This window comes from Mesoplodon bidens (assembly GCF_964165515.1).
Source record: "Mesoplodon bidens genome assembly, chromosome: 2".
Taxonomy (NCBI): domain Eukaryota; kingdom Metazoa; phylum Chordata; class Mammalia; order Artiodactyla; family Ziphiidae; genus Mesoplodon; species Mesoplodon bidens.
Genome location: NC_138177.1, coordinates 147,982,024 through 148,083,906, shown reverse-complemented (window position 1 = coordinate 148,083,906; position 101,883 = coordinate 147,982,024). Strand labels below are relative to the sequence as shown.

At 42.4% G+C, this 101,883-nt stretch overlaps 3 protein-coding genes across 5 annotated transcripts; 1 reads left to right on the top strand and 2 right to left on the bottom strand.

Annotated features, from left to right (window-relative positions):
• Positions 1-8,238: 8,238 nt before the first annotated feature.
• Positions 8,239-36,158, bottom strand: ATPAF1 (ATP synthase mitochondrial F1 complex assembly factor 1). Of its 2 annotated transcripts, XM_081224398.1 has the most exons (9): positions 35,680-36,156; positions 30,788-30,896; positions 27,655-27,705; positions 26,895-26,957; positions 24,118-24,168; positions 22,885-22,932; positions 19,020-19,115; positions 16,998-17,105; positions 8,239-11,046 (listed from the first exon to the last, which is right to left on the bottom strand). In XM_081224398.1, exons 1-9 carry the CDS (start codon positions 36,006-36,008, stop codon positions 10,870-10,872), a joined length of 1,032 nt encoding a protein of 343 aa, XP_081080524.1. In that variant the 5' UTR covers positions 36,009-36,156; the 3' UTR covers positions 8,239-10,869. The 2 variants fall into 2 exon arrangements, with proteins under 2 accessions (XP_081080524.1, XP_081080525.1); XM_081224399.1 differs by lacking the exon at positions 24,118-24,168 and having other exon boundaries at positions 35,680-36,158.
• A 3,635-nt stretch (positions 36,159-39,793) lies between these two features.
• Positions 39,794-41,135, top strand: TEX38 (testis expressed 38; the record flags this gene model as incomplete). Its single annotated transcript, XM_081225314.1, has 2 exons — positions 39,794-39,830; positions 40,471-41,135. 2 exons carry the CDS (start codon positions 39,794-39,796, stop codon positions 41,133-41,135), a joined length of 702 nt encoding a protein of 233 aa, XP_081081440.1.
• A 1,850-nt stretch (positions 41,136-42,985) lies between these two features.
• Positions 42,986-81,094, bottom strand: EFCAB14 (EF-hand calcium binding domain 14). 2 transcript variants are annotated; one of them, XM_081226605.1, is made up of 11 exons: positions 79,766-81,094; positions 78,045-78,193; positions 71,800-71,945; positions 61,615-61,713; positions 58,045-58,155; positions 55,583-55,687; positions 54,353-54,544; positions 52,604-52,690; positions 50,096-50,210; positions 48,922-49,047; positions 42,986-46,436 (listed from the first exon to the last, which is right to left on the bottom strand). In XM_081226605.1, exons 1-11 carry the CDS (start codon positions 79,945-79,947, stop codon positions 46,261-46,263), a joined length of 1,488 nt encoding a protein of 495 aa, XP_081082731.1. In that variant the 5' UTR covers positions 79,948-81,094; the 3' UTR covers positions 42,986-46,260. The 2 variants fall into 2 exon arrangements, with proteins under 2 accessions (XP_081082731.1, XP_081082732.1); XM_081226606.1 differs by lacking the exon at positions 54,353-54,544 and having other exon boundaries at positions 79,766-81,085.
• Between the last annotated feature and the right edge of the window lie 20,789 nt (positions 81,095-101,883).

Genomic DNA, 101,883 nt, shown 5'->3' with positions numbered 1-101,883 from the left:
CCAGGGAATTCCCTTCCCCCTTCCACCATGTGAGGACACAGTGAGATGACAGCTGTTTATAAACCAGGAAGGAGGCCCTCACCAGACACTGAATCTGTGGATGCCTTCATCTTGGACTCCCCAGCCTCCAGAACTATGAGAAATAAATTTCTGTTGTTTATAAGCCACCACATCTATGGTATTGTGTTATAGCAGCCTGATGGACTAAGATAACCTCTTCCTGTTCCCCATACTGTTGGTACTTGTGGGGTGGGGTAAAAATGGGGGACTTTCAAGAGGGCTAGGGTGATGTCTTCTAATAATAAAAGTGGTAAATCAGTATAGTTTTAACATCTTACAGAGGCAGCATGGTGGGGTGGAAACAGTATATCTATTTCATTCATTTGTTCATTCATTCATTTATACCATAAGTATTTACTGAGGGCTCATTAGATGGCAGGCACTGTACTGGGGCCAGGTGCAGATATTGCCCTTGCTTTGTAGATGATGACAAAGCCTCAGTCTTCTGAGGAACTTCCACTAGGCCCAGGTGTCCCACTTCATAGCTCATAAGACTGAGGCTGCAGAAGATGCTTAGTAAGCAGCAGGTCAGAGATGGGGTGGTTCTTAAAGGGGAAGGGTCCTTGGCTATCACTCAGTCTAATCTCAACAGAGTACATGAGAAAACTTGAGGAGCAGGAAGCAAAAGGGATCAGCCCACAGATAAATACTGATGATGATAGACATTCTCTGAACCGTCTCTACACCTGTGCTGGAGATGCATTGTCTTTTCTTCCTCTCATCAACCCTGGGAAGGAGGGAGATTTGTCTTTCTGTAGCTGTTAAGTTGTCCTTCCCTCCAGAGGGAGGGATGGAGGGGCATGAAAGAGAGAAAGACAATCCCCCTAAGGGGGAAGAACGCCTTGGACATGTTAGGATGACACTCCAAACTCTGCCCTGCAGTTCTCTTTGGGAGAACCCTTAGGTGACATCGTGGCTTCATTTCCTGGAAGTGGGAAAGCTGTGTCCCCCACATCCAGGAAGCAGCAATTCAGGCAGTGGGCTGGAACTACTTCTTGGTGGAGACCCACACTGCACTCCGTGGAGTCTGGATTCCATGGCAAGTACAGCCTGTGACTTCCCGAAGTTGTTATCCAGCTGGTCATGGGCTGCATTTGGGCCTTTTTCAAGAAGCATCTGTAGGAGCACAGCATTGCCCAAGGCTAAGAGAACTAAGGGCGTGTGCTTTTCTCTTCCAGGAAGTCTTCCTGCCTTATGCCAGCTGCCTGGAACCAACCCTCCTCAGGGGGGAGCCCTTGGCACAGAAAGTTCTTAGTGCTTTGCAGAAACGCTCCTTGCTTAAGCCCATGAGATTATTGTCTTCCCTTTGGATTGTAAACCCTTAAAAGTGGGTTCTTATTTATTTTACCTTCTCCCCTGGAACACTGTAGCAATAGCTGACTGTTGTATGGAATTTTCTGATTCACAAAGTGCTTTCATCACTCCAGACGTTTTTGAGTCCTGCAACAACCATGGGAGGTGAGTATTGGCAGCAAAAGGTGAAATGACTTGGCCAAGGGGTACAGCCTGAAAGCCGCAGAGTTGGGACTCAAACCCACGCCTCCCAACTCCATTCATGGTCCACCCCCTTGCCCAACATTGCCTGAGCGCTTAGCAGATGTAGTCACATGACCCACCCTGTAGGTTAGGGAAAGGAGAACAAATTTGAAAGGGGGTAGGCACTTTTCTAAAAGTGTTCTGGGAAGGTAGATGAATGCAGACATTTGTACCTGGATCCGTGTTAATGCAATTAACAGCATTAAGATCATCAACCGTCCTCAGTAACCTTGACACCACCTTAGATTTCTTGCTTACTCTTTGATACCCTGGCAAAATCTGCTGGGACAGGTCATACTCCATACAGATAGCACGCAAGAAAGAACGTCATTTAGTGTGAGCCGAGGGTAGAAAAGGAGAAGGAGATAGGAAGGAGACCAAGTACAGAGAGAAGGGGTCCAGGAAACAGAAGGCTACTGGAGGGTCACTTGGCTCCTAGGGTGGAGGGTTGTCTGCCTCTGGGAATAAGGCACGTGGTAGATCACCTCTGAGATACCCAGAGCTTCCTTGACCTTGAGAGCAATTCCTTCTCCACCGGGGCACCCGGAGGACACATTGCAGGCTGCTGTCTCTGAGAAAAAGTGAGAAGGGCGAGAAAGTTCCAGCCAATCAATCCCAGCTCCAGTGGGGTGTGAGTCTCCCAGCTGAGCTTTGTAGCCGAGTTTCCATCCATTCTCCATCATTGCTGCCTGCCCAGCTCTCCATACATCATCCGCCTCTGCTCCCTCACCACAGGCGAGAGCAAATGCACATACGATGGATGGAGAGCTTCAGCCTACACAGGCAACACACAATTCTCCATGCAGCTACCGGGGCCAGGCACAATAATCCAGTGCAACAGATAATCCAGCATTGGGCTCCAGGGGTCATGGGCCTGGGGAATTCTCAGCTCTCATAACTGAATGTGGAAGCTATCTGGACTTCAAGAGTCAGAAGGCCTCTGCTTTCCTCTGTTGTCCCTCAAGATCCTCACCCAAGACATGCTAGGAACAGCTAGCCTCTTCCCAGAAATTGTCCCTAGAAGCAAATAATAATCAAATCCTTATTTTTTCAGATATCTTCCACTTGTGTTGCCTGGGACGAAAGTGCAGAGAAAATTTGCAACAAAAGGATGGAAGGAATGTTGCTACCAATACCCTCTATGATGTAGGGGAAGTCATTTCACCTGCTTTGGGGTCTTTTTCCTCAGCTATAAAATCACTAATTTTTGCAGGGGTTCCCAAACCAGGCTGAGCCTCAGAATTACCTAGAGATTAAAAAAAAATTGTTTTCCAGGCCCAGACCCAAATAATCCATATTTCAGTGGTGGGGCCCAAGCATTGACATCTTTGGCAAGTTCTTCAGGTGTTTCTGATGCCCAGCCAGGTGGGTAAATTACAGGTTTTGGTCTCTTTAAGCGGCCAACTGTTATGTGCAGTGAGTCGACAAGGAATTAAGTAAGTAGTGGTCTGTAATCAGGAGTAACTTGGTCTGATAAGCCAAATAATCTGGCAGGCCCTGCACCTTGGCCTGGAACTTCAAGTGCCACCTGGCTCCTGACCCAGATGTCAGCTCCCGAGCTCTGAGTCCTGCATTCACGCTTCCCTTTCTTTGTCCAGGTATGGGCACTGGGTCCAGCCAGCTGGTGGTTAAGGAGAGAGAAATAGTGGTCACTCCAACCTGTATGCTCTGGTGTGGGCTTAAGCCAGCCTTCCCCTCCTTGCTCCCACCCGCCAGCTTGTGAATCCAGCCTTGAGATTCCCCAATTCCTAATGTCATGCTCTCTGGCATGATTACTATTGCTCAAGCCTCTTTAAATTCTTGGAAGAGAATTTCTGAAAATGGCAATACAGTGCAGGAAAAATAGCACAACAGAAACTTGTGTTCTAGAAGTAGAAGATCTATGTTCCAGAAGCAGAAGTTCCCACCTCGTCTATATAGGAGACATGTGCCTTGAAAAGGTAAAGAACTTAACCTAACAGCTACTACTCTGTACTTTTATTATGTGTGAAGTATAGAGCTAAGTACTCTACATATATCATTTAATTATTTTCTTAACTTTTGAGATAGGACCATTAATTTTTAAATTTACAGGTGAGAATACAAAGGCTCAGAGAGGACTTCCCTGGTGGCGCAGTGGTTAAGAATCTGCCTGCCAATGCAGGGAACATGGGTTTGAGCCCTGGTCCGGGAAGATCCCACATGCCTCGGAGCAACTAAGCCCATGTGCCACAACTACTGAGCCTTCACTCTAGAGCCCGTGTGCCACAACTACTGAAGCCCACGCGCCTAGAGCCCACGCTCTGCAACAAGAGAAGCCACCGCAGTGAGAAGCCCCTGAATTGCAACGAAGAGTAGTCCCCACTCTCCACAACTAGAGAAAGCCTGCACGCAGCAATGAAGACCAAACAAACACAGCCAAAAAATAAGTTTATTAAAAAAAAAAAGGCTCAGAGAGATTAATTTGTCCAAAGGCAGAGCTGAGATTCTAATTTAGTCCTTACTCTTAACATTTACCATGCTGTCTCCCCAGTGTCCTCATTTGTAAGATGGGAGTAATGTTATCCTCATAGTATTGTTGAAAAACATCAAATGGAAGAAACTTTGGTAGTGGAAGCAAATATCTCAGTCTGTTGGAAATCATACACCAAGTGAGACTCAGGAAAACACCTCTGTGCTTCCTCTTTTCCCCTGCGAAATCAGTGTCAAAATATAAGATCCGTCAGCTTCTTCCCACCTGACCAGAAGCAGGGCCAAAATGCGAAAATAAATGTAGATTGAAGAAATAAGAATACAAAGTGGGGATTCACGCCAAATCATGAATGTTGGAACAATAACAATAACAAAAGTGATCTGGGGATCACAATGGACCAAAAGTCAAACATGACCCAGTAGTGATGCTTCAAACCAACGCAAGGATTTTTGTGTGTGGCGGGGGGGAGGGGGTGGAGTAAGTGAAACTCTTGAGGCGACACCTCTGATTACCTCTGATTACTGCCATGGCAGATGTAGAAGAGCACCAAGGAAAAGCGAGTATCACATCTGTAGGGAGGGACACGGGTTCTGGGCAACAGGCAAGGTTCAAATCAAGATGTGATGGGAATGCTGGGCTGAAACCAGCCAGATGAAATGATATAGGGATAAGTGTAGAGACCCAAAAGTCAAGAGTTCCAGGTAGGAAAAGCCATGTTTGACAGCAGATCCTGGGAAGACAGCTGAGGGTGGAAGTGGGGATGAGGGTGAGGGGAGGGCACGGTGGAGAGGCAAAGTGGAGAGGTGACTTCGGAGTGGGCCAGGCCAACTCCCAAAGGACTTCCATCCTAAATCCACTCTGGTCACCCCACAAGATTATCTTTGGCTTAACTCCAGGCCCCAACGGTGAGGCAGACACTGGTGAGTTTGTCCAGAAGCAGGGGCTGGGGTTTTGGGTCATATAAGGAAAGACAGAAGTTTGCTCCATTTGCCGAAAAGACTCCAAGGCAACTTGAGAGCTATCTTCACACATCAGCAGGAGATGCTGTGGGGTAGAAAAGCCAACAGACTTTTCTGGGAGGCTCCAGCGACATGGGGCAGAACAAAGCCCAGTGAGGGGAGGGAGAGATGGTTAGATTTCAGTGCATGGTGGGGACAAACCTGCAATCACGCAGAGCTGTCTCTGCAGGGCCCAGGTCAGCTAGCAGGGTAGAGAGCTTGCAGTCCCTGGACGTTTTCGAACAGTTGCCCAATGGCTTGGAGATGCTGTAGGCAGGGCTGCTGTGGTGGCTGGGAGGTTAAACTTGACCAGGTTTTTTTCGGTCTTTCTTGGAAACAGTTTCTTCAAATGACAGCTTATGGGAAGCCCAGTAAAAAAACAAAAACAAAAACCTTGCTTCTCTCTGGTTGAGTTGGGGATAAGGACCAGGCTCCCAGGATCCCCACTTCTAGGAACTGTTGGGATGTTCTTGAAGTACAGTTGAAAACTAGTTACTAGATAGCGTATGAGATCATTTTAATGCTAAGCCCTGGTAAGCCAAGACAGGAGCTTGAACGTGCCAGGCTGGTAAAAATAATTGTTTTGCTCCCCAAGTTTGTTCGCTGTCTCAGTTCCTTCTGCTTACAAACCCTGGACTGGCTGCCTCCTCTGATGGCTCCTTGGCTTTGTTTTCACATGCAGCCTCTGCAGTAAGAACAAGCGAAATGGCCACTGCCTGGGGCCGGCCTGGGGCATAATCGCGATGGGTTTGCCAGGGCTGGGTCTCATTGTACAAGGGATGTTTGTGGACACAGGTGGTCTGAGCTGAGCAGTCATCCAAGAGGAATTTATTCAACAGTCACTGGTATCTTCTCTCTCTGTGTTGGGCTTCATGCTGGACCCTGGGAATACAATGTCCAGTAAGATATGACCTGTGTCTCTGAGGAGTGTCCAGTCTATGGGAGAGACAGCCTTGTAGAGGCAGAGCACAAAATGCTGGGGAAGCTCAGGGGAGTATACAACCAGGTGGGGACAGCGTAGAGGGGGTTAAGTGCCAGGGAAGGCTCTGGTAGAGATGCTTCAGTGGAGCTTTGAAAGACAAATAAGAATTAACTTGATGAAGGGGGAAAAGCTGGCAAAGTCTATGCTAAGATCAGAGCAGAGGGAAGAACAGCACAGTGTATTTGGGGAACAGCTGGTCATCCGGACTGACTGGAGCTAAGGGAGTCAGAGGGGCCTAGCAGTAGATGCACCTGGAGAAGTCACCAGAGACCAGTTCTTAAAGCTCTCGTGAGCTGACCTAAAGGGACTTTGTTCTGAAAGCTCTAGGCAGCTTGGGAGGATTTATAAGTCGTATGAACTGATTTTTGTTGTGGCTCTTCCAGTTCCTGAGGCCCAGAGGGCTCAGAAGTAGCCCTGTGAATTTGAGGGATGAGCCTGCTCAGTGGGCGTTACCAATGATACCATTAAGTCTGGAGCACGGCCTTCTATTCCTGGCTTGGTTCCTGATGCAGCAACCTTCAAGTCATCTCTTGCCTTTTCGTGCACCAAGTCTCTCCTTTAGCAGAATAGGGATAAAAATGTTGCCACCACCCTGCCACATTAAGAGAATTGCCAAGACCAAAATGTTTCATGTGGTATGAAACAGAGCACAAAAAGGTCCTCCTTTAGGTAGAGCATGATGTCTCTTGAAAGAAAGTTTGGATGAATCAGAAATGTATAATGACTGCATTCTGTTCTTAAGTTGTTGGCAGGATAACTGGCACACCTGTTTCTCAGAGCAAGGGTTTGTTCAAGAGACACCCATGACTTCTTAAGGACTGAGCTGGCTATTGGAACGGGTTTGGGGTGACTGGGAAGCTGCCCTCTTTTCTGAGCTGGAGGTGGGGGAAGGCAGGGGGTGCAAGGAGAGCAGCAGCACATCCCACCAACCAGCAGGTTCCTGCTGATCTCATTGGGTTGTTAGAAGGACTGAGACAATCCAAGTAAAGGGCTCAGTACCATGCCCGGCTCATGGTAAGCCCCCAATAATAGATGTTAGTGGTATTGTTAATGTGTATATATTTTGAGACCAACTCTGAACTCAGAGCGCCTCCTGTCTCTTGGATGCAATATATATTCTTTGAGATTTTAATATCATCTACCCTTTATTCCCTGTTAAGCCATGGGTGCTTCAGGGCAGGTACCATGGTCTAGCAAGATTTGCATTCCCCACAGCACCCAGCAGTGTTCTCTAACCCTCCTTGCCCCTCTTCTGAGATGGCACTGGTCAGTTTGCCTTGTATTGTAGTTAGTATTCATGTCAGTGTCTTGCCTCACTGAACTCTGAGCTCATCAATGCTGGACTGAACCTTTAAATCTGTGCCCAGAAACAAGCATGCTTAGCTTGGCCCTGCTTCAAGGCCTCAGCACTTGCTGATCTCTTTCCCTGGTACTTTCCCCAGCTCAAGCATCAGCTGTCACCTCTGCAGAGATGGTGTTCCTGACCATTAAGTTATTGCCTTCACTCCACATTCTATCATATTTTAAAATTTTCAGTATTTGAAATAATCTTGTTGGTTTATTCATTTGTCTTCTCCACAAGAATATAAGCTCCATGAGAGCAGGGGCCTTAGTTGTCCCCTTCATTGCTGTATTCCCCAGTTTCTTATAATTGTGCTTGGCATGTAATAGGTGCTCCATAAATATTAATGAATGCTGAATTGATTCTAAATTAAATGGCTGGGGGAGTGGGCCTTTGTACCTCTTCTCCAAGACTGAACAACAGGTCAGTATTGCAGAGATTGCAAAAAACAGAGCATGTGGCTCCTGCGTCCCAACTGCTTGGGGAAGAAAGAAACAGCAGTATAAACATCATCAGAACAAGACAAGGCAAACTCTTACCAGGCGCTAGATGTGAGGCACAGAATCAGAGGCAAGAGACACAGGTGGTGGCTGGAACACAGCTTGAGTGCAGGGACCACCGTACTCACTCCACTGTGTCAGCACCTAACTCAGAGGTTGTAGAGGAAGTGCTCTGTGAGCGACTATTGAATTGCACTGAGCAGAGAGCCCACCAAAGAAGTGCAGGAGGTTAGCTGAGATACAGAGAATTTGTGTTTAACTTGCTATCTTCCTATTCAGTTAAGTTTTCGACCTGTGTGTGTCAAGAGAGTCTCTTAAATTCAAGCTATTTAAATATAAGCATATACAGAACAAGATAATGTTTTGGCTAAAATCCATGTCATTTATTTATTTAACAAAAACCTGAGTATCTTCTCTGTTCCAGACCATGTCCTTGGTGCTGAGAATGGAGATAAAGCCTGGCCCTCAAGGAGCTCACAGTCTGGGGGAAAGATACGTACATGAGTAAATATAATGTAGCGTATGCCGAGGGGACCCCTACAGGAGGAAAAGAGCAGAGGGACCGGATTCTACGGTTCATGTCCCCAGGAACGAGAGACCTGGCTAACGGGTATTTTTTGTGAAGAACAGAGAAGGTAGTGGTCCTCAGAGTGTGGCTGGCTAATTATCTACATCAGAATCATCTGGAGCACATATTAAAATGCAGATTCCCAGCGCTTCAGCAGGTTGGGCTTTGGGACCTGAGAGTCTGCATTCTAAAGTGCTCTAGGTAATTCCACCGCAAATTAAAGTTTGAGAACCTGTGAGATAAGGTTTGCTTATAAAACTGGAATGAAGGATGATCTGCACACCTGAAATGCTAATTTGTGTTGGCCTTTGGTGAGAGGCAGGGCAAGAAGGGGGGAAGAAGGGAGATGACATTTATTAAGCTCTGTATAGTCTCTATGTAAGTTAATTTAATTCTCACAATAATCCTGTGAGGTAGATATTATTACTGTCATTTTACAGATAAAGAAACAGAATTAGAGAGCTTAAATAATTTGTTCAACATTTGGAGCTAATCAATCCCAACACTGAACCTAGATTCACTTAACTGTAAAGCCTGTCCACTTTGTATAACACCATGTTGTACCAGGGGACTGATTAATGTAACAATTTTCTTTTAGCTCTTTGCCAGATCTTGCTAGGTAAATATAAAGAACAGCCAGATGGTACTCTGATCATGTCCAATGTAACTGGCCATGGATACATACTTCTCTGGCGAGTGGGGGATTCAGGGCAAAGCTGGAAGGAATAATAAAATGAGCAGCCAGTTCTGACTTCTTTCCCCATCATTTTCTCACCTTCTGGTGGAGGTGTTATGAAAGGTACTATGGCTAAAGCCTGGGTCCATCTGGAGGGAAAAGGAGACATATCCATGAAAGTAACTCCACCTGATATCAAAGATTCCTGGGACTCCAAACATCCAGATTCAAGTTTCTCAAAAAAATTAACTGTCAGGAACAGAGGCCTGAATTTGCATTAGGAAACAGCTCAACCTTAAGAGAAACTGTGAAAGACCAGCAACTTTTCCAGGTTAAACAAACACTATCTCTTTCTACACACAGACTCAGAAGTACCTCAAAATAAACACAGCTCAGAAAATAATAGGAAGTCCAACCCCATTTAAAGGACTTGGGGACAAGCCCAACTTATAAAAAGTCTCCTGTAATAAAGAAAACACACACACAAACTGCAAATCCTGGTTACATTCCCACTCACCATATTGTGTCATTCGCCAGACCATAGGCAGGAGCAGCAAAGTGGAGCATGTTAGATGAAGAAAAGGAAAGTATTATAGTAGAGGCGGCTGACAACAATACTGGGGGCGGGGACACGCTCTGGGGCCTCGAGTTCAGAAGGCAGGTGTGTAACCGCCACCGGCTTCTATTGCTGAGCTTGGAGCCACAACAGTGGCACTACTAACCAAACCTGAGTTTCCTGCGCTGGAGAGCTTCTTTCTTATTTCTGGCATTTCAAGCAACTGCTGAGTCCGAAGATGAGTTTTGATGAAATCAGCCCACAGTACTGATGCTATGGATAGCACACAGCTTAGATTTCACTATTTAGTGTAACAAAGATTATAAGCCAGACTTTATTTTATTGCTACATTTTCCCCACACCCAATATGGGTACATTTGCTTCCGCCTACCTTTTCTATAATACTGGCATGGTTTAGAGTTGTTAAAACAACAAAAAAAAGCCAATCTGGATTCATCCTCTCTTTACAAAAGTGTTGATTTATTTATACTGCACTTGATTCAGCCCCTCCAAATACACAGCTTCCAACAGGCAGAGTTAGAGAAGCAGGCGCCACAAACCATAGTTTAAAAATATGCAGGCAGCAGGCACTGCACCCGTTTAACTATAACTGAAATCTGCTGATACTTCAAACCAGCTACACTAAAGCCATCTCTGGGGGCATCTAGACGGAGTCTTAATCCTGATGGCAATATCTGGTTGTTCTAGAGTCTAACAGGATATCTAGGTTATGCCTTTGGCCAGCCAAGTGGGAAGAGTATGTAAAGCCCACATCTAACTACAGCAGGTCTTCAAGCTTATCATCCTGTCACAGTTTATAAAGATGAGGAGCTAATCATTTGGGAGCTGTGCAGTCAAAATGTCCAGAAAACAAATATACTATTACAGTGTGTAAAATCAAGTCAACCATCTTGTGGATCCTTGGCTGTCTCTGGTTATGACCTCAAACACTTAAAAAGGAAACCTCAGTATGCTGGGAGATAATGATCAGAATGCTTGGGTACCTTGGTTCCTGACTATCAAGTAACAGGGCTCACCTCCATGTTACTTCTTGCAATAAGCATACAGGGCAACTCCTTAGAGACTGCTCATTATAGATGTTGAGCTCCCGAGAGGTCAGGGGGTGGGTAGGCTCAGGACTATCCAGGGCTGAGCAAACTCTGTAAACCAACCTTACAGCTCTAAATCTTATCCTGGTTCTAAGAACATTTCAGTTCTGCTCCAAGTCCGCTTTGTTCCAATTCAGCGATGACAGACATATATTTGAACTCATTTGGTCTGAAGTTAAAGGTCTCCACTAACCCGTAGGTCTCTTTTCGATCAGTGGCATAGAAGAGCTGAACTTGGTTGGCAATGCACTGTGCCTCAGTAACATTCTGAAAGGTAAAAAGAACAGTCAGGTCCTTTCCAGCACAGGGCCATGAAGCTCTGTGTCTAAGTCCTATGGCAGTTGGGGGCCCTCACCCAGGAGTCACTGCTTGCAGAAAGCTTCCCTGACATCCCAAGTCTTGGTGAGGTGCCCCTTTTCTGTGTATTCAAATTACCCTACACATTCCTCTAACATAGTATGTATCATACTGTATTGTATCTGTCTTTTTTTTCCTCTTTTTCTTTTTTGTCTGTCTTCCTTTGTGTGAATTTCTCAAAGTATGTGCTTCTTTTACATCCTGCACCCAGTGAAATCTGGTGAATGTTTGCTAATAAATTAATGCATATGTTAAAAATTTCCCTCTTCATTCAGTTCTTTAGTAACTGTTAAGTTTATCTCAAGGGGGAAAAAATAGCAATAGTTACCCATCTCCAAGAACCAGTTTGTGAGTTACTACTAAGTTCTTGACTAACCAGACATACTCTTGAATAAAACCTGTTCCTCATACCACCTCAGTCAAAAAAGTAGTGCCAAAGCCAGCTGTAGTTTTACAATTTGTCCATAAAGTCTATGACACAATGTTTTTTTCTTTTTTCTTTTTTTTTTTGGCTGTGCTGCGTGGCTTGTGGGATCTTAGTTCCCTGACCAGGGACTGAACCCAGGCCCTCGGCAGTGAAAGTGCGGAGTCCTAACAACTGGACCGCCAGGGGATTCCCTATGACACTCTTTCTTCTCTGTGATGGAGCCTCATTTCTCTTTCCTTGAGTGTTGGCTATACATAGTGACTTGCTTCTAACAAATGGACTAAAGTGGCATGATGAAAAATGACTTGTGCTATTCAGTCACAGAAGACATTGCAGCTTCTGTCTTTCTGTCTCTCTTGAATCACTTGCTTTGGGGAAAGTCAGTTGCCATATCATGAGGACATTCAAGTAGCCTACGGAGAAGCCAGTGTGGCAAGGAAATGAGGCCTCCTGCCAACAGCCATGCAAGTGGGGTCAGAGGTGGATCGTCAAGCCCAATCAGCCTTCAAGTGACTGTCGTCCTTGCCAACATCTTGACAGCAACTTCATGAGAGACTCTGAGCCAGAAACACCCAGCCATGTTGCTCCTGAACTCCTGACACACAGAAACTGTGAGGCGATAGATATTTGTTATTTTAAGCCACTAAGTTTTGGAGTAGTAATTTGTTATGCAGTCATTTCTAACTAATCCACCCGCAAAGCCCCAGGGAAAAGAAGGGGCCACCTTCTCTAAGCTCAGTAGCAGGGAAATGGTGACCAGACCACTCTGTGTAACAGAAGTGGGAGCAGGACACAGGCTACACTCTTGAAACCTTACAAGAGAGTTACTTCAAAAACTCTTACTTTTGCTTCCTGTACATTCTCTAGTGTTAGCTGATCAGAGGCACTTATTCACAATGACAGTGTTCACACAGCCAAAACCCAACCCCAAGCGATAATGGAAAATTCCTACTAAAACTGTCAAAAGTGTGCTATGTCTAGCTACAGTGATGAAAATAGGTTTATAAATACCACAGCCTGCTTCACCTCCATTCCCTCCTATGGGCCTTGCAGGTCATTTCTCATAAGCAGGCACTGATCTCTGAGACTGGATCTTCAATCAAAAGCCATTTTCCAAAATGCTGGCTATTTCAAATTAATAGAATTTTAGAGCTGGAAGGGGCCTTAGAGATCACCCAGTCCTCATTTAATGGACCAGGAGACCAAAGCAGATGAGGGTCAGGGATAGACCCAAGGTCATATGGCTAACAAGTGGCAGAGCAAGGACCAGACCTCTCTACTCCCAGGCTGGTACTCCCTCCACTTCACCCTGATAGCACTTCTGGTGGGGCAAATAGTTAAGACTGATCAAGGTCGATAACTCTACTTCATCATTTTTACCTTTCTTATATTCAAACATGCCTCAAGAACAAACCATCTCTAAAGCAAGTGCATAATCTGAGGCAGGTACCACCACTCTCTGAGGCCCTGAACTGTAGGGCCTGTGAGTCAACTTTTATTTGAGGCTTAGGATGGTGGAGGTAAGGGTAATTTCAGTTGTGTACATTCTAGAACAGTGCTGCTCAAACTGCAGAGTCCTAGGTGGAGGTGCCTCTGGTCCCTTCACCTCCCTTTCAGCTGTTATATCCTGGGGTTTTACATAATAAGATTCTGTGTGGATAAAGGGCTCTGACCACTAGTTTGAAGACCACTAGAATGGTGGATAGAGAGTTAAGATATGGAGATATGTGCAAATGTCTCTCATGGAGGATTATGGAAAGCTCCCCTGCACCCCCAACCCCTGCCCACTTATTCACCCCCTGCCTTTTATTCTCTCAACATGAAACAGTAGTCTCTTCCCTTTCCAAGACCCAAGAAGATAAACATATTAATTCCCTATGTTGCTCAACAAGGAGGTTTATTAACAAACCTGATTCCTCCCTCTCTTTCAATCTTAATAGCTATAATCAAATTACCAAGTCTTGCCCATTTTATTCCCTATATATTTCTGGAGTCATTCTCTCTCCTCCATCCCTACTACCACTGCTCTAGTTTAGGTCTTTACTACTTTTTGCCCAGACTATTGCAACTACATTTTAAATGATCACACTGACCAGGCTAGAACTAAAAAATATTTAGGAAGCAAATACTTAAGGTTAATGGTCTTAAAATCCAACTCTTTATGGGTCACCCCCCATTCAAAACCCTTTAATGATCATTTTGTGCCTGCAGGATAAAGCTGATCCTTTAAACACAACCCACCAAACCTCCTTTTTTAATATACCAGTGATAGCAAACTGTTTGTAATACCCCAAGTCATTTTATGCCTCCTAGCATTTATGTATTCTATTTCCACCACCTGGAACATTCCCCTCCCCCTCCCCACTTTACCTTGCTAAACTCCTGCTAATCTTTGAGGTGCAGCTCAGGTGTCATCTCCAGGAATGCTTCTTCCTCCTTCTGGGCCAGGAACGCTCCCCCTGCCCCTTCCCCCAAAGCTGTGCATGTCTCTATCCTAGCACTTACTACATTCCAATGAAATCATCTGGTGACACACATGTGGACCCAAATAAGGCTTTCTAATACTATACTAAATTTTCATCATTAAAGTTAATCAGTTCAGAAGAAACCTCTAGTTTCCAGGTATTTCTATTCATTTGCTTTACTGTATTTGGAAACACTATGCCTAAAGTGCAAACTCATGCGTGAGTGTGCAGGGGATCATATATTTATATTACATTTCTAGGTTTCCCATCTCTGAATCATGTATCTCTACACTAAATTCTAACATGTCTAATTCTGTACTACATTAGAAACTCATAGTCAAGTTGACTTATACAAGGCAAATGTATGTTGTCTGGTATGATGTTAAATGTTATAAGGCTAGGAAGTAAATTTTAATAATTATGGGTCTGAGACCACTAGGGTGAGGTGGTATAAATGCTAAAACAGAAAGGGTCTCCTCTGACCTCTAGAGTCCACTTCTAATACAGTTAGATATTATGCTTTGCTGAAGATCAGAAAATGCAGTACAATCTCTATGTCGCTCACTCCTCTGGTCAAATTTTAAACCTTATCATTATTGATAACCATATCCCCTCCAAATCTCAATTTGAAACATCCGCACTTTGTCTACTATTTCCTATATTTAACACTCACTCCCAAATTAAAAAATCCTTTAACTCAAGTAGGACTCGCAGTTCTGTCTCTAACCTTTCTCATGTTTCCACTTCCCTCTTTATCCAACTTGCACTCCATTGTCAATAATTACAATCATTCTTTTGCATTCACTTTTAACTTCCTGGTCCCTATCTTACTTCATTACATCACTTGGCTAAACCATAACCCAGTTAAATCCAACTCTCGGTCCTCCCTCTCTGTGCTTGTACCCGCACACCCAGTCTCTCTTCCATTTTCCTAGATCACACGTCAACACTTTCTGGAAAGGGCGACTGTTAATATTTTAGGGTCTATGGCCCTATAGTCTCTGTTGCAGCTACTCAACTCTCTGTTGTAGAGGTAAAGCAGCCATAGATAACATGTAAATGATAAGCATGGCTGTGTTCCAATATCTACAGACACTGAAATTTGAATTTCATATACATTTCACAGGCCATGAAATATTATTCTTTTTTAGTTTTTTTGTTTGTTTGTTTTCTCAACTACTTAAAGATGTAGAACACATTCTCAACTCATGGGCCTGTCCTAGACAACAATTTCACACTTTCTCTTTTCCACTCTAAAGTCCAACACCTATTCTTCCATCCTCACTCTCAGCTGACGATCTTTCTTTTCACTAAGCAATCTGAAGAGAACTTCTTACAAGCTACCATCACCTCTATTCATTTAACTGTATTTGTGTCATTATATCCTGGCTTCTCTCCTGTTGTTACGTTTCTGGCAAAGATCAACCCCTCATTCCCAAGACTCACCCCACTCAAAAACACCACTCAACAACTCTCCAGCCTCCTTCTCATGCATTATCAATATTTCCCTCTCTACTGGCTCTTTCCATCAGCATAAACATATAATGTTATTTCTCTCATTTAGAACAAAACCAAAAAAACATTCTCATCCCCACTTCTTACACCCCATTCTCTCCTTCCCTTCTGAAAAACATCCCTTGAAAGATGTGTTTATGCTTACTCTTTCTCTTCCCATTCTTTCTTAAATGTACTCCAATCATGCTTCTGTCCTACCACTCCTTTGAAACTGCCCTTATAAAGGTCCCCAATGACTTCCATGTTGTGAAATCTAGTAAATTCTCAGTCCTCATCTCATTTGCCCTACCAGCAAGTGAGATTTGGCTAGTTGAGCACCCTTGTTCCTTGAAACATTCTATCTTAGCTTCCAGGGGATTCTACCATCTTAATTTTCCTCCTATCTCACTGACTCTTCCTTTTTAATCTTCTTTGCTGATGCTTCCTCATCACTCCAGGGCTCAGTTCTTAGACCTCTTCTCTTTTCTACCTTCATTAACTTCCTTGGTGATTTCATTCAGTCTCATGGCTTTAAATAACAACCTGTATGCTGACTACTCTCATTTTTATCTCTCTAGCTTGGACCTCTCCCCTGAACTCCAAGCTCATATATCTAACTGCCTACTACTTGGATATCTAATAGGCATCTCAGATTTAACGTGTTGAAAATTGAGCTCCTGATCTTCCTCCCAAACCTCTTCCACCTGCAATCTTGTCTGTCTCAGTTAATGGCAAGTCCATTCTTCTGGGTAGGATTTTGGGTGACTTCCAGTTGAGTGTGATGGGTAGAAGGAAGAATGGGAGAAATGGGACTGAACAGTTATAGGAATAACAGACAAGGAAGTAGAGTCTCAATTATGTCCTAGACTTGGGGCTTACTGCTACTATGAGATACTAGCTGAGTAGCATAACTTTTCCCTTTCTTGTATGCAGCTGATTAAGAGACAGAGGAAAAATAAGTGGGTGTTGTAATAAAGAACCTCAGGAGGAAGAGGCACTAAAGTGCCCACTATCTTGAGGACAACCTGAAGTTAAACCCTGCCAGATAAATGAGACTGAAATGAGCAAGGACTAGACGAACAGGCTGAACAGTAATCATAAAACTGCTCCTGGCCCTGGATATGTAAAGAACAAACACAAAAGACATCATTACCTATGGGCATATGGTCAGTGCTCTATCCCAGGAAATGGGAAAAGGAGGAAGGAAATTCACTATGTATGATGAATGCTGTACATGTGAACAGTGTGGAGGAAGATAAAAGATTAAGAACTATTCTAGACTTTGAACTCTTCCCTACATTTAAGAAGCCATTTACTTGTCCATAGTCTCTTGCCTGAAACCCCTAGGGCCAGATGTGTCCTGGAGTCAGAATTACTGGATTTTAGAAAGGTAACAAGTGCAGATACCATATAACTGTATCTGAATACCTTCAGGGTCACCAGGTAAATCCAAAAAGGTAAAAGTTGATTCTTACCAGAAATGTGGAATCCATTTCTGCTGTCATCAGCACTATGCCCTTTTCTTCCTTAAGTTCAGGGTAGTGATATAAAATCAGCTGGCTGGCTGCAGCTTCCCCTCGGGTCTGTAAGGAGGAACACTTAATCAAGGCTCAGTAAGGTGCCACCACAACAAAACTGCGACTTCACAGCAATAAAGAGTCTGGAGGGAATTCTGGCTCTTAACAGCCCCTTGTGTGGCTGGTGAGTCGGAGGACTGGCACGTGGCGGTGGCCAGGTCTGCCAAGGCACATCGAAACTGACAGCTTGCACAGTGTTATTTGTGTCTTCAATTGAAAAAGGTTTGGCTTTTCTCCCGGAAAATGTTTACAGTAGGCAGTGAATCCTTCATCATGGCCATATATTTAAAAACAAAACGGCACAAGCAGCTACCAGATCAAGTCTTAAATAAAGCAATATGCCTGTGTAATTGCCGCTTTTATGGACTAGTGCATTTCACAGTTGAAATCTACTCCCCTTGGCTGGCTCTGAGGACTGAGCTCTTTTAAGCTGTAGCAAACAGCTGGAGAGTCTGCACATGGGCCAGATTTGTAATGTGCAGTTTTTGTTTTTTGTTTTTTTTTTTGCGCAGTACGCGGGCCTCTCACTGTTGTGGCCTCTCCCGTTGAGGAGCACAGGCTCCGGATGCGCAGGCTCAGTGGCCATGGCTCACGGGCCCACCCACTCCGCGGCATGTGGGATCCTCCCGGACCGGGGCACGAACCCGTGTCCCCTGCATCGGCAGGTGGACTCTCAACCACTGCGCCACCAGGGAAGCGCTGTAATGTGCAGTTTTAAAATATAATCTGGGTGGGAGGAAGTGGGGAAAGAAGAATGAGAACATCATAATTTCATGAAGAATGGACAGGGCAGTGGTGACTAGACCTCACTCCAGACTAGGAACAGAGGCTAGGTTCAAAGCCTAAGCCCTCATATAGTATAGAAGGAAACAACTATACATTCAAAAGATCTCTGGGTTTCATCTTTAAAATTTCAGCAAAAGTCCTTTTAATCATCAATACCTAATTATTGCTAGGGTACTCTTAATAATAGTTCAGCCTCAGTTCTCTCGAACATACTTCAAATACACATCATTTTGGTCATAATTATGTTTCTGGATCTTTTTCCTATACTTGTATATGAGCTTCACAAAGCCAGTCCTAGCATAGTTTCCAACACAACAGCATAATGGTTAAGTTCATAGACTTTGGAGTCAATAACCTGGAGTCGAGCAAACCCAGCTCTACCACTTATTAGCACTGCGAACTAACTTCTCTGAGCCCACTATTTTTTTTCTTTTCTTTCTACTATTTTTTTTTTTAAAAACAAACACAATATAATTTTTGGATACAATCACAAGGGCTACAGTCATGAGCAAATTCTCATTCTGTTTTGTGCTCCCTTTACCCCAACTTCCAAGCCATTATAATACATTCTTGTTTTTGCTAGATTCAGCCTCCAAATATAGAATGTCAATACTGGTGATGATCTCATTTAAAATACTTTTATTTTAAAAGCTTCAAATGCTTTGGATCAAACTTCTTAATCTAATACTTGGGAGTAAAACAAAGAAAAAGGAAGGAGGGAAGCAAACAAAACGACATCTGTGAAATGAAAACTATGCATCTAGCACCTTAGAAAGTGCTGACTTGGTTAATAAAACACATGTAAGACAAAGAGCCTACCTTAAGGTTATAAAGATAACCTTCATCACTCACCCATGTTGTTAAGTGAGGTACATGCAGTAAATGTTATAGATGTATGGGGAAGAGAGGAGAGAGCCAGATATAGTCAGAGAACGTGTTTTGGGATCTTTTCAGTTTCTAGGTAGTGAGTGGGGCCTAAAAAGCTAGCCCAGCAAAGTACGACAATTCATCAGTGCTACAGCAAATCCTGCTGGTAGTTAGTACATATTCTGTGTCCTCAAGCCTCAGCAAGGGCTCATAATAACACAAAGGGGTAGGCCTCCTTCATCTAGGGGCTGAGCACAGGCCACCTACCTGAATATTTATAAGTGCAGTGAAGTGGAGTTCAGTACCTGTCCAATGCCCGACAAAAAACTCATAACCTTCCCTTCTTGGCAGTGCACACAGAAACTGTGGGAAACAAATACATGAGGAGACAGATGAATAAATAAAATCATTTGCTCTATGTCCAACCACCTGTGTCATTCACTCCATTTCTTCAAAGTTTGGTTTTTAAAACTTCTTTTAAATCATGAAATTCATATGTTATAATGTAACAAACACTCATACACTACCCAACCCACATAAGAAAGAAAGCATTAGAGATCCAAATGAAGCTCTCTCTGTAAACCCATTCTAATTCCATTCCAGTATAACAGGTAAACAGCATTTAGTGTCTGTCATTCCCTTTCAGGTTTTTATACTTTTAATGTATAGGTATACATCCATAAACAAGAAATAGTACTGTTTGCATGTTTAAAAACTTAAATCGTATCAAACTATAGGTATACTTTTTTTTAACATCTTTATTGGAGTATAATTACTTTACAATGGTTATATGTATACTTTTGCAACTCACTTTTTTTACTTCACATCATACTTCTGAGATTTACTCATGTTGATAAGTATAACTTCTAATTCATTATTTTCACTGTTATATGGAATTTGACTACAGAAATTTGCCACAATTTTATCTATCCTTCTTTTGATGAACTTTTGGGTCTTTTTCAATTTCTAAACTTTCTAATGCTGCTGCATTAATTTTTGTCACAATTATTGTAATCACTTCATATTCTACTATCTGAGGCTGATACTGAAGCATGTCTCTAAACACCAAGAAATAATTAGTTTTATGCTCAGGTTGAATTGGGGAGGAGTGGTGCAGAGAATGGTGCCAGAACAAAACAAAGTATAATCAGTCCAATATGCATTAGTCATGGAATTGTCTCCTTACTGCTAACCACTAAGGCTCTGTTTTATTATTATTACATGAGATAACCTCAGTGCCTAAAGGGTAAACATTTTTATTAAAGCTTTATTGAGGTATACTTGAAGTATAAGTTGCATATATTTAAAGCGTACAATTAGAATAGTTGTGACATGTGTATACAGTGAAACCATTACCACAACCAACACAATGAACATATCTATTATCTCTAAAAATTCCTTTGTAATTCATGTCTCCCGCTCTCCAACTGTTCCTAAGCAGCCACTGACTTGGTTTCTGTCACTACTGGTCAGTCTTCATTTTCTAGAATTTCGTATAAATGAAACCACAGAATCTATACTTCTTTTTGGTTTGGCTTCTTTCACTTCGCACAATTGTTTTGTGATCTATCCACGTTGGTGCATATATCAATGGTTCATTCCTTCTTATTGCTGAATCTTACTCCATTATATATGTATTGATATGATGTATATGTACACACACACACAATTTCTTTATTCTTTCACCTGAGACAGAGTTGGGTATCTTCAGTATTTGGTTATTACAAATAAAGCTGCTATGAACACTTGTGTACAAGTCACTGAATGGACATATGCTTTCAGTTCCCTTGGGAAAATATCTAGGAGTAGAATGGCTGGGTCTTATGGCAGGTATACGCTTAACTTTTAAAGAAACTGCCAGACTGTTTTCTAAAGTGGTTGTACCATTTTACATTATTATCAGCAATATGTTAGAGTTCCAGCTGTCCCATATCCTCACCAGCACTTGGGATGGTCAATCTTTTTAATTTTAATCATCTTAGTGGTATCTCACTGTGGTTTTAATTTGCATTCCCATTATGACAAATGATGTTGAACATCTTATAACTTCCATTGCACTTCATTGGTGAATTGTCTGACTCTTTTGCTCATTTTTAAATTGGGTTGCTTGTCCGCTTATAAAGTTGTAAGAGTTTTTAGTATATTCTATATACAAGTCACTTGTCAATGTATGTTTGCAACTATTTTCTCCTAGTCCGTGGCTTACCTTTTCATTTTCACAACAATGTCTTTCGAAAAGTAGAAATTTTTAATTTTTTTTATTGTGGTAAAATAGACATAACAGTTACCATTTTAACCATTTAAAGTGCACAATTCAGTGGCATTAAGTACATTCACAATGTTGTGAAACCTTCACCACCATCCATCTCCAGAACCTTTTTCATCTTCCCAAACTGAAACTCCATACCCGTTAAACAATAACTCCCCACTGTGCTTTCCACTTATCCCCTGGCAACCACTGTCCTTCTTTCTGTATATGAATCTATTCTAGGTACCTCATATAAGTGGAATCGTACAGTATTTGTCCTTTTGTGACTGGCTTATTTCACTTAGCATAATGTCTTTAAGGTTCATGAATGTTGTAGCATGTGTCAGAATTTCCTTCCTTTATAAGGCTGAATAATGTTCTACTGCATCTATATATCACATTTTATTTAACCATTCATCTATCAGTGGACACTTGTGTTGCTTCTACCCTTTGGCTACTGTGACTAATGCTGTTATGAACATGGGTATACAAAGAGAAAATTTTAATTTTGACAAAATCTCATTTATTGATTTTTTCTTTTATGGTTTTGTGCTTTTTGTGATGTATCGATACTTAAATCTCTGCCAAGCCCAGGTCACTAAGATTCAATCTTTTTTTTTTTCTAGACCTTTTTTGTTTTTTTGCAGTACGCGGCCTCTCACTGTTGTGGCCTCTCCTGCTGCGGAGCACAGGCTCCGGATGCGCAGGCTCAGCGGCCATGGCTCATGGGCCCAGCCGCTCCGCGGCATGTGGGATCTTCCCGGACTGGGGCACAAACCCGTGTCCCCTACATCGGCAGGTGGACTCTCAACTACTGCGCCACCAGGGAAGCCCTTTTTCTAGATCTTGAGTTAATTTTTGGATACTGTGTGAGGTAAGAGTAGAGGTTCATTTTTTTGCATATGGATACTCAAATTGTTTCGCACAATTTGTTGGACATGTGTTGAAAAGGTTATCCTTTCTCTATTTAATTACCTTGGCACCTTTGCTGAAAAACAACTGACCATGCATACATTAGTTTACTTCTGAATTCTCTATTCTGTTCCATTGATCTATTTGTCTGTCTTTATGCTGTTACCACATTGTCTTCACTAGTGTAGCTTTATGAAAACATAGTCTTGAAATCAGGTAATGTAAGTTCTCTAAATTTGTTCTTCTTTTTCAAAATTGTTTTGTTATTCTAGGTCCTTTGGATATCCAAATAAGTTTTTTAAATTGGCTTGTCAATTTAAAAAAAAAAAAGAAAAAAAAACCCTATTAGGATTTTGATTGGGATTATGTTTTATCTAGAGATCACTTTGGAGAGAAATGACAACAATATTGAGTCGTCCAACACAGTATATCTCTCCATTTACTTAGATGTTTTTTATTTTCTCTCAGCAATGTTTAGAAGCATTTTCTGAGAATCTTAGAAATTAGTATAGACACCAAGTCAGCTGATCCATCTCACCTATTCCCTTTCTCTTAGGTCTTCTGGCAGCTCAATACCCCAGCAACAATTTCATAATTCCTTTTAGGTATATATAATCAAAATAGCATGGCCAAAACTGAAAAGAAACTGCCAATAAAAGAGAAACTTAAAGGAGGATGAAAAGATTAAGGTCTCAGGTGTTGCTTCCAACATTCACTTATATTAATAAATTAAGATCCACATCAGAAAGGGCTGAGATGTTTCAGAGAGCTAAACAGCCACAGGCTTATTGGGCCAAACCCACATGATTTCATAAGGCTAAAAATCTTACTTATCAGTACAATCAACATGTGAGCGTCTTTGTTAAATAACTACAACATGTGAGATGGTATGGAGTATGAAGAGATTGGTTAGGAAACATCCTCGTCTGGCAGCACTGATAAGCAATCCTCATATGGTCACTGGACACTTACTGTTGGACAGGACTGAGCTCGGTTCCAGATCAGATCAAACTTCTCTTTCTGTAGGTTAGAAAAGAATAAAATTCAAAAACAAGAAAACATAAAAGGCCACAATCACATTTAAATTCACCAAGACTGAACTCTAGAACTAAAATACAACTAAAACAATCCCAAGTTCCATCATTTACAAATCCCTCTTACAACAAAGAGGAAAAAGCAGAGGTATGCTTTCCTGTTCAATATCAGAATTATGTGTGAAGAGTGCATACTGCAAATGCTCTAACTCTTCAGGGGACTCTGCCCAGTGTCAGAGACAACAGGTCACTGACTTTGTCCAGGGAGAGCTAAGAAAGCCTGTTCAAACGATGAGTCAGCACTGGAGACCTAAAATATCATGAAAAGTGCCGAGCCTTCTGAATGTTGGACTCATGAAAGGAAAGGGTATATATGTAAAAGATCTTTTTATTTTCTTAAAAGATAGCAATACTCTCACAACAACCAAAAGGCCTGGCTTTATTTTTCCATCTGTAAGTTTTTCTCCTTAAACTTACACATGTAAGCTCAGTATATATTTGGGTGCTTGATATAAACTTAACCTAAAGCTACTTCCTCTTCAGAGAAGAACAATGAAAGAACTAGCTGATAACCCAGTACATTAAATGCTTTCTTCTGGTAGAAGGCAGTAGGACATAAACCAGAAGAAGTCGGTAGCATTCCTTCCCAGTCACAGATCTTAATGGTCAAGCAGTGGCCCGTTACTATCTCCAAGAAAGCAATTTTGAGAAAGGAAAAAAAAAAAAATGCCACTTGCTGAGGGGAAATGCCAGAAAAAGACTAGGAGGAAGCTCCAAGTCAGCTCAGGTACAGGTCACTCATAGACAGGAAGGGAAGAAAGCTAGGCCAGAGGCCCTGTCCTAAATTCCAACAGCTTGGCTGGAAAATACCAAAAAGAAATAAAAGACCCTTGGAAATTGCTCAGCAACATAAACTTACACCATGCTCCCTTGTCAGAGACTTGACTCAAAGAGACATTTCTAAACAAGGAAGATGAAAAACAAAAGCCATAAATATACCATATGGAGTTCCCAATCTTTGGTGCTCAGGGCATAATAAGAACCTTCAGAGCTATAAATGTAAGTTCTCAAGAGGCAATAAACATAGGAAAAGTAAAAGCAACTGCCTGCTAAGGTTAGAGCCCTGACCTTCATGTTATAACACTTTCATTTTCCCCTCCAAACTACTTACAGGAATAACTGCGTAGACTGTATCTTTTGCTGCAAAATACTGCTGCCAAATCTGTACAAAAAAGAGAGAGTGTCTGTGACACATCAGTAACCTTTTCAACCTGTACCAAGAAGTGGTGACAGCTTTCATTGCTCGGAGTAATATGCTATTTGATAACAGGGAGGAAAACCCAATGTAATACTTTTATTACTAGTACATGATTGCAAAAAAGATTTAATACCACCTACTCTTCTAGATGATTAAACTGCAACTCTTAATAACAAATTCCTATCAGAGAAACGGATTCTGAGACCTTGTTAATCACTTCTCCCAAGGTGTGCCTTGTGTGTAATAGACAAGCTTTTTTTTTTTAATCATATCTTCTCTCTTCTCTCCCCAAACCCGCACTGTCCGGCCAACTGTGGGCCCTCTCAGAGAGCCAGGATCAGTCATTCGGAACCAGGGTCTGAAGTCAGACAGATCTGGATGCAAATCGCAGCTCTTATCATTTGCTGGCTATGCTACTTTGGGAAAACTACTGGAAATCACTAAATTATATCAATATACTCATCAATAAAATAGTAATATTAACCTTAGAGGATTACTGTGAAGACTACTGAAATAATGTTTGTGCTTAGCACAACAGAATTACAATGCAAACCAAAGCCAAGGTGCTCTGAGGGCAAAAAAGAGGCACTTAATCCAAGTTAGGGAACAAGTGGCAGAGGAAGCGACACTTGAGCTGTATCCTGAAGAATGATCAGGAGTTAGCCAGGTGAACAGGGAGTCTGGGAAGATAAACAGGTAGGAGAGAAAATAACAGACACATTCTAAGCAGAGAATGACAAGCAGTAGCAAAGGCATAGAGGTTGGGGAAGGCATCATAGCCAAGGAGACACCTGAGGGAGCTGGTGTTGAAGACTGGGTCACCTTCCTTTACAGCTGCTCTGCTTTGTCAACATTCCCATGAAAATGGGGGGGGAGGGGGGCAACTGAAGATACTAATCAAAGTGTGATCTCACCAACACAAAGCACAGAAGGACTATTACCTCCTAGGACCTCACTCTATCAATTCAGTAAGGTTGCTTTTCTTTTTTTCCTTTTTTTTTTTTTTGCATGTCAAAACACTGTCTCCTCATTTTAAGGACAGCATATCCTGCTTATTTTTATTTAATTTATATTAGAAGATATTTTCTGAATCCACACTGAATTTATGAGACTGACAGACGTTCCCTAACATAGTTGACCTTGGTTACTCAAAATTATATTAATGAACACAAATTCGTATCTAAAAATGTAGGTCTAAATGATATTTGTCATATGATGATCAGGCCTCCTGGGCCTGGCTTCTTTCTCCCCTAAAGGACATGCCTGGTGTCCACTTTCTATTGGCACTTCTTCCCAAAGGCAGTTTCAGGTCTCCTGGAGAGTTTGCACTAAGCCTCTATTAACAGAAGTTAGAACTCTGCGCTGTTCTCTTTTTGTTTCTGTGTCTCTCTTTCCACTAGGCTGAAACCCTTTGAGAGCTGGGGATTCTCTCATTTATTTCTGTGCCTGGCACAGAGGCTGACATTTAATAACTGTCTGCTGAAATCAATGACACAGCGCTCAAGGACACCCACAGCAATTGGCACAGCTTCCCGTAAGGGAATATGATGTAGAGTCAAACAGACAAGGGTTTGAGTCCTAGCTCTGCCACTAAGTTGCTTCATGTCTTTAAGTTACAGTTTCCTCAGCTGTAAATTGGGAATAATAGCACCTACTTTATAAGGGGGTTATGAGAATACAATGAAATACTGTATATAAAGCACTAAGTACAGTACCTGACACGTAGTATACTGCTTTTATTATTATTTTGATTCTCTCAATAGACCTAAAATATAATTCATGGAACTATAAGGAATACCAATAAATAGCTTATTTTATTCTAATTAGAGAGGAAAGAATCAGATGTGAAAATGTAAATAGCATTTACAAATGCTAATTCAAGCAATATGGAATGCTTGGTATATGGAATGGCCAAACAAGCGGAATAGATCACACGTGGTTTGAAGGAAGGTGTCCAGGAAGCTTCCTGCAGAAGGTCCTAAAATAATGGAGGACTCTGAATGTCAAGCAAAGGAATATGGGAAGTCACTGAATATTTGAGAGCAGGTTACTAACATAATATTTATTTATTTAAAAACACAAATATAGCACTTATTCTGTGCCAGGCACTGTTCCAAGTACTTTATAAATATTAACTCATTTAATTCCCCAAATAACTCCATGAGGTAAGTACTATTATTATGTCCACTTTACAGATAGGGAATCTGAGGCCCCCAAAAGTTAACTAACTTATCAAAGTCATTCCGCTAGTAAGTGCCAGAGCTAGGACTTAAAACTGGCAGCTTGGTCCTAGAGTCTGTGTTCTTAACCAATACACTATATGAAGTAGAACTTTAGGAGGATTGAACTGGTGAGGATATGATAGGGGGAGAGGGGGTGGGAGAAGTTAGAGCAGGGAAACCTATTTAGAAAGGTAGTCATCCAGGCATAGAGTAGTGATGATTTTAAATAAGATGTGGACAACAGGAATGAAAAAGAAAGGGGAAATGTGAGTTGATTAGATATATAGGAGTGAGACCAAGTTTTTGTATGCACTATTTTTCACGTAATTCATCATTTTTGCTGTCAATGATTGCCTTTCATTTTGGCTAGAAAGAGGTGTCAGGAAATGTATGCTCCTTTCTACTTTCAGATTTGGTTCACAGAGCACACATTTTCATAAAGTATGCCAATTCATTTTCATTCATTACCTGTTTTATTTCTTCTGCAGTTTTGTCTTTCACCATCTCAATGTTAAAGATTGAACTGAGAGTCTGAAAGAGAAAATAAAAGGCAATTAACACCCACAATTAAAAAAATAAAACAGTTTAACTCTATCTGTAAGCCTTGTGGGAAGCAACATGGGAGGACAGTAAAGCAGATCTTCAGTAAGTGGAGAATGAGTATAAGAAAACCCACATGCTCAGAAAAGGGAACCCCCAGGGCAGGTTTCACAGTTCTATTTTCAGGGAATATCTACTGGGATCCTAAGAGGAGAAAGTTCGGTTGTTACCTTTAACTGCTATTCTGCCAGAAGTGGCTCCTTATTTGCAAGTTAAATGACAGAGTAAACATGTTTTTATTTGATTTTTTAAAACTTCCTGGGACTTCCCTGGCGGTCCAGTAGTTATGCCTCCACATTTCCACCGCAGGGGGCACGGGTTCAATCCCTGGTTGGAGAACTAAGATCCCGCATGCTGCGCAGCGTGGCCAAAAAAAAAAAATCTACTTCCTATAGAAAGTAGGAAGTAGTACACTACATTTCCTTCACATTTCCTCTAGCACCCCCAGGACCCACACTATACTAGGAGTCATATCAAGGTCATAACAAAATTTCATAGAAATACCTCTCATCTCCACAGTTAGAAAATCACAAAATTACTGAACCACAGTAAATATGTTCAAAATTGCAGCTTCTTGTTATAGATGTTCCATATGAATTCACGCTTGGATATTTAATTAGAAACCTACCTTGTCCTTGGTGAATCCTCTGCTCATACGCTGTTTCCCCAATGTGTCTGTCTGAAATATACAATGGGACAGGATATTAAACTATACTTTACCCTTAAGAAGAAGACCACCCTCCCTAGGTGAGGTGCCCAATAACTCATTTAGTAATGTTGCACCTCAGAACTCACTTCTCTCCACTCTATACAGTAACTGTACACACTGTTCTAAGAGTTACTGTTTGTGAGACAACTTTTCTTTGACTGATTCTGAGATAGAGATGAGAAAGGAGTTCTTTGTTAGTAAACACCATCTACTGGTACTGAGAGTCCATTCTATCCCTGCCACCATGGATGAGGGACTCCTTCCCAGAACAAGCCTACTTGGGTTTCCTGTGCTCTCCTTCCCAGTGAGCCACAGAGGAGGTAAGAATGGAATGGTGTATTTTCCAAGCTGCTTCTTATCTGTGACAGCACTTCTGAAGTCAGGCAACCTCAGCAGACTGTTGAGTCTTTTCTAGTATTCCATCTTAGTATTCCCTCCCTCAAATTAGACTCCCCCTCAAAAAAGGCCAGGAACAACTGAAAGTGATTATTTTCTCTCCTAGCCCACTCTCAGATAAAGGCCATGGCCAGGAAATACAATTTTGAGTTGTTTCTGACAGTAGGGATGTGTTGTTCTGAGTTTTCCATTCAATTTCTGTGCCTTTCAGAGAGGAGTGCAATCCACACCTGGGATTCTGAAGCTGAAACATACTTTCTGCATGAAACCCTGTTTTTCATTACTCTGTGCTTTAATGAATCCAAACCTTTCATAAACGATGTCCGTAGAACCAGTACCCACAAATTAGACAAAAGCGTGCTGTAGAAAAACCTACTGGATACACCCTATGTGCCCAAAGTCTCAAGAGCAATTAATGAAACATTTAAAGCATGCCTACTACTGATGCTTTGGAAACCTATGGGGACCTGTTTTTTTGTTATCACAATAATTGACTGGATGGTTTCACCTGCATTTATGGGAGAGGCAGCGGTGGTAAATGAGCTGCAATTCTGCAGATGAGTTCTACATAATGAATTTCCCCTCATCCCACACAACTTTCCAATCCTAGCCAGACCTTCTCTCCTTCCTCCCTCCCTCCTTCCTTTCCTTTCTCTTTCTTTCTCCTTTTTAAAACAGTTTTATTCAATGCTGAATTTTTCAGAAATTCAACTACTATGTAACTTAAGAGAAGACTGTACATTGTGGAATCTCATGAGGGTCACTGATGACAACACTGCTTATGGTTTGGGAGTTTTTATAATTACCAACATCCCGTACCAGTTTGCATTTGTTGCTTATGTATTTATGGTGATTTCATAGAGGTGAAAGAACCTGATGACTGTACTAGGTCTCACAGCATAGTCGTGCCCAAGAACTTACATGCTGAAATCTGTATTTTATTTAAAAAATACTTCCCTTTATTACAGTTAAGGCAGTATATTTATTTTTTCCCCCTGAAATTATGTGTGTAGGTGGGTTATATTGTCTACATTTCATTTCAGGGTAGAATTAGAGAGAATTAAATATAATTTATTATAAAAGGGGGATGTTGGGTATCACGTGGTAGGGAACCAATGACTCAAAGTAAAGAAAAGGCTTTAGAAATGTAGCCATTAGCTATTAGCCTTCCTCTAGCTAGGTAAGAAAGACAGTAAGTGAATATTTACCTGAGTTGCCATAATTTAAATTAGATCTTTACTTATTCTGCTCTTGTCATCGTAAAGCTGAATTTCTAAGTCTTGTTTCAAAAAGGGGCAAAAAGCTTTCCCAGATAATATTGAAAGTTTATAATACAGTAATATTTCCCATAGCTATTTATTTGTAATCTTGACACTATAAATGTTTGCTAAAGGAAATTACATTTGATAAAATATTTGTAGTAGAAAGTTATTTGTTCATATAAGATTGTAAACTACGTTTATCACAAGTTGAATTTGCTTCCCAACCTTGTAATGACTAACCCATTAACTATTCTTATTATTCTAATTAACTCAACCAGTTATTAAAAGACTGAGTGGATTCTCTTAAAATTTAGGATACCCAAGGCAAAAAAAGTTATTTTCCAAGTAAAATAAACATCTCTCCTTTTACAATGTAGAACCCCAATTTTCCACTGTAACTACCTTATTTCAGGCCCATGAAGCCCACACCTGGATATATTCTCCCTGGCTTTGGCCTCTCCCACTCCAATTTGTTCTGTGCACCACCTTAGATTAGTATTTTTCAAATCATAGGTTGTGAAATCAATTTAGTGGACTGTGGCCAAAGTTTTTAAAAGATGAAAATAATAATAAGAGTGCATTGCATGTATCAACAGTAAAAGTAAGCATTTGTTTCAGTTATAATTATATACATATATGTGTAATGAATTGCAATGTAAAATATATTTCTTACCGTGGGTCATGGTCAAAAAGTTTGAGAAGCACTGCATTAGATTAATCTCCCTATACAATTGTCCCCTGGTATCAGTCAGGGATTGGTTCCAGGACCCCTGAAGACACCAGAATCTGTAGGTGCTCAAGTCTCTTGTATAAAATGGTGTAGTATTTGCATATAACCTTCGCACATCTTCCCATACACTTTACATCATCTCTAGACTACTTATAATACCTAATACAATGTAAATTCTATGTAAATAGTTGTAAATACAATAAATGCTATGTAAATAGCTACCTGTAAGTGGCAAACTCAAGTGCTGCTTTTTGGAACTTTCTACAGTTTTTTTTCCCCCTGAATACTTTCTATCAGCTGTTGGCTGGATCCACAGATGCAAAATCTGTGGATGCAGAACCTGCAGGTAGGGAGGGCTGACTATACACAGCTTTCAACATGCTTTTCCCCAGCTCTGAGAGCTAACATGTATTAAGCCCTTTTTTCCTCCCTGATCCCTACATGTGTGCCCTTCCTTGACCACTCGACTACACCCCCTGGGAGAAGAGATTACCCTTTTCATCCCCTTATATCTCCACCATGACTACAGTACCTTGCCAGAAAGAGCAGAATACCATTTATGGATGGAGCTGATCCCCTCAATGAGCCCACTCCCAGGATAAGGGTCAGGGGTGGGGATGTAGAGCACTGGTGAGCCAACAACACCCAAAGGGGTAAGTCTTACCTTCTGTTCCACACATTTGATAAAGTCACCTTGCTTGGAGTGCCCCACTGGCTGCTTCCGAAACTCACTGCACTTCTCCAGTCGGGACTCAAAAGCAGTTGGGTCAGACCTGATCAAAGGTAAACCAAAGGATAAACCACCTGGGCCTTTCTTTTTTTAAATAAATTTATTTACTTAATTTATTTTTGGCTGCGTTGGGTCTTCGTTGCTGCACGCGGGCTTGTCTCTAGTTGTGGAGACAGGGTCTACTCTTCCTTGTGGTGCACAGGCTTCTCATTGCGGTGGCTTCTCTTGCTGCAGAGCACGGGCTCTAGGCACACGGGCTTCAGTAGTTTTGGCACGCGGGCTCAGTAGTTGCGGCTCACGGGCTCTAGAGTGCAGGCTCAGCAGTTGTGGCGCACGGGCTTAGCTGCTTCGCAGCATGTGGGATCTTCCTGGACCAGGGCTTGAACCCATGTGCCCTGCACTGGCAGGCGGATTCTTAACCACTGTGCCGCCAGGGAAGCCCGCCTTTCTGGATTTTGAAATAACAAAGCACCGTGCTCCACTTTCACAGAGAGAGGACAGTCAGAGGCTGAAGGATTTGTCTTAATTTAGTTAGGCCTGAGCACAGGCCTACAAATCAAGAAAGTGGAAAAAGAAATCCACTTATTCAACTGTTATTAATCCTCAAGGGGCCTGTGTAACACTTTTCTCCTGCAGGATATTCCCTAGGGTGACACAGGGCTTGCTCCCTCAGGTACTTACACTCTGGGTATTTGGAATTTAAATCCTTAAGATGGGAAAGGTACTTTGTGGTCATCTTGCTGGGTTAGATGCAAGAATCCTCAGGCAGGAATCCCAGGTGTCAAGCTTTTACTGGAACACATCTAATTCTTAGACATCTCCCTTCCCTCCCCGACTAGGGCAAATCTCTATTTATTCAGATCCCGGCAATTCAGAGGCTTCAGGCAGCCTATTTTGCAGATTTAGCACCTGAGTTCTCCCTGACCCTCTCTCCAAAGAACCTGCTCCAGTTGATAGAACATCAGAATTTGTCCTTTATGTCAAAATGGGGCTGGTCTTCAGGCGTGAAGTCCAGGTTGGGGCTGCCATCTGTTAAGAATGCTTCAGGCTGTGTAGCTGACAATATTTGGCTGTGTACACTTTGGTGAAGATGTCATCCAGGGGCTCCAGCTCCCGGGCCATGAGAACTGTAGTGTCATGGGTGATGTCTGCAGGCTCCAAGGGCATCCTGGTCACCCCTCTGGTCCTTCTTGGTCAAGGCAACGGAGGGCGCTCCTCCTCCATGTAACTCCTTTCTGGAGGTGATGTCGAACACCACTCCCTTCACTGCCATGTACTTGGATAGATCTTCCTCCCTTCCGGAGAAGGCCAGCTCCTCCTCGATGAAGAGCTGCACCAAGGGCCTCACCTGGTAGGGTGTGGCACCTGCCCGGCCAGGGCTGCAAGTACCAGGGCCTAGGTCAGTGTTGCCAGTGAGCAGATGGAGACGGTGAGGGGTGGCCCAGGCAGTGGAGCCCTGTGTACTCTCACCCTGGACATCTTTTATTATTAAAACATTCAGAGTCTAAGTCGACCTCTCTGTATCTTTCACTCCCCCAGGAACAAGAGAAAATGTCTAGTTCTTTTTATGAGTACCTGAAAATTGCTCTTATGTCACCTCCTAAGTTTCTCTTCTCTAGGTTGAATTTCTTCAGTTTTTTTAGCCTCTCTTCATATACATGATTTGTAAATCATTCCTTACCGTGGACCTGCTCTCTGGGAATTGTTTATGCACACTCTAGATACAGTGGGCCTAAAGCTCTCACCAGTGTAGAGTGTGATGCAAAAACCCAAGTACTGGACTGGAGTGGGGTCAGCAGGGCACACAGCCTTGTCTTGCTGTTGGCTCACACTGAACGGGGGTTATAAGTGCTCCAAGAGCCCAGGTTTTAGTGAGTATGCTACAGCACTAACCAATCAGGACTATAATTCCTTTTAAAATATCTCACGATAGCCTACCTGTTAGTCTTGGGCCTCACGGCGAAGCTCTGTCTTGCCTCTTTCCTTGACTTGGCCCAGGTTCTACTGATCCTTTTTTGGCCCTGCTTTCACTGCTTACCTCCCTTTTCCTCTACTTCATGTTCTTTTCCCTTTTGTAGCCACAGTTTTCCCTCCCATCTCACTCAACTTCTTCTAGGACTTATTCCTTCCTCTCTCCCTTTCACTCATTCAACAAACTTGACTTGTTGTCTCTCGCCTGTTGGTTAACTTGCTGGGCTTCAGAGATACAGAAATAAATAAGAAAGAGTCCCTACCTCAAGGAGCTTACCATCTAGTAGGACAGAAAGACGTAAATAAGTACATGAGAGTGCTACAGGTATTATGATGAAAATTTGCTCAGATATTCCCAAATGGCTGAGGTGGTTTCAGGCTCTGTTGCTCCCCTTACCTGGAACACCTGCCCCCAACATCAGTCCTTTATTCCTTTGCACTGGGCCATGGAGCTAAAAGGAAGTTTTGGTATTAGATAAAGCTAGGGAGACTGGCAGGTACTAGAGCACAAGGGCCTTGCATGGAACACTAAGGATATGGAGTGGCCTTGGAAAGCCACTCTTTAGGAGATAGCAGTAGTATGTGTAAATACTGACACAGGAATGATCTAGTGGGGAAGGAAAGTAAAACCAGTCATTCATTTGTTCATGAATAAGAATGAACAGGAGCTGTGAAGTATTCAGAATATTAGTAGACCACTCTTCTGAGATGCTTGTCTGTGAAAGGGATCAGTGAGAAAAGGCTGAAGGGGAATGTAGGTCAAGAAAAGGTTTTTAAGATGACAAATACTTGAGTATATCTGAATGCTGTTGAAGGAGAGCAAAAATCCTCATTCATTTACTCTGTCATTCTTTCAAAGAAAGATCATTATAGTAGCAGTGACATGGACTGGGGGTAGATGGGTCTAAGACCAGAAGTGAGGAAGACTAGTTAGAGCAGGGGTCCCCAACCCCCGGGCCACGGACCGGTACCAGTCCGTGGCCTGTTAGGAACTGGGCCACACAGCAGGAGGTAAGCAGCTGGCAAGCAAGGAAAGTTTCATCTGTATTTACAGCCACTCTCCATCCCTCGCATTACTGCCGGAGTTCCGCCTCCTGTCAGATCAGCGGCAGCATTAGTCTCATAGGAGTGTGAACCCTAATGTGAACTGCGCAGGTGAGGGATCTAGGTTGTGCGCTCCTTCTGAGAATCTAATGCCTCATGATCTGAGGTGGAGCTGAGGCGCTGATGCTAGCGCTGGGGAGTGGCTGCAAATACAGAGTATCATTAGCAGAGAGGTTTGACTGCACAGAGACCATAATAAATCAATTGCTTGCAGACTCCTGTCAAAACCCTATCAGTAGGGACTTCCCTGGTGGTCCAGTGGTTAAGACTCCACGCTCCCAATGCAGGGGGCACAGGTTCAATCCCTGGTTGGGGAACTAAGGTCCCACATGCTGCACAGCGTGACCAAATAAATAAATAAATAAATAAATGTCTTGGGGCTTCCCTGGTGGCGCAGTGGTTGAGAGTACGCCTGCCGATGCAGGGGACATGGGTTCGTGCCCCGGTCCGGGAAGATCCCACATGCTGCAGAGCGGCTAGGCCCGTTAGCCATGGCCGCTAAGCCTGCGCGTCCGGAGCCTGTGCTCCGCAACGGGAGAGGCCACAACAGTGAGAGGCCCGCGTACCGCAAAAACAAAACAAAACAAAACAAATAAACAAACAAAAACCCTCTCAGTGAGTGGCAAGTGAAAACAAGCTTAGGGCTCCCACTGGTTCTGCATTATGGTGAACTGTATAATTATTTCACTATATATTACAATGTAATAATAATAGAAATAAAGTGCACATTAAATGTAATGTACTTGAATCATCCCGAAACCATAACCCACCTCCCCCCCCACCGCAGTCTGTGGAAAAACTGTCTTCCACAAAACCGGCCCCTGGTGCCAAAATGGTTGGGGACCGCTGAGTTAGAGGATGACTGCAATATTCTGGGTGAAAATGATAGAGTAAATTAAGGCTGTGGAAGTAGAGATGAGCTAGAACTCAAAGAAGTTACAGTATCAGTCTTAGGTTTCCTTTCCTAAGACAACTGTCTGCCCACCCTGCCAGATTCTCTCGCAAGTCCCTTCAATTTTCACTTTTGATCTCTTTCAGCTCTTCCCGGTTCAACTCTTTGGACCCTCCAAGGCCCCCTTATACCCACCTCAACCTCCTCTAATCTCCAGGTCCTTCTCTCTGGAAGGTGAAGGGTAGTGTTAGGAACCCCGGATTCTAAGTCAGAGAAATCCCAACCAGCTGTGTGACCTTTGGCAGGCCTCTTACTCTCTCTGACCCTCAGTTTTCTCATCTTAATGAGAGAGTTCAACTGAGAGCCAACTGTAACACTATTAATCTTTGATGCCCTGCCCCCACCCAATCTCCTTTCCTTACAGTCAGGGTCCTCAGCTAGAAGCCTGGGAACCCGAGTCCTAGGGCAGGGCTCAGCTGACTCAAATAGGTGACCTTGAGCAAGTCAAGTCCCTTCTCTGGAAGGCTCCATTTTCCCATTTCGATAATGAGTACAGGTCTCTCGGAGTTGCCTGCCTCCTAAGGGCTGTCGTAAGAGTCGACCTCAGCGTTTTGAGAACTAAAGCAGACAGAAAGACAACTGGGGCTTCGCTGAGACTCCCGGCTCTCACACTAGCTGTGTGATCTTAGCCAAGTGACCGAGCCTCTCTGAGCCTAGATAACCATCTGTAGAGTGGGGACAGTGCCAGTGATCCTCTGGCAGGGCTGCTCGAAGGGCTGAGAGCGCCAGATACAGATACACCAGGAGCGCGGGCCGAGCGCCGCCCCTCCTCCCCGCCCGCCGCCGGCCGGGCCCGCACCTGCGCAGCTGCTGGATCTTGTCGCGGTAGCGGTAGTAGAAGGGGTTGGCCTCAATCTCTTTCCCGACCCCGCTGCCTTCGGCGCCCCCCGCGGGCCGGCCCGAGCCGCGGCGCACCGGGAACACGCGCAGCTGCGCGGGTGACACGAGCCCCAGGCCCAGGGCGCGGCTGCGCACCGCGCACAGGCCGTGGTAGAGGCCGGCCACCTGCAGGACGGCCGGGCCCGCGCCACTCGCTGCCGCCACCACGGCAGCCATGGCCGCCCCCGCTTCCTCCTCCTCCTCCCCGGGCACGTCGGCCTCGGCCCGCGGCCCGCGCGCCCGCTCCATCGCCCTCCGGGTCCGCCGCGCCCGCGGTCCAGCAACGAGGTTCCGCGCGCTCAAGGTTCCGGGAGCCGGTGAAGGGCGCGGTGGAAGGCAGGGGGTTCGCCGCTCCTGCCCCGGCCCCCGCCCGCGCCCCGCGCCCCGCGCCCGTGCTCTGCAGCTCTAGCGCCCCCGCCCAGCCTTCTCGCCGAGCCTGCGACCAAAAGCCCTTGCGGGCCAAGTCTCCTCTTGTAAGCTGCTCGGACCTACTGGTCCTCACCGAGCTTGCTCCCTTTTAAATTCTTTAGGCACATGCTGGAGTAGTCATCCTTCAGCATCGAAGGCCCTTTCATCAGCTGTAATCACAGTAGCAGCTTCTCTTTATTGAGCGTTTCTATGTGCAGGACACCATCTGCTTCATACTGTGTGAGGCAGGTTTTATCCCCATTTTACAGACGAGGAAACTGAAGCTGAGAATCATTAAGAGACTTGTCCAAGACTTGTCCAAGGGCTGAATTCTTTTAAAGATGCCAGCTGCCTCCGAAGCCTTTTCTTCCTCTGCTTCCTGACACCCACTTCGAACTCCAGCCAAACTGCACTACGCTTCTCCCCAAAGAGACACCTGGATTTGTCCTTGACAAGTCTTTATACCTGGAATGCTGTCTCTCCACCCAATGCCACCATCATCTTCACCCCCTGAACCAGGTGTGAGTGAACTCCTGGGGTCAAGAACGGTGACATCAACACCTGGTCTCACCTGTGCCCAGCACAGGTCCAGGCCTGGAGCAGGCCCCCTGTGATGGCACTGATCAGTCTGCCCTCATGAAAGTCCTCCTGTCGGGTCTTACCTGATAGAAACCCCTCTTGAATGATGGACCTCTCAGGGTCAGGGACAGTGCCTTCAACTCTGCTCAGTCCAGCCTGCACTTTTGGAGATGGGCCTTGGGCCCTGGCCTGTGCTGGGAGTAGTGTGGTAAACCCTGAGATTAGCAAGTCCTTTAAGTGTGCCAGCCTGTACCTGCCTTAGCATCCTTGCACTGGCTGCTCCCTTTGCACGTGGCTATCTCCTCATCATCTAGGGCTCAGTTCACAAGTCAGCACCTCAAAGGGACTTTTCTTGATGCACCCCCATCACTTTATATTCTTTATCCCACTACCTTATTTTATTTACTTCAGAGCAGTTAAGGCTACCTGAAATTCTTACGTATTTATTTCCTTGTTTACATTAATTCATGGAGCTTACATTCTAGTGGGGTGAGACACAATATGTATACATACCTACATACATACATAAATAATGTTAGGTGATAATACATGTTATGAAAAAACAAAGCAGGCTAAGAGAGACAGAGATAAGGGGCCAGTTGAGCAGAGACCTGAAGGAAATGAGGCATGGTCTGTGTGGATATCTGGGGGAAGAGCCTTCCAGATGGAATAGCAAGTGCAAAGGCCTTGATGCAGGAGCATGCTTGCCCTGCTTGTGGAACAGCAAGAAGGTTATTGTGCGAAGGAGGCATGGGGAGGGGTAGTTTGATCGCTCAGGGCTTTGTAGGCTTTGGTTAAGGACTTTGGTTTTAAATCTGAGTGAGGGTCCTCCTTGGTGGCACAGTGGTTAAGAATCTCCCTGCCAATGCAGGGGACACGGGTTCGATCCCTGGTCCGGGAAGATCCCACATGTCGTGGAGCGACTAAGCCTGTGTGCCACAACTACTGAGCCTGTGTCTAGAGCCCGTGAGCCACAGCTACCGAAGCCCGCGCCTAGAGCCCTTGCTCCGCAACAAGAGAAGCCACTTTAATGAGAAGCCCACGCACTGCAACAAAGAGTAGCCCCCGCTTGCAGCAACTAGAGAAAGCCTGCACATAGCAACGAAGACCCAACACAGCCAACAATAAATAAATAAACAAATAATTTATAATAAAATAAAAAAATAAAAAAGGCTCATTCTGGCTGCTGGTGGAATATAGGGCGTGGGGGACAAGGATGCAAGCTCTCCCAAGGGTGATTAATTTGTCCTAGTTTACCTGGGATTTTCCTGATTTTAGCATCAAAAGTCCTATGTCCTGGAAACTCCCTCAGTCCCAGGCAAACAGGGATGGTTGATCACCCTAAAGGGAGACCAGGTGAGGGAGGGTGGTACTTGTATTAAAGTGATGATGATGGAAAAATGGTCAGATTCTGGGTATGTTTTGAAAGCAAAGCCTAAAGATTTTGCTACTGGAGTGAATGTGGGTGTGAGAGAATGAAGGGCATCAAGGGTGACTGTCAGGTTTTTGGCCTGAACAACTGGAGGGAGAGAGTTGCCACTTACAAAGAGGAGGAGGCTGGAGTAGGTTTTGGAGATGGACCATCAGGAGTTTGGTTTTGGACATGGTAGTTTGAGATAACTTAACAGACTGGCAAGGAGGATGTCAGCCAGTCTTTTGGGAGTATGAGTCTAAAGTCCTGAGGAATGGTCTGGGCTGGAGGTACAACGTTGAGAGTTGACAGTGTAGATATGGTAGATATGCTATTTAAAGCCATAAGTCTGGGTGAGATCACTGAGGGAACTAATGTGGACAGAGGGCTGAGGACTAAGCCCCAGGGCACCTGACATTTAGAGATCAGGGAAAAGAGGAGAAACTAGCAAAGGAGACTGAAAAGCAGAAGCCAGTGAGGTAGAGCCCAGAGAAAGTGGAACCTGGAGAGAAATCTGTGCTCATTAGTGCCCCAAGTCCCATGCTGGGGGCTTAAAGAGGGAAGTACTTAGATGGTGCCCAGAAGCTGAGCTAGGCCTAGTGGTGCAACCTTTAGGGAGGCTGACGTGGGTTTAGTTAGGGGAGGGCTTTCTAACTGAGCTGCCCATAAATGGATCAAGCTGCTTCAGGAGGTGTGGGCAAGTCCCTGACCCAAGCAATTCCCCACATATTAGTGCTGGGTAGCGGAGATCTGCCTCTAGGGCTCAATCATGTGCTGGGAGTTGGACTAGACAACTCTCAAAGTGCCTTCAAACTGGAAACGGTGTGATTCTGGGAAGCCAACTGCAAGAACTTTGTCACAGAGTAGGGGGTGTTGAGCTGAGCCTTGAAGGATAAGCAGGTGTTCAGTGGGGGGGGGAGGGGAGAGTGGGGAGGGGCACTCCTAGGTGGAGGAGCAGTGTGAGCAAAGCTGTGAATAAGCAGGGTCTGTTAAGCAGGGTCTGGTCAGAAGGGAAAGGTGTGTGAAGGATGGGGAGGAAGGTGAAGCTGAAAAGAGATGTAGGGCCAGATGGTGGGGAGCTCCCATAGGGCCTGATGCCCCAGAAGCATTTGCCAATACTCGTTGAAGGAAGGTAATGAAACAAAAGAGAAATTGTAAGAGCCAAGGAAGGAGGTGTTGACCACATAGCTCCCTTGAGTGGGTTGTCTCCTGACAAGTCAGTCGTAGCAGATTTGACAGCAGGGCTGCCCACTGCTCTGGGTGCTCCCTGCCCAGGGATCCGTCAACTGTTCCTTAAAGCCTAGGGACAAAATAAGCCCCCGAGGAATCTAGGGCCCTTTCCTGGGGGCTGCTCTGTGGGTCAGAGGTAGGGGGCCGACAATTCAGAGGGTGGGTCAGTCCCTGGTAGAAGCAGTAGAGATGCACTATGCCTAGGAAACACCACTGGTGGAGTCTGTTCCTTCCATTAGACTTCACAATCATTGCCCTTGGATGCTCAGTGTTCAGAACTCCGTGAACCACCTTTAGGGAACAATGGGGTCTGGGCATTCTGGGGACTCCTATTGGCTAGACAGATGGGTAGGTGAGCTCCCTCTCCCCAGAGCCATTGGCCAGCTTGGTACCAAGGTTTGACCTTATGGATTCCCAAAGGGAGGACCTCAGCCTCCCTGGTGGTAAATGTGCTCCCTCCCCAAATCCCTGCCCCTTGCTTTATGCCCTAGGCTTGGGGGCACTCAGGGAAGACCTTTTGCATGGATGGGGGTGATGGCTGCCTGCATGGAAGCATGCTAGGAGTTAGGACAGGGTTTCCTCTAGAAAACTATGGATTTCTTGAGGGCATAGACCATGTCTCTCTGACGGCTCAGAGTGGGTACCACAAATACCCCAGGACATCACAGCTGAATGGTTAGGGGTGTGGTGGAATGGGATGGGACATTGGTGTCCCATCGACTGGTAAACTTTTACTTTCTTGATGGGCTTTGCCTTTAGTGAGGCTTCTCATTCTGATGGATCAGACGGGGCCAGGGTTGGGAACCAGAGGCTTGAGTAAGCCTGGGCAGGTCGTGCCCCTCTAGACCTAGCTTTCCTTATCTGTGAAGAGCGAAAGGTGGCCTCTTAAACTCCCTGGAAATCCTGCTTTGACTGAATAAAAGAATGATGAGGCCAGTCAATGAGGAGAAAAGGAAGGAATGGAGAGAGTGGTTAAGTGGAGGGAATGATTGGTGAAAGGGCTAAGGAGAGGAATGAGAAACAGCTGAGACCCCAAGCTACAGCTATTAGCCAGCTTGCTTTTTTTCTTATTGCCTTCCTTAGCATGGGTGCCACTGTACTTTGGATTCCTGGGGCTGTGTTCTGTGATAACCGGCGGCTGCGTTCTTTTTCTGCATTGGAGGAAGAACCTGCGGCGGGAAAAGCGTGCCCAGGAGTGGATGGAGGTGATGCGAGCAGCCACATTTACCTACAGCCCGCTGTTGTACTGGATTAACAAGCGACGGCACTATGGCATGAACGCAGCCATCAACACGGGCCCTCCCCCTGATGCCACCAAGAGCGAGACTGACACCCAGAATTCAGATCACCCGTGGGAGTTGGACGTCCCTGAGATCAGGAGCTATGCTACTCGAGACAGCAGCCCCAAGGTGGAGGCCCCCAGCCCCCTGCAACCTGCAGTGCAGCTGATCTCACAGCAGCCCCTACCTCCCCCGGTGCTGCAGCCCCAGGCCAGCTCCCAACTCCCGACTCACATTTTTCAGGAGGTGCCCTTTTCCCTCTCGCTGTGTAACCTACCCCCAGTGCTGAACCACTCAGTCTCCTACCCTTCGGCCACTTGTCCTGAAAGGAACATCCACTTCCATTCCCTCCCCACACTGGCCCATGGGGACCACTGCTTAAATGCCAAGCTGTCTGCTTCAGAATTGGGAGCTGAAGGTATCGGGGCGGTGCAGGAAATGGAGCTGACCTCAGGGAGGTGGTACTGACACAGAGGCCAGGGCCCATCTGGATGTCACATAATGAAAGATTTTAAAAAGTCCAAGGCTCCCTTGCGTCTCATTTGCTGTTAGGAGGGAAAGTGTCTGAGGGGGGCGCTTCACAAACCAAGCTGAAGGTCAGAGTCTCACCAATACCAATGGGAACTGAGGGTTGGCTGTGGGGAGACACGCTGAACCAGTACTTGTGATGGGCTCAACATCCCTCTCAACAGTAGTTAAGAACCAAACCGTATGCCAGACCCTGGGCTAGGTACCCAAAGGCACTGCCGTCCTGTGGGACATTAAGCACAGTTGCGACGAGTGACAGCCACTGAGGATGCATGAACGATGGTGACTGGTAGTGGCCAAAACAAGTCAGTATGAAACCCATGAGCCACACTGCACTGCTGCTGGAACTGCATTCTTTGTTAACATCTAAGATGTATTGCATTCTTGTGTGGTTGTCTACATTATTTCTAAGACAAGAACACTGCCAAACGGATATCACAATCCTCCTCTTACAGATGAAGTTTCTAAGGGCGTTTGCCGTATCATTTTTTTTTTTTTTAATTTATTATTTATTTATTTATTTATTTATTTATGGCTGTGTTGGGTCTTCGTTTCTGTGCGAGGGCTTTCTCTAGTTGCGGCGAGCGGGGGCCACTCTTCATCGTGGTGCGCGGGCCTCTCACTGTCGCGGCCTCTCCTGTTGCGGAGCACAGGCTCCAGATGCGCAGGCTCAGTAGTTGTGGCGCACGGGCTTAGTTGCTCCGCGGCATGTGGGATCTTCCCAGACCAGGGCTCGAACCCGTGTCCCCTGCATTGGCAGGCAGATTCTTAACCACTGTGCCACCAGGGAAGCCCCTGCCGTATCATTTTTATGTTGCAGAGCAAGGTCTCAAATTTATGTCTGTCTAGCATCAAATTTCCTGATTTTCCCACCATATACCATGGTGTCCATTCCCTAATGATGTCTTGTTTGAAGACACTTGGAAAATGATTTATTGTGTACGGGGGTGTAATTAACTTGGTTCAAGGATTGGCTTGGGGGAAGGGCTGGTCAATGAACCTACTAAAAAATGTATATATATATATATATTTTAATCTTTCTCAAGGGGATTCACGGCCTCTCCCAAAGTTAAGATCCACTGTGTGCAAATATTAATTTTTGTACCTTCTGGAAACTATTCTAAAAGGAGAGACAAAGATAATACTGGCTATTTGGTCCCAGTTCAAAGACAAGGAAACCCAGCTCTGCTCCAGGATATAAAATTTTCCCTTTCACTTTGGAAATGAGAAAATCATCTTACCATATTTGTAAATGAGCTAAGCTTTTTTCCTCCTGAGAGGAAAGGCCACCCAGATTGTGTGTGTGTGTGTGTGTGTGTGTGTGCAACCCCAGAATCTAGCGGTCATGTAGAGCTATTAAAATTTTTTTTTCCTGTGTGTGATAAAAGCCCAGCCCCTCCCTATATGACCCCTTATCTTGAAATGGATTTCAAGCCTTTTTCCTTCTTTTTTTCCAAAGACATTGGAATATTTCTTGTAAACATGCTCTTATAATGAATCTCAAAATAGAAAACAGGCGTAAGTGGAACTTCTCTGGTTGATACAGAGGCAGGGGTTCACTATTCCCTCATCCTGCTCCCTTCCCACCCTGCACATGCCAAAACAGCCTTCATTTCTTCAGGCCAAATTGGGCGGATCTTTAGGCAGATTCTTCAGCGTTACTTTCTGTCCACCATCTGTTAGGCTTTGCATTCAAAAGGAGGAAGGAGTCCATAAAAATAGGGATCAAAGCAGATTTTTTTCTTAGTAATTGGGGGGATGGGGGGGTGAGCCTTTAATCACAGACACAGTGAGAGAAAAAAGAAATGTTTTATTTAAATTAAAATTGTTTTATTACTGATATTAAATTAGCAAAGCCCAAATCAAGTGATGGAAATCTTGAATTCCCTCCCTAAACAGAACCAAAATTGCTTAAACATTACCAAAATAGCTCCACTTAAGGAAAGTAGATTTACATTTCTTAATATGAGAAAACAACAAGGTAGGTTAGGTTCGTATAACAAACAGTACACGCTCTATAAAGTCTCAGGAATACCCAAATGTGTTCTGGTTTGGATATGAAAGAGGGGACCATATCAAACTGGCGTTGGTAAGCAAGCCAATGAGGTGTAGCAAACAAAAGCTGTTACTAAAAACAACTCAACAGCAGGCCATAGGAGTATGGGCCCATCACAGTCAAAATCTTCAACTGTGACCGGCAAGACCAACATGGGGGGCGCGGGGGCACGCAGACGTGGTTACGTCCAGAGATATAATGTGAGGGGGAATGCCAAAGGAAGGGAAAGAAACCAGCTGCAGGTGAAGGGTGTCCACTCTTCAGCTGTGCTGTATCAGACACAATCCTAAGAGCCAGGCCCTTCTCGGCCTTTAAGACGACACTACAGTCATCCCTAAGCCAGGTTCTCTCTTCTTTTGGTTCTTCTCTTCCTATAATACATTGCCTCTCTGATTTATGGGGGAGGCGCTCTAGGTAAACATTATACCAGATAGAAGGCGAAAGAAAAACAGGACCAAGAAGACATGCTTTGGGTAACTCAGGAAAGCAGCAGGAGGAGCTGCCGGAGTGCAAAGGTAAAAGCATTTGAAACGAAAACCAAAACCAAACTCACTACTACTACCTAGCCTTCCTCTCAGGGCTGAGGTGTGGTAGGTGAGGCTTGATTACAGATCGACACAAGTCATAGGTTGGATAAATTAAGACAACTTTCAAATAAAAATCCCAAATTAATACTGAATGATATAGGCTTATGAGAATTCTTTTTTTAAGCCAATGAATATGCTTAACTTAGAACAAAGGAGTTCAAGATGTCCTAGTTCTGCCTGGGAGATATGGCACTTTCCCAGGCGGTGTGGCAAGGGTACTCACGGGTCTGAGGGTGCAGCAGGAACACCTCTGCCAAATCTGGTGGGGAGAGGATGGAACCATCCAGCTGGCTCAGGGATGATGGTAGGTGGCGGACAAGCTTCAGGTGGGAAGAATGGAGGCTAAACTAAAAAGCACAGCTGATGCAAAAGAAAAGTATATACGAAGAGTTAAGGTGTCCTCAAAGTATTTGCCTATGAATAAGAATTTGAAACTAAAAAGGACAAGCTACATTACCCTCAAGTACACTTCATATAAATCAGTTCTCAAAAAAATACCTTCCAGGTACAGACATACTATTTATGGTACAGTACATATAAATATAGCGGTATAATTCAGTTTATTGCTAGAATTTTATTTGGTTGTTACAAAATCTGCAAGGGTATATATATTAAAAGGGGGGGGCATGAAAGGCAGCCAGAAGAGTAAGTTATCTTCAAGTTACCTAAAGTGCCAGGCTAATTTTATACTATATTTAAACCTTTCCAAGAAAGTAAAATAGCATAGGTAGGCAAAGGAATTGTTTGAGAGAGAGAAATAGAGTGAGAAGCATAAGCCATAATGAGGTAAGCAGACACATTCATGGGAAAAGACTTCATCCTACTTTAACTAAATTTTAATATTTCTAGAAAAAAACCCCAAGGTTAGCCAACACCGAGCTGAACATCATATAAAGAAAAAAAAACAGCCCTTAAATACTTAAGGGTGCTCCACTGCATCCATGGCTAACAGGGCAACTTGGACAAAGTTAAAATGGAAACGAGCTTTACTAAAGAAGTCTGAAAGCTTCTCTAGTTTCTCCCTGACTTGGCCTACAGCACAGTTAAGTTTTGCAGTTTTCCTTTTGTGTTGCCTGAAGATTGCTTCTAAGATCAACACAGCACACACAGAGGTGACATGGAGGAATAATTCCTTCCAGTTCAGGGACCTTTAGTAGCAGGGCTACAGAAGTATTTAATGGGAGAAGTACCGCACTTGCTTGTATTAGATTTGCTGCCATCACGTGAAGCCCCCCACCCTAGGCCTGCCTGCCATGTTTGGCATCCTCTGGACAGAAAGCCTCTAGCTATTTCTGAACTGTAATTGTAAGGAAACCTAATATGATTTCAGGTGTTTCATTTCACAACCTTTTGGGCCTTAGTCAGCCCACAGAAGAACATTAGGTTCTTGGTTAGGCCCCAGGTAAAATCTCAAGAAGTTTCCTGGATCAAAATTAGAGGCAGAGCTTTCCTCTATAGTTCCTGAGTAGCCAGGCTGAGACAGTGGCCGAAGGACTGCAGCCCTGCCGTTCAGAATGGAGACAGTATCAGAGGCGAAAGTCAGTTACGGCTTAAAGGTCGACTTGAATGGGTGCGTGGGGGAAGATAATCTAGTTCACTCAGCGAGGAAAGGGAGCTCCCACTGGATAACTGTTTATGCTCATAAACCCTGAAACAGGATTAAAAGAGAGAAAATCCCCAAACAAGACTTCTCTGGCTCACAGGTTGGGAGGAGCTGAGAGGATAGACCAAAGAGCCAGAATCCTGAGGCTGGAGGCAGCACCGTCCCCACAGTGTCCACTCCCTAGATCTACTCCCCCAGCACCAGGCCAAACCCCATGTCTTAAGGAGATGGGGACACAGCTTCAAGCTGCTACCAGATCAGATTAGCATTTTTTAACAGCAAGTCATTTGTTCATGTCCTGTTTCAAACCATTCTTCCTACTTCCCACAAAATATGGACAACTCTTTCAGTTTAAATATTTACAAACAGAAAAGGTCTATCTGTTAAAGGAAAGACATTTTCTGAGTCTGTATAAAGTGCAGCTAATTTAAGGCAAATTTATGCGAAATATAAAAGGTGGCTTATTCTCTCTATATACACATTTTCCAGTTTTAAAAGATAAGGTCTCCTCCCCTCAAAAAAAAAAAGGAAAGAGAAAAAAGAGGGCTTGACTTTTTTTCTGGCAATTTTAAAATTAAGATCCTACTGGTTTAAGGAAATCATAGATATCTGAATATCATATTATAAGTAAAATGGTCTTTTATAAAAAAATAACTTTTACATAGCTTTTTCAAACAAGTTAAAAGGTGGCAATGTGTCTGCTACTGTAGTTTGGAGGACTGGAGGATTGATGGGTAGGTAGAAGGGTTGTTTCTGTTAGCTGAGTAGGAATTAGGTAGTCCAGGGCATACATCCATTTCTAAAATAAGCCTGATGAGGCTAGACACCTAAAGCTACTCTTAGCTCCAGGAATGAGTATCTTCCGTCTCCATCAGAATCAAACTCCCTCAAACGCTCTGGTTCTGGCACAGCAGAATGTAAGGAGTCCCAGATTTCCTGGTAGGTCAGCTTCCCATCCACATCCTGCCCAGTCTTATGGAATAAATCCTGAAGATCTGTTAAAAAGGAATTACAAAAAAATGTATATGTCTATACATATAACTAAATTTAGCTAACAGTTTAAAAAGTAGTCTCAACAGAATTTTAAGCACTGAAAGAAAAGCTACTTTGCAGACTTTGTTCCCAAAAGGTAAAGTTTAAGATCTCACTAAATCTGAAAGACTAATTCTCCCTTTAAGAATGAGAGGAACTCTGTAAGGCACTATCGTCCCAAAATAGAATCAGTGACAGATAATCACAGGAGAAGTGAATGGACTGGCTTTCTCTCTGTTCAGGGCCTTTCTTTTAGATTTTCCAGATTTTATTCTTACGTTGAAGGGGTGGAAAGGACTGTAGAAGCCTAAAGAGCTAACTGATAGGAGCTCTGATAGCCTATAAAACAGACTACGTATGGCATATTGTTAGTTCAACAGTTACTATGTAACCCAGCCATTCCACTCCTAGGGTATATACTCAAGAGAAATGAAAACATGTTGTCTACACAAAAAGTTGTATACGTATGTTCATAGCTTCATTGTTCCTAAGAGTCAAAAAGTGGAAACAACCCAAATAAATGTCCCTCAACTAATGAAAGGATAAACAAAATGCAGTATATCCGTAGGATGTAATATTATTCAATCATAAAAAGGAATGAAATATTGCTGCACGCCACAACATGCATGCCAACCTTGAAAACATTACGGTAAGTGAAAGGAGCATATTGAAAGAAAGAAGCATACATAAGACCACGTATTATGATTCCACTTATATGAAACACCCAGAATAGGCAAATCCAAAGAGACAGTGGTGGAGAGATTAGTGGTTGCCAGGGGTGGGGGCAGGGGGATAACAGGGTGTAACTGTTCTCTCTTGGAGACTGACCCCCTCCCCGACCCAAGAGAGGGCCCTATAATAAATACCTAGGAGGGCCGATTGTTTACACAACGTCTAAAAAGGGCTTGGATGTGTCCCCACTGAATGACTTAGTGGATTCAGTCTCTAATACCAGAGGACAGTACTGTCAAGCAATTTTGTAGACAAGCTTTTTGGGTAAGTCCCTACTTTTAGTCCTAAGACAGCCCCAACAAAGCAGCTAAATAAAGTCTCAAAAGCTCTCCGAGAAGTCAGAAAAGCAGTGAGACACTTGTTCCCAATGCCTGCCACCAAGTGGCTAGCTGGAAAATGTTTGTGTGTGTGTACATGGGGCATGAGTTTATAGAGCATGCTATGTACTCTATAGCAGTATTCAAACAAAAATCTGATTGATACCTCAGGTCATTTATAAAATGTAGTCATTCAAAAGTGTGTAAGGTCTCCGTTAGGGATTAAAGAATAAATGTTAAATTGGCTATTTCTTAATCTGCTCTAACAGTCTTTCCTCCTTTTATTCTCATCAATTCTTGATGTAATAATGAAGAGTAGGAGGAGGCAACTTGTGTTGCCAATAAACACAACTTAACACTTTCTTGTCTCTCCAGAAAACAGGAAAAAAAAAAATTGGGGACAGGGAAAAAAGTAATTGCATTTAAATGACAATATAAATTTAAGCCTTCTATGCTTTAAAAGCATTAATTGTAGCCTGTAGACAACTCATTCACTTAACAAATATTCACATGTACCAGGCACTAGGCTAGGGGCTGGGAGTGAAGTTAAATGTTATAGGTCCCCAGGAAATTACAATGGAGTGACACGTGCAAATGTAAGATATTATGAGTGCATACATAGGAGGAGCATAATCCAGTCCTGGGAGGTAAGAAAATGTTTTCTGGTGGAAAGGTATCTAAACTGAGGTGAAGAGCTGGGCAGAGACAGGGTGACAGGAATGGGTGATTTTTCAGGCAGTTACCAAGTGCAAAAACAGGAGACCAAACACCACGAAAAGGGATGGAACACACACTGTTGGAAGCAAGGCAAGCACATTTCTCTGTGAATCATATGCTTCCTACTAAAGTTTTTCTTGCTATTTTCAGCCAAAGGACTCCTCATTTTCGGAGGGCTCTGTCAAACAGGGTCAACTTTTACTTTATTTTGCTAATCTCTCAGTATTGTGTTTGCTTGCTTGTCTTCTCCACTAGACTGTTATATCCATGAAGAAAGTGAGAATGCTTCTTATACTGTATTCGTACTGCTTACACTGGGCCTAACTAGGCACTCATTGAATGAATGAAGACTCTAAAAAACATTCATAGAGAGATAATATAGTGCAGTGTGGTTAAGAGTGCAAACTTCAGCGTCAAACTGCCTTGGTGTGAATTTTGCCTCAATCAATTATTTGCTATGTGGACGTAGGTAGTTTCCCTATCAGTAAAATGGGTATAATACATGAATATTGACGGTCCCAGGATTGTTATCAGGATTATATGATATAATGCATATCAAGTATCTGGCCTATAGGAAGTGCTCAATCCATGTTAGGTATCATTCTTTATCTTACAAGTTAAAAAAGTCAGAAAGTTATAACTTTGAGCATTTCCTCTATCACTCCATAGTATAAAAATTTACCTTCGATGCTAGAAATTCCTGGTAGGGAGACAGGCCTTAGCTGGGCAGCTTTCTCAATCTGGCCTCCAAGAGACCGTGGGAATTTTGGCAATGCTGATGGCTTTGATGTGAAACTCTGAACTTGCTCTGTAACAAACAATACAGTTTTAGATTACTAATGTGACACCAAATTAAACCAGTATTGAAGGTCCTAACCTTTTAGGGCAAATTCATATGTACTTAATTTAAGAGAAACAGCTGAGAATTAAGTAGCATAGTGACTACATGAAGTAAAAGATACGAATTGAGATGTTTTGCAGATAAGTGAAGATCAATCAATATTATGTAACATTAAGGTTTGAAGCCGTGGTCCCACTGGATGCTCTTATAGTACAAGTTAGCATTCCACATGTTTAGAGGTTGAGAGTTCAAGCTGCAAGTGAGAAAAGCATTGGGTATTTGACATCCTAGGAGCTGTGCTATGAGCCCGATCTGGGGGTATGTGCCACCAGACCAGCTGGTGCTGAAAGAGTGCTAACATACGATTATGTAGCACAGTGTTAGGACAAGGCCTCTCACTGTACTTTGTCTCTCACTTAAAAGAGAGTAAGAGAAGTTGTATTGCTTTCCCCAAAATGAAAAATACTTGTGGGAGAGTAGGGGTCAAAACCAACATAATATAATGCCGTGGTTACATCCTCATAGAGCAGCACCAGCAGCAGTTGATGCACCTGCTAGTATCGATTAGGTTATGTCCCTGACTAAAGCCAAAGGCCCTTCCAACCCAATGACCCCATTGTTATTTGTTAATGGCTTTTCAGAAGGACTAATATTTATTTTTAAGTAAATTTTTATGCATTTACAGAAATGAAGACTCCCGTAAACAACATTTAGGGCTGGTTTAACACATGCTATGACAGTAATGTTTTTGCCTATAATTGGATGCAGACAGCATGGAGAAGTCTATTTCCAGCTAAACATTACCCATTTTTCCCTTAATAGACTGGAGTACAAATCATGTGCAAAATGGGCTTTTTCTAAATGAAAGCAAAGTGTAGCAGCTTCATCTCAGTGCACTCAGGCATCATTCACTCAGTGTCATCAGTCCTGCTGGAACACCTTTCCCCACTCTGTGTGGGAGGCGAGCTGCCCAAGCCTGCGTGAAATATTCAGAAGCCAACCCTGAATATCTCACCTTCATTGGCAGTCTCTGGAGGCGGCCTGCTGCTCTCAGGTTTGTTTGTGAGAGCACTGATCAGCTGCAGTTTCTCTCTGAGCTTGGATACCTGAGAATCTGAACTATCTTCTTTCTGTCCAAAACAAAGATCACAGAAGGTTTAAGGCGGAAGGAAGACCTCATCTGATTCTTCATGATATATCCAAAGCCTATTTAGCCTGTAGTGCTTGACCCCAAGTAGGCTTCCTCTGAAGGCAATGAAGGAATGAGTCAACAATTACTAGAGATATCTTCAGTACTCAGTGTTGATCAGGGCCTGGCTGGATTTGAGCCTAGGCCATCAAGGGAACATTATGCTACAGATGATCTGATTCACTGTGTGCATTTGGCGGATGGGGAAGGCAAGCATGTGTCAGCAGTAAAGGAAACATACACTTGCTCAGGTGTTGTTGTGATACCCATTTCCTAAATGGGTAGGATATTGTTTTCTAGGTACTATTTCACACTAACTACATAATTTTCCTGAATAGCTTACTTCACCCTGTGACTAGATCGCTTTAGGCAGTTTTATGCTCTTATCACCTTAAAAAAAAAAAAAGCAACCAAACCACAAGTATTCCCCCTGACCTTCCTTTTCTGCCACCATGGTAATGATTCAACTGGTGGCAGGAACTGTTAGGAACATAAGGGAGCTATACTATTTCTTTTTTTTTTTTTTTTTACTGTTCTTCATTCATTTATTTATTTTTTAACATCTTTATTGGAGTATAATTGCTTTACAATGGTGTGTCAGTTTCTGCTTTATAACAAAGTGAATCCGCTATACATATACATATATCCCCATATCTTTTCCCTCTTGCGTCTCCCTCCCTCCCACCCTCCCTATCCCACCCCTCTAGGTGGTCACAAAGTACCAAGCTGATCAGGGAGCTATAATATTTCTAATTCGAGGCCTTACTTGTATCTTTAAAAAAATTTTTTCCCCTACCCTGCCTCATTCCCAGATGACACAGTGGCATATAAAAAATACAATTAATTATAAAAAGAGAGAAGTCTGGTTTCTGTGAGGTCAGTTTCTAACTGCGTAGGCTAGTGTGAAAGGTCCTGAGCCCATGTTTAGTTAGAATATCGACCGTCACACATTTCTTTTATTCAATATATATTTACTTATTTCTCTCCTATCCTTATTCTACCCTAAGTTACTGTACAGTAGATCACTCTTAGTTTATTTAGGGAGCTAAAATATGGATGTATATAGCTAAAACTAGGTCCTAAATGCTTGAATAATTTATGCCAAGGAGAAATTACATTTCTTTTGGACACTTAGATGAGGTAGGACAGAGGGACTAATACATTGGGGTAAGAGTTAAAAACACAAAGTGTCAGAAAGTAAAGCCAAAAAATTCAGGCAAAAATGTGTACTAGCTCTATTTTATTCTGATATTTACTGTCAAAATCTGAACTGTTGCTGAAATCACTACTATTTTCCAATAGTAACCACCCGTTACTTTTTTTGTGCTTGAACATTTTTATCTGGGTCTTAAATTTTTCTTGTCATTCTCTAGGTGAAGATAAATGTTTTTTTGGGTAGCAGCAGTTAGAAAACTCAACAAAAGCCTAGCTTATAAAGCACTAAAATCTTAATATGTGATTTTTATCCAGACAATACAAAACAAGTCTAGATGCAAAGCATTACATTGAAAACTGCCTGACATATGGTTCATTTCCAAGTTCATTTCCTGTGAACCCCATCCTTGAGCTCATCGAATGCAATGTGCATCTAGTCACTCAGTCACAATCTTTCTGGCTTTTCCTTTATTTTAGCCAAGATCTTATAATATTAAACAGTACTCTAATCACAGAGAATGCTGAAAACAAACTTTCTTTCCTGGGATAACAAAGCACATCACAGACTACTTGTCTTATCTTGACAATGTGTCTGGGAAGAACAAAAAAAGGGAAGGTACAAGGTGAAGGGAACTGGCTGAAGCTTAAAGGGACTATGTATGTACTGAGACTGCAGTCTTTCTTTTCCCCATTCCACCCCGCAAGAGTCTGTAATTTTAAAAATAAGAAATAATTTTTAGTTTAGACACCATTTTTAGATTATCTATGCCTCTCATCATTAGTACAGATAACTACTGTCTTAGCTTAAAAGTCACTTCCTTAGGGAAGTCCTCCTGTTCTCTGTTAGCACTGTTATACCCTATACCTTTCCTTTGTAGCACTTATCATACTCGGTGATTATCTGCTCAGTTATGCGTTAATGATCTTCTGGCTGAGGGACTTCGAGCTCCACCAGAATAGGTGTCACATGTCTACCCTGCTCACAGTGGTCACACCAGCTCCTAGCAAAGAGCTGGGCAAAGGGCAGGCTCCTGATAAAGTATTTGCTTATTTACCAATATACTAATTTACTAATTACTTTGTCTTGAAGTTTCAAAAAAAGACCAAAGTGCTCCTTTGAGAAAGAAGCAGGTGCTCATGCATTTATTCTTACTTCAGAGAAAGCCTCCTATTACTTACCTTTATGCTCTGGGATTTTACTGACTCTGTTCTGTTGGTCACTTGATGCAAAGACTCCCTCTTCAGAGTGGCAGCTCTATCATTCATCTTAAAGGGTAAAAGGAACAAAACAAGAGAAGATTAAAGGAAAACATTAAAACTTAAACAACATCCAGCATTTTAAAAACAAACTGGCCAAACTTATTTAAAGGGTCTCGATATACAACTGCTTCACTATGCTGTACACCTGAAACCAACACAACGTTGTAAATCAACTATACTCCAATAAAAATTAAAAATAAATAAAGGGTCTCAGAACATTTTCAACAGAAAACCAGCAGGAGAATGAGAGGAGAGAGGGAGAAAGGCCTCAGAGAGACAAAGCTGAAACTGGTGCTTCTAGTTTCCATCATAAACTTTAAAACTTTGACGTATAAAAGGCGAGAGGACTTCTACCCAAAACCATGCTGGGTATGATGCTGCTGGAAGAAACAGTAGGACAGATGGCACTATTGGCAATTTCCTCTTCTGGAAAAAAATAGGGTGAGGAGGGGAGGGACGGTATGGAGAGTCTTGGGGCTGGTGAGTTTTCACTATAAGCCTTGAAAACCAACCTTCAAGACCTAATACTCATCAAATCATCCAAAGTTCCTAGCCTCTACCGTACTCAGTTTAGCTAAGTTCAAAAAGGCTTTTAAAAATGAGGCTCCTTTAATCTTCACAGCTTTGTAGTAAATTACACACCCCTGTAAAGGAGGAAGAGGAGCAGGTCCTCTTTACCCTCAAAGCCAAGGCCGGGCAACTTGCCAGGGCTCCACTGTAGCAGAGCCAGTTCAGAGGCTGCTTCCTATGTGCCAGAGCTTGACTTTACTTGTAGACTTGCTTCCAGCTTTGGTAGTTACTTGATTTATACAATTTATAAATTTATACAATTTATACAGTTACTTGACTTATATAATTTATACAGTCTCCTGTATTTGGTTTCCATTTCTATATGCCTATATCTTTGCTGTACGAAATCTTTAAGAGTGGGGCTTGCAGCTATTAAAAAATAACCCACGTGGATCCTAGAACAATGTATATGTGAAAGGTGATTAAAAGAAACAACCACCACATCTTATTTGCAATAACACGAAAACCAGTAAACCATACAGTCTGTCAGCATCAGTGACTTAGTACGTCATTCAGGTTCCTCTTATGTAAAATGAGAGGATAGACTCAATGATCTCTTAAGGGGAGGAGCTGGTCTGACTGATTTCTCTTAAATAGCTTTCCTGACATTATCTGCAAGGGGATCCCTCTCATATGCCCATGAAACAGGACAAGTCTGAAGGCCGAGTCTGGGCTTAAGGAAATGACAAAAGATTCTCTAGTTATTGTCACTGTCATTGTTCCCACCCTTAATAAATTAAAAAAGTAAAGATCAAGAAGACCTCCCTTGGAAATACGTGCCAGAGCTTCCCTACCAGATGAGTCACTGGTAACATAAAAGGAAGCTTGTCATCTCTGCCAACTACTTGTGGTGAGGCCTTGGCAAGCAACTGAATCTCTCTACATCTCCCTTCCAAATCAGGACTGACATCGTCTGTGCCATTCACATCACACAGCTAGTGTAAGGATTAAAGGAGACAAGGATTAAGCATAACACAAACGTGGAGCCTCTCAAGTATCCTAGAAGTCGTGGTCTGAAAAGGTTGTGGAATGTCATCCATGTACAGACAAAACACACTGCAACACAGAACATGTCACAAAAGACGTGAAGAGGCTTACCATGCTGAAGGACAGGTTCGCTTGCTTTTCTACCTTGCTCATAGCAACCAGATCTCTTTCTATCAAGTTGACTCTCTGGGTAAGATTACTGACTGTCTCATTCATCCCCTTGAGTTTAAGATCATTCTCTCTCTGGTACCCCACTAGGGCACTGTTTACCTCCTCTAAAAAGTTGTGGAGGTACAGGATATCCTGGAGTGGAAATAAATCAAGTTGTGGAATCCAGCTAAAGACATGTACTAGACAAGCAGGCCAGCAGCACTGAACAACCATTATTATGTCAACTTATTGAAGTAAACTCCTTTTCCTGCTCTTGACCATTGATCGTCAGTCTCTGTTTTGTCCCTCCACTCTGAACTGCTCCCAGTTTACTCCCTCTGGAATTGTCTGACATCAGTTAGACAGGAGGGGGAGAGAGGGAAGAGACTACCAACATGATTCACTCTCTGGTCCCAGAAAGCTGAGAGCTTGGGAATTGATTTCCCAATGTTTACCTCACCTGCTGGTGAGAAAGCCTGCTGGGTTATTGACTGAAACGCTCATTAACCTAATTTGTCAGAACAAAACTACCGTAGAAACAATACCAATTGCTGAATTGGCTCATGTAGCAAAACCATAACAGGTAGTACATTATTTAGTACAAGATTCAATTATTTTTGACATTCTCCAGTACTGATTGTTATTTAGAAAGGAATGATGATTATAGGCTTTAAAGGGCATTAAACTCACGACAGGAATTCTTCTCAGTGAAGATTTCTTTTATTCTTTTTAATGTGATTCTGAACTCATCCTTTTCCCTCCTCTGGTCTTTAGAAAACCTTGATTTTCAAGGATATGCTTTCTAATGTTCTTAGTATTTACTGTGACCCCAAACAGCCATCACTTTGAATTAATCTGCTATCCATCCATCTTTAACTTGCCCAGATTGTTATTCAAAAACTGTTCAAAAACAGTTTCAGGATAATCTGGTCACTTTATAACTTTCAAGATGTGAAAAGGAATTTACTCCATTGATCGACATGCAGGGAGAAAAAGCAGACTACCAAGGAAGACACAGGCAGCACGTTAGCTCCCTGACAGAGCCCCCCCGCGCCCCCCCCCCCCCCAGCTCTCAGGCAGGCAAACGTATGCACGAGATGCCTGCTCAGGGATCGCAACATGGAGCCTACACTACTCAGGCCGCCTCCAGAGTTCACGGGTCACAGGGAGTCAAGCCAGAGACAAAAGTACCTGTTTCAAATTCTCACTGTGGGTTTTACTGTCAAGTTCAGATGTAGCTGAAGGTGATGGAATGATCTGGTTGCTTCCACTGGTTTCCTGTAAGGCATGCTGATTCTGTGAACAGGAATGAAGGTTGGTATAGGCAATAAGTAATAACTAAGTCTACTTATCCATAAGGGACGGTCCTGGAACATTCTAGCTTCTCACAGGTGGCATCCACAGATTAATCAACAATTATTTCCCAGGAGCCTTGGTATGACCAATCCTGTGCTAGGCCTGAGGGCACCAGGTACTTCTGGGGATCCCCAGCCTAAAGCCTGGACTGGATCAGCAGCACCCAGACTGCATCAGGGAACTGAGGTCCTCTGTTTCTCAGTCTCTGAATGGAATGAACTCCCTAGAAACCAGGCCTCCTCTCCCTGTCACCTGTACTCCCAGAGAAACTATACAACCACTGTATCTCCCAGGACCAACTCAGTCTGAACCCGGTTAGTGTCATTGTTTCCCCAGGACTAAAGAGATTTATACATTCAAAGAACAGCAAGCCAAGGAACCACTGGCTTTGGGCACTGAGCACAGTAACCAACCATGCACATTGTTAGTTTTTCAGTTTGTACAGCACGTGCCAAGAGTTATGAGGGTAACCCTTCCTTTCTCATCCCCTTCCCACTGCTCAAGTCTCTCCTGGTGGCGACTGAAGTATAACATGCTTATATACACTTTTCCCTCTAATGGAAAAACTTTGTATGGCTTATTCAGTAGGAGGATTACCACTGGCAACCATGGAAGTTTAAAAGATGCACATTTAATGATAACAGGATGCAACTGGTCAAAATAAATTGTTTTCCTTGAAATCTGAAATCCTAGACATTTGTCAACTCTGCTTTTATAGGAGACAAATGGTGACAATAAAGAGAAAAGGAGGAGAGGATGAGAAAAAAAAGAAAAAAACCCATGGTTCTATAAAGTATGAATTTTTGAGTTAGTAAAAAGTATTTTAGAAAACAATTACTTTGAGAAAATGCTCAAGCTATTAAAATAATAATAATAATAATAATAATAATAATAATAATAATAAAAATAAAAGAACTGTTGAGTTAGAGAAGTCTTTATTATTATGGATCACACAGTTACTCAGTGGCAGAGTTGGAATTAGAATCCACGGTGTCTGGATACCTAGATCAAGGCTTTTTCCTCTGGGTCAGCCCCACTAAATAAAAGTGAGGAGTATTTGTTCTGAAGAAAATGAAAAACCCTCCTTTCTAGAGCTCTAATATAGCCCAGGTCTCCTTGGCACAAACTGCCCAGTTTAAACTTGAAACTCCAACGCTTGAAAAGAGCATGTAGGGCAGATCTAGAACTTGGTGGAGAAGCTAGGGAACTTCTGTGTGCCTTGTACTGTCCTGATTTCATATATGTATAACTCATCTCTCCAGCAGGACAGCGAGGGCTGTGCCATCCTTTTTCACCCTTCATAAATCTTTCATGGAGCTGAGTATCCATTAGGAGATTAATTAAGGCCTCTGAATGACTGCAGACAGCTTACATCTGCACAGCATTAAGCAATGTTTGAAAACAATTCCTGAGCACTGCAGGGGTTTGCTTCTGTCTCAGTTATCTGTTGCTGTAAAATAAATCATCCCCAGGGACTTCCCTGGCGGTCCAGTGGTTAAGACTTCGCCTTCCAGTGCAGGGGGTGAGGGTTTGATCCCTGGTTGGGGAGCTAGGATCCCACATGCCTCGCCGCCCAAAAACCAAGGCATAAAACAGAAGGAATATTGTAACAAATTCAATAAAGACTTTTAAAACAGTCCGCATCAAAAAAAAAAAAATCTTAAAAAAAAAAAAAGAATCATGCCCAAACTTTGTGGCTTAAAACGTTTATTATTTCTCATGTTTCTGTGGGTTGACTGGGCTCAGTGGGGGTGGGGTGGCTTCCTGTTCCCTGTGGTATAGGATGAGGTCACACACGTGGTTGTATTCGACTGCGAGACTGGCTGAAGCTGGAACACCCAAGATGGCCTTTCATCCTCTGGAGCTCCTCTTTGCTTTGCCTCTAATCATTCCCAGTCTAACAGCCCTGCCCAAACTCCTGATCCACAGAACAGTGAGAAATAATAAACTGTTGTTTTAAGCCACTAAGTCTTAGGGTGATTTGTTATGTAGCAATAAATAAGACACTTCCCCACTCCCCTTTCCTTCTTTTCCATTTTCCTTCCTACCCATTCAACTCTAAGGACAGTGTCTTAGTGCTGTATCTCCTCTACCACGTTTGCAAAAGACTCAGCTTTTAATCCTATCTACCTCAATTTATAGATTGTAGTAAAATCAATCAACACTGCTTGTTTTATCTTTTAAAAAGGTGCCTGTGGGGCCTGTTTAGGTAAATGGAGAGTTGGCACCACAAGATTACACAGAAAAGGGTAGGCAGGAGTATGCTGACACTCTGTAGCATTTGTAGATTTCCGTACCATATCACTCTGCAGTAACTCCATGGTTTTCTTGTGTTCGTCCACAGTCTTCTGTATTGCCTCCACAGCAAGATGGACGCTGTTTAAAGTATTGCCAATGGAAGCTACACTCTGAACAGAAACATGTAGTAGGGTCAGTGTTTTTTCCTTTTTAAAATTTTTTAATAACTTTATTAAGATATAACTGAGAAACAATAAACTTTATGTATTTAAAATGTATAACTTGATAAGTTTTTACATATATATATACACACACACACACACACACACACATACCTGTGAAACCATTACCACAATCAAGATAATAAACATCCATCACCCCCAAGTTTCCTCATGCCTCCTTGTAATTCTTCCATCCCTGTTCCCAGGCAACCACTGATCCACTTTCTATCACTATATATATATGTGTCACTATCTATCTGTCTATCCATACTCATATCCATACTCATACTCATATATATCCTGGAATTTTACATAAATAGAACAGTGAGTGAGCATGTACTTTTTTTTTTTTTTGGTATGGCTTCTTTCATGCAGCATAATTATTCTGAGATTTATGCATATTGTAGCTACTCAGCATGTTGTGGAGTAGCATTCCCTTCTACAGATACATCACCTTGACCTGTTGATGGTGTTTTAGGTTTTAGGTTGTTTTCAACATTTGACTATTACAAATAAAGCTGCTATGAACATTGACGTACAAGCCTTCATGTGGGCATATGCTTTCATTTCCCTTCATCATAAGCTTTCTCGTTATCACAATTCCTAGGAGGTGAGTGGCTGATCATATGGTAGGTGTAGGCTTAACTTTTTTACTCCATCTCCTCATCAATACTGGTATCCTCAATCTGTTCCACGTTAGCCATTCTAGTGGGAGTGTAGTGGTATATCATTGTGATTTTACTTAAACACTGACCTAATGGAGGATTATTTCAAGTATCTTCGAACTATGAACTCCATGTAGTTTATACTGACACAATTAACCAGAAACTACACATACACACACACGTAATTTTCATAGAGGAAAGCCAGATCTTTCCTTAAAAACAAAACAGAATAAACAAAACAAAAAAACCCCCAAAAAACTAGCTTATAAATCTGGGATCTGCAGATAAAGTTCTCCCACAAACTGCCTCTATCAAGCCCTGCAGGCAGATGGCCAGAGCTACCATTGTAGACTGCCACTCTCAGGAGCAAATGATGACTTCTGAGTGAAAACGGGTGGAACCATTTTTGGCCTTGGAAAACCCAGCATTGCAGAGATGAAGGGAAAATTCCATTTGGCAGCATGTGTTCTTCTGCTTTAGAATCCCATCAGTAACTACTGAGTAGAGTTAGATATGGCTAGTAGCTTACTTGCTTTCATTAGGTCTAAGGAGCCCAAGTGGATTGCAGACTTAGGAATATAATTCAGAAACCATCTTTTAAAACAGGCTTGTCCTAAAGGAACATCTAAAAGAGTGTTACTAATTTGATAGGTTTTGGTCTTTCATTAAGATATACTGACAATTTTATAGTGTCCCATTAGTATTTTTAACCAAGGGTGTTTTTATTATACTGATAGCCAAGAATCCAAGAGAAAAAGAAATGACATTTTCAACATTAAAAAAAAAATTACATGAGATACATTGAAGTTAGGTTTTTTGAGATGACCTGCCACTTCAAAACTGAGCCACCTGTAATAAAAGTAGTGCCTGACATTATAAATGCACAGATTTGCAAAGAGACAACATACTGGGTAGAAGTCTCTAAGCTGGGATTTTGTCTACGTAAGCTCTGTTGTTACAGAAGCTACAAGCATTCAAAGACATCCACTGTTAGAGAATCCTCACTGGCTGGATGCATGAGCCCATCAGGATGCAAGAAGATAGTAAGCTCTTGTTTACGATTTTTTTTTTTTAAGGAAGCAGCTGACAGAGCCATGTGAACTCTAGAGCAAAACCCTGAAACTAGTATTCTCACCAACTGTGAAGTGCCTGGCACACACTGGAGGAAGCCCCACAAATGTTTGTTGAATTAACGAATGCAAGAATAAACCAATTTCCTTTTTGAATGCAAGACTGCCAGAGTTGCTTCTGTATTAAAGGCTACAGAGGCCTACCTTTTCCATTTGACCCTTGGGAATAATGGCAAAAACAGTCTGGCCTCATCAAAGTTGTCCCTACTTTTTTTTTTAAGTTGTAAGCAGATGACCATATTGGACAAACAGCAGACTATAGAGACTGAGCACACACAGGTGGTGTGGCTATAAAATAACAAGCTTTGTTTCTGGCTTAGGAATTTCTCACTCCTTTGAGGAAACAATTTGTATGTTTATAGAGCCTGGTATATAATCAAATCAAACTCAGCACACACTGACTTTTAAAAGCCAAAGATTCTAGATTTGATACCCATTGTTTGGGGTTCCCTGCTCCAGAATCCTTCTTCCACCTCCTGCTACAGGGCCTCATGTTGCTTGTGTGCCCATTAAGCATGCTCTTTTCCTTCCATTCCCTACCCACTCTCCCCACCCAGCTCTAAAGATCCCAACATATTCTTCAACTGGTTGGTTACTGCCTCCTGCTCTAGGCTGAATCCTAGGGATCAAGTAAACAGAAATTCTAAAGTAATGTTTGCCTAGGCCCTAGAGTCTAGGGCATATCCCTAAGAGTGATTTGCTTAGAGGGTGTGTCTCTCTACCTTTATAAAATAATATATATTGTTTTCCAAAATGCTTTTTACCAATTTATACTCCCAGCAGGAGTGTTTGAAAGTTTCCCTCTATCCACATCCTTGGCAGTACTTATCATATCCTGAATTTTTATTTTGCACTCTCCCAAATTATCTTTTTTTAAAAAACAAAACCAATGAAAACAAACAAAAAATCCTCTCTCTTTCTCAATCATGGAAAATAATAGCAACTTAGAGCAACTCTCATGTACAATTGCTCTGCTTTCATAAAGATGTTGTGGATGATGAACTGAAAAGGCAAGTAATGAAAATCAAACCCACACATGTTAACATGTTTACTAGGGGTAAAACAGGAATAAAGACACAGACCTACTTGAGAATGGACTTGAGGATATGGGGAGGGGGAAGGGTAAGCTGTGACAAAGCGAGAGAGAGGCATGGACATATGTACACTACCAAACGTAAGGTAGATAGATAGTGGGAAGCAGCCGCATAGCACAGGGAGATCAGCTAGGTGGTTTGTGACCGCCTGGAGGGGTGGGATAAGGAGGGTGGGAGGGAGGGAGACGCAAGAGGGAAGGGATATGGGAACAGATGTATATGTATAACTGATTCACTTTGTTATAAAGCAGAAACTAAAAAAAAAAAAAAAAAAAGAGTCCCAGCAAAGCAATCCTGGGACTTGGAAAGCCAAATAAAAAGGTGTGAATCCATATAAACCATAGCTAAAACCACCTGTTGCAAATTAAAGGCCCAACTAACCAGACCAAAGCAGAGATGTCTTGAACTCTATTACTGTCCTCTTGGAGTAGCTGATTTCAAATGCCAGCCTTTCAAAGAGAATTTTTAAAAAGACAGAATTACAGTAGGTTAATTTCAGTGCCCATACAGAGCACTTACCTTCTGAAGTCCCTCTACAGTGGCAGGCAGGCTAATTAAGTCTGCAGCTGACTTGACATTGGCTTTGAGGTGGTTTACTGCAGAAGTCAGCAGAGAAATCTGAAAAGAAATGAGTAATAAACAGTGAAAACAGGACTTGTAGAACAATGCTCCCTTCACACACTCTACAGCTGATGGTGATGTCAAGCACCTTTGGACATCATGCGATTCTGTGATCCAGACGTTCTGCCCGGTCAGGTCACAGGAGTAGAAGAACTCTGCAGAGTACCTTGGATAGACTTGAGATGTGGGAGGAAGCAATAACACCCCTTCTCTCCCTGCGCAGTTTAAATACCAGTGCCAAGGAGGGAAAGGCAGGCATTATTCTTTACCCCACTCCTGGCAGCTACAAGATGCAAAAATCTTAAATTACCCAAAAGATGCAGTAATTACAACACAATCCTTCAACAACTGGACAGGAAGAAAGCTAATGATCAAGGACCTCTGAAAGATTTTATTTTGGTAAAAAATACCACCTTAGTTATTTGCTGAACTTTTGTTTCTGCCCAAGTGGGAACGTATATTATAAAGTAAAAGCCCAACATCACAATATACAGTTGACAGCAACTGAACCCTGACAACTTGAATGGCACTTTCAACTACTTGGGGATTTAGTTTTGGTTTAACAATGTGATTAATATTTCAAACTCAATAGCTCAACCAAAGCACTACTTTGTACCCTGAAGGGGCTCAATAAATACCCACGGACCTGCTGGCTGACTGATAATACTGAATGTATTAAAATAGGAATTGAATCAAAATAAAATGTATCTTCCCTTCTGCTATTTATGGGTAAAATTCTAAATAGCTGGACTTCTCTCTAGAATGAGGACTGATGGAACCTGTGTAATACTCAGTTTCAGGTTGCAGAGATCATATTCTAAAAACCTTGCAATGTGGCTCAAAACTTGGTTCCACACTGCTTTCCTGTCCCAAATTCTAGGATGAGGACACAGATCTACCAACAGCAATTATATTCAGAATGGCCTCACAGAGTGACCATGAAAGTTTCTAGGCACTTGTGACATGCCTAACCCTGTGGTAGGCATCAGATGGATACAAGACAAAGTAAACCTGACCCCTTATTCTTTTCTTCAACAAATGTCTGGCACCTTCTCTGTGCCCAGAACTGTGGAGAAAGTGGCAAATAAGACCGTGGGGTCTTGCTTTCATGGAGCTTACATCCTGGTAGGAGGTGACAGAAGAACAAAGAAGCAAAGTATTAGATAGTAATAAGTACTGTGTACAGTATTTAAAGAGAGCTCCTGGAGTGAGCAGCAGCGTGTTCTGAACAAGGGAGTGCAGTGAGGAGCCTTGGAACTCTTCTCCCTCTTTCCTTTTAGGAGGGATGTGTTCAGGGGCGTCAGACCATTTTCCTTTCATTCATCCACTCATTCATTCATTCCTGCAACAAATATCTATTAAGCCCTATTTTATTCCAGTGGTGAACAACACAGATGCCAGTGATCTTTGGTGTTTACATTTTAGTGCAAAGAGACAATCTGATATAAGAAAAATATTAGATAGCGGGATACATTAGAGGAAAATGAAAATAAGGTGACTTCTGTTTACAACAGCCAGGACATGGAAGCAACCTAAATGTCCATCAACAGATGAACGGATAAAGAAGATGTGGCACATTTATACAATGGAATATTACTCAACCATAAAAAGGAATGAAACTGAGTTATTTGTAGTGAGGTGGATGTACCTAGAATCTGTCATACAGAGTGAAGTAAGTCAGAAAGAGAAAAACAAATATTGTATGCTAACGCATATATATGGAATTTTAAAAAGCGGTACTGATGAACCTAGTGGCAGGGCAGGAATAAAGACGTAGAGGTGGAAAACGGACTTGAGGGCATGGGGAGGAAGGGGAAGCTGGCATGAAGTGAGAGAGTAGCATTGACATATATACATTACCAAATGTAAAATGGATGGCTAGTGGGAAGCTGCTGCACAGCACAGGGAGATCAGCTCGCTGCTTTGTGACGACCCAGAGGGATGGGATAGGGAGGGTGGGAGGGAGGCTCAAGAAGGAGGGGATATGGGGATATATGTATACATACAGCTGATTCACTTTGTTGTACAGTAGAAACTAACACAACATTGTAAAGCATTTATACTCCAATAAAGATGTGAAAAAAAATAAAATAAGGTGATGATGAGTGACTGGGTAGCTACTTTAGATTGGACTGCCAGAGAGGGCCTCTATTAGAAGATAAAATTTAAACTGAGATCTAAATAATAAGGAATTAACCAGAGAGAGATAAAAAGAAGTACATTTCAGGGCAGAGGGAATTGCTAGGGCAAAGGTCCCAGTGTGGGAAAGAGCTTGGCATATTTGAAGAATAGAAAGAAGGCCTGGGGGGCAGGAGCAAAATATGAGTGAGAAAAGGAGAGGGAGAGGGGGAGGGGAAGAGAGAGGAGGAGGGAGAGGCAGAGGGAGGGGAGAGGGAGGGAGGGAGAGGGAGAGGTAGAAGTAGATAGGTAACATTAAAGAAAGGTACTAAATGTGATACTGAATACAGTCTAAGAAAATATTAGTGCAGGTTGAAAGGGACAGGCTTCAGTGAAGCAGGACTCAAATCAGACTCTGATAGAGAAGTAAGAGTTTTATATATAGAAATAAATCAGCTATCCTTTCTAGGTTAGAAGGGTGAGTGTGGCATCAGGGAATAGGTAAGAAGCAATAGCAAGAATAGGCCCAGAATACTTTTCCTTCATAGCATTTCTCAGAGTGACAATGATTTATTTATGTGTGTGATTTTAAATTAAGGTTTCTCTCCTCCACTAGACTGTAAGCTCCATGTCATCAAGGACCATGTCTGTTTTATTTTCCATAATACACCTGACACAAAGACAGGCATTCAATAAGCAACTACCAAATGAATGAATGGCTAAGAATGAACACTCTGTGTCTGGGATGGATGCTGAGAAGGGTAGTCCAAGCAGAGTAGAGGGTAGAGTCTAGGAAGTAGGAGATAAGGCTACATTAAGTGTGAACTCATTTTCCTCACTGGTAGCATGGTATAACAACAACCATCTCATTGGGACATATGATGGTTTTAAAATATGTCCACAAATTCTTTGATAGTCCTCCCGTCAAGAGGTGGACACTAATTCCCTTTCCCTTGAGTGTGGCCTGCACTGAGTGTCTCACTTTTGGCCCACAGAATAAAGTGCAAGTAACAATGGGCAACTTTGAAAACTAGGTCATAAAAAAGCACTGTCTTCCTTTTTGCTCTCTTTTGGATCACTCACTCTGGATAAGCCGGCTGCCATGTTGTGAAAACACTCAAGCAGCCCCATGGAGAAGCCATGGTGGGACAAACTGAGACCTCCTGCCAACAGCCATGTGAGTGAGGATGCTTCAGTCCCAGTCAAGCCTTCAGATATGCAGCCCTGGCCGTATATCTTAGCTGCAACCTTAGAGAGATCCTAGTCAGAACAACTCAACTAAGCTGCTTCCAAATTTCTGACCCAGAAAACCTGTGAGATAATAAATGTTTGTTGTTTTAAGTCATTAAGCTTTGGGACAAATGTAACACAGCAACAGATGACTAATACAGGTTATGAGGCTTAAATGAGATACATATCTAGAGCTCTCAGCACAGTACCTGATACAAACAAAATATCAAGTAAGTGTTAGCTCTTTAATAATGAAATTTAATAAGCACTTAAACATGCAATTCTCCATAAGTGCTCCAAAATACTCAGATTAATCTTCAACATTCCAACTCTATCCATTTAAAAATAAAATGGGTGAGAAACTTCAGCTCCAGAGAGATACTCTCAGCAAACTATAAACCTCTTAAGAGCAGCAGTTACATCAAGGAGGTTTTAACACATGCCCTTAAAAAGATATGAATAACACTGAGGTTTGAAAAGCACAAACGGAAATAGGTATTCTCATGCACTGTTAATGGAAATGTAAATTGGAGAAGACTTGTTAGATGGTTATCTAGGATTATCTGTCACAATTTGAAACGTTCACACCCTTTAATTCAGCAATTTCATTTCTAGAAATCTATCCTAAAGGTTACTTGTTTAATCAAAAAGAATAAAATACCTAGGAATAAATCTAACTAAGGAGGTAAAAGACCTGTACTTGGAAAACTGTAAGACCCTGATGAAAGAAACTGAAGACGACACAAACAGATGGAAAGATAGATCGTGTTCATGGATTGGAAAAATTATTGTTAAAATGACCATACTGCCCAAGGTAATCTACAGATTCAATGCAATCCATATCAAAATACCAATGGCGTTTTTCACAGAACTAGAACAAATAATTCTAAAATTTGTATGGAAACACAGAAGACTCTAAATGGCCAAAACAATCTTGAGAAAGAACAAAACTACGGGTATCATGCTCCCTGATTTCAAACTATACTATAAAGCTACAGTAATCAAAATAGTATGGGACTGGCACAAAAACAGACACATAGATCAATGGAACAGAATAGAGAGCCCAGAAATGAACCCACAGTTATCTGGGCAATTAATCTACAACAAATAAGGCAAGACTATGCAATGGGGAAAAGACAGCCTCTTCGACAAATGGTGTTGGGAAAACTGGACAGCTACATGAAAAAGAATTGAACTGGATTACTCTCTCACACCATGAACAAAAATAAATTCAAAATGGATTAAAGACTCAAATGTAAAGACCTGAAACCATAAGACTTCTACAAGAAAACACAGGTAGTAAGCTCTTTGACACTGGTTTTATTAATACGTTTTTGAATATGTCTCCTTAGGCAAGAGAAACAAAAGCAAAAATAAACAAATGGGATTTCATCAAACTAAAGTGCTTTTACACAGTGAAGGAAACTGTCGACCAAACAAAAAGGGATCCCACTGAATGGGAGAAGATATTTGCAAACGATATATCTGAGGAGGGGTTAATACTCAAAAATATACAAAGAGCTCAAACAACTCAACATCTAAAAAACAAACAACCCAATTAAAAAATGGGCAGAGGATCTGAACAGACTTTTTTCCAAAGAAGACAGGCACATGAAAAGATGTTCAACATCACTAATCATCAGGGAAATGCAAATGAAAACCACAATGAGATATTGCCTCATACCTGTCAGAATGGCTACTATCAAAAAGACAACAAATAACAAGTACTGGCAAGGATGTGGAGAAAAGGGAACCCTCTTGCACTGGGAATGTAAACTGGTGCAGCCGCTATGGAAAACAGTAGGGAGATTTCTCAAAAAAATAAAGAACAGAACTACCATATGATTCAGCAGTTCCATTTCTGGGTATTTATCCAAAGAAAATGAAAACACTAATTAGAAGAGATATATACACCTCTACGTTCATTGTAGCATTATTTACTATAGGAAATATATGGAAGCAAACTGAGTGCCCATCAACAGATAAATGGATAAAGAAGTTGTGGTGTGTATGATACACACACACACACACACACACACCCCACACACATATATATACAAAATGGAATATTACTCAGCCATAAAAAAGAATAAAATCTTGCCATCTGTGACAACATGGATGGACCCAAAGGATGTTATGCTACGTGAAATAAGTCAGACAGAGAAAGACAAATACTGTGTGATATCACTTATATGTGGAATCTAAGAAACAAATGAACAAACATAACAAAATGGAAACAGTTACAGATACAGAGAGCAAACAGGTGTTTGCCAGAGGGGAGGAAGCGTTGGGGAAGGAAAGAACTAAGTGAGGGAGATTATGAGGTACAAACTTCCAGGTGAAAAATAAATGAGTCACAGGCATGAAATGCACAGTGTTAGGAATGCAGTTAATAACTACGTATTATCTTTATATGGTGGCATAAGTAACTAGACTTATTGTGGTGATCATTTTGAAATGTATATAAATATCAAATCACTATGTTGTATAACAGAAACTAACAGTATTACAGGTCAATTATAGTTCAAAAACAAACAAACAGACTCATAAAAAGAGACCAAATTTGTGGTTGGTTACCAGAGGCGGGGTGGGGGGGAATTATGAGGGGAGGGGGAGTGGGAGGAAGGTGGTCAAAAGGTACAAACTTCTTGTTATAAGATAAATAAGTACTAGGGATGTGATGTACAACATGATAAACATAATTAACACTGCTGTATGTTATATACGAAAGTTAAGAGAGTAAACCCTAAGAGTTCTCATCACAGGGACAAGTATATATATTTTTTCTACTTCTTTAATTTTGTATCTATATGAGATGATGGATGTTCAGTAAATGTACTGTGATAATCATTTTAGATGTATTAAGTCAAATCATTATGCTGTACACCTTAAACTTATACAGTGCTGTATATCAATTACATCTGAATAAAACTGGAAGAAAACAAATTAAAAAAAGATTACTTTATGCTCACCAGCATAAAGGTGTACGTTCAAGACTATTCACTGCTTTCTTATTTGTAATAGCAAAACTCTAGAAACATCTAAATGTCTAACACTAAGGATGTAGATATACTGAGTTAAACAGAGAAAGCTGTAGAATATATACCTAATGACTCCATTTAGTCACATACACGCGTGTGCATGTGCACACGCTAACCTAAAAGCTAATTCATATTAAAAGCTATTACAATTCTGTAAATGCATATAAAGGGGACTGTAAGAATGTAGCCCAGACTACTGACAGCGAAGAACTATGGGGACAGGGAATGTGTGTTATGTGTGTGTATCTGTGTGTGATGGGGGCACATACAGAGATGCGGTTGAAGGGGAGTTTTCGTAAGAGTTCTATGTGTATTTTGCTATTAAATCTTATATAAGAATACATTCACATATTACTCATGAAATTTTAAAGACAAACGATGGGGAAGAAATATACACATAGGAAAACACATCACAAAGCTTTGTAAGGGGTGTGACAGATTTCCTTGGCTGGCCCTTTCCCCATGACCTCCACCGGGCCTTCCAAGACTATCTTAACATGCTCAATCGTAAAGTATTTGGAAGGGGTCTCCCCCATGTGTGTTTTACTCAGTGTCCCAAATCACGTACACAACTGGCTCTACACCAACTTGATGGGCAAGGATGTGATTATTCCAAATGACCTATCAATTGTGTGGTTCCCTTTTTTTCACCTGAGGGAACAACTCCTTCCAGTGACAACTGGCCAGATCTTAAAGGGACAACAAGCTGTGTTCTAGGTGGAACAATCTGGGTAGAAACTACTCTCCCAGGTAAGGCTCTATCCTGAGGCTGTGGCAGAGCCTGATGTTAGTCACAGGTATCTCAAAAATGGTAATGGTCTCACAAATGGCCAGTGTGGCTGGTTAACAGCTATCATTTCACCCAAAGCCAGAGGAGCAGCCTGAAAGCCGAGGCAACGTAAGGTGAGGTGCTGTTCCACTTCTCCCCATGCCCCAAAAGCTCTAGGCCTAGGGTATCAGCTGCCTCACAGAAAGAGTATGCTCTGGAGAGCTGACCACTAATTCTCCAATTACCAGGCAACACTTAGGACTTCTTACTCTCTTATAAGACCTGGACCACACACTGTCACTAGGACTCAGCTACAGTCCCAGAAAGCGCAAAGCTGGATTCCATTTTTCAGCATTCCTCTCTTGGGTGGAATAATGCCCAAACCTATGGAAAACTACAGCAAAGCTACATGTTTAACTAGAATAGAGAGACAAGGGGCACTCTCCCATTATTGATATCTGGGACTGCTTTGGTCTCTGATAGACACATTCTAGCATGTCAGATTGGATTCAAGTGTTATAGAACTTATCTCTAAAGTCACACATTGCAATTCAAAGAGTCTAAAAAGTTGAATTAGGTACAAACCATTAAGGAAAAATCCCCCACATTCCAGCCAAAAGATGAGTCATGAATTTCATGCATATTACATGACTTTTCATTAGTGGAATTAAAAATAGCTACTGTAGACCATTTTATTAGACCATTTTACACTATAAAGCCTGAAATGCTGCTTTTCTGCTTTGGGGTTAAAATTAAGTGTTCTTTAAATAGTAAGTAAAAAAGTTACTAAAACAGACAATCATCAATGATGAATGATTATGAGCCCTGATAGGGACTTGACTTCACATCCTTTCAGCTTTATCTACTAAGCACCTACTGTGTCCTTTAGAGGTTATAAAGATGGAAGGCAGAGTAGAAAATTGGAACGAAAACAGGCTCCTACAACTTGAATCTTTTGTTAGAACTGCTACACAGCTGTTGACCTTGGGCAAACTACTTAACCTCATCGAGCCTTAGTTTTCTTATCTATAAAATGGAGATATGGGCTTCCCTGGTGGCGCAGTGGTTGAGAGTCCGCCTGCCGATGCAGGGGACACGGGTTTGTGCCCCGGTCGGGGAAGATCCCACATGCCATGGAGCGGCTGGGCCCGTGAGCCATGGCCGCTGAGCCTGCGTGTCCGGAGCTTGTGCTCTGCAACGGGAGAGGCCACAACAGTGAGAGGCCCGTGTACCGCAAAAAAAAAAAAAAAAAAATGGAGATAGCACCTCCTTCTTCATAGAGTTATAGAAGCGAAAAAGGAGAAAGGAGATCTCATATGTAGTACATCTAATAGGGGCCTGCATAAAGAAGGCATTTAATGAGTGGCAGTTACCATCTTAAATGCCATCACCATCAGTACTGTGCTCAAAGCTCAGAACACAATATACAACCTTCTGGTGTAATTAGATGCCTCAGAACGGTAAACTCCATGACTGGCTACTATAAAGAACCCACAGTTTGCCCCAGAGAGAGATGCTAATTGTCTCTCAGTGCTTCATGGTGGTTTACTTTCACCTGATGTACTCTCTGGACAAACTGCTCATTTGCTCTGTGAATACAAGCAAGACCACAGTTTATCCTATTTTTCTTGTAAAAACGGAGTGAATACCTGCTTTTCCCTTATAACTCAGAGTCCAAGGCTAAATGATAACTAATAAATACTAGGTGCTGCAACCCATCAATTATTTCACGAATACTTTTTAAAAATGAAAGAGAACTGAACAAAAAATAATAAAATATCCTAAGGCAGCATAATATTAAGGACAAGTGACCGTTTTCAGAAACTTTTATTTCAGTTACATACATGTATGCATGTGTTTACTGGGTAATGATGAAAAATATTTCTTAATGTGGGTTCCAGGCAAAAGTTTGAAAGCTTCTGCCCCAGGTCACTGATCTCTGGTCGCAAGTGCTGAACCGCCCCACTCCCAAACTACTGCTGAAAGGAGGGGGTAGCTTCCAAAACATTGGCAAGCACTTTATTCTAGCACAGTGCTCTCTGCCCTGGCTGATTCTGAACTTTGTGACTCCACTCTGAGAAGAGAATATCCTCTTAGCCACGACAGGGACAACAGGGAAAACTAGCTTTAAGCACTTTGTGGGTGTACTATTCACTTGGCACTTGAGTTTTCTTCTCGACGCACATGTCTTTCTTAACTAAGCCACAGAAACTGAGAACAGGGGCTATAGTTGCCAAGTGGCAACTGCAGCACCTTATTCATATAAACACAAGGTTTGACTGCTGAATCCTGACAATGCTGCATCAACATCTTCTGAATATGCTCTTTTCCTCTGACAGAGTCCCTCTTTCGGAATGAATGTGAGATCTGGCCAATTTAGGGACTGGAAAAGTTTGGGCTCTAGTCCTGCTTGCCTGGTCAAGGTATTTAACCAACTCTGCCATTTCCTCCAATGCTATTCTAGAATAATACTTATCATTAGCTGCTGATAAGTTTTTAGTACAGCATATAGCACTACACCGCAAGGCTGTAAGTCTGTAAACTATATTAAACAAGATAAGCTCTCATTAGCTAATAAAAACAAGTTATCCAATTTTCTTGGGCGTTAGACGACACTGTTCTTAAATTTAATACCTACACTGTTCCTTAGGAAAAGTTGATTCAAGAATTTCTAACTTCCTCTAAACTGTTCTACTTGGTAAAACTCTGTTCCTTTGCAGAAAGGGTTAACATTTTAAATATTGGGTAAATGCATAACTATTACCTATTTTACCTGACTTTAATGTGTTGGGATCACAGTATGCAAAGCACCATTTCAAAAAGTAAAACAATCTGAAGTGAGTTCCCTATACTTACAGATACATACTAAACAGACAAAATGAAATATTCACAGCTTACAGAGAAATAGAATCACACTTTTGCTACCTGCTTATTCATTTCTGTGATGTTTATCCAGACTTTGTTCAATCCCAGCTCTCCAGATTCAATCTTCTCAAGTTGTTTTTGTTTGCTGAGTAGTTCTTCGTTAAGTTTGGGAATTTCTTGGAATGAGCTTTTCTGATTAGATTCCACTAAAAGCAAAAATAAGAACAATGATAAATAGCCATAAAGTTCCCTCATGGCTCCAAGATGAAAAAATAATCATACAGCAGGAAAGAAGATAGATTAATGAAAGTTAATTCTGGGAGGATAATGACAACTCACATCTATCAACTCCACTGTTCTTTTATTTACGTAAATGTATATCTTTAACGCTAAAGCTCCATTTAACTGGGGCTATTTCACTACTGGCAATACAACTTTTTAAAGTCAGGTGGCTAAGAATGATAACAAACAACATCAGCAGAAAGAGTGAGATTTGAATTTCAACTCTGTAACTTACTAACTGTGATTTTGAGCAAACTACTCAAATTTTTTGAGCTTAGTTTCTTCATCTGTAATACAGTGATAATTCTAACCATCCTGTGAAGTATATTTTAAGTGAAAGAATGGCTGTAAAGCACTACACACAGCTGGCCAGGCATATAATACGTGATAAATAAATGTTAAGTACTGACCTGCTCAGTTAAGAAGCTTTCTGACTGGTCAATGAAGATTTATAAACCTTACTCCATTAATGTTCAAGGTGACAGCCTAAGTTATATCTCTAAATGTTTAAATCTATTTTTTTCTATCTCAAATTGGTCAAACGCAAGATGGATTCTTACCACCTTTCAAGCACTGTTATGAGAGCGAAGATTTTAAATCTTTTTCATAAACAGCAAATAGTGTTTTCTTAAATCAACCCAAAAGCTCAAAGTGAAACAGAAGATAAAGGAAAATGTTAGGTGAAGTATAGGGTATTATTTGGCCTTTCTTTTGGGAAACAACATCTCATGGATGGTTTAGAGATTTGCCAGCCTGAAGGTAGAGGCCTGAAAGAGTGCTTTCTCTTCTTTCTTTAGAGTATTCTTTCCTTTTCATGGAAAATAAAATACTGATTGATAGTGGTTGGTCCTCCAGAATAAAACCTATGTCTTTCTTTTAAAGCCACAGACTGCCTGATTAGTTATCGTATGCTTTCCTTAAAACCAAAAACTGGCATAATGGACAGATAAAAAATAATTTACTAAAATGTAAGTTCCCAGACTTTTTTTGTTCATTTCTGTATAGTTGGCATTTAGAATATACCTGGCACATTTCAGGCACTCAGTAAGTATTAGAGACTGAATAAATCTGGCCTTTGCTTACCTCCCAACCATATTTCTCATCACTTTAGCTACCACTTCAATCTACTTGCTAGCCAAGCTGATTTTCCTGACACACCAACCTCTTTAAGCCTCAGTGACTGCACACACTATTCTCTCTGCCTAGATGCCCTTGGCTTGCCCCTTCTTCATTTCTGCCACCTTAGCCTAGTTAATTCCTTTCAAGATTCAGCACAAAGAGCTGGCCCCCACCTTGGACCACCGTTACCTCTTTACCACTCCAAAGTCTACTGAGCACTGAACACACTGTGCTATACTTATTTACTTGTCTGTCCCCTCCATCAGACTGACAGAGAGCTGCCTGAGGACAGGTCTTATTGGGTCCTGTATTCCAGGGCCCAGCACAGTCCCAGGTACACAGAAGCATGCAAATGCCTGTCCAGTGAAATGACTGTATGGTATGAAATGGAGTTAATATTATCCTATTAAGTTAAACAAAGAAAACTCAACAAATAAATAAATTCAACAACAAAAAAATCCCCACAAAAATCAGGGGGTGGTGGTGGTATCCTCACTGTAAGCAAACCCACTACCTGAAAATTCAGAATTATTAAAAGAAATTAGATATTTTTATTCACTTTTCAAAAATATGTGCTGAGGGATTTCTTTAAAAAATAGTAGACTTGGCTAAGTGCTTTTAATGTAACATTTGATTTACACACAGTTTGCAGGAATACATTCATCTCATGTGGTAGGAATATTTTACCAGTCAGTCGAAATTAATGTAGCACTTATAGCACCCAACTGAATTTCGTATACATATTCAGTTAGGTTATAAAGAAAAACTTATCCCACACACGTCTGCCATTCTCTGGTGGTAAAACATCCTAAGGCTGGGGGAGAGTCTTTTTCCCGTAATCTATATGAATTAAGTAGAGGAGGAAGTAAGACAAACACATAAATAACTTGGATTAAAATTATTAACTAATAAACATGTGAGTCTGACAAGCCCTGAAAACACTCTGGATCCTGAGGATTGTATGAGCTAAGAGGGGATTATATTCATGATCTGATTTGGGGTTTTTTAGGAGAGATAAGACAAGTAAAGGCACTCTGATTACATAAATGGAATGAAGTGTAGTAAACAAACAACTTATGATTACTAATTCATGTTCTTTCAACATGGAAAGCAACTTATTTAAAATTTAGTACAGTAATACTCAAAAGAACTTACTTAGCTCTTTTCCTGATCTTTAAGATCAGGAAATGGAGATTTTTGCCTATACCCTTTAGATACAACATATAATGCCAATAACAATACTTTATAATTATACATCTTTATAATTTACAATAAACTTTTATGTAATTACTCATCTTGTGATCGAGTCCCTACTGTGTGCCTGGCCCTGTACTTGGCACTAGTGCATACAAAAGGCCCTGAAGCTCTCAGTCTAGTGGGGAGCAAGGCGTCGCCCCAGAATTACTATACAGTGTGACAGGTCTTATGACAGAGGAATGCCCAAAGTGCTTTCATAGCACAAATACATCTTTACATATTATGGATGGGAAAATGAGGTTCAGAAAGAATAAGTGACTTGCCTATGTTTCACAGCTAGTAATGAGCAAGTCAGGATTCAACAGTCAAACCTTGTGCTTCTAAGACCAATACTCTTTCTAGTATACTTCAGCTGTCACAGATGCTTACAGCCTAACAAGACCATTTTTAAGTTCTGCACTGAATGACCAAACTGCTACTCTCCCTGTATGACCAGCAATGAAGATGTCTGATTTATCAATACTGTGTTTTTCTTCCAAATTCTTTCCCCTCACTTTAGCCTTGAGCGATAGGGAAGATTGCTTGGGAACAGAATCTTCTTTATAATAACTGTGGAGGTCTTCTGGAGTACCTGGTTCTAGAAGAAGAATACTGAGCTGAGTTTCAGGCCAGCCAGCACTTCAAGCTTAAGGATCAAGTTACTCCTTGGCCTCAAGGGAAAAATACCAAGCCTATCTGCTTTGCTTTCTGTTCCAGATATTTCAGCAATCCTGCCTCCTTTCCTCACAAGTGTCTTGGAAGATAATGAGATAAAGGACAAGGGGCTCTGAATTTTTCAAAAAGGTATTTAAACCAGGTCAGCAGGTGGTCTTACTTCCACTGTCCTCTTGAAAAACAAGAAATAAAAATAAACTTATTGAAATATATTGAAAGTAGAAGCATAATTCAAAGGAAGATTATTTAAGTTTAACAAGATTAACCTCACTTAGCCAAGAAAATGGTTTTCACAAAAAAACTCTTGCCAAGTAGTCCACAATGGTTCAGCCTGTGGACTGATTTATGCCCCAGGCCCTACCCCATCCTCCCTCAGAAGTCCTGCTTTAGACAGTATAGGTGCTGGCCTATCTATTGCAGCAAACCAAAGCCCACAGAGCAGCTGGACTGACAATTCTGAATCTGCTTCATTCAACTGGCTGACAAATGCAGTCAGGGTCCCAGGGGAAGGCTGCTCAGTGATAGAAAGCAGGTCTCACAGCCCAGGGTACAACTCCTGGCATCTCCTGAATAGAGTATTTCCAGGTATTAACATGTGCTCAATAAATATTTGTTGCCTGATCGATTGTCAGGTCTATTACATGTATACACTTCAAATATGCATTTCTTTTTTTTTTTTTTTTTTTGCGGTACGCGGGCCTCTCACTGTTGTGGCCTCTCCCGTTGTGGAGCACAGGCTCCGGACACACAGGCCCAGCGGCCATGGCTCACGGGCCCAGCCGCTCCGCGGCACGCGGGACCCTCCCAGACCGGGGCACGAACCCGCTTCCCCTGCATCGGCAGGTGGACTCCCAACCACTGCGCCACCAGGGAAGCCCCAAATATGCATTTCTAAACAAAGAAATTTCCTGAAAATGAAAAGCTCAGCTAAGGTACAAATTACACTGGTGTCCTGAAAACACAGGCACAGAGCAATCAGAGAAATGAATCCCTGGAAGGCAGAAGTGAGCAATGTTTTGAAATGTATAAATAAATAACTCCTATATGTAACCAAAACAAGCTGTAGTACAAATGAAGGAGGCCCAACTAGTTACGGAGAGATGATGGCACAGACAGGTGTCGTCAGTGGTTATTTATAGTTAAACACTGCTTCTCAGAACCTCATTTCCAAGTTATGATTACTACTTACCAAGAAAACACTGGCCTTAAAAACACCTTGTAATACTGCTAAGGACAGCATTCAGGAGGGAAAATAACTAGAATAGAAATCTCATTCTTACACTGTAGTCTGATCCCACCAATTGATAAAACATATAGGTCAGGATGATCCTGGCAGAGAACTGTGGCCTACCCTATCCCATTCCCTGAATCAGAAGCTCAGAAGAAAACCAAAGTTAGTATCTATCTATCTATCTATCTATTTTTTTTTTTGTGGCCTCTCCCGTTGTGGGGCACAGGCTCCGGATGCGCAGGCTCGGCGGCCACGGCTCACAGGCCCAGCTGCTCCGCGGCATGTGGGATCTTCCCGGACCGGGGCACGAACCCGCGTCCCCTGCATCAGCAGGCGGACTCTCAACCACTGCGCCACCAGGGAAGCCCTTCAATATATTTTTTTCAAGCAACATCACTAGGAACGTCATTAACATACTCACTAAGGATTAGCTGTCCCTAGGTCAGGTTTGGAACTTAACTAACTGCGGGCAGCAAAGAGAAGCTGGGGTGAAGGAAAGCTAGGAGGTTGTGATCTCCTATGGTTTAAGAGAGGAAGTAAGGAAACAACTCTTAATTCTAGTTCTGGCGCCAGATTTCTTTATGACCTTGAGAAAGCCTGGTGGTCAGTTTCCTGGTGTGTTAAAGCTGCTAAAGTTAGGGTATTTTTTTTTTTTTTTTTTTTTTTGCTGTACACGGGCCTCTCGCTGTTGTGGTCTCTCCCGTTGCGGACGGAGCACAGGCTCCAGACGCACAGACTCAGCGGCCATGGCTCACGGGCACAGCCGCTCCGCGGCATGTGGGATCTTCCCGGACCTGGGCACGAACCCACGTCCCCTGCATCGGCAAGCGGACTCTCAACCACTGCGCCACCAGGGAAGCCCAGTTAGGGTATTTTTGATTAACCTGAAACTGCTTCCTTAGCTTAGAAATTTTTTAAAAATTAATTTTATTATTTATAATAAAATTCAGGTTGTAATTGTAGCTATGCACTAATTGTTAGTTAAAACAAAGACTGAGTAAAGCATCTTTTGGGTATAACTTTACTAGCTTTAGAAAATTAACCCTTGAAACCTAGAACTAAAGATCTCAGTATTGCTAAAGGAAGATCTTTAGGTTAAGACAGGTTGAAGCTACCATGCAAACACACCTTTCAGAAAAAGAACTTTGGATGTGCAAAATACAACTTGACAATTTTGAATATATAAAACTCTTCAACTTAAAGTTTCTTAAACTTTAAAACACTCATGAGACAAATATTTATTTCTGACTTGGCATACAGTAAGCACTCCATACATGCTGGCTATCATTATTACTGCTCAGTCCTATGTTTCTATAGGTTTTTCTTAAGGAGGAAACTGTCTGACAGACACTCCCACATGCTTTCTCAAGTGTCCCTGTGAGGAGGAAGGAAACAGCCTAGTGTTGCTATTGCCACTTTATAGTTGGGGAATATGAAGTGGTAACAGGTGGAGATTAACCAAGATTCTACACTTCTGGATCTTAGCCCTTGCCTTCTGCACTGTAAGTGTTGACTGCAATACCATTATTTCAGATGCTATTTGTCCTAGTGGTGCATAAGCACTGTTTTTTGTTTGTGGATTTAAAAATGAGTAACTGTTACTGCATTCAAGCTGACAGCTAAGAAAGAGTTTAAAAATGCTGACAGGAACATATAAGTGCTTCATCAGAGTGAGCAAAAGTCTTAATTCAGTGTGGTTCACTTTGTCCTAGAACCTGGAAAAAGAGTCCAAAATTATACTCTGAAAAGGGTGACCACTTACTTGTTCTAAATTTTTCCTTGAGGGCATCCAGGTCCTCCTTCAGAGCAACTTGCATCCACACCAAGCCAACGCAGGCCACGACACAGGCGGCAAGGATGACAAAAGCACAGAGGGGATAACAGATCTTGCAGCATCGTAAATAGTCTCCCCTGATCATAAGAACAAATTCAACCAGGAGTACAAAAGAGATTTGAATACAGCTTTATTCAAAATAGCACGTTTTGCCATGCAATTATAATCTCTAATGAATACCAGTTAATTCACCAGGGAACACAGGGGTAACACACTTAAATCTGAACAGCAGGTTGAATATGTCTAAATAATATGACCTATAAAGAGTCCATCTATAGGGGACGAAGGTTTCAAACTTCACATGAAACAGAGGGAGTTCCTGTGAGCTACAGGAAGCACCTGCGGGCACTGCAGCTCACTGCCATCATCAAGTCATCATCAGTTTCTTTGGAAACTGGCTCAGGTTAGGGAAGTGTAAAGACCAGAGCTTCTCTGCCATTCCATCACTGTACTGTAATTCACTTATCTATTTCTCTCTCTTAAATACATACTCACGCCAGAGGACCTCATTTCAGTTTACTGAAACTTTATAAACTTTTGAGTGAGTTTTACACCAAATGGAATGAAAAAAAGTAGACAGTAGGTTTAAATGGACACCTGGTACACTCCAGCTTACTGGCTCAGAAGGAAGGGAAACATAGAAAGGGGTTAGATTTCACACCAAATTTCAACCAGCACTCAAGGTCTAAACTAACCCAACAGGATAACTATTCCAGTTAACTATTCCACTTCATCAGATATTCACAGCTCAAACCCAGGATTACCCTGAACTACCTCACCTGGCAAAGAAACCAATCTCTTCCTTTAACATAAAAGGACACAGACATTCTAAACAAACAAACCTCAAAGGATTCAATCTCTTTTCTTTTAGCATCCCAACCTTCTGCCTAGCTCTTGCTTCCACAACCTCAGCAGCATATTCTTCTTTTAACGTGCTCCTTAAGAGAGTCCAAGGGCACCTTCAAGGTTCCCTTCAGCCGTTTCCTACCGTAACCCCCAATTCGCAATGTCTTTGTACTCACTACTGGATTTGTCTAGTGGCTGCACCATCTAAAAGTGGTTTGAGAAAACCGGCTTCTTCTTTTTGTTTCCCACCCGTCATTTCTCTCAAGGCTCATGCTTTTAACAGAATGTCCCTCACCATATTCCCCCATCACCAAGATTCAGACCCATCAAGAGTGCAAAAAAAACAGAAACAAAAAAACCCTCAACAACAACCCCCCCACAAAAACAACAACCAAAAAAATCCAACCAACCTAACAAAAAAACCTGCAGTCCTAAGGTCCCTGTCTCTCCTATACTTAACAAAAGGTCTAGTCCCCCAAATTTCTCTGTTCTTAGTTCCCTATTCTTAGCTTCTTTGCTACTCCCACCTTGGTCTTCTGGGCTCTTAGCACGTTCCCCAAGTCCACCCTTCCACCCTAGATTCAGAGCTCTTCTTTGCATACTCAGAGATAGGTCTCTAATTTATCCTTCATTCAGAAACTGAACTCATCTTCTCCCTAACATTCTTCCTCCCTCTGTGCCTTCCAAGGTCTACACACTTTTTTCTTCCTAAGAACTCCCTTCTCCTTCCCTTTGATTTGCCTCCTTGGTAGTGCAAGGAGATGCCTTTTCCCCATCCCACCCCTGAGTACTGCATTACTCACTTGACAAAGCGAGAGCGATTTCCAGCTACACCAAATTCCTCTTCCTCCTCTGAGCTGGACTCAGAGTCTGAGTCAGGAGGCTCGGTGCGAAGCAGGCGGTGGCCTGAGCCTTTCTTGGGCTTCTTTCTCCGGCTGTCCCCCGCCAAGCCGATCAGTGCATTGAGCTCTTTGCGCTTTTTCATCTTCTTGTGTGGGGTAAGTGGAGCACCCACTCCTGAGCTGCCAGGTTCGTACCCGACGCCCAATTCTCTCGAGGCCTTGGAGCCGCCTTCCAGGGTGAGTAATCCTGGGCCAGAGCCCTTCTGGTCAGTCCCACCCAGGAGTGGGACTGACCAGATCCGCTGGGGGCTGGAGATTGGAGCCCAGAGGAAACTGTAACTCAGATGGGTGGGGGAAGTCACCTAAAGATGGCCAGGGAGCTGGTGATCCAAATGGATAAAGTCCTAGGCATGCACTGTCAGTTACCGAAGGGGGTGTTGGACGTGGAGGAGGGGGGAACCTTTGTCTCCCAAAGAAAATAAAAAGTCAAGTCAAGAGACTCTCAGACCTGGTCAGTATATAGTATTTCTAAGGGTGCTCCAGGAGCTGGGGAAGGACACCGATGGGTGCTTTGGACTTCCGGGGTAGAATTTCCAATGGAGAGAAAAAAAGAAACTTGTTCTTCAATGGGAGGAGAGGGAGAGATGCAGAGCGAGACGATGGGAAGGCGCTGTTCTCTCCCTAGCTGGCAGCAGGAGGGGGCTCCCAGCCGCTACCACCCCGACAGAGAAAATGCCCGAGTTTGAGATGATCACCGTCCTCCGGCCTGAGTTTGAAGGAAGCCAGAGGCCGAGGAAGACCCAGAGCCCGGCCTGGAGGGCTTGGCCTGAGAGGAGCCAGTCCCGCGCCCGGGGAGACCCCAGCCCTGCTGTCTGGGCCTGGGGGCGCGGTGAGGAGGGGCGACGGCGGCTCAGCCCACCTGAAGCGCTCCCACCCAGAGTTCGAGGTGTTCCGGCACGGGCGACTCTCGGCAACTCACACGCGCCGCCTCCACTCCAGCCGCGACTCCGGCCCCCGCTCCGGCTGCGGCCGCACCTGCTCCCGACTCGCTGGCGGCGGCGGCGGCGGCGGCGGCGGCCGCGGGCTCCAGACGCGGGCCATAGCTCCAGCCCCAACTCACTTCCCTTTGGCAGCAACCGCCGACACCGCCTGCCAGTAAGGCGCGCTCCCATTGGCCGCCCGTCTGGTGACGTCTTGCGAGGAGGCGGTGGGGAGGCGGGGTGTTAAAGGATGCAGGCTCAAGCGAGGGCAGGTCCCACCTGCCAGTCGAGGAGGCCCCGCCCCCAGGAGGGTCTGGGACCTGTAGCTCAGCTGACAAGGACGAGTTTTGTTTCTTTTATTTTCTTTCTTTTTTTTTTTTTTTTGCGGTACGCGGGCCTCTCACTGTTGTGGCCCCTCCCGTTGCGGAGCACAGGCTCCGGACGCGCAGGCTCAGCGGCCATGGCTCACGGGCCCAGCCGCTCCGCGGCATGTGGGATCTTTCCTGACCGGGGCACCAGCCCGTGTCCCCTGCATCGGCAAGCGGACTCTCAACCACTGCGCCACCAGGGAAGCCCAGAGTTTTGTTTCTTGAGGAGCAGGGATGGGCCAGGCAAAGCATCCAGCTGCTCGACCTGCTTGGGAAGTTCATCAGCCGCCCGGGCCCCCCAAGTTGTGACTAACCCAGCCTAGAGGCTCCAACCCTCTGACTCTCATGCTGTTTATTAAAGGTTTAGCCGTGTTACAGATTAATGACCCGGTTGAACATGTTCATTCATTCATTGCGTAAATATTTATTGAGAGATTACCATATGTCAGGAGCAGTTCTACCGCTGAGGATAGAACAATAAACAAGATAACCACTATCCCTGCCTTCCTGCATAGGGTTGCCCAATTTAGCAAATAAAAATACAGGACACTCAGTAACGTTTGAATTTCAGGTAAACAACGAATATTTTTTTGGTATAAGTATATCCCATGCAACGTCTGGGACATCTTCATAGTTTTAAAAGTTAATTCTATTTTACCTGAAATTACTTTTAACAGGGTGTCCTGTGTTTTATCTGCCAACTCTATTCCTGCAGCTTATACTCGAGTGGGAGGACAGCAATAACATATAAAATGTCAGGAGATAATAAATAGTATGAGGAAAACTGAAACATGATAAGGGGACGGGGAGTGCCTCTGTGATAAGGGGACCTTTGGTTAGAGATTGGGAGGCAGTGAGGGAGTGAGTTGTGCAAGTGGCCAAGAGGAAGGAGTGGCCTGGAAGACCTGCTGTGGCTGGACCTGAAGAGCAAGAGGAGAGCGGTAGAAAATGAGGTCAGACAAGCATCAGGGGCAGATCTTTTTTTTTTTTTTTAATTTTATTTATTTATTTATGTCTGTGTTGGGTCTTCGTTTCTGTGCGAGGGCTTTCTCTAGTTGTGGCAAGTGGGGGCCACTCTTCAGCTTTCTCTAGTTGCAGCAAGTGGGGGCCACTCTTCATTGCAATGTGCGGGCCTCTCACTGTCGCGGTCTCTCTTGTTGCGGAGCACAGGCTCCAGACGCGCAGGCTCAGTAATTGTGGCTCATGGGCCTAGTTGCTCCGTGGCATGTGGGATCTTCCCAGACCAGGGCTCGAACCCGTGTCCTCTGCATTGGTAGGCAGATTCTCAACCACTGCGCCACCAGGGAAGCCCCAGGGGGGGATCTTGTAGGGCCTTATGGACCACTGTGAGGACTTTGGAAAACCCTTGGTGCTTTAAGCTCTGGCTTAGATTTTTGAAAGATCTAAGCCACTGTGTGGAAAAGAGAATCAGGGAACAGTGAGGGACAAATAAAGATGATGGCAGTTGTGGAGATGGTGAGCATTTTGGATGCTTCTTGACCACAGAGCTAACAATATTTGCTGATGGTTTACACAGAAGGTGAGCAAAAAAAGAAGAGTAATAGATGACTCCAGGGTCTTAGGGTGGAACAGCTGGAAGAAAGGAATTGCTCTTTACTGAGATGGGAAAGAACAGATTTGGGGCAAACTTGAGAAGTCAATTCAGTATTCAGATGGACCGTTTGGTATATCTATTTGGAGTTCTCGGCAGAGGTTGGGGCCTGAAATGTAAATCTGAAAGTCATCAGATGTAGATGGTATTTAAAGCAAAGTGCTTTGAACTACTTGGAAAAAAGTTGCTTAAAGTAATTTTTATACCCACATTCTTATTGTGTCAATCACACTGTCTTTGTCTAGGGACCCACCCAAAGTCTGGGTCTGTCTCTTATTTATCTTTATGTGTCTAGACCAGAGGTAGATGATCCAATATATATGTGATGCCTACATGAGTGGGCAGAGTTATACAGAGGTATGAGTGGAGTTTTGGAATCAAGAGATCTGCAACGAAATCATGCTTTGAATATTTGCTAACTGTCTGCATGGAAGCCATATAAATTCTAAGTTTCAGTTTTCCTCTCTGCAAAATGAGGATTAATATCTATTTCACAGGACAGACAAATGAGAAGATGCATGTGAAAGTGCTTTTGAAGCCCCCAAACATGGGCAGTTATTTTGGGTTTTTTTTTTGTCTCCTTTTGTTTCTAGAGCTGCACTGCCCAATATAATAAGTAGTCATTAGCCACATATGGCAATTTAAATTTACATTTAGCTTAACTAAAATTAAATTAAAAGTTTAAATTAGTTCCCCAGTCTCACTGGCCACTGTGCTCCACAACCATATGTGGCTAGTGGCTATTGGGCAGCACAGAACAGTACATTTCCATCATTATAGAAAGTTTTATTGGAAAACTCTGCAGTAGCACCTCCCTGAAGGTCTAGGGATGGACAAGAAAAGGTCTTGACTTCAAGAACCATTTCACAAACAAACCCTGTATTCATAAGAAGACACAGGCAAAAGGGGTGACTGACCCAGGATGGCCCTTCCCATGGCCCTCCTGTGCTGTAGATGTTGCATGTTCACCAAGGGAACCAGGGACTGAGGAACCCAAGGGAGTAAGGTGGAGCCAACGATGTATCACCTAGTTACAATGACATCTGGTCAGCCAGGCCCTGCCCTTTCATGCAATGGACTGGTCATGGGTGGGGAGGCTGGAGGAGGGTAGTTGAGAGCTAATGGGATGCTTCTGCTGGATCTACCATTCAGTCCCTCTGTCTGCCTGTTTGTCTATTGGTCTATAGATAATACACCCTTCTGTGTTGGGTAAATATCCCATGAGATGCTGAGTCATCCTTTGAAAACTGATGGCCAGATGTTTTTTTCTCTCAGGAGCTCTTGGTACCTCCCTAGCCTCCTCCCTCATACCTGGGACCCTCAAGGCCAACGATTAGATTAATCCAACCGACTCAGAGCAAGGGCTCCTGCACTGAGGAGCCCATGGTGCCCTCCTACACCAGGACTCCTCAAGATTGTAACCCATGTTTTCATTTGGGGATGTTCGTATTATGATCTTGTGTCTAGGGAGGCCTGTTACCCATTCAAAACTTGCCTGAAACGCAATGTGATCTTCCATAAGTCACTTTGCAGCTCTGGTACTCCAACTTTCCTGTCAGTAAAATGAGAATAAGAATATTCCCTGCCCAGCCTTCTGCTCTGTGCTTTTTGAGGGAGGGAGCAGCATGAAAGTGTTTATATGCTGTGAAGTGTCATGTAGGGTGGGTGATGCCTGCTGAATCCTCCTAGCAGCTCTGTGGGGAGAGTGAGCAAGGATGACTTCCCTGGGCTCAGAATTCCATCCTGTGTGAGTGGCAAAGCCTCTTGAGATGCTGTGCTATCTTAGAAGACTCTACAGAGCACCTTCACTTGGGAAAACTGAGGCAGAGAGTGGGGGCAAACCTGCCTAGGGCCATGATCAGAAATGGGATCCAGGACTTCTGATTCCTGGGCTGAAGCTCTTTAAGAGCTTTAAGAGCTTTAAGAATCCTCTCTTCTCTGGGATCGAAGTCCACATCTGAACTCTGCCACTTGGCAGCTGTGTGACCTTGGACAAGTGGCTGAGCCTTTCTGAGCCTCCACTTTTGTGAAATGGTGGTAATAAGAGTACCCAGGACCAGCCATATAATTTGTGGGGCCCAGTGCAAAAGAAAATGCAAGGCCCCTTGTTCAAAAATCAGGAAAAAAGCTTTTTTCCGTTCTCTCATGATTTCTTGCTCAGCACATCATGCTGTTTATTGCTCACTAGTTAACGTCGTGCTCCCTTGGGCATAGGGACCCTCACGGGGCGGGGGGGGGGGCCCTTCCTTAGACTTGGCATGCACCGCCAACCCAGCCCTCTTTGTGCCTGCACGCAGGCCCCTGTCTAGGATGAGGCGGGGCAGGGGGACAGGCAGCTTAGAACCCCTCCTGGGGACGGGGAGAGGGAGGTTAGGGGAGGCAGGACTATGTATGAGTGGAGCTTCCAAGTCCCCAGTGTATGCTCCATGTTCCATCAGACTTCACTTTCAAACCAGAAATTCAAAAATAAAATGATTAAGAATTTCAAGATGGCGACCACAGAACATTAAACCCCAATTGTGGGGCAAACTTCTGAGTTACGGGTTCTGTGCAACTGCACTGGTCACATACCCATGAAGCTGGCCCTGACAATACCTAACTCACAGAATAACTGTGAAGAAGTAATGTGCCTGACTCATAGTAAATGCTCAATAAATGTACCTGTTCCATTAATGTGATTATTAATTATTAAATGTGATTTATTACAGATTTCTTAAGTGTGATTTTGATGATGACCCAGTTGTGGTAATACATCTTCATTTACCTAATAGAAAGCGCTACTTCCATCTGCTACAATAACACCCTTTGCCATCGTCTTTCTTGGTGTTTTTCTATGGTTAAAGTGGGGGGAAGGAACAGAAATGAACATTTAAAAATACTCAGGTATTAGGCATTTTTGTGTTAATTGTGACTGCAATAAGCTAATCCTCACTAGGCAAGCAACTTATCCTTGCTCTAACTGAGAAGAAAATTGATGCTCAGAGATTGTAAGAGGCTTGCCCAGGGACACACAGCACATCAGTGGCAGATACTGGGGCTTGAATCTGGATCTGAGCCTCTGAAGCCTGAGTTCTGCACCTGGTGCCCAGCTCCATTCTGGTGGAGTCTGCTGCCTGGGCCTTTGTCTGCAGCTCATCTAGGAAGGGACAACCAGCTGAAGCGTCTTACCTCTCCTGGGATGGCCTCATCTGCTCCCCCCAGCCCCTTCCCCATTCTTTTTGCTGCCGTGTCGGCAGCTGCTTCCTGTACCCTGATGAGAGGGCTAAAGACAATGGGAAAGGGAAGGATTGGGTGGTAGGAAAGGGGCCAAGCTCCAAGCTAAACAATGGTTTTTCTCCCGGTGGGTCCCAGGCAGCAGGAAGCAACACTGGTTCCCAGCATTATTGTGGGCAGGGGTGAGGGCTGCCCCCGCCGGGTCTCTTCTTCTATTCCAGGCACAGTCTCCTCCGAGTTGCTGCAAGCTTTTGTTGCTGCAAGCCTCAGTTTCCCCATATACTGACGGTGTCTTAGCACCCAGAACAGGGTCCAGTGTTGGAGGGACCTCAGGGACTGTTTGCTGAATTAAATTACTGGAAGAGCAGAGGAGATTCTAAATAGAGTTTCCAGGCATTGTCCTTCATCTTGGTGACTCCATCCATCCATCCATCCATCCATCCATCCATCCATCCGACAATCCTGCCTTAAGGAAGCCCCTACCATGTGCGAAGCCCCGTGTCTGGCCCTGGAATACACCAGTAATATCCAAGCTCTGTTCTGTAAGAGTTCCCAGGAAGCAGGCAGAGGTCCCCAGGGTTTATATTGGGAGGGAAAAAAAAAGAAAGCCTGGAGCGACTGGGTTTATTTTAGGATGAGAACAATAATCCCGGGAGGAAAGCACGTACACTATGGCCTCCAGAACACCTGCTCCTGCCCTCTTCCCTGGGGGCTTGGGCTGGAGAGGGGGTTGCAGCTGGACCAGAAGGAGCCCTGGACCAGTACAGTCTGGTGTTGAGTCTCAGCCTCTTCACCCACTAAACTGTGTGATCTTAGGTGAGTTCCTTTTCCTCTCTGAGTCTGTTTTCTCATCTGTAAATTGGAACTAACAATGCTCACCTCCTGGCAGTGCCTGTGGTAGGATTAAATTTAAATGGTGGGCATTAAAGGACTTCAAGGGAATTGCTAAGTGCATTGAGTGGACAGGGAGGCCAGGAAACAGACCTCTGAGAAATCCTATTTGGAGCAGGGAACTTAAACAGCACAGGCTGGGAGAGAAGGTGGTGAAGGGAAGGCTCTTATAATTGAGGAAGGGCTGTGTGTGTGTGTGCACTCCCTCCATCAATGCTGGGTGTGGATGAAGGCGTAAATGGCAGGAGATGCTGAATCAGCAAGGGGTGGGGGTAACCAGGAGAGGCTGCCTGGGCCCTCCTGAGTCCTTTACTGAGGGAATAGCACTAGATCTGTGTGTCTAAGTCAGCCTGAGACTACAGTCCATCTCCATCTGAGACCAGTCCCTACTTACCTGAGAAGACTGGCTCTAGAAGACAATAGTCATGCATGGCCTCGTGCTGCCCTCTGCTGGTTTCCTGCACAACTGTACCTCTTGGATGGGGACAATTTCCATTCAACACAAATGATAACTCTCCTGTGTCCAGCCCTGTGTAGGGAGATGGGGACACACAGATAGACATGATCACACTCCTGTTGTGTAAGAACTTCTGGGGTGTGTGTGTGTGCATGTGTGTGTGTGTGTGTGAGAGAGAGAGAGAGAGATAGAGACAGAGAGAGAAACAGAGAGAAACAGACACATGAACAATAAAGATGTGATCAGCACCATGATACAAGATGCAGAATGGGTAGGGATGGCATTAGGGAAAGATTTTGAAAAGAGGTAAGCTTTCATCCATCCATCCATCTATCCATCATATATTTATTGAGCACTTAATGTATTCTAAGCCCTAATCTTTGTGCTAGAGCTATAACAGGGAACAAAATATACAGATATCCTTGCCTGCATGGAACCTACATTCTAATGAAAGGAAAGAATTCATAAATAAGATGGTAAATATATACAGTGTTGGATGATGAGTACTAAGGAGAAAAATGAAGCAAGAAAGGAGGACAGAGAGTATTGTAGGAGTGATTACAACTTTTGAAGTGAAATTTGAATAAAAAGACCCAAGGGAGAGGGATTTTAGCTTCTGAACATGATTAAGTTGTACTGGACTTTCTGTCCTGCATAAATAACTAGAAAACTGGACAAATATATGAAACAACTTTTCAGTCATTGGACAACTGTTAGCACAGAACTATGATCCTTGAGAGAAGGAAAACAAATAAGATGATTCTGATGATCACCCTAGCTTTATGCCTGAGGCACTTTCTGGCAGAGCAGGGAGAGGAAACCCAAGTAGACCGCAGGGGTATTTTTGTGTTGATGAGAGGGATGTTGGAGTTTGGAAAGGCTGACACATTAGAATTTGCAGGGTAAGAGTACCAGAGAGGAAGCAGCTACTCAGAAATGAGCTCAAGAAATATGCATAGAGGGTCTCACTTGAGTCTTTGTCTAAATGCTAAATTGTGCATGCACAGGATGAAACTCCATGAGTGTGGGTAAAAACTACTGGGGAGTTATACTTTCCAGAATTCAGACTGGGCTGGGAGACACTCACGTTCCATCTGTATAGAGTGGAGAGAACTTGTTGAACCAGGGACATTCAGTAGAGACCTCAAAAGAATCATAATAGTAGGGCTAAAGTAGCCTTAAAGACTACTCTAGAGCTACCTTAATAAAGCTTGAAAAAGGATGGAACTGATCCACAAGTAACTTAATTGCCTGCCCAAACAAAACACACTTCAACATTCTTTAAAGAAAGGAAACAAACTTCAGACTCTCAACAATGAAACATTTACAATGTCTGACATCCAATAAAATGATTAGACATGAAAAGAAGCAGGAAAATATGATCCATAACCAGAAGAAATCTTAATTCATAGAAATAGATCCAGAAATGACAGAGATGATGGAATTAGCAGACATAGACTTTGAAGCAACAATTCTAAATATACATTAAGAGATTTGAATGGAAACATGAGCATAATGAAGAAAGAATTTGAAGTTACCAAATGGAACCTCAAGAGCTTAAAAGTACAATATCTGAACTAAAGAATACATTGTATGTCTTTATAGCAGATTAGATACTGAAGAAGAAAATATCAGTGAATTTGAAAACACAGCACTAGAAAATATCCAAACGGTAGCACAGAAAGAAAAAAGACTTAAAAAAATGAATAGAGCCTCAGTACCTATGAGCACTACAAGTAATCTAACATATTTGTAACTGGGGTCCCAGGAAGGGTAGAGGTGAAAAAGATTTGAAGAAATAATAGCCCTATTTTTCCAAATGTGAAGACTATAAACAACAGACCCAAGAAACTCAACAAACCCTAAAAGGATAAGCACATTAAAAAAAAATACCAAAGCACATCATAACCAATTTACTAAAAAATTAGTGATAAATAGGAAATATTAGAGGCAGACTGAAAAGAAGATATGTATTATATACAGGGAAATAAAAAAAGAATCATCACTGATTTCTCACTAGGAACAATGCAAGGCAAAACACAATGGAATATGTCTTTAAAGAGGTGAGAGAGAGGGCTTCCCTGGTGGCGCAGTGGTTGAGAGTCCGCCTGCTGATGCAGGGGACATGGGTTCGTGCCCCGGTCTGGGAAGATCCCATATGCCGCAGAGCGGCTGGGCCCTGAGCCATGGCGGCTGAGCCTGCATGTCCGGAGCCTGTGCTCTGCAACGGGAGAGGCCACAACAGTGAGAGGCCCGCATACCACACAAAAAAAAAAAAAAAAAAAGAGGTGAGGGAGAGAGAGAGAAGAGAGACAGAGAGATCAAACTAGAATTATACACTGGTTAAAATGCTCTTCAAAATCAAATGAAAATAAAGACATTTTTAGACAAACAAAAGCTGAGAGAATTTACACAAACTACTTTGCACTAAAAGAAATGCTAAAGGAAATTCTGCAAGCTGAAGTAAGGTGATACCAGATGAAAATTTGGATCTATACAAAGAAATGGCAAGCACAGGGAATGTTAAATACAGAGTCCTTTCATCTCAGTTTAAAAAATTTAAATTAACTATTTAATGCAAAATAATAACAAGGTACTGTGGTATTTATCACATATGTAGAAGTAAAATGTATGACAAAAAAGGATAGGAAGGAGAAATGGAAGCATATTATTATTTCCTTCAATATGTGTGAAGTGGTATAATATTGTTTGAAGGTAGAGTGTGATAAGTTACAGATGCATATTTTAAACCTTAGAGAAAATAAAAGATGCATGACTGATAAGCCAATGGTGTAAACAAAATAGTAAAACAAACAAATAAACAAACAAAAGCCCCTCTATCCAAAAGAAGGCAGGAAAAAAAAAAGGACATCAAAATTTGAGGGTAGTGACTAAAATTACTTAAAATGAAATCTGTAATTTAAAATTCTTGCATTAGAAAGAAACAAAGGTTGAAAAGTAATTATATAAAAGTTTACCTTAACATAATAAGAGAGACTTCTCTGATGGCGCAGTGGCTAAGAATCTGCCTGCCAATGCAGGGGTCACGAGTTCGAGCCCTGGTCCAGGAAGATCCCACATACCGTGGAGCAACTAAGCCCCTGCACCACAACTACTGAGCCTGAACTCTGGAGCCTGCTAGCCACAACTACTGAGCCCACGTGCCACAGCTACTGAAGCCCCTGTGCCTAGAGCCTGTGCTCCGCAACAAGAGAAACCACCACAATGAGAAGCCCGTGCACTGCAACAAAGAGCAGTCCCTGCTCTCTGCAACTATAGAAAGCTTGAGCATAGCAATGAAGACCCAGTGCAGCCAAAAGTAAATAAATAAATAAAAGGTTTTCCTTAAAAAAAAAAAAGCGTAAGAAATAATTTTAAAAAACATAATAGGGGGCTTCCCTGGTGGCGCAGTGGTTGAGAGTCCACCTGCCGATGCAGGAGACACGGGTTCGTGCCCCGATCCGGGAAGATCCCACATGCTGTGGAGCAGCTGGGCCCGTGAACCATGGCCGCTGAGCCTGCGCGTCCGGAGCCTGCGTGTCCGGAGCCTGTGCTCCACAACAGGAGAGGCCACAACAGTGAGAGGCCCGCATACTGAAACAAACAAACAAACAAAAACATAATAGGAAAAAAAGGAGCAAATTAAGTTAAAAACAAATATGGTTGACCCTTGAACAATGTGAGGGTTAATCTGTGTATAACTTAGAGTGGCCCTCTGAACCCATGGTTTCTCTGCATCCACAGATTCAGCCAACCATGTAGATCTGTGGTATTTACTATTGAAAAATATCCACTTGTAAGTGGATCCATGTAGTTCAAACTAACGTTGTTCAAGGGCCAACTGCAGAAGGAAGGAAATAATAAAGATATGAGTGGAAATCAATTAAGTAGAAAACAAACAATAGAAAAAAATTAAACCAAAGCTGAGCTCTTTGAAAATATCAATAAAACTGGTATATCTCTAGTCAGACTGATTAAGAGAAAAGAGAGAAGATGTGAATTATCAATAACAGAAATAGAAGAGAGAACATCACTACATATCCTTTAGATGTGAAAAGGATAATAAGGTAATAGTTTGAAAAACTTTATGCCAATAAATCTGACAACTTAGATGAAATGGACAAATCCCTTGAAAAGTACAAACTGCCAAAACTTACTAGAGAAAAAAAATTCTGTATTGAATAGCCTTACATCTATTAAAGAAATTAAATTTATAATTAAAATCTCTCCCCACTTCCCCCAAAAAATAATAAAGGAGAAGAAAATCCAGGATTAAATAGCTTCTCTGGTAAGTTTTATTAAACAGCTGAGGAAGAAATAATACTAATTCAACACAAACTCATTAAAAAACATGGGAAGAGGGAAATTTCTCCAATTTATTTTTTGAGATGAATATTATCCTGATATTAAAACCAAACAAAGATATTACAAAGAAAATTACTAATTTTCTCTTATGAAAATAGGTACAAAAAACATTTAACAATTGTTACCAAACTGTAACCAACTACAAATGAAAAGCATATATCATGACTTAAGTTGGGTTCATCTTAGAAATGCAGGATTAGTTTAACGTTTGAAAATCGCCATGTTATAAAATAAAGGAGAAAAACAAAATTTATCACAATACATGCAAAAACAAGAGCATTGTTAACATTCACCAACTATTTATAAGAAAAGCTCTAAGAAAATTAAGAGTAGAATGTGATAAAAAGCAACTATGAAAATCCTACAGCTAATATCATACGTAATGCTGAAAGAGAATACTTTTACTCTTAGATTAGGAACAAAACAAGGACGTCTGCTCTCACTATTTCTGTTCAACATTGTACTGAGGTCCTATTCATTGCCATAGCCAAAAAAAAAAAAAAAAAGGCACATAGTTAGATATGAAGAAGTAAACTCTTTATTTACAGATCAGATGATATGATCATGTACTGTAAATAAAAAATCCTAAGGAATCTACAAAATAGCTATGAGAACTAATATATTAGTTTAGCAAAGTCACAAGATAAAAGGTCAATGTGCAAAAGTTAATTGTATTTTTATATACTAGAAATGAACAACTGGAAAATGAAAATTTTAAAGTATCATTTACAATGACTTAAAAACATGAAATATTTATGGATAAGTTTAGCAAATTATGTGTAACATCGGTACACTAAAACTACAAAATATTGCTGAGAGACTAAAGTAAGACCTAAATAAATGAAGACATGTACCATGTTCATGGATTGGAAGACAATATTGTTATGATGTCAGTTATTCCTAAATTGATCTATAGATTCAATGCAGCCTTAAGCAAAAAACCAGCAGGATTTTTTTTTTGGATAAAAAAACGCTGATACTAAAATATATATAAAAATGCCAAAAACTTATAATAGTATAAAAAACTTTGAGAAAGAAGAACAAAGTTGGAAGATTTACAATATTTGATTCTAAGACTAGCTCCAAGGTGGGAGCATGTTTGCACGTTTGAGGAACACTGAGGATACTGGTATGGCTGGAGCAGAATGATTGATGCAAAGAGATAATGGATTTCATTCTAAGTGAGTTAGGGAGCTATTAGAGGATTTTGATATGAGGGATCATATGATCCCCCTTAATGTTTTAATAGGATCACTTTGGCTGCCATGTTCAGAACAGAACGAAAGGCAAAAGAGCAGAAGCAGAAAATCAGTTTAGAGGCTACTGCAATAATACAGAGGTGATGGTGATTTAGACCAAGTGGTGAGAAGTGGTTGGTTTATGGACACATTTTTGAAGGCAGAGCTGACTGAATTTCCTGATGAAATGGATATAGGATATGAAAGAAAGAAAGAGAGAAGTTAAGGCCTGGGCAACTGGACAACAGAACTGCTGATTACTGAGATGGGGAAGCTGGTAGGAGGATGAGACCAAGGGTTTTGTGTGGCTGAACCACACTGACTCCATTTTGTCAGCTTCATCTTACACCTGAAGTCCTACCCCCTCCCCTTTCTGCATGACTGAGCTTTAATTTACTCACAAGGAATGCGCCCAAGCCAGATAAGTTCTCTATCAACTTTTACCCTTGCCTCATTTCATATGAAAACTGGAAGAATGCTTTTTGCTGACGCAGATGGTTAATGGTCATGAGACCCCTGGGGGAGAGGAAAAACGCCCAATTCCATCTGGTGTTGACGTGCTTCTCACTTGGTAGTCAGGTTTTACTTTTAGCTTTGGTCTCTTTTTTTTTTTTTTTTTTTTTTTTTTTGCGGTACGCTGGCCTCTCACTATTGTGGCCTCTTCCGTTGCGGAGCACAGACTCCGGACGTGCAGGCTCAGTGGCCATGGCTCATAGGCCCAGCCGCTCCGCGGCATGTGGGATCTTCCCGGACCGGGGCACAAACCCGTGTCCCCTGCATTGGCAGGCAGACTCTCAACCACTGCGCCACCAGGGAAGCCCCTAGCTTTGGCCTCTTTAAATCCTCCTGTACCCCTTCCGCAGTCTGGTGTGCAGCACCGCTACAAATGCCTCTGGATCATAGTCTGCCCAGTCCTGCCTGTATGTAAGTTACCCACAGTAAATTTCATTATTGCACTTTATGGAGTTGCCTGCTGTGTTTTTCAATCTTGAAGTTCCTTCTCAATTCAGAGGATATTATTCCATATCCCTCCTCCCAACAATTTTGTTAGAGACATAAATCTGAGATATCTATTGGTTACCCAAGTGGGGCTATCAAGTAGATAGATATATGAATCTGAAGTCTAGGGTAGAAGTCTAGGCTAGAGATGTATTTAAAGTCATGGGATTGGATAAGATGACTAATGGGATGAGTGGAAATAGAAGAAAAATTCCAAAGACTGAGCCTTGTGGATCCTCCAATATTTAGCACTTGGGGGATTAGAGGGGTTCATCAGAGAAGTAGGAGGGAAAGCTTTGTTAGGAGCAAAGGTGTTAGGAAGAGAAGAGACTGATAATAGACATATGGGCAGCGGAAGTCATGAAGGGCCTTGAATGCCAGGATAGGGATATCAATGAAGGGTTTCTAAAGAGGCAGAGTCATGATCAGATTCAAGACATAGAAAGATTGTTCTGGTAGCACCGTGAGGCTGGAATGGAAGTTAGGAAGGTGTGAGGCTGTAGGCAGGAAGACCAGGGAAGAGGCAAAAGCAATCATGAGGTCATCCAATCAGGCCAAATCAGGACTGATGATCTCCTGATTTGGGATTTCCCTGTCCTTGAGCTCCTGGAGCCCACGGATTTGTCTGCCAAAGATTCCAGCTGGGTGTTCCTGGCTTGACCTGAGCCCTGAGAAGAAATGAATAGTCAAGGCCTCTGTCCATGGTGCTGATTTGTAAGGTCCTCTCTCCACCTCTTGAAGGCACTTCTGTGTTCCTATCTCAGCTTTCAGGACTGGCACAGAATCAACCAGCCCAGCATCACTCTGCATATAGCCAGAGGCTCAGAGCATTGGGATGTGATAAAAGATGTTTTTGCGTTGTGTGTCTGGCTCCATCTCTTTTCAGATCTCCCAGGGCATTGTTGCTTTGATAGAGTCTTGCTGGCCAGACAGATTGAGAAAGGCTTCATACCTAGGGAATGGAGGGCACTGACCCAGTCACTTTTCTAGGCCCCACCCCACCCATGTGTTTGAGGTTGTTGGACCTGCATAGTTCCTTAGACTTTTCTATTATAGGGACAGTTCCTTAGCCTATTTCCCATTCTGCTCAGCAATTATCCTTAACAACCCAAGCCCAAACTTTCTGGCCTTTTATATTTGCATGTTGACTTTTCCTGAAAAGCCTTTTTATGCCTCCTTCATCTGAATCAATCCTAGGTGCTCCTCAATGCTCAGATTAGGGGTACCTTATTCCAGAAAGCCTTCTCTGATATCCAGGTTGCTTAGGTGTCTCTTTCTTTTCCTACTCTTCCTCTTCATCTTAATTGACACCAGTTGCACAAAATTGGCTTACCTATAATCTTGGCTCATGACACTGTCATCATTAGTCTTTGCACAGACCTCTTTTCCTCCCTCCTTCCCTCCTCTTCCCTCCTTCCTTTCTCCCTTTCTCCCTCTTTCCTTTCTTTCTCCCTCTCCCTCCTCCCTCCATTCCTCCCGCTCTCTCTCTCTCACACACACACACACACACAGAGACATACAGAAGCTCACAGCCCAACCCAGCAAGTAACATCAACAGTAATTATAGAGATTGGTTCAAGATGGCAGAGTAGAAGTGTGGGTGACACAAACTGGAGAACAATTATACCACAGAAGTCCACCCATTGGAGTGAAAGTTCTGAGCCCAACGTCAGGCTTCCCAACCTGGGGGTCTGGCAATGGGAGGAGGAATTCCCAGAGAATCAGACTTTTAAGGCTAGCGGGATTTGATTGCAGGACTTTGACAGGACTGGGGGAAACAGAGACTCCACACTTGGAGGGCACATACAAAGTAGTGTGCGCATTAAGACGCAGGGGGAAGAAGCAGTGACCCCATAGGAGACTGAACCATACCTACCTGCTAGTGTTGGAAGGTCTCCTGCAAAAGCGGAGGAGTGGCTGTGGCTCACCAAGGGGACAAAGACACTGGCAGCAGGAATTCTGGGAAGTACTCCTTGGTGTGAGCCCTCTTGGAGTCCACCATTAGCTCCACCAAAGAGCCTCTAGGCTCCAGTGCTGGGTCACCTCAGGCCAAACAACCAACAGGGAGGGAACTCAGCCCCACCCATCAGCAGACAAGTGGATTAAAGTTTTACTGAGCCCTGCCCACCAGAGCAACACCCAGCTTTACTACCACCAGTCCCTCCCATCAGGAAGCTTGCACAAGTCTCTTAGATAGCCTCATCCACCAAAGGGCAGACAGCAGAAGTGAGAAAAACTACAGTCTTGCAGCTTGAGGAACGTAAAGTATATTCACAGAAAGACAGGCAAAATGAAAAGGCAGAGGACTATGTACCAGATGAAGGAACAAGATAAAACCCTAGAGAAACAACTAAATGAAGTGGAGATGGGCAACTTTCCAGAAAAATAATTCAGAATGATGATAGTGAAGATGTTCCAGGACCTCAGAAAAAGAATGGAGGCAAAGATCGAGAAGAAGCAAGAAATGTTTAACAAAGACCTAGAAGAATTAAAGAACAAACACCTAGGAGAATTAAAGAGCAAACAAACAGAGATGAACAATACAATAACTGAAATGAAAAATACACTAGAAGGAATCAATAGCGGAATAACTGAGGCAGAAGAACGGATAAGCGACCTGGAAGACAGAATGGTGGAATTCACGGCTGTGGAACAGAAAAAAGAAAAAAGAATGAAAAGAAATGAAGACAGCCTAAGAGACCTCTGGGACAACATTAAACACACCAACATTCACATTATAGGGGTCCCAGAAGGAGTAGAGAGAGAGAAAGGACCTGAGGAAATATTTGAAGAGATAATAGTCAAAAATTTCCCTAACATGGGAAAGGAAATAGCCACCCAAGTGCAGGGAGTGCAGCGAGTCCCAGCCAAGATAAACCCAAGGAGAAACACACCAAGACACAGAGTAATCAAACTGACAAAAATTTAAGACAAAGAAAAATTATTAAAAGCAACAAGGGAAAAACAGCCAAAACCATACAAGTGAACTCCCATAAGGTTAACAGGTGATTTCTCAGCAGAAACTCTACAAGCCAGAAGGGAGTGGCATGATATATTTAAAGTGATGAAAGGGAAGAACCTACAACCAGGATTACCCTAGCCGGCAAGGATCTCATTTAGATTCAGCAGAGAAATCGAAAGCATTACAGACAAGCAAAAGCTAAGAGAATTCAGCACCACCAAACCAGCTCTACAACAAATGCTAAAGGAACTTCTCTAAGTGGGAAACACAAGAGAAAAGGACTTACAAAAACAAACCCAAAACAATTAAGAAAATGGTAATAGGAAGATACGTATCGATAATTACCTTAAATGTGAATGGATTAAATGCTCCAACCAAAAGACACAGGCTCGCTGAATGGATACAAAAACAAGACCCACATATATGCCGTCTACAGGAGACCCACTTCAGACCTAGGGACACATACAGACTGAAACTGCAGGTATGGAAAAAGATACTCCATGCAAATGGAAATCAAAAGAAAGCTGGAGTAGCAATACTCATATCAGATAAAACAGATTTTAAAACAAGGAAATAAGGAATGTTACAAGAAACAAGGAAGGACACTACATAATGATCAAGGGATCAATCCAAGAAGAAGATATAACAATTATAAATATATATACACCCAACATAGGAGCACCTCAATACGTAAGGCAAATGCTAACAGCTCTAAAAGAGGAAATCGACAGTAACACAGTAATAATGGGGGACTTTAACACCTCACTTACACCAATGGACAGATCATCCAGACAGAAAATTAATAAGGAAACACAAGCTTTAAATGACACAGTAGACCAGACAGACTTAATTGATATTTATAGGACATTCCATCTGTAAACAGCAGATTACACTTTCCCCTCAAGTGCACATGGAACATTCTCCAGGACAGATCACATCTTGGGTCACAAATCGAGCCTCAGTAAATTTAAGAAAATTGAAATCATATCAAGTATCTTTTCTGACCACAACGCTATGAGATTAGAAATAAATTACAGGGAAAAAAAACATAAAAAACACAAACACGGGCCTCCCTGGTGGCGCAGTGGTTGAGAGTCCGCCTGCCGATGCAGGGGATACGGGTTCGTGCCCCGGTCTGGGAGGATCCCATATGCCGCGGAGCGGCTGGGCCCGTGGGCCATGGCCGCTGGGCCTGCGCATCCGGAGCCTGTGCTCCGCAACGGGAGAGGCCACAACAGTGAGAGGCCCGCATACCGCAAAAAGAAAAAAAAAAAAAAAAAAAAAAAACACACACAAACACATGGAGGCTAAACAATACATTACTAAATAACCAAGAGATCACTGAAGAAATCAAAGAGGAAATCAAAAAATACCTAGAGACAAATGACAATGAAAACACGACAATCCAAAGCCTGTGGGATGCAGCAAAGGCAGTTCTAAGAAGGAAGTTTATAGCAGCAAAATTCTACCTCAAGAAACAAGAAAAATCTCATATAAACACTCTAACCTTACACCTAAAGGAACTAGAGAAAGAAGAACAAACAAAACCCAAAGTTAGTAGAAAGAAAGAAATCATAAAGATCAGAGCAGAAATAAATGAAGTAGAAACAAAGAAAACAATAGCAAAGATCAATAAAACTAAAAGCTGGTTCTTTGAGAAGATAAACAAAATTGATAAACCATTAGCCAGACTCGTCAAGAAAAAGAGGGGAGAGGACTCAAATCAATAACTTTCGAAATCAAAATGGAGTAGTTACAACAGACACCACAGAAATACAAAGCAATCGAAGAGACTACTACAGGCAACTCTATGCCAATAAAATGGACAACCTGGAAGAAATGGACAAATTCTTAGAAAGGTATAACCTCCCAAGACTGAACTAGGAAGAAATAGAAAATACGAACAGATTAATCACAAGTAATGAAATTGAAACTGTGATTAAAAATCTTCCAACAAACAAAAGTCCAGGACCACGTGGCTTCACAGGTGAATTCTATCAAACATTTAGAGAAGACTTAACACCCATCCTCCTCAAACTCTCCCAAAAAATTGCAGAGGAAGGAACAGTCCCAAATTCATTCTACGAGGCCACCATCACCCTGATACCAAAACCAGACAAAGATACTACAAAAAAAGAAAATTACAGACCAATATCACTGATGAATATAGATGCAAAAATCCTCAACAAAATACTAGCAAACAGAATCCAACAACACATTAAAAGGATCATATACCATGATCAAGTGGGATTTATCAGGGATGCAAGGATTCTTCAGTATACACAAATCAATCAATGTGATACATCATATTAACCAATTGAAGAGTAAAAACCGTATGAGCCTCTTAATAGATGCAGAAAAAGCTTTTGACAAAATGCAACACCCATTTATGATAAAAATTCTCCAGAAAGTGGGCATATAGGAAACCTACTTCAACATAATAAAGGCCATATATGACAAAGCCACAGCAAACATCATTCTCAGTGGTGAAAAACTGAAAGCACTTCCTCTAAGATCAGGAGCAAGACAAGTATGTCCACTCTTACCACTATTTTTCAACATAATTCTGGAAGTCTCAACCACGGCAATCAGAGAAGAAAAAGAAATAAAATGAATACAAATAGGAAAAGAAGAAGTAAAATTGTCACTGTTTGCAGATGACATGATACTATACATAGATAATCCTAAAGATGCCAGCAGAAAACTAGAGCTAATCAGTGAACTTGGTAAAGTGGCAGGATACAAAATTAATGAACAGAAATCTCTTGCATTCCTATACACTAACAGTGAAAGATCAGAAGGAGAAATTAAGGAAATAATCTCATTCACCACTGCAACAAAAAGAATAAAATACCTAGGAATAAACCTACCTAAGGAGGCAAAAGGCCTGTACTAAGAAAACCATAAGACACTGAAGAAAGAAATCAAAGATGACGCAAACAGATGGAGAGATATACCATGTTCTTGGATTGGAAGAATCAATATTGTGAAAATGACTATACTACCCAAAGCAATCTACAGATTCAGTGCAATCCCTAACAGATTACCAATGGCATTTTTTACAGAACTAGAACAAAATATAAAATTTGTATGGAGACAAAAAAGACCCCGAACAGCAAAAGCAATCTTTAGGGAAAAAAACAGAGCTGGAAGAATCAGAATCTCTGACTTCAGACTATACTACAAAGCTACAGTAATCAAGAGAATATGGTACTGACACAAAAACAGAAATATAGATCAATGGAACAGGATAAAAAGCCCAGAGACAAACCCATGTACCTATGGTCACCTAATCTATGACAAAGGAGGCAAGGATATAAAATGGAGAAAAGACAGCCTCTTCAGTAAGTTGTGCTGGGAAAACTGGACAGCTCCATGTAAAAGAATGAAATTAGAACACTCCCTAACACCATACACGAACATAAACTCAAAATGGATTAAGGACTTAAATGTAAGACTGGACACTATAAAACTCTTAGAGGAAAACATAGGAAGAACACTCTTTGACATAAATCACAGCAAGATCTTTTTTGACCCACCTCCTAGAGTAATGGAAATAAAAACAAAAATAAACAAATGGGACCTAATGAAACTTAAAAGCTTTTGCACAGCAAAGCAAACTATAAACAAGATAAAAGAGAACCCTCAGAATGGGAGAAAATATTTGCAAATGAATCAATGGACAAAGGATTAATCTCCAAAATATATAAACAGCTCATGTAGCTCAATATTAAAAAAACAAACAACCCAATCCAAAAATGGGCAGAAGATCTAAATAGACATTTCTCCAAAGAAGATATACAGATGGCCTAGAAGCACATGAAAAGCTGCTCTACATCACTAATTATTAGAGAAATGCAAATCAAAACTACAACTCACACCGGTTAGAATGAGCATCATCAGAAAATTGACAAACAACAAATGCTGGAGAGGGTGTGGAGAAAAGGGAACCCTCTTGCACTGTTCGTGGGAATGTAAATTGATACAGCCACTATGGACAACAGTATGGAGGTTCCTTAAAAAACTAAGAATGGAATTACCATATGACCCAGCAATCCCACTACTGGGCATATACTCAGAGAAAACCATAATTCAAAAAGACACATGCACCCCAATGTTCATTGCAGCACTGTTTACAATAGCCAGGTCATGGAAGCAACCTAAATGCCCACTGATAGAGCAATGGATAAAGAAGATGTGGTACATATATAAAATGGAATATTACTCAGCCATAAAAAAGAATGAAATTGGGTCATTTTAGAGACGTGGATGGACCTAGAGACTGTCATACAGAATGAAGTAAGTCAGAAAGAGAAAAACAAATATCACATTTTAACACATATATGTGGAATCTAGAAAATGGTACAGATGAACAGGTTTGCAAGGCAGAAATAGAGACACAGATGTAGATAACAAACATATGGACACCAAGCGGGGAAAGCGGAGGTGGTGGTGGGGGTGGTGGGATGAATTGGGCGATTGGGATTGACCTGTATACACTAATATGTATAAACTGGATAACTGATAAGTACATGCTGTATAAAAAAATAATAAAATAAAATTCACAAAAGAATAGCAAAAAACAAAAATGAAAACAATAATTACATTTAAGTGTCCATCCCCTTTCCCTGTCCCATGTAAACACCATCCTGAAGTTTCTTTTTGTCATTTCTTTGATTTTCAAAACAAACACACGTACACACTTTTTGTAGTTCTAGCTTTTTTTTTGAAATTTACAAAAAAAATATCATGCTGTATACAATCTTCTGAGACTTGCTTTTTTCTTTTAATATAAATATTACCAATATTCAACCAAATTGTAATATGGGCTATAGTTCATTCAATTTTGCTGCTGCATATAAAATATCCTTTTCTGAAAATATATCACAATTTATTGATTTTCCTGTCAATGGATAGTAATGGAGTTGTCTCTATTATTTTGCTATTACAAACAGTACTGCTAAAAATATTATTTTACATGTATCCTGGTGCAT

Excerpts from the sequence above, each read along its gene's own strand:
- ATPAF1 (XM_081224398.1), bottom strand. The coding sequence starts at position 36,008 with ATGGAGCGGGCGCGCGGGCCGCGGGCCGAGGCCGACGTGCCCGGGGAG. Across the intron at positions 26,958-27,654 it reads GAGGATTCACCAAGGACAAG|ACTCTCAGTTCAATCTTTAA; the intron begins GTAGGTTTCTAA and ends TTTCTCTTTCAG. Across the intron at positions 24,169-26,894 it reads CTGCAGAAGAAATAAAACAG|ATTTGGCAGCAGTATTTTGC; the intron begins GTAATGAATGAA and ends TTTTTTGTACAG.
- EFCAB14 (XM_081226605.1), bottom strand. The coding sequence starts at position 79,947 with ATGAAAAAGCGCAAAGAGCTCAATGCACTGATCGGCTTGGCGGGGGAC. Across the intron at positions 78,194-79,765 it reads AATCGCTCTCGCTTTGTCAA|GGGAGACTATTTACGATGCT; the intron begins GTGAGTAATGCA and ends TCTTATGATCAG. Across the intron at positions 61,714-71,799 it reads TCACAGAAATGAATAAGCAG|ATTTCTCTGCTGACTTCTGC; the intron begins GTAGCAAAAGTG and ends ATTTCTTTTCAG.